This window comes from Mercenaria mercenaria, chromosome 19 (assembly GCF_021730395.1).
Source record: "Mercenaria mercenaria strain notata chromosome 19, MADL_Memer_1, whole genome shotgun sequence".
Taxonomy (NCBI): Eukaryota; Metazoa; Mollusca; class Bivalvia; order Venerida; family Veneridae; genus Mercenaria; species Mercenaria mercenaria.
This window is the reverse complement of record NC_069379.1, coordinates 1,331,449-1,475,627: the sequence shown is the minus strand read 5'-3', so window position 1 is coordinate 1,475,627 and position 144,179 is coordinate 1,331,449. Positions and strand designations below refer to the sequence as shown.

Below are 144,179 nucleotides of genomic sequence, written 5' to 3'. Positions count from 1 at the left end.
CTTACTTTATTACTGTTTTTCGAAAGTTTCTAGCATATCAGATTTTCAGAGACTTATATTCCCATAAAGAACTTTATCGCTACTTTAGAAAAAAGGGTGTGATAAATTTTATATAAGAAAGCTACAGTTCGTTATACAACCAGCTGAATTTACTCCTTTTCGCTTCTCTCAATTTCTCTTTTTTAGACATTAAATTCTTACGCCGTCATTTTTACATAGCATGCGGTAGGAACATGTCGATTTCGATAGAATGGAAAGTGATACTGAAACGCGGTAGAGTAAAAGAAAACACGCTGTTATTGAGAAAATGCACTAGGAAAGGAAAAACGATTAGCACTATATGTATTTGGACTACTTGACCTGCGGAAGCTTACATTTGATTTAGTTGCGATAAGCCTTCAAAACTTATGCAAAATTGTACGATGTCTCAATTAACTCTCTACAATAAGCGCCCTCTAGTAGATGTTCCATTATATAAATAATACATAAACTTGAAGCTGATGGTGGAAATAGTGAACACGAACCAAGGCGATATTACTACTTATGAGTATAATTATATGTAAACACCGTTAAATTTCTTTTAATGAAGTGTTGCATATTTGAAGAAATATTGTTCTACAATTTCTAGACTTTTATTGACAAAAAACACGCGTTTTCATAGCATCATTGTTTCCGAAGGAAATTTAACTAATAAAAAGATGTGTCGTGCGTTTTTTGTTGTTTCTTTTTTATCAGATCAATGTTAAAGTATTGGTTTTATTCATTCTTTTATTTATTTATCAAAAAAGCTATCTGTTGAGAAAGATCATAGCACTGATTGCTCAACACTAAATACACGATATATAGACTCTCGGCAACACGTTCTACCCTTTTAACGCTTACCCCGCTAAATTATTAATTATTAACTTTTCAATTTGGACAATAACATTTGCTATTCAGAGGGGTGCATACCAAAAAGATATTGACTGAATCATGAAAAATGCAGGTCATGTTCAGACTGCACAGATATGCAGGCTTATCATGATCTACATTGGTCGCAGAAGTAGCATCAATCGTGTCCAGCATGATAAGGGTCATCAGCTACTAGGAATTGTTTTCCGGATAAACGACAAAAACTCCAGCATCGATAAAATATATTTTTTCATATAACCACATAAAATGTAATGTAGGCCTAAATAGAAATAACTTATCGAGTGCTTTGACACCTTCAATGATCCACCTTTTGTGACAAAAGTATGGATGAGAAAAGTGCATAGCTTCAAATTTTCACAGAATTATTTGACGTCATCATGACATCCCAATACCCCACTAAAAGTAGATGTTGGATATAAGCGATTTGTAAAAGATTTTACCTACCTTTGTCGCAGAGCAGTCCAGTAAACCCAGTACTACACGTACACTGGATAGTTCCATTGATAAGTGTCGAACATACACCATGCATGCACGGAGATGCTGAGCAGGGGTCACCTGGTATGAATAGAACACAACTTTAAACATTCGTCATATGTTTAATAAGGACGTGTAAAGGCCGTAAAGTGCAAACAAACAAGAGCCAACGCGGCGAATGACGTCACCGTCACACAGGCTTTCCGTAATTTTTGCCAAGTATGATATTTGCTGTAACAGGTATGATGACACTAAATGTAAACTAATGAGTAGATTTCACTTTCTTTTGAGTAGTGAATAGTTTCTTTGTAAGTGGATATATAAAGGATAAATCCTCATTCTAGGCGATACCTAAATTCATATTACATTACCTGTCGTGCTGATGTATAAACTTTACGCAATGATTTAAGCGTACATTTAAATACATAAACATACTTACGCTTTTCGCACAAGCTTCCTATAAATCCGGACTGACACGTGCACCGGAAGCTGTTACCATTATTCGTACACGTGCCGTGCTGACATGGATTTGTTGCACATGGACTCGCAGCTGAAAATGTTGTTTTATACATGACATTCCCCTTATGCTTCACCTTATTATTTTTCTTATTTTTCTTCTATAAAGTATGTCCTAGTTTTGAGACATCATGTATGACAGTAAGTTATTTACATTCTGCTGTTATCTTGAAGGTTCCATCAACAAGGTGTCGACATTATTTTAACGTCTGAGTTATTCTGGCTTCTAACTAAATCGTCCTTTCTTATTCTTGAAGATAACTGAAAATGCTGGAACCTTCCATGGTGCTTTAAACAAGAAGCTGTCAGGGAACAGGGTCGAACCTTGCCTGTATTTCTCAATAATAGAATGTTGCCAGTTTGGACATTTGACATTTGATGGATTTACAATGATGTTGTGGATTAAATTTATCTTTAAACAGGAGATTTATATTTTTTGGATGAAATTTTGAATTAATACTGATTGGATTTCAATTTGACCAGGACAGGATTTGGACAAATTGAAATTTACCGCTAGTTAACATTTTCAAGGTATTGAATTGTTACTTTTGAAACATAAATTATGATATTGTGTTAATAGTTGCGGGTTTGTTTGACTATTAGCTTTAGAACTTTAAGTAACAAGAGTTGTAACCCTTAGACGAAAAGTAATCTTACGTTAATCTATATCAAATGTAACACTGAAATGCAACACCAAGGTGATTTTCCAGCACGGTGAGTGACTAAGATACTTGTACTCATTTTAACCTTGACCCTGATAAATTTCTTAAAGTGGACTGGTCTATCATTTAATACCATTTATTATTGTTCGAAAGGGTATTCAATGAAAATTTACTGACTAAATAGCGAAAGTGCAGAGAATGATCTGTCTGCATTGAGACGTGCAGGCTGTTTTTGCACTGCACTCGTCGCAAAGACAGATTCACTTGCCGCCAACAGGCTTAAAGTTGAGTAAAATGCCACTGTAAGATTTTTAAAAAGCGATCATTTTGTAGACACATTTATGTAACTTGAAAAGGGATGCTTATTCCTGCAACTAATGCTATGTCCTATTTTTCCGATACAAACAACAATAAAATTGTCTTTTGAAAGCACAGCAATCCTAAAATCAGGAATGAAAATGAAATATCAACACAACGTTATATAACCTTTTCATCAACTATTAGGAATAAAGAAATGTTTACTAGTAAGCGGACTTGGTCTGCCGGGATATTATTTGAAATAAGCGAAGGTGATTTGATACTAGACTTACCTGCATCACACAGAAGCCCGGTAAACCCAGAGTTGCACGTGCAATAGAACGTCCCATTTGTCAATGAGCTACATACCCCGTGGTCGCATGGAGAAATTTTGCAGGGATCGGCTTGAACAAAAAACAATCTCGTTCATTTAAAACTATTAATTAAATCTAAATGTGAAGATATGGCATGCATGTTGTAGACTATATTATAAAGAAGACTGCATGTTAAATGCCACTTATTACTATTCAGCCCTGGGGTTTGTGACCAGTCTCAAAATCCTCACAGCTGATTGGTTGCTTCTGAGTACATGTTCTAAATTGCCAATGGTACGGCTGCACGTTGATACAATGTCTCCAGTCTCAGACTGACTTAATATTGTTTCAATTTAAGACACATCAAGTACGGCTTTCAATTGTAATATCCTCTGGCGAAAAATAACTTATCTCAAAAGAAACAAGCTAAAACTGGTAGTCGAAAATGAACGTACAAAGAATAGATACATCCTCAATAATATTTCGCATACATATAGTACGTAACTGAACGGACATTTTTTTGTCCATTACCTTTAAGGTAGTTGTGTACGTTTGATTAACCGGAAATAATGGCGTAATGTTATATATCTGGATAACGTAGAATAAAGCCTTGACCCGGCATACGGACTTTTCTTTCATCCTGCAGAATGGTGAAAGGAAGAAAGCGCAAGCAGTAGATAAATTGAATAAGCTGTAACTATAAACGACTCTATAATTTGAAACTCTCTTACGTCTGTCACAATAGGTTCCGACGTAACCTTGGTAACAAGAACAAGTGACTGCATTCCCTGAAGCTGAACACGTTCCCTGAACACAAGGGTTAGTTGTACAGGGATTCTGTGCTACAATAAAAAAAAAGTTGAAGAATAGATTTGTTTGTTGTGTATTATTCGGTGGTCCCTCACCGAGTGTACGCACACATTAAATGTACAATATTAAACCTTTGTTAAAACTAATTCTTGCATAAAAACTACTTTTTTTCACTGGATCCGCCCATGTATTAACGGGAGAAAAATCGTGTGCAAACAAGGCAATTGGCGTGCTGTTAATACCCGATTTTTATTTTTGAAATGCTTTGCCAGGGACATATGTATGTATTTTTGCGCACACTGATATTTGGCATCTGCGTCTTGTTTCTTCCATAACAACCTCTTCTTGTAGCATTATAGATGCAATGTAATCCATAGTATGTTTAGCTGTATCAGTTTCCAACCCCAAACGTACTACCACCATCAATGTACGCACTAGCTTCTCTTAGAGTTCACTCCCTTTACAAAACGTCTGTTCAGTTATTGTAAATAACTGTGAATAAATAAGTATCGCGTGTAACTTGTGCTATTGCTCGTTTTTAGGAATCATATTTATGATTTTGGTAAGTATCAGTCGGTATGTTTTTATCTAATTTCTCGAAGAATTTATATAAACAGCTTGGAAGCTTAACACTACGTTCGTACTCATCCGTACTCCAACTGCGTGTCCGTACTCAATATAACTCAAATGTAAAGTTATTATTCTTGAAATTGTGATCGAGTCTAAAAATTGTGAAATGATATAAACAATTATTGGTAATTTTATGTTTGTAATAATGAGAGATAAAAAAGTCGCTTAAAAACCTTCAGGATGTACTTTTGATAGTGTTGTTTATTTCCGGGCCCTGGATACGGATATTTAAAACATGTTTACCGTTTCCAAGAACAACAGGAATGGTAAATAAAAAATGTACCGGAATCGTCAAGTCATCACATATGAAAACAATACATAAATCGTCGTGAAATATTTTTTATGCAAGAATAGCGACAATACACGTTTGTTTTGTGTATTAACGTCTGCAGAAAAAACGTGTATTATCCCTACACTATAACCTTTAGTCAGTATATATTACACTCAATACGTGTGTACATCCAACAGGGGCGATTCGATGTTGACGATTATTCAGTGCATCAAAGACAAATATTTAATTTGAAAGCTTAGGTCGGCTAGAAAGGCTTTGTGTAAACTAAAACAAACTATTATTTAGAGTTTTTATGCCCCCGAAGGGAGGCATATAGTTTTTGAAGCGTCTGTCGGTCTGTCCGCAATTTTCGTGTCCGGTCCATATCTTTGTCATCCGTGGATGGATTTTCAAATAACTTCGCATGAATGTGTACCACAGTAAGACGAGGTGTCGCGCGCAAGACCCAGGTCCGTAGCTTAAAGGTCAAGGTCACACTTAGACGTTAAAGGTCATTTTTCATGATAGTGCATTGATGGGCGTGTCCGGTCCATTTCTTTGTTATCCATGGATGGATTTTCAAGTAACTACGCATAAATGTGTGGCACAGTAAGACGACGTGTCGCGCGCAAGACCCAGGTCTATAGCTTAAAGGTCAAGGTCAGACTTAGACGTTAAAGGTCATATTTCATGATAGTGCATTGATGGGCGTGTCCGGTCCATATCTTTGTCATTCATGCATGGATTTTAAAATTATTGGGCATGAATGTGTACCACAGTAAGACGACGTGTAGCGCGCAAGACCCAGGTCCGTAGCTTAAAAGTCAAGGTCATACTTAGACGTTAAAGGTCATATTTCATGATAGTACAATGATGGCCGTGTCCGGTCCATATCTTTGTCATTTATGCATGGATTTTAAAATAACTACGCATGAATGTGTGGCACAGTAAGACAACGTGTCGCGCGCAAGACCCAGGTCCGTAGGTCAAAGGTCCTAAACTCTAACATCGGCCATAACTATTCATTCAAAGTGCCATCGGGGGCATGTGTCATCCTATGGAGACAGCTCTTGTTTGTTTCAGAAATTTAGTTGATTTAAAAGTTTCATCCGTATTGTGAACGAGTTACTATTTCAAAACGTACACATAGTGTACAACCTTTTAAGACTATTTTTTGATTAACTCTTGCCTCTACTTCGATGCAGCAATAGTGTTCATCAAAACCGCTTGTCGCCACTGCTCTATGCCCGATCTGGATTTATCGTTGTTTCTTCACAGCCGCGTAATACACACAACAAGAACGTAACATAAACCAGTACTTTGTACAGCTGGATTTCATTGGCTAACATAATAATTCACGGCGGGATCACCAAAGTCTGCAACAGCGACCACAGTCGTTAGTCGTACAATCAAAGTAGACTTCGACAGCGCTTTTTTCGATACTTTATTTTAGATATTTACTTACATTTATCGCATAGATGACTGGTAAATCCAGAATTACAGGTGCAATGGAATGTTCCATTCGTTAAAGATGTACATACACCATGAGCGCAGGGGGATACTTTGCAGGGGTCAACTAGAATAGAGGATATTTGTAGAGAAACCGAACATAATAGAATATGATAGTTGCAAACTAGTAAAGGAAGTAATGTTCAGTTGCTTTAACTATAATAACTACTAATGTAAATCAATATTTAAATGAATACTCAATCCAAATATCGTACGAAAAAAAAATGTGAATAAAAACTACATTTAGTTAATGTAAACATAAACTGTTAGTGTGTTTTCAGTACTGTGCATTAGGTTTGAAATAGCCAATACTACATACATGTAGCTAAACAACATAATAAATGTATGCTTATTTTAAAAACAACTGACTGTTACTGAATGACATTAAATTATAATTTTATATAGCTCTACTTACACAATTAACATATATACTTACTAAAGTTTAATGCATCTGATAAGGATTTTCTACATTTAAACTAAATATCTAAAGATAATTTTTGTTGTCAAATGGCCACTAGATAATTTTTAAAATCAAAAGAAAGTTTATTTCTGACATAACATTGTATAGATTCAATGGAACAATTTTATGTTTGAACATGTTGCATTCAAAAATTAAATGCATCTTAATTGATTGAAAACTTTACTTTTAGATAATTTCAACCAGTTTGATAATTACATTTTCTTGCAATGCGTATATTATATTCTACAAAATATTATAAGTATGTAGATATAGCTAAAATCATCAAATGTAATCTAAATTTTGTTAAATCATTTATTTTTTACCATGATCGCACAACTTCCCTACAAATCCTGTCAGGCAGGAACACTGGAAGTTGTTACCGATGTTTGTGCAGGTTCCGTGGACACAAGGGTTCGTAAAGCAAGGACTTACCGCTGAAAAAGTCATCATGGGCTCATGCGAAATAAATATTTTGTTATTGATGATAAATATTGATACTATACAATAAAGTTAGAATATAAGATATAATGAAAATAAGGATATATGTATCACTCATTGAATTCAATTCATCACTATTATATACTCAGCGTCACTGAAAAGTTACCACCTAATATATACCTCTTTACTATTTTATACAATATCGACGTCACTTTTTCATGGCCTGTGCGCGCTCTATTACTCAAAGACCCTGTCTGATCATGTCTCCTAATCCATTTCATGACTGTCAGGTGAGAACAGCACATACGACGTGCAATTTCGCGACATGAAAGTTCGGCGTCCACCATGCCAATGGTCTGATGGCTTGGTCGTGCCTTAACGTGGCATTCTTAGCAAGGATATTCTATGTTTTTAACGTTTTCCTTTTAGCTGTCGACTAACTTTCAAGTGCGGTGAATGGTTTGCGATAGAAAATTCGTACATGTCGACATTGCTGGAAAAAGTCATTTTGCACGTGCAGTCCGTGTCTCAAATGGAGTTAATCGAATTTGACAAATCTTTTCACCAGTGACGTCTAAGCTGCGTCAAAGATGTAGTCGTGTTATGCATATAACACAGTTCAATGCGATTTTTAAAATATAAGGGCCATTAGGGTGGTAACTTTTCAGTGACGCTGAGTATATTTATGTATATGAAGTACATATACTAGTAAACACAAACACATCATGCGATTCATTATTGCAAAAATGGATGTCAATATTTTTCTTAATCATTTTTGTGTTACAGAAAAGGCTAAAAACGTACACGAAGTTAGTCCAATTTTCAAGTGAATGGTCGTATAAAGATGTATTTTGTTTATAGTTTCTCAGATTTCATAAAACCCAAATTGCTTAGATTTGTGCTTATTTGGATGGCATAGTCATCAGGGAAATATGTTAAAAACGCTAAACACAAAACTGCAACATCTTTATATGGTTAAAAAAAGCAAAGTGTCTGCCATTTCTTTTGTTAATATAAACAACAGGACACGCCTAGCGAATTGAACTGCATTCCCTAAAAGGAATATGGTCTCTTCAAATAAAAAAGGAACTGACAGTATTTACCTCCATCGCAGAGAGGACCAGTGAAGCCAGATCTACATGTACACTTGAAGGCTCCATTTGTAAGAGGTGAGCAGACTCCATGGACACATGGTGATGCTGAACAGGGGTCCCCTTAAATGCAGAACCAAGACATAAAACAGGTGTTAAGTACGGCTGATTTATCTTATGTTTCATGTATGCTAATTTCCGTGGAAAACTTAAATTAAGAAAGTCACATTCCAATTATTTTCAAATCCTTATACTCACGTCTGTCACACAGCGTGCCAATATATCCCACAGAGCACGTGCACTTTGCCGCTGTTCCTGAGACTGAACATAAACCATGAACGCACGGGTTTGATGAACAAGGATTTGCTGGAGTGAAACGTAATTGACTAAATATAAAAATCAGAATACAGTTTTATTCTTTATTTGAGTCTCATCTATATACAGTCATGTTAGTTTACAATTCAGTTATACTTATAGAAACTAAGTACATAGCCGCTCTATTAGTAGAGCTATAAGAGACTATATTAACTGTGACACCCCTTGCTCTTTTGCACCTGGGACCCACAACCCGGAAACCACTAATGCAAACAAGAGCTGTCAGTAAGACAGCGCGTTCGAATTTTCTCAGCGCTTGACTATTAGAGCTTTGCCAGTAAAAAAACTTTATAAAACTTTAACCAAAAATAATCTAAGTTAAAAAGGGGCATAATTCTGTCAAAATTCAAACCAGAGTTATGGAGTTTGTTTCTCCTGGTGTAGGCTTTGGTAGTAAATAACTATTTTATGTTTCAAGTCATAAACTTTGATAGTAATAGAGATATTTGACTTTTATCAAAAACTTTAACAAAATAACCAAAATTTCTAAGTTAAAAACGGGGATGATTCTTTCAAAATTTAAATCAGAGTCATGGGGATTATTTTCCCTGGTGTAGACTTTAATAGTAAATAAGTATTTTAATTAAGTTTCAAGTGAATAGCTTTGATAATAACAGAGATATTTGACTTTTATCAAAAACTTTAACCAACGGCGACGCCAACGCTGGGGCGAGTGCAATAGCTCTACTTTTCGTTCGAAAAGTCGAGTTATTGAATTCATGAAATTGCTTCCGAGTCGCGCATTCCAAATGCGCAACAGCAAGAAGAGACCATTTTGCCTCTTATAATATAAAATGATGCACTATCATGACGATGAAAGGTGCATAATAAATTGATATATAATCTATAGTACTGGTTTCGAAGCAGTTTCCGTCGGCTAGTAGTATCCGTCAACGCGTTATTTTACGTTTCGTGACGTTCTTCACAATGAAGTCGAGATTGTTTCCATAACGCTACCCTGCAATCCAGAGCTCTGTGAAATTTCAGCAACAAAGGGTAAAAACTTTCCAAGAAAACTCGAATTGTTCATTCCATAATTGTTTTGTTTACATTCCGCACATGGGGGATTTCACGTGCAACCAATGCGCATGCGCAAAGAATAACTCCGTAATCGCCAATTAAGTTGAAAGTTCCTCCTTTTGGCAGTCGAAACCAAATGATTTACCAAAAATACATAATAAAGATAAAAATGAGTCATTTTTGTGCATCGGTAGAACATCGGCTTCACAAGCATGAGATCGCGAGTTCGAGTCTCAGGTTTTGCTTTTTTTTTTACCTCCTATTTTCAGCAAGCCTAATTTAACACATGAACATTCAAATTTCTTAAAATTGTATTAATTAATTTCACCAGAAAGATTAAAAAAACACGGATGGTGCTTTTCTAGTCGTATTCACTGTAAAAATGTACATAAATATTAAAACAAAAATTGATGACGGAAACTGCTTCTGTAGTCAACTGATTCAGCTCTATTTATTCACCCCTTTTGGAGCCCCTCTGTGTGTTATCACGTGCGCTTGACACTATTGATATTCATGTTTTCATAAAGCAGAAGAGCTAAGGCGTTCTCTTTGGGAGCATTTTACGGAACTGAAACGTTCAAGAAAAAAGATATTTTAAAAACCTTCATTTAATGACGGAAACTGCTTCGAAACCAGTACATGGTAAAACTAAGTAGTAGCTGCAGAAACGTTTTAAACAATTAAATATCACCCATATCAGACCTAAGATGAACTGAGTAGCAACTGTTACTTAGATAAACTAAAACAAATATGACTAGGTTAAGAATTGTAAGGATATTGTTTACAAAGATAAGACTTTCTTTCTATTAGGAATAAAAATCGGGTTCTGGCACATGATATAATTTTCTCAATATTTGTAAAGATAAATGCTAGCTTTTCCGATTCTGGTATCCTCTTTGAACAGCTGATTTACAGATAAAGCTTCTTCAAACGTGCTTTTTCGTAAGTCGTCATACAAATAGCAATTTAACAATACATGTGACTCCGTCTCAACAGTATCACGCAAAAGCTCCGCCAAGCGGGGCAATACACGCTCGCAGAGTTATATCAGAGGATGGGAGCAACATTTAAAGAACTTGACTGTTGAAGCCCAAGAAAAGGAAAGAACAAAGGAAAGATATTAAAATAAAATTCTAAGTCGACAAAAAATGTCAAAGTTCACAAAAAGATCCTTACTAGGTACATATATGTCAAAATACTACTAAAAATGGAGGTACTATCCATGTTGTACCACAGAAAAGTGGTCTCGAATTTTCCCTACGGCCAATAACAAAAAAAGTTATAAAATAAGCTATATATAGTAATATAAAAGGGAAGTAATTCAATAAAAACTCATTGTCAGTGAACAAAAAAGGAATGTGCCAAATAAAAACAAGAGCACCGCAATGTAGAGCAATATATACACGAGACAAAGTCATATGACCTTTGATCCTTAAGTGTGACTTGACCTAAAGCGAGCCATCCGACATCTCGATGTGGTGAACATTTGTGCCAAGCATATCATTCTGACTACACCAAAATTTTTTTTTTCTTTTTTCTTTTTTTTTTTGTAATCGCATTACAACAATAAATATTCTGTCCTACCTTGGTCACAATTAGTTCCGGTATAGCCCGAGTCACACATGCAGCTATATCCGCTCCCTTGATTAGTGCATGATCCGTGGACACATGGATTGCTCGCACAAGGTGATATTTCTGTAAATTCTATCAAATATCTTTAGTTTAGTACTCGCAATTTAAAGTTGAAAAGTCCAGAAGAAGATACTTTAGACTCTATACCGTGAAAACGCGACACCACCAGATAACATGATACCAGATCGGACAACGAGACACTCTAAGGAGATTGTTGTTGTATTGAAGTTAGTATTTTCTTCTTTTTTTTTCTATACACAATGTAAATCAATGAAAACCAGATTCCTACCAGGCTTCGAGGATATAAAGGGGCATCTAAAGAAATGTTCTCTGAATTAATAAGACCACCAAATATTCTTACAGATGGCTAATCCACGGCCAGAGTTTCATTGTTTTGGATATTGAACAGAGGATTTTTTTCTCATGTCTGAAGCAACAAGCTTGGCATTACCCTCATTAAAAACCCCAACATTCTCTCTCTTTGTCTGCCAAATATCCCGGCGAAATCTCCATTACTTTCGAAAATACGAGGTGTTAAAATCGGATGGGTAGACCAGAAATGTTTAATCTGACACCACATGATTCCCAGGGAAGGTTCTTACTGACTCCATTTTTTGATGATAAAATGTTCTGTCTGACACCAACATTAGATCATACTTTTTATGCCTTAATTCCGCTCGGTTAGCAGTTCCTGAATTTACGCGTGTTTTCGGGTATAACGGGTCGTTAAATTCATTTTTTTTTTCCATTAGACTTAGGTTATAATGTAGCAGTTCACCGTAATTTGGTCGAAAATGTGCCTTCGTGGTGTAGTTGAAAGTAGTATCTATTAAAAAAACAACTTATTTTTTATTCTTGGCACTTTTGCGTGCAAAATGGGGGCTTATTTCTTTTGCAGAATATATTTTCAGTAAAATAAGATAGGTTTCAGGTAACATATCTCGGGTATATGGCAAATGATGAGAGAAAACGAAAGTAGAGTTGTTTAATGCGCGACGCCGACACCAACACGATCCGAGAAAGGGTTAATGGCTTCAATCTGGCGCCGTTTTACCACAAATCTGTCTTCACTCCCTTTTCTTTTCATAGTTTGACGGCTTATTAATTTTAGTTTACTATATATATGGGTTTCTACTGGAGGACATTCAGAACGATTTTAGGTATCATGACAATAAAATATGTAGAAAAAGTAAACCCCTAATGATTTAAGTGTTTTGTACCAAGGAGGGTGTCGCAGGAGACTTATTTTGACAGGATTGTCAGGGTCAATATTCAACACCCAATCAACCTGAGCTCTGAGAGATCTATTCATATATTGTTGACGTATGGCGCCATGGGAAAATCAACATAGTGAGTTTGCGACCAGCATGGAGCCTGGTCAGGATCCATGCTGTACGCTAACAGTTTTTCTAATTCCAATAGGCTTTAAAAGTGAACAGCATGGATCCTGACCAGACTGCGCGGATGCGCAGGCTGGTCTGGATCCATGCTGTTCGAAAACCCACTATGTTGGTTTTCTCATGGCACGACTCATATGTGCATGTTGATAATTGGCTCTTACTTACAGAAAAATGGTTTTATGATTTACCCTGTTTTTACTTTAATTTTTATGAAAGGCTTTCATAAATTCTGACAAGAAATGAATGAACGTTTGGTCGGTTGATCTGCACTATTCTATTATATGTACGTTATCTATTATTATGTTACTGTGACAGAGTATTCTAGAAATGTATATTCCTCTTCTGTATATCATATACATGTGGTTATTAAACCATTGTCAAAATATGAATAGGTCAATTTTATATGCCCAGCTAGAGGTGTACTGGTCAGGAACCCAGGCAATCCTTGCGTGTATCAGTGCTATACACTGGCACATTAAAGAACCAGCTGTCTATTCGCAACGAGCTAGGCTAGTAGCCGACAAGCTGTATTGATTTTGATCTCTCTGTGGGGGCTTGTCTCATCGTCCTCTGTCAGATCGCTCTGGTCTGTACTAGTAGAGGTGATTTCGCGCCCTGTGGGCGCAGTTGCTGTAAAGCGCTTTGAACGTGTTTATCATGAAAAGGCGCTATAAATCTGGTATAATAAATAATAATAATATGAATCGTCTTTCAGACTCAGGTGAATGGTGTGATATTGACTGACATCCTAACATAATATACTCCTGAGTCCCCTTCGAGAGTGTAACTTACATTTAGGGGGTTTTCTTTCTCTACATATTTAGTATCGTTACACCTAAAATCGTACTGAATATCCTCTTGAAATGTATATGTTTTATACCAGTATAAACTGACCACTGACGCTTTCTCGGATCGCGTTGTTGACGGTGTCGCGCCGTAAACGACCTTACTACCGTTTTTTCTTATCAATTGCCATATACTCGAGATATTTAACCTGGAACTTATCTTATTTTACTGAAAATACATTCTGCGAATAAAATAAGCCCCAAATTTACACGCAAAAGTGTCAAAAAAGAAAGTACAAATTTTGATGGATAATTCTTTCAGCTTTACCACAAACGCACATTTTCGACCGAATAACGGTGAATTACTACATTATAACCTAAGCCTGATTAAGAAAAAAATACGACCTGTCATACCCGAAAACACACTTAAATTTGATAAAACACTGCAAACCGAGCGAAATAAGAGAAAAATATATTATCAAATGTGGGTGTCAGACAACATCTTATCATAAAAAATTGGTGTCAGGAAGAACCTTCCCTGGGAATCATGTGATGCTAGACAGAACATTTTTGGTTTACCCATCCGACTTTTACACCTCGTATTTTCGAAAATAATGGAGATTTCGCCGGGATATTGGCAGACAACGAGAGAGAATGTTGGACTTTTTTATTGAGGGTAATACTAAGCTTGTTGCTTCAGACATGAAAAAAAAATCCTCGATTCAATTTCCAAAACAATTAAAATCTGGCCGTGGATTAATCATCTGTTCGACTATTTGGCGGTCTTTCCATCCTCAAAGCCTGGAAGGAATCTGGTTTTTCATTGATTTACATTGTGTATAGGAAAAAAATGAAAATACTAACTTCAAAATGACAGCAATTTCTTTATAGAGTGTCGCGATGTCCGATCTGGTGTCATATTAACTGGTGGTGTCTCGTTATCACGTTATAGGGTGTGAGTATCGGTGTAAAAAATCACATTATAACATCATTTTTAAATATATAGATCTATTTTAGACAATGAAACAATGAAATGACCTCTACAAGACATTTTTACTCAGTTTACCAGTTTTCAATGTACATGTGCGTTTGTTAAATATTGTCATATATATTTCTGACATTTCCTTAACTGTTCTATTTGTTGAAATGCAATAATTTACTCTATATAGAGGTAAAGTCGGTTATACAGACAAGGAGAGGTCTTGCACGTCTCAGTACCTCTAAAAAAAATGACTCAATCGAACCGAATTTGCTATCATTTTGTTACTGGCTCTGCGTTTCTTATTTTGAACAGTATATGAAGTGTAGCCTATTTTATAGATACTGAAAAAAATCAAATATCCAATTAAGGTATTGGATCACTAATAAAGAACCTCCTTTTTGAAAAACATTCAATTCCTACCATAAATATACAGTTAGTGCAATTCTTAGGGAGGAGGGAGGGGACCAAATTTTTTTTCCTTATTTTCTAGTAAGTTTTAACTTCTTTTAACACTTATTATTGATTTCTTGTACAAAAATGGAAAAAAGATGAATCTAATAAGCGATTTCTTGGTGTTTAAAAGTGAATTTACTACTTAAACAGAAGGGGTAGAGATACACATGTTTATAAATATTGAGTTACACGCGGTGAAAGTTCTCTATTTTGCTTTCACTCTTAGATTATATATTGTGGAAGGAATTTAGGTAGGTTTTAAATGGAGTAAGCAAAATTCAAAACAGAAACACAGCATTCGACCTTATTTTTTCTATGCTAAAGTATGAATTCTGTCTCATTAAATCCGTTTACTTGAGGCACCATAGAAAAAATGATATTGACATTTTTACTTTGTGTTTTACAATTGTTTACCAATAGTTTGATGTTTCTTTAATTAAAATTAATGGTAAAATGAGTTCTCGGCAAATGTTTTGGATAGTGGCTATCACTTTGAAACTTGTCTCTACTTGAGCTTGAGGAGACACCACAAGTTATACAAAATCGGCACGGTAAAAGTTGTTTAAAAATTGCAAAAAAATGCAACACACGGTTACCTTTCGGAATATACCAAGCAAAAGCCATTTTGTAAACATTGCTATTAGTATTAGTGATCTAATACCTTAAATGAGAAGGCCTGTTTTATTTCTTATTAAATGAGGTTTTCCAATTGGCGTAACTTCTGAGATACTTTCGAGTTTCTCCCACCTAAGAAAAAGACGGTATTGCGTGCATCAGAAATATACAACGGGCACGTTAAAGAACCAGGCTGTCTATTTGAGTAATAGAACTAGGCTAACTTTGCCGGACATTCCTGTATCTACAAGGAATCCTCTCTGTGTTCTGGGGGATTTGTCTCATTCTGTCCCTCTGGTCAGATTGCTCTGTATCTGTACTTGAAGAGGTGGCTGCTTTTGTACTATGTAAAGCATATTTGAACATACTTTTCATTGAAAATGGCGCTATGTAAATATGGTATAATAAATATATAGTATGATTGATCTAATTGACCCATGTTATAATTGTTGTCTCCCCTGTTATCGATTTTCTGTCACCTCGCTCTTGAAGTATATAATTTTGTAGTACTGTGCACTTGCACGTATATCAGTGAAGTCAAAGCAAATGGATATTTCATGTGTAATTGAACTATTTAGTTCAAACTTACGAAAGTCGCAAAGTCGACCAATATATCCGTTGTGACATGAGCATCGGAAATCATTGTTGCTTTGGTCAGAGCATGTGCCATGAACGCAGGGATTTGTTGCACATGGACTAAGAGCTGAAACATATTAAAAAACCTCTTCATATGTAAGTTACTAACAAGATTAGTGATGGAATTATTTGAGATTCAAGTATGACGTAAATAAACAAACGCTTTAACTCTAGTGTTGTGGCCTCTAGATTTATAGAAACTACAAGTATTTTAACTGCAGTCGTTATTCATAATATGGAGATTCTGTTAAACATTTCTGTGACATTTATATATTAGATGATTAAACTAGTCACAGTTTACTCTTCAACGGTCCGTGTGACGTTTTAATATATTTTAATAAAAAATATAGATCTAATATATACAGAAAAATACTACAAATGCGGTAATTCCAGTGACCAGTCAACATTTTCTTAACTTTCCTCAATATATTTGTATTCTGAAACTATCGCCAGTCATATGTTGTGTTCATATAGCAGCAATGTGATGTTAAATAGTTACATTATACTAAAGTAGTTTATAAGACTAATCCAGTGTTCTTTTGTAATGGTAACTAATGACACATTCAGAGGTTATTTAATCGTTAACATGGTTTGTGTGTGTTTGTTTCGTCCTGGAATGAATATCTTTAACAGCCTATATATTATCCTGCTGTAGCCGCTGTAACTAATAGAATATGTCTATGGTAACAACAAATATAAATGGAAAAAAATGGTTTCAAGATTATTAACCATTCAACTACCGTGGAACATGCAACAAAGATATTGTATTAGACAATCTGAAGATGTTTGCATCCCATAAAATATCTAATTAAAGTACTACCACTATATCTCTACAAATGGATATTGGACATTTTACCTATTCCACAAGTGTTTAAGTTACATCCGTCAGAGCTATTGCAGCATTGAAAACAGGTAGTTATAACACTGCGTTTGTGATCAAAATTTGAGAATTCGATATCAGAATATGTAGAATGCATTTCCCTCCTCCCAAGTCCACTTTGGGAAAGTTGACTGCATGCCTGAAAAGTATATTATAATAATTTAGTTTGATTGCTATTGCTGTTGATTTTGTTGTTACTGCAGCAACACCACACTTTTTAACTACGGGAACAGACAACTGTATTTTAACTGTGTTTAAACTGTATTATAACTTTGTTAAAACTCTATATTAACTTTTTCTTAATTTTTTTTTTAAAAATGTAAAAAAATGGAAACAGACAATTGTATTTTAACTGTGTTAAAACAGTATTATAATTGTGTTAAAACTCTATATTGAATTTTCTTAACTTAAAAATGTAAAAAAATGGGAACAGACAATTGTATTTTAACTGTGTTAAAACATTGTTAAAATTCTATATTAACTTTTTTACTCAAAAATGAAAAGAAATGGGAACAGACAATTGTACTGTGTTAAAAATCTATATTATCAAAATGACTTTCACGAAGTTCATGTCAGGCTACAACAGGTGGTACAAAATCTTTAACTAAAACTGATATCAACGAGTTACGTAGTTTATCAACTTTTTGACCTACTTGAGTGATAGCAAAAGTGGCTTCATCTGATATGTCGGTTTTTATGTTATGTTTTTTTTTTATTTCTAGTTTATCTACTTTTTGATACATCATATACCGTCTCAAATCAGTGTTTGTTTGTCAGCTGGCACCAACAATGTTTTTGACATTACCAGTCATGTATAATACATCTATTTAAAACAAATAATTAATTTTATCAAGGAGAAAAGATAAACCATTTACATGTTCAATTTTTATAACTTAGATCCTTTCTGAAACGTTTCGTTTATTTAGTCTGACCTGACGACGATAACGCGTGGCAATAAAATGGTGAACTTTAGTTAAAATCCATTTCAGAGCCGTAAAGGATTTTTTTTTTGTATTTTGCATATACACTGTATATGTTCAAACCACGATCTTGCATAAAAATATCATATTTTACACTGATGTCTTTTCACCTGTGTACAATATTTTAAAGGTCAAGGTCACACTACAATAAATTATAATCCCTATATATTCTATATAAAATTGACATTATTTAAAGAACTACGAAACATAGCTAGACCCATTTCAGAGATGAAATCCTTACCTCATTGTAAAGAGTTATGACAAAACTGATATATAATGAAGAGAAAAGTAGATGTCATGTATCATCTAAGAGGGATTTCTCTTGTCACATTAATTTGGCTTACTGGAAAATCACATCAAAATCACATTCCTGTGATCTGGAAGTTCTACTCCTACTTAAATTGAGTTTCACTTCTCCAAATACAACCTCCTCTCCATTTATGTCCTACCAAAATGTCAAAAATGCATCTACAATGAAATTTAAACAGAAAACAGCTTTAATTTTCGACCTCTGTGGCCATGCCAAAAATAGTGTTCGCCATTACGCTCCCACGCTGGTTCCTTTATTATAATTAGGCCTCAAATATTGTTAATTATAAACAATTCGAAATAATCATGAGGACAGACTGAAAGACGGATGAGTAAACAAACTGGATCTAATTTTAACATAAATATACCCAACACAAGATAAATAGTTGAGGCAATTACTTTCAAGAAAAAGTGACAAATATAAATTAGTTTACTTACATATTGATCTACACATCCTAAATTGTAGAGATTTCTTCCACTGCCATCAATAACACGGTTAGTGTAGCATTCCTAAAAAAGCGATACATGGTGATAATGTAATTAAAATTGTAAAAATATACCGTAATGTTCTTTCAACCGTTCTAAAAAAGTAATGATTTCAATTATTGGATAGGTCTGATGACTGTAGCTGTAGCATGAACAAATAACGAGAATTACAAAATTGCCTGAAGTTTTAATATCTTAAATTTTGGGAAAGACATATCTATCATGATAGAAATATCTTCTTCCGTATGTAGTTGTTACATATTAGACACAGTGAGGTTGTGGCGAATATTGTACCGTCCACAACACGACCTGTTTATAAGCGGAATATGCTTGACTCCCACAACAAACATTCTCGTGAATAATAAATAATATAACCTGACAATGCATTAGCGTTAATGTATAAATTTTGTTTTATAAATCAAATAATAGTGATTGATATATGTAAAATATTTTCCTGCTATTGAAATGCTATCTTTGTTCTTTTATAAACATGGATTATGCCTATACAATCAGTTATGCTGGCCTCTTCTAACGGGTGCTAAAGTAGCGTAGCTAAGGGACGCCTTAGGTCCTTCTCCGTCGTTTAAGCAAGGCTTCACCTGTAAATAAGCTGCAAAAATATTAATTACCTGGTGTGCACCACAAAACATAAGATTGTGGCAATCCCGTTTGTCAGAAACATTCTGGCAGCTTAGACATTGAAGAGCTGATGTTGTAGAAGGATATAACAACAGAAGCAAAAGCATGATCACTGGAAAACAACAACAGAAAAATACCTAAAAATACATTCACATGGGTCAATTAGTTGCCATTTTTTGCAAACACTCACGGTTAAAAAAATGACTTAAGATATAATAATTTGTCACTGATTGTAAATACAAATGGGAATATCACCGGATTTACCAGCTCTCACAAGCTGACGTGCTTCAAAGCTTTTCAAGCAATAAGGTACGGTTCTCCTTAACAGAGATGCTATTACCAACTGTTTTTTTGGCCATTTATATACACGATCCCTCGCCACAGAATTGGAGAACTTGATATAAGATAATTCTCCAATCGTTATTGTCTTTACGGTGTCCCTTCGTGGGTCGGCATTGATTCTCTCGCGATGATTGTACGCTCTGACAGCATGTACACTATTAAACCAAAATAGATGTTCAACTTAACCCGAACCTTTTGACAGTATATTGTGCACTCAATACGTACGTACGCACATTCGAAGGCATTTTTATCTATATCTTCCTTGGAGAGAGGAATTTTGCATTTCTTAGCATTCTCTGAGACTTTGGTTGCCACATATATCTGTATCCACAGGGATGCCAGCCACGTCTAGATTCACGCTGAAGGTCGTCAAGCTCTCGTTTATATTGTTGCAGATCGTTAGTGAGTGATTGAATGTGATGTTGGTTGAGCGGTGATATTTTATTTCATTATGGAGCTTTGCAGTCTCTATTCTAATCACTGAATGCACTTCCTTCTTGAATTCACTTTTACGTTCAAGTCTGCACTAGGATAGTTGCAAGCCTCTCTGCTAGGGATTCAATATCAATACCTGACAAAGTACACAGTAACCTACCATTGCATCTCCCTGTGTGATAACCAGCCATAACAGTATTATGTATAGATATGTATAAACATGTTGTAACCTCATAGGAAAAAGTTGCAAAAGCCTGAATCTCTGATCATATGAAGTGTGTTACATAGTCAATATATATTTTTTTCTGAGGAGGATGTTCACTCAAATATTTATGCTCAAGGTTTTCCAGAGTTTCAGATTCGGATATCTAGTTTGGTTCAAATTATTCAGACTCCTTGCTATCGTTTGTTACATGCTTCTGTATTTTGTTATGCCTTCGTATACAGTGACTTTAAACGACATCAACACATATTTAAATGCGGATTGTCCGAATGGCACAAATAGCCATTAAGTTACAGTCAACAAGATTTTACCTAAGTGTTCGCCATCAGTATTTCCGGTATATACCAGTTATCGGTGTAATCCGAAATATCCAAATACCTATTACGTCGTATCATTTGCATACCGGATGTTTACAACGTGTGCTGTCAAAATTTCCCGTTACCTGTCAAATCCGTTGAAAAGTGTATACAATGAGATTTTTCAAAGTTAGTTGGTCTATTTCTATATAGAAATCTATTTTAACTGAAGTACTTGCTGTTGTATAAATGTTCATCATTACTGACGGACAATAAGACATTGTCTTTCTTGATAGGAAAAAAAAACGCCATGTTGTTTCCACCGGATATCCTTTTAAAGTCTTTTTTCTCCCTTAACTTATTTTGAATCAAGAAATATACTATAAGGAACAAAGAGCAGCTATTAGTTTCACATAAACATTATCAGTCAAGTATTGAAACCAGAGAACTCGATTTTGTACATTTCATAGATAGTGAGAATCTTCTGTAATAAAAGAAAAACGTCAAGAATACAACGAAAAGGATTATATAATTTGCCTTCATGTGTGCAAATAGAGAATGTGCTGAAAGTAAATGTACGTCTGTCACGCTGTACAACTTTTTAAAAGTTATTATATATCAATATATGGTATATATAGGGTATATTTGTTTGTTTCTGTGTAATATCAAAATATACAACATGTGCAGTAGTACCACCCCCACCCACCCCGCCGTGTTGTGTCTAGGGTGAAAATGTGAGATATGACACGAGGTTATCCGCATAACTCATCAACTTAAAAATTACGATATATGAACTTTGATTACGAATATACGTATCATCCGTTTTAACATTTAGACGTTCATTTGGACTCGTGCAATAATGAAATCGCAAACAGCCCAAATTGAAACAATGCTTAATTGTTTTACCTTTTATCATGGCGCCGTCCTATTCGCAATTCTACTGTGATAGACCGTCTGTTAAATGGCACCTTGCTCACTTTTATCTTATCTTATGATGTTCAAATAAAACATACATGTGTAGTTAATATTACATACGAATATATGCAAATATACTTAATATATACTATAAGCGTGAGTAATTTTATCATCTGGATGACATTTTACTTTTGCTTACGTAGTTCAAAACAAAATTGCCTAGATCGCTGTTAATAGTATGTGTGTAGAAAAGGATATGATTATATTTTCGAGGAAGAATTTTGCGTGTCGTTGAGTTTTCTGTGAACTAAGCTAGCGTGATGATTTAATTAAACCTTAACACACATTTTACACCAAATTTAAGTAAACCATCATATGCCACATAAATGTGATTTAGAAATGGCCGGCTGATACTTCTTAATGTGTTGAAGTCTACAATGAAACATTATAAATCTTGTTCCATCACCTGCTCCGGATATTTCTTATGGACATGTTAACACATGCAGTTAAAATGTTTCATTGACATTTAAAGTGAACTGTCGTACATTATGTGAAGAGATGGTGAACTGTCGTACATTATGTGAAGAGATGTCGTGTGAAAGACATAAAAACGTGTAATTTCAAAATTATCTGTTTGGACTGTAACAAATCATTTTTGTACCGAGCATGTTTCGTAAACAATAATAACATGCATAAAAGTGCCGGTGCTAGGGGGCGTGAGAGGTGTTGCACATTTCATTACCTCTCATGAACAGACTCAATCAAACCGAGTCTTCTATTATTCTTCTTGGTTGCATTCTTTGCATCGAAAGGACTTTTTTACATATTTTATTGACATGAACAGTAATGACGAAATGTCCGTTTAATCTGGCCTACCTACTGACTTCCGACATCAACTGAGTTTCCATTTAGATAAATTAGATTTATGTCGTCGCCAGAGACAAACAATAGTATCGTTTCGAATAGCTTTACAGTCATAGGTTTCTTAAATGAACAAGATCTCTTTACTTTTGTTGATTTTGCCATGTTACACACAATGAACAATTCAGTTTAAAAGGTCATCTCTTCCATATTTCTGCTTATATGCAATTTTTAATCCTTAAACAAGCTTTGTAAGGAATTTTAAAGGAATATTAGATCCAAATTTCATATTTAAAAACACGAACAATTACTTAATATTATTTATGTAAACATGAAAACAACAAAATCTGTATTAACAGTACTATGCGTTTGGTTTAAATAGTACACACTGTACGTACATGTGTAGTTAAACAATATAAAATGTGAACGCGAAGTTTCGAGATACAAAAGTGCACTGCTGCCCGTCTTTAAAACGCCAAAATATTTTAGAAGGCTACTTCTCTGATCTATCTGAGCTTTAAAGTCATTTAATAGACTCTCAGACAGTACAAAAGTAAAGCGCATAAAGCTACATACACAACCATATATATGACACTTAGCATGTAGGGACTTGAAAATATAATAGAAAACTAGTACATTAATATCTGAACTATATTGTGGTACGTGCTCAAACCAGGTACAAACCATTCAGATATTGTTAAAACAGTAAAATACTAGTAGTTTAAGTTCGGACACTACCTAGTCGCTTTCTGTTTGGCCTCACCTCGCAATTCAAAGCCCGCCAGGTATCCAGTCCATCAAAGGGTAGACAGAAGCCATAACTGCACGTTTATGTAGTGTCCGTTGGCTTAAATTGTATCAAAACCCTTCCAGACTTAATGTCGTAAGAATACTGTCAGGAAATAAATTAGTATATGTTTTCAATAAATGCCTTTTAAAATATATGATATTTTTTCAGGGCGGGGGAGATATTTTATGCAAATACTGGTAATCTCAAAACAACGGGCAAAATAGGTACAGCAATATAATTGTTTAATTCCGTACTCTTCGGTAACTAACGACTACAGTAACAAAGGACTAAAATTCAACGCTGCATTGGTTACATGTATTACATACCCTGCACAATAATGTAGTGGACCGTCGCCAAACCCCGCCCCATCAGGTCAAATAAAATGCACTATACTCAATGCATTGTTTAAACTAAGCGCGAACAATGTTGTCATCTTCTAGGACCCTTAAAGACGCGCAACAAAATAACTGTACTATTTTGTTTTTCCGTGATGGTAATTATGCATGCTTTGCATGAAGGAAATGAGAAACAGCAAGTATTAGTTACAAATTGAAAGTGCCTAAATTGTCCACCTGTCATCTTGCAGAATAGCTGTATTATACCAGTATTATCAGAATGATTTGCACGAAGTCCATGTGGGGAGGAAAAAGTAGGTCACTAGGTTGTGGTGGGTCTTGAAGGCTTCCCAAGGGCTAAACAACTAACGTAATGTTGTCCAAAAAGAAAAGAAAGGGCTGTACTTATTTCGTCACAAGTCCAAATAGTGTAATGTTTAATAATACCGGCGGTGAAAAACTGTTAAAACTACATATAAGAAATGTAGCATCCTCCCTTTCTACAGTCTTCTGAATTAAAGCAGTTAGTTTGTCATTAGAATACATGTTGAAAAGTAGTATAAGGTACAGAAATCAAATGATATTAAAACAAAAACAACAAGAAATATCTTTAAAAATGATGGTCGGCGAATTGTAGTAAGGAAAGAAGTTTATGAACTTTTCATCTAACATTCATCTTTCATCTAACATTTTTCAAAATGCAAAACTAAACACCGCACTTTAACCATTTAAATGGTTCTCTTTTAATTTTTCGCAAACGTTTCGTAGGGTTGCAATTTTGTTTCGTTTATCCTTAGACGAATAATTACAGCAGTAGTTTGATGAAGATTCATGAAGCGGTTCGTGAGAAGAGGACATTAAACGTGTTTATATTTTTTAGCTAAATTGGTCCCTATCCCCATTTGTAACAAAATAGCAGGAGACCTTACGATATTGTTACACATCGCGAGGAAAGGCATATCTACTTTTAGCTATAGTGGTCCCTAATAGGGCCCAAGTTCCTATATGAATAAATTTGGAAGAGGACCTTATAATGATGATCCAGACCAAGTATGACAAAGATCCACCAAGCTGTTCATGAGACGCTGTATAAAGGCATTTCTAGTTTTAGCTCTAGCAGCCCCTAAAAGGGGTCAAATGTCCCAGCTAAACAAAGTTGGCTGCGGGCCTAATAAAGATGCTACAAATCAAGTTTGATTAGAATACAGGAGAAAAAATCAATTTAGGGATTTTTTTATTTATTATTTTTATTTATTTCTAAAACAGGCCAACTGATCCCGCTTTAACAAATAGCATATTCGCTATATTCATGAATCTTTGGACAATGACGTCACACCTATGAAAAAGTGAAGGTCAAGCAAAACATACAATTGTAATTATTTCAATATTTCTGTTTCATAAGCAAAGTTTGATGGTAGTCATATCACATAGATAAACTGTATGCAGCTTACCTTCATTTCAGTGTAATGAGATTCAGTCATTATATAGCATATATATAATAAAACAGATTTCAACTGAGTTCAATATTTGCATACCATACTAAAGAAAAATATTCATATATAATAAATCAGTTAAATAATTTATAACAAATATATCAAAGCAAACAAGTACTCATTTTAATATGCAATCTGAATAAGTCACAAAAGCAAGAAACATTTTCATATACAGACGACAATTGTAACAAGGAAAATCTTTTAAAAAGCACTTCTCTACATAAAAGACTCTTATCACACCCTTATTCATGTGATACGCAGACCGTATTCAGCTCTTTCTTTAATTTGATATATGTTGGTATTTGAACAGGTTTTTATCATATTTATTAAACTTACTTATCATTTTGAGATATATCAATATTCTTGCTAAATATACTGAGCCAAAGTTAGCTTTAAAACTGTGAACAGCGTCGTTTAGGATAAACGCTTTGTCTACATTTCACTCAGCGTAGCACAATCAACAGAGTGAAAGAAATTGACACTCTCATCCAATCAGACAGTGTTACATAAATCTTCCATTTTGATAAATTATCTATAATGCGTTATCAAGTAGTTTGATTTGCAAACTGAAGTCACGTGGCATAGGTAACGAAAACGAATTTAGACGGCGTCGCCAAAAAACAACAAATACATCAACACGTAGTGCGTTAATGATGGTTTCTTGTACAGTGCAAAAATGATATTTCGACAATATCCACAGTAATGCTTGCAATTCGTATTCATCGCATGTGCCCTGTCTTGACAGACAATAGAAGATGCCAGACGACATGTTGCCGCAGGAGTCGCATCAACACAACGGGCTGAAACAAAGAAAATTGAAGAAGTAATCATCATATTAGGCTGAAATATCCGCTTCGTTTCTCTGGTTTGCATATTTATATAAGTTCAAGGCTGAACACCACTAAATCCGGCTGTTCTTTATTCTATATAAAATCCACCCACTTTAAAACGGTCTTTCGACATTTTCTAGCATACCAGATTTTCAGAAACTTATATTCCCATTAAGAGATATATCGCTACTTTAGAAAAACAAAAAGAAAATGTGGTATTAATTTTTATATAAGAAAACTCCAGTTCGTTAAATACTACCCGCTGAATTTACTCCTTTTCGCTTCTTTCAATTTCTCTTTTCAAAACATTAGATTCTTACGCCGCCATTTTTACACAGAATGCGATAGGAACATGCCGATTTCGATAGAATGCAAAGTGATACATACTGAAACGCGGTAGGGTAAAAGTAAACACGCTTCTGTTGAGAAAAGGCGCTAGGAAAGGAAAAAAGATTAGCACTTTTTATATTTGGACTACTTGACCAGCGGAAGCTTACATTGTATTTGGTAGTGATCAGCATAAGAAGACTTAGCACATTGTGCCGAAATATCAGAGCGAAATTCGGTGATTTATTAGATCTTATTCGGAAAGATTTACACATGCGTGAACACCAGAAAAAATACTGTAATGTAAGCATGTTTCCCTCTGATTAACGGCCCCATAACAGATAGTTCAAATGAATTACGTCAACGTGAAAAAATAACGCTGACATTTCCACGCATTTCATGGAAATTTAATCAAGTTGCTGGACAATGTATCAACTCATAATTTAGATTTTTACACAGTTGTGATAGAATAGCGTTACCTTATGTTCATTTAAGAAATAATAAGTTCCCAAACGTTGTTTATCGTAGAATAACCCAAGTTTTGAGTTCTTATGCGTAAGAATATATCACGAAGGCCGTAGGCATAAGAACGAAAAACTCGGGTTATTCTATGAAAAATCACACTTGGGAACTTATTATTTCGATGCTAACACGACTTACTAGTATCAACAGTGTTAGAAAAATGGTAACTACTTTTAACGCCCGTGCTACGCGCCTGGATCAGATGACGTCATTGCATACGAGTGGTTTATTGCAGAATAATCCGAGATAGAGTTTGCTCTACATGTATGTAGGTTATTTGCTGGTCGTGTTAGAATTCGTGTTATAACATCTTCAGAATCCCTTAAGTGCTGTTTATTGAACTGTGTTAGGTCGAACATATTAAACGAAACTTTTCCGGCAACATGCAATACAGAAGGTACAATACGGATTTTTTTCTGCCTATTCGTATTTACTTGTGAAATAAATACTAGCCGTATTTTTGACAGAATAATAAAGCAAAATTCCGCAAAAAGATAAGCTTATTTAAATGGATGGTTTAATAACACAAAATACTAGGTAAAATGAATACTTGCAGCAATGTTTGCAAACAGAATACGGACACTAAAACATCCAAAAATAAAGGAAAGAAATTTACGTGTATGCTGCGTTTGAGCCTACTTAAATCGCAAACAGGGAGAGAGGTATTCTTAGTACAGCCCACCAAAAATACATGCTAATCAACATTTTATTGTGTAATCGCATAACAACAATAATTATTCTGTCATACCTTGGTTACAATTAGTTCCGGTATATCCAGAGTCACATGTGCAGTTATATCCGTTCCGATGATTAGTGCATGAACCATGGACACATGGATTGCTCGCACAAGGTGATATATCTGTAAATCATATCAAATATCTATGGTTTAGTTGCAGAAGAAGATTCTTGTAAAAATAAAATGCTTCATGAAGGGCCTTAAAGATGTATTACAGTATAAGACCGAAATTCTTGTTTGAAATTTTGAACAATTACTTCGTTGCATCTATATAAAATATTCACGTGGGTGTGGCCGAGGTAGGAAGATAATTATTGTTGTCATGCGACCCTAACCCTAACCTTTTGTATTAAAAGTACTTCAATTTACCATGAATATTATAACATCTTGGGCGAAAATAGGAAAACGTCTGTGAACCCTACAATAGAGAGCCTACAATAATCATTAAATGCCTATGGAGTGGAATGGTGTTAAGAAAAAGTGCTCCAGAAAAATATACGTTGATCAAAATTTTATTTTGTTATCGCATGACAACAATAATTATCTTCCTACCTCGGTCACAATTAGTCCCAGTATAGCCCGAGTCACACGTGCAGTTATATTCGTTCCCCTGATCGATGCATAATCCGTGGACACATGGATTGCTCACACAAGGTGATATTGCTGTAAATGATATTCAATATCTATAATTTAGTACTCGCTAAAAGTTAAAACGTCTAAAAGAAATTCCTTGTTAAAATACAACACCACAGGAAGAGCGTTAAATGAAGTGGTAAAGCAGTTACAGTATAAAATGTAATATTCTAATGATTTCAAATAAAAAAAAAAGAGAAAAAGTGACCAAATGTTATCATTTCAAATGACTGTTTTATCTGTAGTTTTCTACATTGTATTGTTAATATCTACATTCGCCTTATTATTTAGTAACTCTCGACTTTTCGCACCGCATCCCCCCCCCCCCCGCCATTAGAGTTACTAAATGCCGACGTTTTGCACGCCGCCCCCCTCACCCCCACCCCGCGCTCTCGCTTGTTAATTGTTGTGTTTTTGAAGGAAACGAAGGTAAATGTCAAGCGATGTTGCACGTGTTATAATATCCCAAGAGACTCGAAGTTAATTCAAATCAATAAGAAAAGTAGAAAAACCACAGGTCTCCTAACACGACAAAAATGAAAATGTTGCAAGCTCAGTTTGATTGGGCCAGTTCGTGGACGGTAGTATAAATGCAGGTTGAGCAGAACACAATATTTACCCATGTTATCAGTACCCAAATATAATTTAGAGACACCCGCAGATGTATTCATACGGCGCTGTAAACCGAGTTTTCTATTATTTCGTTACTGGGCTTTGAACAATGTTATTATAAAGTAACATGTTTGTTGAAAAGTGATTCATAGCTACGTATCCTGTTAGTTTTGATAAAAATGATTTCTCTTGAATGTAAAGTGATATTATCTAAACGAATTAAAACTTTAAGTTAGTTCGAACTTACGAAAGTCACAAAGTCGACCAATATATCCAGTTTGACATGTGCACCGGAAATCATTATTGTTTTCATCTGAGCATGCGCCGTGAACGCAGGGATTTGCTGCACATGGACTAAGAGCTGGAAACATAAAAAAAAACAACTTCGCAGTAAGAACTTGTGAAGCAGAGTAGGGTATAAAGGTGCATTTATCCTACCCTCATACAAGCTACAGCACAAAATCGGCCTGCCTGATAAACTTTGCTTTATCTAGTCAGTGTCAAGATATCACTTTTGCGGGAAATTTTGAAATCAGTACATATTTTATCAAATTTTTGCATTGAAACCGTCACAGTTGTATTGGAAATGTTTGAACTTAGAAAATGAGCGGTCAAATCATAGCTTTTTATCCAGAAACAAAAAAGTTTCACTTTTACAGCACTTCGGCCGGAAATTTTGAAAACACCTTTTTTCATAATTTTTCAGTGAAACAGTTATCATTGTATTGGAAATGTTCTAACTAAGAAAATAAATGGTAATTTCAAACGTATTTATCCAGAAACAAAAAAGTTAAGGCATTTTTTCAATTTATCCACAAATTGAATTGCTTTTACAAACGTCATATATGACGTCAAGTCTGCATGCAGTTGCTCTTTCCAATGACTCTTTTCCAATTTTCTGAGCAGGTAGGATAAATAGAATATTAGATCAATGTCTGAAGAATTTAAATTTATTAGGCTTGTCTTCGAAAAAATATAAGGCTCGGCAGAGCCTCGCCTGATATATTTTCTTCAGCTCGCCTAATAAATTTAAATTTATCAAACAGTAACCTAATATTCTCTATTTATACTCCCTTGCTACTAAATTAGTTTTTATAGCGGTAAGGTAGCGTGTCCGCCTTATGTTTGAGAGGTCTCGGGTTGCGCCCAAAGTAAAATAACTCACAAGTAAATATGAATAGACACCTTTGAACGCCCCACTGAAGTTCAAACTAAACGAATAAGAGGACGAATGCTAAAATGAGGGAGGAACATGTAGTAGGGTAGAGTTTAAGTGTTCACTTATAATTCCTTGTCTCATAGCGACGTGATAGAGTGTCTACCTTATATTTTGCATGGTTCGATCCGCAGTCAAGGCTGAAATAATTTCAGTCTGTTACATATATGTAAGACGTACTTAGGATTATGGGCACATTTTTATACAAACTCGCCAGGCATATTCTTGTAATTATTGTTGATTCTACGGAAGCGTGAAAGGGCCATGAGACGCTAATACGTTTTGTTGCGTTACGGGCGCGGAAAGGATATCAACAAAATTAGTGAGGGAAAGTTTCGGGATTCAGGTATGACGAAAGTAAACAAGCGATAACTCTGGCGTTGTGACTCCTAGGTTCACCGAAACTGAAAAAGGAAAGTAGCACATTTGCACTGAAAGTATTTAAAACTGCATCACATATCTAAAACAAACAGAAGAGGAGAATATAATGTAGGCCTACTGCCTCTGAGCAAAAGATGGTAAATATCAACAAAGCAATGTAGTCTAAAAAGCCGTTTGATTTATAGTGCATTGAAATTCGGCGCAGCCGTATTAAGATGTGTTTTGTTGTTTGATTTCCTGCGGCTTGTAAATCAGTCTTAACCGAATATTAATGCAAGGCAAAAAACGAACAATGTTCGTAACCGAATTGCTGTTTGGCCGAAAAAAAAAATTGTGTATCAAACTTAAAAGAATTAATCAGTAACGGTTTCTAAGTGAAAGCTTGGGGGAAGGAATGGCTGGTATGTTTACTGTATCAACACATCAAACATATCTGTAATATAAACACATATTTATAATGTCTCTAATGTAACACCATACAAATGTATCAAACATAACATATCTCTAATGTAACATCACATCAAACATATCTCTCGTCTAACAACATATCCAGCATATCTCTTGTGTAACAACATATTCAAAATATCTATTGTGTAAGAACATATCCAACATATCTATTGTGTAACAACATATCCAACATATCTATTGTGCAACAACATATCCAACATACATGTTGTGTAACAACGTATCCAACATATCTATTGTGCAACAACATATCCAACATATCTATTGTGTAACACCATATCCAACATATCTATTGTGTAACAACATATCCAACATATGTCTAATGTAACAACATATCAAACATATCTCATCTAGGGATGAAATTCATAGTGCATAAATAAACTTACAACAGACCAGAATGAGAAGCAAGCTATTGTATTTAGTATCAAGTTTCCCGTTCAGGAAGTAGGAAAGCCCTATAGATAGTTTCTCAAATGGAAACTTTCCCCTATTGCCAGTAGAGTAAATGAAAATACGACGCTATTGGAGCGGGCACTAGGAAGGCAAGAAAGATAATGACTATGTTCATTTGGACTACTTGTGAACAGACAAGCGTAGGCTGTGATCAGCGTAGTAAGTAATAACATTTAAAAATCTTACCTATTCCACAGGTGTTTAAGTTACATCCGTCCGAGTTATTGCAGCATTGGAAACAAGTAGTTATAACACTGCGTTTGTGATCAAAATTCGAGAATGTGAAATCAGGATATGTTGAACGTATTTCCCTCTTTCCCAGTCCATTTTGGGAAAGTTGACTACATGCCTGGAAAATACTTTTGTTATAACTCATTCTCGTTTTTGTTGTCACTGCTGTTTAATGTTGAAAAAGAACAAAAGAAGTCATATCATGTGACCAATTTTTAAGTCATTAAAGTTGAGAAGTCTAAAAATGTCCTTCTTAGTATGATTTAAAACATTACATTACTAATCTGAAATTTTGCGATATAGCTGTTTTATAGTTTATGCTGATTTTGACGAAGTTCATGTTGGACAACAAGAGGTCGTACAAAATATTTAGCTAAACTCGATTTGACCGCGTGATGTGATTTATCAAAGGTTTGTCCTACTTTGTAAGAATTGCTGCAAAAAAGTCTTATCTGATAACTCATTTTTGGCCAAAATGCCATTTAAAGACATGAAATAATGTTGTTGTGTTTTTCTAGTTTTGCATATCTATTTTGTATGTATAGAAAATCCAAAATGTACATTAAATTCGTGGCTTCTTCATCGTTGAAAACATTGCATGTATAGATAAGATTATGGAAGTAATTTTCGATTTTACATAGAAAACAAAACAAGTGAATTGTGCCCCATTTTTAACCGGCGGACAAAATTTCAAACGTCGAATATAGCTAATAATGACAAATTTGAAATAGTTATGGCGACAGACTTAAAGACGAAGTGCCATTTATGAATTAGTATACTTACATATTGATCTACACATCCTAAATTGTAGAGATTTCTTCTACTATCATCAATAACACGGTTAGTGTAGCATTCCTAAAGAAAAGATAATGTCATAATGATAATATAGTCAACAATGCTAAAATATACCGTGATGTTCTTTTCACCGTTCAGTGAAAATAAATGATTACAATTATTGGACAGGTCTGATGATAGACGCTGTATGGCAGTAAAATAAACAAAATAGCAAGAGTTACAGAATTACCTCAAATCTTAATATTTTAATTTTTTGGAATGAAATATTCAACATAATAAAGATTCTTTATTTGAATATCTACTTCCTGAACTTGAAAGTCGGGCTTCAATCTGTTAATGTGCGGGTATCTTTGACTCCCACAAGAGTCATTTTGGGAATATATCAAAATGCATTTGAGTTAATTAATTAATTACGTTTTACAAATCAGAGTTAGGTGCTACTACGTTTAAAAATGTTCCAAGTTTTTTGAAACGCTCTTTGTATTCTCACTGCAAAAATATCTAGTAACATAAATATGTTTTATTTGGTGGTTACGTAGCGTAGCTGAGAACCACATTTGATCTTTCTCCATCATTCAGTCTGACAGTTAGCCGCATGGCTTTACCTGTACTGTTGCAGCAAATTAACTTGAAATACCTGGTGTGCTCCACATAACATGAGACTGTGACAATCTCGTTTGTCAGGTACATTCTGGCAGCTAAGACATTGTAGAGATGAGGTTGTTGAAGAACATAACAAGAGAATCGAAAGCCTGACCAAACTCGCTGGAAAATAAAAATAGAGCAAGTAAGTTATTTGGTCATCCCAGAAATAATTTTGTAGATAATAAATTTTGAAAGTTTTTCATGTAGAAAGGCGTTTAATGCCGAGTCTGCCCGCCGGTGATTGTTTTCGTGAAAAGCAATTTATTAAATCTTTTTAAAACCTACTTCATTTATGAGAAAAAAAAAATACTACTTTTAAGTACATAGATTGTAAAGATTTCATCATATCTCTGTTTTCTTACCTATCAGTTCTTACGTTATTCGATATTTGAAATGCAGTAGGATCAGTAAGACCTAATGCTGACCCAACAAACGTAATGCTAATTTAATGGTTTACTTTTGTAAACGTAGTAATATTAATGTTGATACGCCAAGGTAATGCTTATTTAATGGTTAACATCGGTTTACATTTGTAAACCTAATAATATTCATGTCAATACACCCGATGTAATGCTAATAATTTAATGGTTTATTTTTGTAAACACAGTAATATTAATGTTGATTCTAAAATTCTGGAGCGTTCTGTATATAATCAGTTTTCTGAATACTTACGTAAGAATTCCCTTTTATACCAGTTTCAGTCAGGTTTCAGATGCAAATACTCTAACGATACCTGCTTTATGCATCTGTTAGATTATATTAAATGCATTAATTCTGAAGATTTATACACTGGCATGATTTTACTTGATCTACAAAAGGCGTTTGATACCGTCGATCATACCATCCTTTGTAACAAGCTTACAGCTATGGGTGTTGGGTCAGTAAATTGGTTTAAATCCTATCTTACTGACCGAACTCAGATAGTTAATATTAACAAAGTTTCATCCGAATCTGCTGAGGTCATATGTGGAGTCCCCCAGGGAAGTATCCTTAGGCTTTTACTCTTTCTTTGATAAGTAAATGACATGCCAACGTGTATAGATTCAGTCTGCAAGCTTATATTATATGCCGATGACAGTGCGATATTGTTTGCCCATAAAGATCCCCACATTATTTCAGATTAATTAAGCAGAGTTATGGAACATTGTTCAACATGGTTAATTGATAATAAATTGTCCCTACATCTTGGTAAAACGGAGTGTATGTTGTTTGGTTCTGTTAGGAAGCTCAAGAAAATTTCTTCATTTAAATTTTATGTAACGGTCATGTAAAACCTTCTCAAAATGATGTCAAATATCTTGGTTTACGTATCAACAAGTTTTTAAATGGTGAGCAGATAGTAGACTCAATAGTTAGTAAGGTCAATGCACGGGTAAAATTTTTATACAGACACTGTAGTAAGTTCAGTATTCAAACAAAGAAAACGTTGACAAGTGTATTAATACAATGTCACTTTGACTACTCCTGTTCGGCGTGGTTTGCTGGTCTCACTAAATCTCTAAAAAAGCCGATTACAAGTAACCCAGAACAAAGTAATCCGATTCATCCTTAATATACCATTAAGGCCGGACTAGTATTACATGTGGTATGTTGGAAGAAGTCAAACTCTTAAGGGTCGAAGATAGGGCTAAACAATTACGACTGAATCATGTTTACAATATTTTTCACGGCACTGCACCAAAATATCTTAATCAAAATTTTTGCAAAGTTTCATCAATTCACAACCGTACCAGATTTAGTAAATTTATCTTTGTTTTTTCAAAACTAAAAAATATGGTGCTGATACTTTTTATTTCAACGCAATTCGAGATTGGAATAATCTTCCCGATTTTATTAAGGTAAAGACAAATAAGCATAGCTTTAAACAGGAAGTGAGGAAGCATCTATTCAAGTGTGCACGTTTAAGAGAAACCTTTGATACCTTTTCTTACTGAGACACTCCTGAAGATAAATATCTGTATTCTTATCTGTTTTAATTTTTAAATATTGAAGTCATTACTGTGATAATATTCAGGTCATAAGTTATTTAGATAACGTTATGTGTTTAAATTATATACGAATTTCTTACCAATTTATAATATGTAATTATCACACATTTTAACAGTGGAGATAATGATTAAAAATGAATCTACTAATGGAAAAATAAGTAATTAATATTACTTTGATGGGTCATCCCAGGTATTAAGATCATACCTTTTTCTTTTTAGTGAATCATAAAATATACTTGACATAATCTTTCATATACCAATTAGAAATCTGTTTTAACATGTTTATTATATTCTAATCAAAGCATTTTTCAATCTATATGGGCTATTGTATACATGTATATTTATTGCATAAGTTTTATATTTAAGAAATAATTTATAGCAAAGCAGTGCTTTATCACTATTTATACACGATGGGTGGTTATACGTCGGGCATAATAATTTCGTGAGGGCGCAACTTTTGTAAATCGAGTAATACAACCAATATTATAATCCTATTTTATCTTAATGCATTACTTTTATGAACAGAGTAATGTCAAAGCTAATGCACCCATTGAATGTAATTCTAATTTAATGTTTTGCTGATGTAATACTAATTTAAGGTATTACTTTTGTAAATCAAGTAATACAACCAATATAATCCTATTTTATCTTAATACATTACTTTTATGAACAGAGTAATGTCAAAGCTAATGCACCCAATGTAATTCTAATTTAATGTTTTGCTGATGTAATACTAATTTAAGGTATTACTTTTGTAAATCGAGTAATTTTGATATTAATAGAACCAGTGTATGGCTAATTTAATGCCACCTAATGAACATATACCTAAATGCAATTACATTTATTTGAACACAAAGACATTTCGTATCACAATTCAATGGAATAATCTATAGCACAAAATTAATCTCTAAAGCAAACATTTAAAACTCAAGTCCGGGCAGATAGATACCTTTTATTCCTCCATTATTGAAGAGCATAACATATTTACAGTATGACAACAACAAACATATAAACAAAGACAAAAATAAACAAGATAATATTAAGCATTTAAACACATACATGTAATAAATGAGTATTCTTAAATAACATGCTATTAAAATGCTTAGATAGCGAGATATCGTACATCAGGAAAAGAGTGTACGCTCAGCAATTACATTTCACTGTTAATGCAAATCTAAAGCTAAATTGGAAGAGAAGTCTTTATTATGAAATAGTGTTATTCATTATTAATGCTTATTACTGTGCGATTTCAATTCATTGGTAAATAGAATATCAACAATTTTATAAGCAAAATTAAATTGATGTATCCTGGGTTGCCCCCCAAAGTATGAAAGAATGTGCCCGGTCTTGCGATTAAAATCGAAAGGAAAAAAAAAACGAAATGCAAAACTCCGGAACAGAATCCAAATATAGGGACAAAACAGTTGTTTTATCAATCAGACCAAAATATAGATAGTATAGGAATCGAAAACGAAAGTGCTAGACCACCGGCAATGTGGAGATTGATTCAATAAAAAAGTCTATATTCAATATTCATAATTAAACAGATCAGAATTTTTCTTGGTCACGTGATAAACACATACAGTGTTTAAATAAAAAAGAGGCATATAACAAATTGTAGTCATAGTTTGCGAATGGAGAAACATGTTGTTCTATAATAACTGCACGACATGATAATCATAGATTATACGTTGTTGATATTTTAAAAGTTATACAGAACAATACAACCCACTGACAAACTTTTTACAAATATCTTATACATGCATTAAGACTAACCACTAAAGACATTTGCAAACAGTCATAAATAGATAACAATATTGGTCGAGGTATACAACTGATATGTGAATTGAATAAAATGTAAAATGAACCGTATGTACCACATATGCGGAAGTGCCAAGCCGCCAAGAGAGGGTCGAATCAGACCATCTTCATGGCAGCACACTCTGTGTTGCGCAATGAGCAACGCACGAGTGCCCCCTACCCAACGGCGGTGTCAACCGCAGGTGTAGGTTTCCCATGGTTGACAAAAGCAATTAAACAAATGACTTAAATGCAAAATATACATATTTCTTTTTTAAACATTATTGACAAAATGAACATGTAACTTCATAATTCGAACTTGGATCCGTAGAGCTTTTTGAAATTCAAAACATAAAATATATATTATATATATTATAGGCATGTATTATCTAGATGCGGAAACTATTTTCAATCGTGAATATAACTCAGCCGACCAATGCGTTAATGCTCACAAAGTCGAAACTAAACGACTTTTATTTACCAAGTAAAACGAGTGTATACATAATAACATATTACGAGCGTAAAAGATATGACCTCACGAGATGCTGTAGACAACACAAATCTCGAGATTCACAAACTCCAAACTTTCCAAGATTCAATTCAAGTAACGTTACCTCTTATATTACATTAATGCCAATGAGACGGACGGCATAGCACTCAAGAGTAGGGTCCTTTCGTAACGTCAAACCCTCCTCTATCTTATTACTCTATAGAGAGACTTTGCCACTCTGTAATTGTGTAGAACCAGCCCGTCATTATCCACCGCTAACTCGACTATACACCAACACTGGGCCTCCGGGGATAATGCGAGAAGACTTTTAAAAACGTCAATGCCGCAAACCTCAATAATAGAGTCCCAAACACACGTGATGTTCTTATCGTTTGCTGCGCAAAAACACATCAAATGTATTATTTGATTGTAACATAATAGTCCACATCTTTTACACTTTACAACGTAGGATGAGGAAAGAAAATGTCCTACTGTATCCATCAGAAATGAGCATATATATGCCGTTTTCGGATTGTTTTTTGAGACGGACCACAGTGTCGCCGGATTGTTACATTTGATGACTTTATTCAGCTCTTGTTTTGAAGAAACCAATTTCTCAACACGTTCTGTGTTCGCCTTGTGAGTAATCACCGCTTGTAATGTTGCTTTCCAAGAATATTTCGATGGAAAGATACCTGACTCTTTATACATTTCTAAAGTGCCTTCCAAATTGTATTTTCGAAGAAGTCTGTATGCATCAGGTATGAATCCACATCTCTGATTGTCAAACAGAAGAAATTTTGTTAATCTGTTAATAAAAATGTGTTTTGCCAGATAATTACATGGTAGACGACATAATTGACCAAAGAACTGCAGTTTTCTATAATCTATGATATTCTCAATACTGTCAAGATTTATGGCACTTAATGCAAAGTCTGTTACTGTATTACGTCTGAATTTTTGCATGAACTTTACACAAAACCTATGAGCTTTTTCTAGGCTAAGAATATCTGATGACGAATACATGTTCCATAATTCGCAACCGTAAAGAGCTTTAGGTAACACGATTGCACAGTAGATAGTTCTTGAAGTGATTGGGTTCAATTGCATGGGATGTATGCCGCTATTTACAATGTTCAAAACTGTCCCTCTTAACTTGTTACCGGCATCATAAATTTGTTTTTGTGTCGACAAATGCTTATCACATTCAACACCCAGATGTGTGTAATATTCAGTCTCGTTTATGATTTCCTGTCCCATGTTAAACACACAATTTACAGCCTCTCTAGGATCTTTTTCGTTAAAAACAATAACTCCACATTTTTTAGCATTGTACCTGTATCTCCATTGGCGTGAGTATTCATAGCATATTTCTAGCATCTTGTCTATGCCGTATTTTGAAAAGGAAACAAGGACCATATCATCTGCTACAGTTGGAGAGCATACGTTCATATTGTACATGCAAAACCCATGTCCACATTCTTCTAATTGTTTAATTAAACTGTTGATAAAAACGAGATAAAATAGCGGTGAGCTTTTTCCTCCCTGTCTTGTTCCTTGCAAAATCGGAAAGCTGCTCGAGGTTAAGCCTTGGTATCTGACACAACTGGTAGCGTTTCTGTACAATTCACGTATCGCAATTAGCGTCGTATGGTCAATGTTACTTTCCATCAGTTTATAGAATAAGCCTTGGTGCCATACGTTATCGAACGCTTGCTTTCCGTCCAGGAAGCACACATAGAGTTTCGAGGAATTTTCACGGGCAAAGTAGATACTCTCACGTAGAACAAATGACGTCATTAAACATCCAAACTGCTCCTGGAATCCTCCCTGTTGGGCACTCAAGGTATCAAGCAACAAATCTTTACATCTTGACAGCAATACCAGCTCATAAACTTTAAGTATCACAGATGACAAAGTTATTGCGCGGTAGTTGTTTGGGTCGTCTTTTCTTTTGTTTCCGCCTTTATGTAAAGTGATGATAATACCACGCTTTAAATTATCCGGAATATAACCAAGACGAAGCATGAATGTATAAATATTAGCCAAGATATTTGACGTTATGTCCTTTGCAAAAAGTAAATGTTCATAAACGATATAATCTTCACCACAGGCTTTCCCCTTTGGTAATGATGCAATAGCACCGGACACATCTTCTGGTAACACCCTTACACTTTCATCTGTTGCAATGTTACAAAATGTTTCCTCAACCACAATGGACACCATCTGTTTGAAAGTTTCATCATCATCGGCAGATTCGTTAGGTGAGTATAGGGATTTAAAATATAAACCCCAGTGTTCCGTAAGTCGTTCACGATCACGTACTACCTCATTTTCAAATCTAATTCCGGAACTCATTTTACACTGTGACTTTCTTTTCCTGGAATTTACAAGTTTCCAGAACTGACTGGAATCTAATTCGGCTGTCCTGTCCAATTCTTGGTCTATTTCCATTTGATACTCTTCAGTACACTTTCTTAGCATTCGTCTGAATATACACTTTGCAGATTTATAGTTAACATAGCTTACATTATCAGCATTACGTGGTCGTCTTTCGCGGCACCAGATTTCACGCATCAACATCATTTTCTTATGATAATTTGACAACTCTTCGTTCCAGAACGGCTTTAAGTGTTTTTTAAAACATTTTTTAGGTATTGCTTGACATGCGTTTTCCAAAAGTTTTATTGAGAATAATGTACACGCTTGATCGACACCTTCCCTGTCAAGGTCACAATGTGCTAAATTCATCAAGTCAGATAACAGCAAAGACTGATAGTGCTCAATGTGATCGTATGTTGCCTTTTTCCAGTTAACATTAAACATATTACAGTTGTTCTCTACATAAAAATGTTGGTCAATGTACAGATTTAAGGAAGTGATGATAGGCTTATGCCTAGACACATTTAAACAATCATCATCTACAATTTCACAGTATGATATAAGATCTAACATTTCAATAGGCATACATATATAGTCTATTAGTGTGTGGTAACGGTCATCATATGACACATACGAATTATTGGCACCTAAAGAATTTGAAAGCGTGTTTACAGCACATAAATTACAGTCATTCAAAAAGCGCAACATTAATGCTTGACGATTAGTCATTTGCACTACTTTCCATTGCGTGTTATAGTCTCCAATAAATATGGTTGTACCCCACTGCGAGTACATATTATACAAATCATATAATTTGTCAATATAATTAGAAAACGCTAGCATTGAATGATTCGTACATGGCAAATATATTTGGAATATAAACATATATTGGTTAGGTGCTATCTGCATTTGAATACCTACTATTCGGTCATCATCAATACAAAGAGGAGTAACAATATTGTTAAATCGTCTATGCCATAAAATTGCAACACCACCTTTACCATGCCTTAACCTGGTATAATTTCCATCATTGTTGCAAACTGCATGATAATTGTAATCCTTTTCAATACTGTCGATAAAATGCATATTATGGGGCATTAACCAATGCTCTGAAATACCACATAAGTCAATGTGTCTATGTTTAAGTATGCCCGCAAGATAAGAAGCGCTTGACATCAAACCCGTTACATTCCATGTCATTATATTTAATTCCATATTAAATAGGATATTACATGATTTACTGTTATACAGAATAGTACAGATAATTGACAATTTTGCACACTTAATCTAACTGTTCAGACAGTAAGTTGAAACGATTTCCGTGCACAGACATGTCCCTTTGGTGATAGGGTACTCTCCACTCGTTTCCTTGTGTGTGAATGTCACACGCGTCTGAAATATTGACACGTGCTTTCAAACTGCCAGATCTACGACGAGCATCTCGGGACATCCATGGAAAGCACTTGATGTGAGAAGGCCAGAAACCTTCACTTGTAACAAGATTAGCGTATTCATCATTCGCAATATTCAGTCTAACAAGAAGTTTATTGCGAGAATTCCGCATGGGAAACGTGCGTATTGTAAATACTTTTGGACCACACCCGGGATCAATCTCCCGGAAACGGAAACCACCCTTAGAAACAAATGTATTCAGTCTGCTAACGTTTAGTGTATCTTTGAATCCTATGACACACAAACTCTTTGTGCGTTTCCGTGTTGGAAAATGGAATGTATCATTAGATTTGCCCCCCTTGTTTCCCTCGTTTCTGTGTGTAATTCTTACTGTTATTGGCTTAAATTCTGGCACATTCGTTATCACTATTGGCTCGTTTAGATTGCCGGAACTGTGATGACCTTTCGTTATAGGATCATCCACTGAGTCTGAATTAGGGAGCACAGAGGGAGTCGGTGCTGGGACGTTCTGGGATTCTGTTGTAAGTTGTAAAGGTTCTCGGGGCGTATTAATTGGTAACAAGGTAGGGTGGTCTTGTGTTCTAGAACTAGGTTGCACAGTGGTGGCCCACTGTACAAATGATTTATCTTCCTCAATTTCCGGATCACGTGCGATTCCGAGGCCACACTGCATTGTGACATTATCAGGTTCGGATGTATTAGATAAGGCAGGGGATTTTTGATTAACAATTTCCGATTGTTGGTCGCCATAATTTATCTGATATTTCGAAATGGACACCAGTTCATTTGTGTCTGATATTTCGAAAATGGACACCAGTTCATTTGTGTCTATAAAGTGTTCCAATCCGTATAGACGGTCATCTATTGTTTGCAAGTGTTGTTCGATTTCCTGGGTACGCTTACCGTCAGACGTCTTAAAATCAAACTCGTGAATGCACCTGCGTACACTCTGTCCGCATTGAAGAACGTCTATTTTGATGCTTTTCATAGACGCTTTAACATAGTCCATTTGACATGTTCTTAATTTATCACTGGCATGTAATGATTCTTTAAGCAGGTGAAACCCGGCCTGTAACGTCGATACAGTGTCCTTAAGCAAAGCAAATTCATTCGCACACTGACACGAAACAGTACGGTTGGGCACTGTATTTCCCCGTGCGGGTCTGGGCGTTACCACGGAAGGAGCTCGAGGTTTTGACGCACTTATCATATCACGTAACAATCCATAGTCTTCACCTTCGGCCACTGCAATGATGTTATAAATGTCTTGAGCAAGTTTGCTCGCCACAGGATCGCCTTTTCGCGTAAAAACACGACGTTTGAGTTCAGCGTTAAGACCGAAGGGGAACTCCTCGCTCTCCTGCTTTATAATCTCAAAATATTGCATCCGAACTCTTTCTAAGTCCGGTTCGCTTGAAGCATATTCCCGTAACACTTGAGCAATAAACATATCTTTAGGAATGCCCCGATACAAAGTTACAAGTTTATGGAATTCACTGATATCATCAGAATCATTATTTTCAGCCGGCTGTTCAGGGAACGGAATGACTGGGTACTCGGGTATGTAGGGTTGGTCCGCTGTTACGGGTGAATTTGATATGAAAGGAACTTTTACTTCGGTCTCTTCATTCATCATTACAGGTTCAAACTCAATGTTTATGTTATTGTCAATACTCGTTGCCATTTTGGATTAGAAGATCAACACAAAGATTAACACAAGTCAGGTAGCTCGTAGCCGGAGGCACGAAGGTTTTTATAGAGCTGAACAAAGAATTACCTTGTATTGTTCTCCGTTTTTTGTTAATTACGTCCAATATACACTTATTCACATATATTCAACTTTACTATCTAGTCTAGCAAAAGTTTATCTCCAGTTTGATATGAAAAACACCACTTTTGTTTAACTAGAATTAGTAAAAAATTCAGTTTTTATGAGAGGTCAGTTACTCGACGTCTGACCATTTTTCACACTCATGGTGGTCAAGTAGAAAGTATCTAGAGAATCTTTAGTAACCAAATAAAAGAAACTTATCAATGATTTTTCAAATTAATTATTTTTTCATGTTTTCGTGTTAAGAAAGTTGATTTACAGTCATGCATTTTTTTGATAATACTAAATCATGGAAATGTGTGGCAATATACCGAAATTATAAATGCTAACAGCACAAATTTAGGACATAGCTTCAATTGTCTTACCTGTTATCATGTCGACGTCCTGTGCTGTGCACGATTCCACTTTTAAATGGGATCTTGTACAAATTTATCTTATCAAAGAACTTTTGAGGTGAGAGGTGTTGCACATTTCATTAACTCTCATGAACGGACTCAATCAAACCAAGTCTACTACTATTCTCCTTCGTTGTATTCTTTGCTTCCAATGGATCTTTTTACAGATTTTATTAATATGAATCTGCTAAAGGTCAGTATAAAAGTTATCGTAAAGATTGGCATGTCCTGATAATATATTCAAGTCCTCAATTCTTAATGTGTTTAAATGGCAAGGAATAAACGAGAATTAAGTATAATAACTGCTGAACACACGGAAAGAACATACTCTCGTGGCAACCCAGTAATCTGCCATTTAGCGCGCGACTGCGCCTGGGTACTAGCATGGAAGCAGCACCGTTTTTGCATGCTTAAGTGCACCGGATTTTTTTCTCATAAATAACGGACCCATTTTAATTTAAAAGGCATTAAAGGGGACGCCTCCACATTTATGTGATTTTTTCGAGACATAGATGGTGTAAATAGATATCGAAAATAAATATCTACACGGTATTTATTTATAGTAAAAAGACACACACTTATTTTCCCTAAGTAGACAGAAAAAAAGGTTAACAAATACTTTAGTAACACAATAGTACATTTTTACGTGAGTGAGAAGAAATCTATATAGTATAAACGAGATCTTACCTTTATTTGAATTTTCGAAATACAATTATTTTAGTTCTGCCGACGGAATAGTAATACATTGTTTACTGGACACTTTATCTTTAAAACTGATTCGTTTTGTGTATACTTTTATGTATCTTCAATTTAGATATGTAGTAAAATACTGATAAAATCCTTAAAATTACTTCTGTTTGACCAGAAATACATAACGTAATAATTACCTTTTATTTCAAATTTACTACAGATATCCAGCTGAAAAAGAATTTGTTTGTCTGTAAGCAAAATTAATGAGTATAAGTGTCTCGGTATCTGTAATTTTAGACCGTTGTCGTTCTCATACAAGCGGGTTAAAAACATATTTATGGTCATTTTTTGAAGTAGGTAAGGTGCTTGAATGCAATTGTACGAGCTGCATGAATCACTGAAACTACTGACAATTATATCATCCCTTGCTGTGTGTGGACAATGATCTGTCGAAATCGCAGGTTTTACTGAACGACTATTTAAAGACCCATCACAGCCTATATAGTGACCTACTTTTTTCTGCCGCATTAGTTTTGTTAAAATCATTCTGATTATGACAGGTGGACACTTTGGACCCTCCTTGAATAAAAATATTTTCGCAGCTTCTTCTAAATAGTTTCAAAAGCATTGATAAATACAAATCTTCCACCCACTGTAGAAACAAAGTGGGGTCTAAACGCAACTTCATATATCAAGTACAGTGTATAACGCTACATTCTTTCAAAGAAATGTTTTAGACATTGAACACATTGTCTTCGCCTAATATAGGTCACTGTCAATCTGCAGCTAGATACTTGTATTTCTTCATTTCTTCATGCAAATCATATATAATAACAATCATGGAAATACGAAAGAATATAGTTATTTTGTGATCCTCTTTAAAGATCCATTGCAACCTAGTGACCTTTTTCCTCCCTCAAGAACTTCTTGTGAATCGTTCAGAGAATACTGGTAAAATACAGATATTATACAAGGTGACAGGTGGACAATTTAGGCCTTCCCTGATATAATGTGTTTTACAACTTCTTATGCAAACCTATTCAGTCATTCTCTTTTCAGCATAGTTTTATAAACATAGAATAACTATCTTACACTGCAGCAACAAAGTGGGGTCTTAACTCACTTTAATACATTAAGTACTGCGCATAATACTACATAAATTAAATAGTATGTTTAGACAAAAACACATTGTCTTGGACCTTTATATGTCACTGTCAATTTGTAACTAGATACTTGTACTTGTTATTTCTCTTTTTCTTCTAGCAAAGCATGTATAATTACCATCATGGAAATACAAAAGAGTACAGTTATTTTGTGGTTCGTCTTTAAATATCCATTGCAACCTAGTGACCTACCTTTTCCTCTCACATGGACTTCATGACAGTGGAGTAACTTTGGCTGGAAAAGAAAGTGGTCGATAAGGGTAACCTTCCCGGAAGTAATCTTGGCTCGAAAAAAGCGTTCTGTTAGAATAATTTCCCGTTTATTTTGCAAATAGTATCACAGGGGATAGGGGAGGTAACTTTGACTGGGAAAAGAGGTCGGTTAGAATAATCTGCTCTTTATATTGCCAATGGCGTCTAGGGAGAAAGGGGAAGTAACTTTAGCCGGGGAAAAAGAAGTCGGTTAGGATTACATTCTCTTTACTTTGCAATGGCACCTACGGGAATTTGACGAAACTACGGATGGGAAAGAAAGAGGTCAATTAGTGTAACCTACCTGCGCCTACGGGTAGTGGAAGAAATTATCGATTGGAAAATAAGATGTCGGTTAGTGTAACCTTCCCATTAAATTGCAAGGGGAAAGGAAGTCTCCTTGGGTGGAAGAAAATGAGGATTTTTAATTTGTAGATGGCGTCTAGGTAGGAGGGATAACAACTTTGGATAGAAAGAAAACAATCGGTTTGGGTAACTTCGACTTTTGTTCATAAACGGCATCAAGGAGTGAATGGAATCTATCGAAGAGAAATGGACTAATTTCCCCCTTGTTTTAACAAGGGGGAATAACTTTGGATGACGAGGTATGACTTGGTGATAGTAACTGATCCTGTATTTTACAAATAGCATCGGAGAAGGAAGTGTAAGTAAATGCTGAGCAACGATAATCTCCCATTTATTTCGTAAATGATGCCAAGGAGGGAAGGGAAAGTAACTGGATGACAAAGGACGTGTCGTGGTAACCTCAATTAACCTGATAAACAGTTTGTTGGTTTCTGACAGGTATTGAATCACCAAGCATGTATCTAAAGGATTTAAAATTACCAAGACAAAACATGCTTGACTAGTTTCGACCTTTATGTCTTCGTCAGAAATAACAACGTACAAAACATACGACGTCTCGTCCGTTTGGACGCGAACGTCAACGTGACAAAAAGCGCAAATATATAATATATTTGTATTACTGTACATATAGATACGGATCATAATGATACGGCGGGTATTTATCGAAAACATATTTCTTCAATATGAAGCAGAGAAAAAATAAAACCCAGCATATCTACATGACAAATCTGTAACACTCATGCTAGGTACAAATGGCGGCGTAAGAGCATTATAGTAGCAGATGCCAGTTTTGGGGATTTTTCGCAAGCCGGCCGGAGACAGTCTTCCTTCGATTTTAAAAGCTAAACTAAACAATGTGATTTGAAAGAAATAAAGCACATACATGTATTTGTATGCTTTCTAAAATCCAATGGAAATATTTGCCATTTATAAGACTCTGTATTCCATAGGCAGCTAATAGTGAAACAAAGGTACGCGAAAATATGGACAAATTTCCAAAATATTGCCATATTTGGCCTTGTGGCAAAATGTTAGAGGAAAAGCAGGAGTCAAACAATGCACAGTGCCTTGCACACAAGCCTCTCCTGTACCTCTTCAGAATAACAAAAATATCTGTCAACCGGTTTCTTTTTCAGTACTCCTTCTTGAATTAGGCCTCTGTTGTTTTGACATTTGCACATACAGCCAGCAATCAACATTCGCAGATTGGCATCTGACCAACTTCAGGAAACTAATTCCGTTCAGGCCAGCTGAATACTTGTCAGAAGTTTTTTGAATGTCCATTACCTTTATTTTAATATTTTGACCCTGGCCAATTCACATCTAAGGCTTGAAACTACCAACTGCTACCTATGTCTCCAAAGAGATATTGAAAGAAGCGGAAAGGATTAAAATCAGAGGGCTGTATTTAATGACGCGTAACATTCGTATATAACAGTTGACAATACTTTTTCATTTTCTTTCTCTACAGTAGCGATATAGTTCTTTATGGAAATATAAGTTTCCGGAAACCTGATATAACAGAAAATGTAGAATTAATGTTATTATGTTAGTGGACTTTACATGAATAAAACCAGCGGGGTAAAGTGGTGTAAGATTTTTGAGCAAACGCTGCTATAAACTTTTAAATTATAAATATTAATAAATATTATGAACATTTATATTATACATAATATAAGATAAACATTCTGGACTGTTACAGTTTTTGTTATCGATTTGTGTTGTTATTTTGCAGAATTAGACAATAATTTAAAAAAAGTAAAATTTCTGAATTGTATAAAACAGTGAAAAATAAACCGTACTGGTATATTGGAAAATTCCGTTGCCAAAATTTATCTAAGATGCTTGAAAATAAATGTGTATTCTATTATTTAAAGGTTCATTTTTTTAACTTACTCTCTTGACTACCTGCCCGGAGGGCAAAAAAAACTAGCGAACGGTATGTTCGGACCACTGGATGTAATTTAACGCAAATTTGTAAATAATTGAAACGCTTTTTACATCCACGTGATCAAACTAATCTACACTGAATTTGAACATTGCGTCAAGTTATTGGCGAGCTTAATGAAACTGTCCCAAAAAAAATGTAATTTGTGATGTATTCTGTTATGATATACTTGGTTGCTGGTTGGGGGGGTTTGGGGGGATTATCTATCCTCCACACACTAGGCCCACTGTAGAGTATATAGTATATATCATATAATATCTTTAACCCTTAGCCTGCTGGTGGCAAGTGATTCTGCCTTTGCGACCAGTGCAGACCAAGATCAGCCTGCACATCCGTGCAGTCTGATCATGGTCTGCACTGTTCGCTTTTCAGTCAGTAAATTTTCAGTAAACTCCCCTTCGAATAATAAATGGTATTGCCCAAATTGAATGATGGACCAGTCCATTTTAGAAATTTAGCAGGGTAAGGGTTAATATCGTATATTTATAAAATATATAAATATGACCAACAATTATGTTGATTATTTTATTACCTTATAAAATTCTTGTTTCAGCCATAATCGCATTCCGTTTTTAATACAATGATTAAGGAAATACATAAATTTTAAAACTCCAATTCAAAATTTACAATCAACATAACAATTATATACGTATGCTTGGTTAAACATATGTGTATCCTGGATATTGATGTCTGTATGCTTTTGGAATGCTGATGATGACACCACTAGGACACCTGGGCTGTTTGCAGCACAAACCTGGTACTGGATCTTCCAGATGACAAATACTTGGTAACGAGGTCCAGTTCAAGCACCTGAAACAAATAGTTATAGCCTTACGTGTTGAAAGGACGGTCGTTAACAACGCAATGAGGTTGAGATGAATGAAAATAATGTATATCATGTAATATTCTCCTCTTATTGATTTTGCACACAAAGCTGGAAGTTGTAAATACCCTCGCAAATCTCAAATGGCAGTTTCTACTCTGGCTCTGCTGAGATTCCGTGCACGTGCAAAAATCATTTTACAAACAAATCAAAAACGAGTTCAAGGTCATTTCTTCCCTCATTTGTTTTCACAATCTATTTACAATAAGTGATTATAAAGTATTCTGGGCAATGTCTCAGATATAAACTTTGTTAATCAACAGTTAAAATATAGTAATGAATTCAGAAATAGTATAAACTTTAACTATTTTGAACTGATAAAAATGTCTTGTATAAAGTTGAAAGAATTTGCGTTCAAAGCCGGTCAAGTTGACTAAATTTACAATCATTGCAATGATTACCACTTGAACAAACTAGAGGGCCATAATGGCCCTATATCGCTTACCTGTTATCATTGCACTTAAAGACACTGATTCTGGTATGCCTGGTATGTGGCCTATGGGAATGATAAGGTCTGCGTATTGGTGGTAATGGCCAATACACAAGCCTGGACCATTGATAGACTTGCTTCTGTTTATCATAATAAGCTACTGTATAGCTACTGTGCAGTACATAAATTACAGGTGATATTTCACCTAGAAAATCAGTTCTCACCTTTATAACCAGTTTAGAAAGCCTGATTGAATTAGGGCTAAATGAACAAAGTGATAAGATACAATAGTTTTTTATCATATTTTTAATAATCAAATTTTTTAACAATTACATTTCATCATTGCTGTTTTTTTTTTAATCAAAAATATAAAAAAAAAATGCATTCAGGCACATAGCTTTTAGAAATAATAAAGTATGTGTATTTTGAACAATGATATCTCTTTATTGCTGTATTTTATTATACATAAAAGAAATGTTATTTAGACAACACAAGGGGAATTATGCATTTTTAATATATAAAACCCTTCTGTCCATATTCCATTTTATCTATTAAAAATGCAACTGAACGCTTCTTTAATTTCTAATAAAATCCAGCAATTATCTTCTTTTTTTTTTTTTTTTTTTTTTTTTTTTTTTGTTACTTTTGATAAAAAGATCATAATCATTGAATAAATCCATTTTTAATTTCTTTTATTCAGTTTTAAATAATTATTTAAAGGTTAAGGAGTGAGAATTGCTTTGCTATAAGAGTTATAATTTAATTGGCCGGGACATTAATCAACATCAATTAAAAAAAAACATTTGTGTACATTCTAAAAAAAAGCATTTCAATCAATGAAATGCAAAACACAGGAAATAACCAATTTATCTGTAGGCAATAAAATTTATGATTCTCTGACAATAATTAGGCTACATGTCAAGTCTACAGGGGTTTTATGGACCCTTATCAGACTGGACCAGATAGGATCTTGTATATTTGGGATTAAAAATCTGGTATTTGGGGGGGTGGGGGGGGTCACTTATATAGGAGACTTTCTTTGCCTTTAAGGACAAGAAGCTATTTATAGTAACATAAAAGGGAAGTAATTAAAAAAATATTGTAACTGAACAAAAGAAGGATCTGCCAAATAAAAACAAGAGCACTGCAATGCAACGCAAATGCAGATCAATATACACACAAAACAAAGTCATATGACCTTTGACCCCTAACTGTGACCTTGACCTTGAAGTGAGCCATCCGAAACTTGCACTGTACACGTCGTTTCAATGAGATGAACATTTGTGTCAGGTTTCTTTGGAATCCTTCGGGCGTATAAAAATTAATCTAGACCTTATGGTGATACAAGTTGTGTGCAAAGTTTGTTAAAATCAAATCATAAATGAAGCTGCTATTGAGCAGACAAGGTCAAGACAGCTTATTCTGGCCCTTTCTAGGGCCATAACTCTGGAACCAATTATAGGATCTGGCCAGTCCAAGAAAGGAACTAAAAGCTTATGGTGATACAAGTTGTGTGCAAGTTTGGTTAAAATAGAATCATAAATAAAGCTGCTATTGTGCAGACAAGGTCAAAATAGATAATTCTGGCCCTTTCAGGGGCCATAATTCTGGTACCCATAATGGGATCTGGCCAGTTAAAGAAAGTAATCAAGATCTTATGGTGATGCAAGTTGTGTGCAAGTTTGGTTAAAATAAAATCATAAATGAAACCATTATCGTGCAGACAAGAAATTGTTGATGCACGCACGCACGCACGCACGCAAATTCTGGCCTTTTAAGGGGCAATAACTCTAGAACCCATGATGGGATCTGGCCAGTTTTCGAAAGGTACCGAGATATCATACCACTACAAGATTTGTACAAGTTTTATAAAAATTGCTTGTAATATGTGGTCTCTATCGTGTTCAAAAGAAATTGTGAACGGACGGACGGACGACGTAAGAAGGGTGATCAGAAAAGCTCACCCTGTCACTATGTGACAGTTAAGCTATCAGGGATATATACTGAAACATAGCCCAAACTATTTGTGAGTCAGTAAAGACATGCTTTTGAAAATTAATAACAAAGCACTTATTATCAACACAGTCACCATATGAGAATTAAACATATCCCCTTTTTCATTCTAAAGTCAACAATAACTTTACTTTTTGACTCAATGTTGTTTTATTTTAGGTCCTTTGGGATTATGGAGAATATTCATTATGATTATAATAGAATCCCGCTAGGGGGCGTGAGTAATAGAATCCCGCTAGGGGGCGTGAGAGGTGTAACAGTTGTACATTTCATTATCTCTCGAGTCTTCTATTTATTATGTTGTGTTCTTTGCTCCCAAAAAAATCTTTTAACAAATTTCTATTCACTTCCTATAAAATGCACAAATGCACGTGCTTAATTTGTTTCACTTTCATTGCAATACACATAATATTCATGTATATAATATACACATGTCGTTCCAAGATTACATGACAAGTAAAATATCAAGACATGCAAAATTTGTCATTTATTTTTCTTGGCTATATAGCCCATATAACACACTGCCCCTGGAAAAAAGAGAACAAACCAACTTACACTGCTCTGCACGAGTACAATCCGTTCTCGGCGTCTGTACATGTACACATCTGACTACATCCATCTTGCCATGTTTGACCTTGATAATGAAGCTGTCCTTTGTACGCACAAACTGCATCTATATGAAAGTAAAACAACAATTATAACTGCATTTGTCTAACAGATACACGTAAGCTAATTACTTCCACCCAGGTAAGAAATATCAAGTGTCGGCTTTGTCACTAAAAGGAGGAATTCTGGCAATCAGGAAGTGAACTATGAGAATGGCTAAAAACTATGAGATGATCAAAACCCCTGTCACCCTATGGAATTTGAAGGTTCGAGGCCAAATGGTTCTCCAGTCATCTACTCAGAGTGTCAAATTATCCTACTGAGTTCCAACATTCTGGGTAAAGTGGTTCTCAAGTTATTAATTGAAAAGACTTTTCTATGTTCAGCCCACTGTCACAAAATCATTAGAGGCCATCTACATTGCATGTCCAATCATACTTTGAAGTTTCAACATTCTATGCCAAGAGGAAATAGTCGGATTCGAAGGTATCGGTATCCGGCAACAAAGAAAAAGGTTAAGATTATATAAAAGTTGCACAAAATCACAAAGTTTCCTTTCCCGGATTACATTCTTTAAATCATCGGACATTTGTGGCCGCAAATTGCATCATATTTAAACAGGCAAAATTGTTGAACGATTGCAAAATTTGTTTGCTTTACCTACATTATATTAAATCTAAAATTTGTTAAATATTTCAAGTTTTTAAGTTATGGCAGGGTTGAAGTGTTATAAAGCGGGAGATGATGTAACTTTTTTTTCTCTTCACATTTTTGTTTGTTTGTTTGTTTCTTCTGCTTAGATTGTTTCAAGTAATCGACAGAGATAGGTACTTATTTATAGAATTATATTGTACTAAAATGTATTTATGCCTGTTCCTTTTATAACGTTTTCAAATTTGTTGACTGATATTTGAATCACTCCGTATGTTTTATTAGTACCTGTCGAAAGAGACCTGGGGCCATATTCATAAAGCATCTTAAGTATAAGTTTTGACTTAAGTTAAAGATTTTACTTAAGTTTGTGGTGATTTCAGCTTAAGTCTAAGTAAACACTTAAGTCCTATTCATAAAACAGCTTAAACTTAAGATACGTAAAAATGACTTAAGTCAGAAAATAGAATAGCGTGGTGAGCACGATTAAAGTGTTGTTTTTCAGATAAAATCATTTTAAACATAGATTTTTCTAATTATGCATGTTGTATCTTTCTGAAATTAATGTTGTTTTTTTAATGTTTTCGTCCACAATAAAAAACAAAAATTACTTATTAAGTTGTTTTATGAATAACAAATATACTTAAGTAAAATAAATTTCTTACCTAAGTAATACTTAAGTAAATAATCAATTCCTTATACTTATACTAAAGGTGCATTATGTATACGGCCCCTGCTCTATAATGTTAGACCTCTTGTGCATTTTACGTTCAATCCGTTTTTGACTTGATCCACCATAAAACATTATGTCTAAGAGTTAAATATGAACGCATTCTATGAGTTAGATTATAAAATATCTAATAATTAGAAATTATTTCTAATTAATGATATTGCTATTTCAATAATTAGTCAGATATTGTATGTAAAATTCTTCTCTAGGGCAATAACCTATTTTGTCAAAGATCTACCTGCAATAAAAGTTGATAATATCATACTTTCTTGCAAACCGGATAGGAATTTTACCGTGCTTGAAAAGTCAATCTAGCTCCTAAAATGTTAGAATGTTAGATGACTCTTGTGCTGCGAATAACGTAAAATGAATTACATTTACATATTATATTACTATGAAGAGTAACAAAAATGCCATTAGAATCAGCCATTACGACCTTCATTGAGGATCCATAATGGCGCAGTGTACCTCACACGCAGTGTGCCTCAAGTGTCATAATCCTAATGGGAACGGGTAATTTGGACGTTAGGATGTTCTGGCGTTGACGTCAATAAAGCAACGTCATTATGGCGGGAGAAAGGGTACTGAATCATTTCCTGTTCGATTGTCAAATAATCATGACATTGTTGATGAAAAGAAGTATAACAAATTAATTTCTGGAAAATTTGACCTAGATAAATATGAGGCGAATGTTCATTATAAAGAGACCAATTAAACGTCTGGTGTGTGCCTTTCAGCCGTTATTACACGCCTATTTTCATGACGTCGTTCGGGCTAAAGCCCTCTTACTATTACTGTCAAGTAACTATTAAATAAAACCGGATAAGAAACAAATACATTGACAATTGCTCTTTGTTCATTAGAATATACTTCTCAATTGAAAAAGTCATGATAAAGTAAGTTTGAAACTAATACAAACTTTTGTCATGTAACATCATATTAAAATGCTATTTGTTTTTAAATACATAAATTTACAATGTACCATTGATCGATTTATTGCATATACTATTGTTTCTGTTAAATAAAACAGTGTATTCCAAAATCAGGAGAAATTTAAAATTGCTACCAAGTTAGTGAGAAGGAACTGTGTATGAATTTCAACTTACTTTTAGTCGTGGGACTTGCATGTGTTGTTGTCACCGTTAGAATTGCAGAATCTGTTATAAAATATGACATTTTACTAAATATACAATGTACATATTATTGCATATAGCAGTTTATGGATTGGATGGTATATATTGTCTGCAGGTACATCACATCCTTGCAGTAAAAATCTGCATCTAAACAAAACAACAAAGTATTTCTTCAATGATAAACTCGTAACATATAACGTTTAAATTTATTTATTTATTTATTTATTTACTTATTTATTTTGTTGGATTTAACGTCGCACCGACATAAATATAGGTCAACAACTCTCTTTTGCTATTAATTATTTCTTAATTATTTAGGCACACCAAACATATTGAAAAGTAACAATAATTTTTTTATTATAAATTTTGTAATAGACGCATTGAGTTGTAGGCAACAAGAATGAATTTCTACAACATTTAATTAACAACGTATCAATATTTTCTTGCGAACATATGATCGTTAGCTAGCATATTACTTTATTGAATACGCTACAGATTGTCACGGCTCTATCAGCGAGTATCAACTTCAAGACTAATATCAAAGGTAAATTTAGGTGTGCAACTTGCTTATTGCCGCATGTTATGGAGAATTCAAAAATGTGTTTGATTTATATTTTATTTTCTCTAGCTGAGTATTAGAAATATACAGTGCACCGTTGATCTATTTACTGAAAAAGTGTTGTTTCTTATTATGCAAAACATGGTATCCTAAAATTCAGAAAAATTCAAAATTGCTACGAAGTTAGCGTGAACAAACATGTGTATAAATTTCAAACTTACTTTTATGAGTCGTGGGACTTGCATGTGTTGTTGTCGCCTGTGGAGCTGTATATGCTGCTATAAAGATAGCATATTTCATTGAATATACATATAATTACACATAGCAGGTAATGAATTGACTTTTTTAATTATCAGTTATTTATTGCTATATACGTTTAATAAATTCTTGCAGTAAAGAAACTACATCTAAACAACACAACATACTAATAATTACTTTCAATGATAAACTCCGTTACAGTCAAATTTGTGTTAAAGACTACCTCTGAACAGAGACCACCTGGTTATAAAGACCATATGTTTTGTTTCCCATTTTAACATTTACAGTCTATTTTTAACATGTGAATAAAACCACCTCCCAATAAAGACCACATCTTGGCTTTCCCAAGGGTGGTGTTTATAGACAGGTTTGACTGTATATGTTATATTTAAATCCATGTGTTAATTATATGCACTTTCAAATAATATCAAAGTCAACCTTTTTCACAATTTCTTCCCCAAAATCCAGCTTCACATGTACACCTATATGTATTCTGATATGGAGAACATTGACCTCGCATGCAAGGGTTATAAATGCATGAATCTATGTGAAACGCTGTTGTTGTTTGAGTCGTTGGCGCTGCTGATGTTGGTTTTGTTGACGACATCGCTAGTGCAACGGAGCCATACGCATCTAACATTACACAAATGATAAAACATTATACACTAATAAGCTCTCCCGAGAGCAAATTTCGAATTTCGAATTTAAAGTTACACTCAAATGAAAAAAAAATCAATAATTGCATAGGTATCAGACATTGTTAGGCTACAACATAACTGGTGTGTCAGATAGATTTTTCCACTTATTGTATCAGTGTATTGCCTATTTGCACACCTACAAAAGTGGATGAATATAGGTGACAGGAACATTTTATGTATTGCAAAAAGCAATAATCACATACTGCTAATCCAGTTCGCGACTCAAGGTTTGTTGTCATTATTCAAAGAAAAATAGTTATATATCCTAACGAAATTGAAAAGCAAACTAGATTTTAATTACACACCGGTAGTAAATTGCTATGGACACTCTTGTTCTTAATGTTTTAAAGATAAACTATTATATCTATAATCTGATACTTTGCCTTAACCTGCAAAAACATTGACTTCATCTTCGTTTTGTACCTTAATGTTAGTTGAATCAAGTTTTAAGGAAGAGTAAAAACTTCGTAATAAATATTTTGTGATAAGATATAAAAAATAGGACTCAAAAAATCTTACATTGTGAAAGCGTTAATTGCGCAGTGAATTTTCGATGCTAAAGCTCAAGTTATATTGTTTGTATGCTAATATAATTGTTGAATTTTACAGAATGAGAAGAACGTTGTATCTATAAATAATAAACTTGTTTTATGTGAATTCAATAACGTTATTTAGGTAAAAAAATCGATAAATGTCACAGGGTGAGAAAAGTACCCACTGAAATTCGAGGATGAATTTCAAAATGGTGGGGAAATGTGTCACGGTATAGAACTTGAATTTTAAAACGAGGAGAAAGTGTGTAGGCGGCCGGGTAGCTCAGTCGGTAGAGAATCGGAACGGAACGGTGTTCCGAGGCCCCGGGTTCGAGTCCCGGCCTGGCTGCACATTTTTCTCACCCTGTGACATAAAGATAGATGTATAAATACCCTTACTCATAAGTATTATGTTATTATTAATGTAGAGACACACAAGAGATGTATGCAAGCCCAATTTGCTAATATTTTGTTTGTGTACGGTGTTCCGTCATGGCCATCGTAGTTTCATGCTGTCGTCCTATGCATTGACGCGAAAACATGATGTGATCAAGCGAAAACACGCTGCGATAAAGCGAAACCTCGATGCGAAAAATATGCGTTTTCGCACTTAGGACGACAGCGTGAAACCACAATGGCCCTAACGGAGCACCGTAGTTTTGCACTTTGAAAAATGTTATCAAAAAGTACCATGTTTTATGAATCATGATTGAATGTTAAGTATCCAGTTCAGTAGAAAGGCGTGTCTTAGTTTTAATATAATGAGATCTTGATATTAGCATAACATGATAGTCAAAAACTGATCTTATTCATTTAATAATGTTATTCTTCTTGTCTCCCCTCATATCGATCCCTCTTCGATGTAAAGTGATATTATCGGAATCACTTTTAAACACTAAAACTTACTAAAGTCACAAAACCGACCAATATATCCAGAATGACAAGTGCACCGGAAGTCTGTATTGCTTACATCTGAGCATGCGCCGTGAACGCAAGGATTTGCTGCACATGGACTAAGAGCTGAAAATATCAAGAAAACTTTGCAGTTAGAACTTGTTCTGTGTGCAGTGGGTAGGGTATAAAGTCGCATTAATACTTTCTTGCTCTGAATTATTTAAAACTGCATCACAATCTAAAACAAAAAGGGGTGAAATAATTATATGCCGTACACATATGCAATTAGGGATTTAATGTAGTTTGACATATTTTTCCTTTGTAGCAACTTATGCAAATCCGTGGCAAGTAGTTTAACAAATCAGAATGTGGAGGTCCAGAAGCTAGTTAATGTAACATTTTTTCCAACATGTCTCTAATGTAACAACATGTTCAACATGTGTCTGATGTAACAATTTATCCAGCATGTATCCAACGTAGCACCATATACAACATGTCTCTTGTGTAACACCATATCCAACACATATTCTTGTGTAACAACATATATAACACGTATTTAATGTAACAACATATCCAACATATTTCTTGTGTAACAACATATCCAACATATCTCTTGTGTAACAACATATCTCTTGTGTAATCACATAATGTAATGTAACAGCATTAATGTAACAGCATATCCAACATGTCTCTCGTGTAACAACATATCCTACAGGTGTCTTAATGCTATGTAACAGCATGTCCGACATATATTCATAGTACATTAATAACTAAACATATGTCACCTAGCAACAAGCAAGTAGACCAGAATGAGAAGCAAGTTATTTATTAAGTATCAAGTGTCCCGTTCGGGAAGTAGGGACAGAATAAAAGAAAACACGACGCTACTGAAAAGGGCACGAGGAAGGGAACAAAGATTATAACAATGTACATTTAGACTAGTTCTAAATACTAGTAGACTATAACTATGTACATTTAGACTTAGAATAGTTGTAAATAGACTATAACTATGTACATTTAGACTTAGAATAGTTGTAAATAGACTATAACTATGTACATCTAGACTTAGAATAGTTGTAAATAGACTATAACTATGTACATCTAGACTTAGAATAGTTGTAAATAGACTATAACTATGTACATTTAGACTACTTTTTTGTAAATATACTATAACTATGTACATCTAGACTACTTGTAAAAAGACAAGTGTAGGCTACATTTGACTCGATATTGATTAGCATTATTAGAAATAACATTTAAAGAGTTTACCTATTCCACACGTGTTTAAGTTACATCCGTCCGAGCTATTGCAGCATTGGAAACAAGTAGTTATAACACTACGTTTGTGATCAGAATTCGAGAATGTCAAATCAGAATATGCAGAACGCATTTCCCTCCTCCCAAGTCCACTTTGGGAAAGTTGACTGCATGCCTGGAAAGTATGCTTTAATAACTGATCCTTTTTTATGTTGTTTGATATTAAATTCTAACAAAAAGGGACTGCATAGCATAACGTTGGAACAGAACTGGCTCAGTGGCTGGGACAGAAAATGTTGGCATATTATGCAAGGTTGAGTCGATGTCTTGGACAAGAACTAACTAAATGTGCTGTCGCCAGTAAAATCTACCATAGGATAGTGTACCGATTATAGCTACATGAATGGAAAGTCCAGGCAACAAGTGAGTGAGTTGGGTTTTACGGCGAATCGACACAAAATGGTCATATATCACTGTTCCAGGCAACAAAGGTAAAATTTCTAGAACATTACTATTATTTCTTTGGCAAACATTATTATACCCCCACCAAACATGTTTGAGGGGGGTATATAGGAGTCAGTTTTGTCGCGTTCCGTCGCGTCCCGTCCCGTCCCGTCCCGTCGCGTCCCGAAATTTATTATCTCAGTTATTACCAAATGGATTTGATTCAAACTTAAAATACATGTTCCACCTTATCACCCACATCATGTGACACAAGGTGCATAACTCTTGACACCAAGTTTTCATGAATTATGTCCCCTTTTACTTAGAATTTAAGGTTAATTTTGTTGTATTTTCACTATATCTCAGTTATTACTAAATGGATTTGATTCAAACTTAAACAGATGTTCCACCTCATCACCCACATCATGTGACATAAGGTGCATAACTCTGACACCATTTTTTTTTATGAATTATGCCCCTATACCCCCACCAAACATGTTTGAGGGGGTATATAGGAGTCAGTTTTGTCGCGTTCCGTCGCGTCCCGTCCCGTCCCGTCCCGTCGCGTCCCGAAATTTACTATCTCAGTTATTACCAAATGGATTTGATTCAAACTTAAAATACATGTTCCACCTTATCACCCACATCATGTGACACAAGGTGCATAACTCTTGACACCAAGTTTTCATGAATTATGTCCCCTTTTACTTAGAATTTAAGGTTAATTTTGTTGTATTTTCACTATATCTCAGTTATTACTAAATGGATTTGATTCAAACTTAAATAGATGTTCCACCTCATCACCCACATCATGTGACATAAGGTGCATAACTCTGACACCATTTTTTATGAATTATGCCCCTTTTTACTTAGAATTTAAGGTTGATTTTGATGTATTTTCACTTTATCTCAGTTACTACTGAATGGATTTGATTCAAACTTAAAATAGATGTTCCACCTCATCACCCACATCATGTGCCCACATCATGTGACACAAGGTGCATAACTCTGACACCAAGTTTTCATGAATTATGTCCCCTTTTACTTAGAATTTAAGGTTAATTTTGTTGTATTTTCGCTATATCTCGGTTATTACTAAATGGATTTGATTCAGACTTAAAATAGTTGTTCCACCTCATCACCCAGATGATGTGACATAAGGTGCTTAACTCTGACATAAATTTTTTTATGAATTATGTCCCCTTTTACTTTAACTTTAAGGTTGATTTTGATGTATTTTCACTATATCTCAATTATTACAAAATGGATTTGATTCAAACTTAAAATAGATGTTCCACCTCATCACCCACATCATGTGACACAAGGTGCATAACTCTGACACCAATTTTTCATGAATTATGCCCCTTTTTACTTAGAATTTAAGGTTAATTTTGATGTATTTTCACTATATCTCAATTACTACTGAATGGATTTGATTCAGACTTAAAATAGATGTTCCACCTCATCACCCACATCATGTGACACAAGGTGCATAACTCTGACACTATTTTTCTTGAATTGTGTCCCCTTTTACCTAGAATTTAAGGTTAATTTTGATGTAAGCCAAAGGGAAGTAACCTTTTTTAACCTTTGTACTGAGTTTCTTCCCCTTAAATTCCAGAGGAATTAGTCTATTTTTAGGAATCCTATTTTTAGATTTTCAATATTTTAGGTATTTTTCTAACTTTTTTATTGTAAGTCCTATGTAAAAAGTAAAAACATTTTTCCGTGGTAACATGGGTCGGTAAGACACTTTTTTGTATTCACTTTTAGTGTATCTCTAATATTAGAGATTTAATATATTTACTAGTATTACTATACTAGTATTATACTAGTATTACTTATATGTGGAAGCCCAGGATGAAGTACTCCAAAATATTTTTAAGATTCCTTATGGTTGCCATTCTTCTGTGACAAGACCGTAGGGTGGGGGTATGAGTCACTCCTGTGACAGTTCTAGTTACAGTTAGCTTCTAATCTCTATAGGATTATTTAGCTGTACATGCATCGTGAATGACTTGAGTATTAGGGTAACCATACGTTACCAGTAATTCTAAAAGCCACAAAGGGAGGTAATTATAAAATATATTTCAAAGGAGATATTTTGTTCGGCACAGTGAATGATATAGAGAAATATCTTCTTTATATTTTCCAGTATTTCGCCAATTAGCCTTAGATAAAATTTATTAAAACTTGATTTTGACGAAGTTTATGCAGGACAGCAAATGGTCGCACTAGGTATTTTACTGAACTTGATTAAACCGAATTATGTCATTTATCAAAGGTTTGACCTACTTTGTACGAATTTATATTTATCAAAGGTTTGACCTACTTTGTACGAATCGTTTTGTATCTTGAAACTCATCTGGCATGTCACTTTTGGCTTAAATACCTTTTAAAACATGTGTTAAAGTATTTACTCTAACTTTTCATATTGTGTATCTAAAGAATCACCATAGTTTTACATCAGAAAAAGTGACAAATATAAATTAATATACTTACATATTGATCTACACATCCTAAATTGTAGAGATTTCTCCTACTGCCATCAATAACACGGTTAGTGTAGCATTCCTAAAAAACGATACATCCTTTTAATGCCATATTGATAATGTGATTTACATTGTAAAACATACCGTGATGTTCTTTTTACCGTTCTGAAAAATGTCATGATTACAATTATTGGATAAGTCTGACGATTGCAGCTGTAGCATGAGTTACAGAATTACCTCAAGTAACTTTTTTATTGTTTGGGAACACATCTTTCAACATATAAAAACTCATTTATTTGAATATCTTCTTGTTAGATATTAGGCACAGTAGACTTATATTATGGCGAATATTGTACCACCCAAAGCTTGTACGTCGGGCGCATTTTTGTTATAATATGCGGAATATATTTGACTCCCACAAGTGGCGTTCTTTGGATATATTAAAATGCATTTAAGTTAAATAATTAATTTCCTTTCACAAATCTAATAATAGGTGCTACTACGTTTAACAAATTTTCCTTGTAATTGAAACGCTGACTGTATTCTTATGTAGATCACTGCAAAATGTCATTTTATACATTTATCCAATGACATGAAGGTGGTTACGTAGCGTAGCTGAGGGTCACATTGTGTCTTTCACTATCATTCAGTCTAACAGTTTGCCGCATGCCTTTACTTTACCTGTGTTGTTGCAGCTCAATAACTTGAAATACCTGGTGTGCGCCACATGTCAAGAGATTGTGACAGTCTCGTTTGTCAGGGACATTCTGGCAGCTGAGACATTGTAGAGCTGAGGTTGTTGAAGAATAGAACAACACAATCAAAAGCCAGAGCATTCTCACTGGAAAACAAAGGCAGAGCAAGTATAGATCACCCCTCGAATAATTCGATTAGATCATAAATTTTGAAAGGCTTTCATATAGGACGGCATTTACAGCTGAATCGTTTCTAAGATATACAGAAACTATGTCATATTTTGAAAAGCGGATGACCCATTCACATTCGTCTTCTATATATTTTGGATTTCCAATATTGCTATTTTTATTTTCGCAAATCTATTTTTATTTGAACCAATCAGACGACTTGTTCGAATGCCAAAGAGTAAGAAAAAATTGCAGTCAGTCCAAGGTTCGAACCCGGGACACCTCGCTAACAGAGCAAGTGCCCTACCGACTAAGCTAACCGGCTATCTGTCCTCTTACGACATAAGAATGGTAGATATCAAAAAACAAGACTTTTTTAAGCTTGCAGAATGTTGTAAGTTAGCTTTTGATTGGCTAGCGTAAGGGTCGTCAGAACGAGGCTATCAATAGCTCGTGTTCAGATCCTAAGCGTAACGTAATAGGATATGAGATTGAACATTTTGTATCGTGTCTTCAATTCCTGACGTATGGTCTCTTACGATATCCGACATGTGAAAGTGCAGTAGAATCAGCATGTCTTGAATAATGCTAATTCTAATATGTTTTTCTCTGTTGAAATACTCTTAGGTCAGAGACCACCAGTTCAAAAAAGTACTGGGAATGAGGTAAGCGTATACCTGAGAATAAGGTAACGTCTGTGCGTTCTGATTGGTCAGTCATGTAAACAAACCCAGGAAGTGGTTATTTTTTCAAAATTGATATTTTTTCACTGCATTTACAGTATTTTATTATACATTGACAAACTTTGCTACATTTTATGTGTTTGAAAAAAAGTTTTATCAAACGAATTTCTCCCGCCATGTCAATGATGTAAACAGGGGGTCATCTCATTCACACGAAAATTACATAAATAAAGTATCACTATTCATATGTTTTTCGTCCGATATTTTGGTAGAACTAAGATAGCTCTTGAAAAACTTGTGATTAGATATACATGTTTCGATGTATGGAAGGCCGTACACGCCATAATGTTACAATGTAAGTCTATGGGAAAACAATTGGTGGTCTCTAACCCTTACTCTAGAATGACGTCATGTTAACGTGCGGTGACGTCAAAGTTTATGTTGCGACTAAGAAAGAGCGCTCCTATATTTTATCTACTGTTTCAGATTAAAACACATATTGGAATCGGAATAATTTATTTAACACTATTTATACACTCAGGCGTAATACGTCATACAAATAATTTCACTCGGGCTGCGCCCTCATGATATTATTACGCCCGACGTATAACCGTCCATCGCGCATAAATACGTAGTGTTAAAACACTCTTTTGCTATAAATTATTTCTTAAGTATATATGTGTAAATGTTTCGTTGCACTTGCCTTCTTGATATGATTGCATACACATAGAATATACCTTTTTTGATGGAAAATGAATTATTATCTAAGATAAATACTAATTAAAGTGTGTTTAGGCCCCTACTGGTAGCAACAACTAGATCTACCACTTTTTTGTTAGTCTTGGTTAGGATGAAAAGCTCTTATATATGTATAAATTACAAATTATTTGTGTTTTTGAACATTAAATTTACTGATAAAGTTTTATTGGACGTTAAAAGCATATCATAGATTTTGACACTTAATTTTTTAAGTTTTTTTTCTTTAGTGACCGCCACGAACTGCATTTTTTTTCTCCTACATGTATTTTATTTATTTTGAAATGACTTATCTATCTATTATAAAGGAACATTTCCTTAATTTCTTACGAGAGATTACGCAGCCATTCAGTACAAAATGAAAATGGCATTTAGCCTTATTCAAATAATGGTACTTTCATTTTGGAAAACAGTGAATAATTTCCGATCTCCACACTTTCCGTCTTAAAAAGACATACAGCATTTATGATACCCTCTATGCAACACAATAAGATCGGTTTAAAAGGAGATTGCAAGCATTTACATTTTTGAGATCAAATTTTCTGGAAATCTTGATTCAGGTGTTTGCAAGAGTTATCAATCCTGCGGTTGTTGCTAGTACAGGGAGACGGATAAGTGACCCCAGGTGTGTAGCACCCCAAGCACCCACATCTACCATTTAAATGTAAATTCTTGACAGAAGGGCCGAGCTAGCACTCGGGCACGATAAAGACCACCCCTCGTCATAATATTAATCATATAACTGTCAGTCAATTATCAAAATAATAGATGTTAATTGTCTTACCTTTTATCATTTGCAATTCACGACTCCGCTTTTAAATGGGACTTTGTGCAAGTTAATTTTATCTTTTTAATACGAATCTGCTAAAAGTCAGTATAGAGGTTATCATAAAGGTCGGCATGTCTTGATAATATATTTCAGTTTTTAATTCTTATATGTGTTTGAAATTGCAAAGAATAAACGAGAATTATGTACAATTACTGCTGAATACACGGAAAGAACATACGCCTGTCTTCCATTTTGCGCGCGATTGCATGGTTGCACTTTGCTTTTTTTCTCTAAAATAACTTTTAAAAACATTAAAGGGGATGCATCCACGTTTATGTGCTTATTTCGAAAATTTTAAAGGTGCATCTGTTAGATAGAAGTTGTAAATAAAGAGAGAAGATAAAGCGAAGCAATGCGATCTACGCAGTTCTTTTTTCTTTATAAAATACACACTTTTGAGATTGTTTTTTGTTTTTTTTACTACTCACTTAACAGACAATAAGTAGTGCGGTGTAATATGTGGGAAAAGATGATGATGAAAATTCTGCCGGTGTAAGATCTTTGGAGAACAGAGGAACTGATGCAGAATTAATTAATGTCACTTACAAAATTGTCCATTCACTAGTACTTATTCTTGTCCCAGCAGGCACCCGACGTCAGTCTGATGTTAGACTGACGTCAGATCCTGAGGTCAGTTTGACGTTGGATTCTAGTTGGTTTTGCAAAAATAATCTGACGTCAGATCCCGACGTCAGACTGACATTATATCACGACGTCAGACTGACATCAGATGCTGACATCAGATCGACGTCAGATCTCGATGTCAGACTGCCGTTTCATGATTAGCTCTCATCCAATAGAGAAGTTGTCAATCATCTCAGAGGTAAATTCAAATCATGTTTCAGGCAACATACTTTTTTCTGGAAAGTACACTTCTAGACAATCATTCAATATTTATAGGTTATTAGACTTGTATCGGGAAATAAGCATGAGTTCTGGGGCGGAAATATTGCGCGAGTGCAATATTTTTCCGTGAAAGAACGAGTCCATATTTCTCAATGCAAATCTAATGATATTTTTTTAAATATACGCATCTGCACTTAAAATTATTACATAAATGATTGAAATTTGTTATTAAGCCTAAGTGAAATTGAAAATATCGTCATTAAAGAAGGCATACATGTAAATGATGTCACACACCCGATATGAAATTTGACCGTCAATATGGGAAAATATTGACGTTCCAGGTTCTGTTGAAACTTTAAGGAGTTTTCAATGACTATGTAATTTTTTTCACAACTTATAAAAGTGATGCTGAAGAAGACATGTGCAAACTTTCAAACAGATGAGAATATAACAAATACTTTTGATAATATCTTAAATTGTAATTGATATAGCAGCATTAAATGCACTATATCTAAGATATTGCAAAATACATTTAATGATAATTTTTGCACGGTGATTCAGATTTTGTTTGCTGTGTGGCAAACCAAGTTTCAAGTTTATTCATTTAGTCATGGCATATTACATGCATGAGGCTATAACAGTATAACATAACAAATAAAACATCAGTGTGGAATGCATATAGTTGATTGTTATAAAGTTCATAATTGGAATAAGTAAGTTTTACAATAGATGCAAATACTTACATTTACCTTAATGACTAGAAAGGTAACATTTGACAGTAAGTAGAATATACATATGGATACTACTTACAATACTCTGAATGACTAGAGAAAAAGACTATATATAGTTGTACAAACAACTGACAGGGATTTAGTCATAATAAGTGTTAACAAGTCTAAAATTATGAGGATATGCCAAAATATGTTTTACAGGGAGAATGAGTTGTATAAAATAAGTAACCAACTAACCCGTAAATTAGAATATGCTACACAACATCCGGTTAATGAATGGTTCTCTGCATTCTTTATAGATTTTGCAATCAAGCAGAGAACTACTTGAAGTTACTTCCGGTTACCTGCAGTTTCCAAAAAATTGAGATGCTGAACATTTTTTGCAGTAAATTTTTGAGAAAATGACGAAGTTCGCAATATGGCAGAATATAGTAGGCGAAACAATAACAGAGACAGTTCGCTCGACTCACAGACAAGCACGGAGAGTGGTTCTAGCAGCACGAGCGAGGAAGAGCGACTGAAAAAACTTTTTGAATCTTGTGACGACGACAAGGATGGATTTTTGAATAGGTTTCTCAGCATGATTGGTTTATTTCTTTGTGACATTTGATTTGTGTTGATTTAAATTGTGCACGCAGTTCTGATGCTTGTGAACTGAGCTACTGTCCTGTTAGGCCTCGGCTAGTGTTACGGTACCGTAACTGTAGCCTCTGATTCTACTTGAACTTCTACTAGGATTATGGAATTTCCGTATTCCTAGACAACCCTATGAGGATAGGCTAGGATTACAGAGAAGTATTTAAGAGTCAATCAAAATATAAGTTAGGACGTGCATTTAGGGGTGTAAAATTCCACGAATACAGGCTGACTCGGACCATGGCTAATTGAGCCTAATTCAGCCCAAATTTACTTGGCTTATTCGGCCCAGATTGTTCCTGACACTAATATCATGAGTAAAAATAACATTAATGAGTAAAATGCATATACGGCCAACTCGCGTTATAAATTTAACCCGGCTAGTTCCGCGGGTCTCAAACCTAGGACCCAAAAGACAGCATTATAAAGGGGTCCCAGTGTATATAGTTTGCATGATCGGTAGACTGGAAATCTTATTTTAATGACATGCCGATATATTACTTACTTATTTTGGAACACAGTCCGATAAATCGATCATGACATTTCATACTTGTACCCATCTATGACTATGAGTTACAATATACCCCATCTGTGCACTTCTGAGTTACCAAGCTGATTATACATTACTCACAAGAATTTATGACATGTGTACATAACAAAGTATTTTAACATTTACCTGCTAAATTTCTATAATGGACTAGTCCATCATTCAATTTGGGCAATACCATTTATTATTCAAAGGAGTTATTACTGAAAAATTACTTACCAAATTGCGAACATTGCAGGATGCGCAGGCTGATCATGGTCTGCACTGATCGCAAAGGCAGAATTACTTGCTGCCAGCAGTCTAGGGGTTAATAGCATTCTGTCAGAAAAGATGTATTAATTTTTTTTCAGGGACAATTTTGCATTTATGTGTAAGCAGCTGTGTTTAGAAGAGTGGACAAGCGATATACTGCATCAGTTAGGAGTGAACTGCACTTCTAGGATATCATTCCAAGATTTCTTAAAATTCCGTGCACAGGTTGGTAAATTTTACTGTTGCATCAATATTTATATCCCAGGGTTGTCAAAAAGTTTTTGTTGAACAGGCTGAAATAGAAAAGTAGGCGGTCAGCTAGTGGGGTCCTGCATGCTCCCCCGGAAAATTTTGAAATTCAGCGCTTCATTTCCTGCATTCAGGGGCATTTTGGAAGCATTTAAGAACATCTTTTCCACAGCATTTTTAAATACAATATACCTTTATTTTCACATTTTTATGAGCTTACCTGGTAAATTTGGAGATAATAATAATCACAGGGTTTCAGAAATCTGCAAATTTACTGGTAGCCCATTGGGCTACCAAAATTTTAATCTGGTAGCCCTGACATTTAAGTTATTTGGCAATGGCCATTTCGGTTTATTTACTATGTGCTTCTATACTACAGTGGATGGACTGATTAAATTATTAGAGGTTTCATAATTTTAGCCGTATGCACATTGCTATAAATTTTGTTCTCTTAAATAGCAATTACCATTACTCCTTTTTCTCCTTTTAAAAGATAAAACCGGTACATGTATTTAAACTGAGAAAATTTATCAGGAGTACTCCTGATAGTTATTGCAAATGGCAATATAAAGGGAACGCAAATCAATTTTTATAAACTTGCAAATTCCTTAGAGCTGAATGAATTGTAATTTATCTCAATTTTTTTTTAAGTTGACATAATAATTCTGTTTGATTCTAAACATCTGTCTGGTTTAATAAATGGACTAGAACCGCGTATATAACGTCACTCAGATTCTTGGCACTGTGTATTCACTTATCCGAATTTATATTTGTCCAAAATTCTGTATGCTTTCTGATATTTTGCTAAATCATGGTCGATTATTTTGCATGTTAAGCAAGTATCTTAATCGAAAAGCATAAACAATCAGTGTAGGCACTAAACTGCCTCGTAATCAATCATCTGTTCTTTCTGATCGCTCGATAAATATTGAGGTCAGCGAAACTGAAAGTACACTTTGGCAGGTGGTGCTAAAATGACGTAATTTTAAGACTGGTTTGCATATTGTTTTAAACAATACCGATCAGCGACTTTGGTGTTACTGGATCAGTCTAAAATCACTCGTGCACATGTTTTTGTAAACATTTGCCTGCGGGTACGATTTAACGGTTAATTGTTTGGCGATTATGACAGTATAGGTGATAATAATTAAAGCCTTGGGCATGTATCTCTTGATAAACAAGGGGATTATAGACAACTATCAAAAATATATTTGAAGACTAAATTATTGATTTCCGGGCTACTCGATACGAAGTTTCAAGGTAGCCCGGTGGGCATGCTGTGAAAAAAATTAGTAGCCCGGCAGAATTTTCTGGTAGCCCCCGGGAACGGGCTGTTTAAATTCCAGTCTATGAATATACATGAATGAGAAACAAATACAAATTTAATGCACGGAGCGTACTGAGACCGTATTTCAAACTCTTAGAACTGTTTAGAAACATATTGAAAACTTAGTATTTTTTTATTGTATTAAGACGGAATAAAGACGCTCTAAGGATGTAATGCGGTCGAGTTAAGTCTTTCTGTGAATGGGTTAAACGAGCTACAAATGGATCCGGTCGGAGTGCACACGTACTTCAGTTGATACCCGATCGCATTACATCATACCACGTCTTTAGTACGATCGAAGTATGGCGGTTCAGTTCTTAATACGTCCATCTCGTTTTAAGTACGTTGTCAGTCCGTCTAACTGTAGAACGGAATGATCAGCAGAAATTTTTGAGTAGGCTCAAAGGTCTGGAGCACCATTCCCGTTCAACCCCGTCCGAGCCATAAAGTTCTTAGACAGACTGCAGAACGTCGCTACTACGTCTGTTCCGTTGCCACACAGTTTGAGCCAGTTCAGCTACATTTTTTAGAACGTACTGAAAACGAGCTTGGTGTGATGGGGGTATTACAAAAATATTTGTTTTCAGTGTCTGCAAATCATTAATAAAAGATGATTGCGGACACCCAAGAAACATTAATAATTACAAGATATTAACCAAATAAGTTTTTTGTTAGTAGCGAATGTTTAGTATTTGATAAAATTCAAAGAATGCGTTGTCATTAAATGGTAATTAACGAATTCGCGAGTCCTCCTAGTAAAGAGAAGTTGAAAAAGGGATATTTAAAGGATGTGCTACTGTACAATATTCCCTTGCATATACAGAAAGAAAAAAAACCCTGCCATTAATAGTGTAGTATGATACAGCAGAATATATCAGCAGCTGTATAAGCGTCTGTTATAGTACAAGTCAGAGTTATCTTCCCCAAACTGACCACCAGAATTTTAGTCGGTCCCAAGCTTGTCCTGTTTAAGGGCTTTCAACTGTACTTGGTATCAGATATGAAGCTACACAATGAATGAAGTTAAGCCTTGGTCATAAAATGACCACTAGAGTGGGAGCATAGGATTTCTGAAACTCTGGCTCTTAATGATAAAAAATTCATAAAACTTGGTGTTTTTACTACATTTTCAGTGTAGCTATAAATAGGTCAGCCACTTGATAACACTGAAAATTTTAGTGTCTTGCATGTTATTGATTAGTTTATACTAATTTGTTTTAGCTCAATGTGATGAAAGCTTTAAGCTTATTGGAACCACTCTCGAATCCTCTTTCTGGAAAAACCAGTACTAGTGTCATATGAGTGGTCATGGTCATGACCCCAATAAGAGTCCAGGCCTGGGATTTTTCAGGACTGGTCCTGATTTCAGGCTTTTTGTTGCCAGAATTTCCCTATATGACTCTATTGAAAATGGGGATTTCAGGCTGGAGAATGTAGATTTTCAGGCTTTTGATTTCTGACTGAATCCCAGGCCTGTAAGACTCGAACCCACGACCTCTGGATTGAGTGGCTAACACCTTATCCACTAAACCACTTCTCTCTGCATGTTATTATAATATATTGATTAAAGCAGAATCAGATCTGGAATTTCCACATCTGAATATATTCATAAGATATGCTCTTTTTGTTTACTTACTGCTACCCTTGTGAAACATTATTTACACAGAAAAAGGCTTATCACAATATCAGATAATAGCTTTATGGTGTTATATTGATGTCACTGCAATAGGGCCTGAAGGCTTACATGTATCTTAGCTCTGCGGTTGCTGCATTTGTTGCACCGTTGCATGATGTAAACTGTTTGAAAATAAGAGATATTAATTAGATTTTCAGAGGAAGTATTTCTTTTTTATTCATGGAGATTTTCTTTTAAAGTGAGACTTCACTGAAAAGCCCACAATGAACTGTTTAAAGTGAAATTGGTTAATAAAACAAGACTGGGATTTGGCCAATTCAAAGTTGGAACGGTAATACCAGGTTTCTTTTTTTTAGCTCATCTGATTTTTTGAAAAAAAATGATGAGTTATTGTCATCACTTGAGCGGTTGTCGGCGTCGGCGTCTGCGTCGGCGTTGCCTGGTTAAGTTTTATGTTTAGGTCAGCTTTTCTCCTAAACTATCAAAGCTATTGCTTTGAAACTTGGAATACTCGTTCACCGTCATAAGCTGACCCTGTATAGCAAGAAACATAACTCCATCTTGCTTTTTGCAAGATTTATGGCCCCTTTTGTACTTAGAAAATATCAGATTTCTTGGTTAAGTTTTATGTTTAGGTCAACTTTTCTCCTAAACTATCAAAGCTATTGCTTTGAAACTTGGAATACTTGTTCACCATCATAAGCAGACCCTGTACATCAAGAAACATAACTCCATCTTGCTTTTTGCAAGAATTATTGCCCCTTTTGGACTTAGAAAATCAGTTTTCTTGGTTAAGTTTTATGTTTAGGTCAGCTTTTATCCTAAACTATCAAAGCTATTGCTTTAAAACTTGCAACACTTGTTCACCATCATAAGCTGACCCTGTACAGCAAGAAACATAACTCCATCCTGCTTTTTGCAAGATTTATGGCCCCTTTTGGACTTAGAAAATATCAGATTTCTTGGTTAAGTTTTATGTTTAGGTCAACTTTTTCTCTTAAACTATCAAAGCTATTGCTTTGAAACTTGCAACACTTGTTCACCATCATAAGTTGACCCTGTACAGCAAGCAACATAACTCCATCCTGCTTTTTGCAATAATTATTGCCCCTTTTGGACTTAGAAAATCATTTTCTTGGTTGAGTATTATGTTTAAGGCAACTTTTCTCATAAACTATCAAAGCTATTGCTTTAAAACTTGCAACAGTTTTTCACAATCATAAGTGGACACTGTACATCAAGAAACATAACTCTATCCTGCTTTTTGCAAGAATGATGACCCTTTTTAGACTTAGAAAATCATGGGTAGGACAATATTTCTATTATACAAAAAAAATCAGATGAGCGTCAGCACCCGCAAGGCGGTGCTCTTGTTTTATTTTTCTTAACATAATCGTATTACCTAATTGAAGAAGCAAACAGACTGATGCAGTACATGAGTTACAAGGAATAAAAAGCTGTATGATGTGTCAGAGTGGTATTTATTTAAAGTACAATGTCATGTAAATCAGTATGTATTTCCATCATTTTTTGGTCATTAACTACAAGTAACCACTTTCTTGGGAAAAGTAACATTTCATCAAAACTATCCTTGTTTTCAAAATCTCCAATTTGCCGTAAACAAGAAGTAACATGATTAAATGAATACAAAAATGTAATTTACAAATCAGGATTCTTTAAAAAAAAAAAAACAAAAAAAAAAATGAAAGGCTAAGATCTTTCCAGTTTTCCCTGTTTCTCTTGGGAAAATTCAGGAAGGAAATGTTTGAAAAAAAAGGACATTGACCATGTTGACTGGGTTTTGCCAAGTATACATTCTTGTTGATGGAAAGAACTGTAGGTATAGAATACTAGAATATTCTTCCATCTAAAAAAGAATGCATAGCTAGAAGTAGAGAAAATAGATTTAAATTCTGTTTTGTAGACATTGTTTTCAAAATTCCCAATTTGCCGTAAACAAGAAGTAACATGATAAAATGAATACAACAATGTAATTTAAAAAACAAGATTTTTTAAGAAAAAAAAACTTAAAGGCTAGGATCTTTTCAGTTTTCCCTATTTCCGGTGGGAAAAGGGCAGAAAAGAGATGTTTGGGGAAAAAAAAGACACTGGCTGGGTTTTGCCAAGTATACATTCTTGTTGATGGAAAAAACTCTAGGTGTAGGATACTATGATTTTCTTCCATGTAAAAAAGAATGTTGTAGATTTAAATTCAGTAATGAATGTTGTTTTGTAGGCATTGGATCCAGAACACCATCAGCATTCTACTGAAGATACGGACACAGGGATAGATTTAAACATGAGTCGACAACACAATCAGGTCACGTCGTGGCCTACAATGAGCAGTGATAGTCTAGGTATGTATAAAATCATAAGAATAGATTTAACACAAGTAGACAATACATTCGGGTTACCTTATGGCGAAAGTCTAGGTATGTGTGAAGTTTTCCCAGGGAAAGATACCTTTTCATTTTCAATATAGAGAGCACATATCTACGGATTGCAGGGTTGTGAGTTTGATCCTGGCGGGCATTTGTTTTCCTTGATGACTTGATAAAAGACACTATGTCTGCAATCGTTTGTCTTCCACCTCTGGTTCATGTGGGGAAGTTTGCATTTACTTTTGGAAAACGGGTTTGTACTGGTACAGAGTCCAGGAACACAGGTTAGGTTAACTGCCAGTCGTTACAGAACTGAAATACTGTTGAAAAACTATGTTAAACCCAAACAAACCTTTTCATTTTATACCCTGTTCGAAGGATCAAGAGCATTGCAGGCAAAGGACCTCAAAAGCTGATACTCATTTCTGGAAATACAGTTATACTGTTTTAAATAATGATATAATATTCAAAGTTGTGTACTTTATCAGACTGCATGGTTGTACAGACTGATGATGATCTGCACTAGTGGAATTTGTGTCATAGAAGTGATTGATGTGTACTTGAAGAATGTCAAAATCTTTTAGCCTCTTTTAACATCATTCTAGATACTGAAAAAGAATAGTTTTTGCTGTTTCAAAAAATTCCCATGAAATAATTGAAAAATTGTTAAATTATTTATTTCAGAAGGTGGTCAAATATGTTAGATAACGTTCAGGTCATTTGAAATGAAACACTGCCATGAAATACTATATATCTGTGTAATCATAACTGAAGTACCCTACCATATTGATGTAATTTCTATATTAATAATAATTCATCAATGAATAAATATGCATCGGATGCAGTAACATTTCTTCTGGATCTAACCTCATAAAATTAATGAAAAATCATGGACTTGTTAAAAATTGCGAATTACTGTTTGTCTAAAGATCTAGGTCAGTATAAACTTTACATACAAACAGCACAGATGAAAGTAACATAACTGGGATAAGTATGTGTCCATGAGCCGTATACGCTTAAATATATTACAATGGTAATGTTTTCTGGGAAATACATTGACAATAATTCATTTTGAATTGTTTTTGCTCCTTCAACAATGAGCCGTAGGGGCCAAAAAATTTAAACGTATGTGGATCATGGACCTTTCACTTGTGACATACACTGCTGAAATGACATCTAAAATTGCTTTGATGGTTTTCCAGGAGCCATATCTGGTAGACCAGACAGTTTGGATTACGACAGTGGTGCCAGAGATCTACAGAGTCCGGAACCAATGGTCAGCCTACAGAAAATGCTTGAATCACACGATCCAAACTTGTACAGAGCTATTATAGAAAGCTGTATAGAATCTAAACAGTTCCTGGACCTGGCTAATAGGGTAAGTGTTGTGTTTAGCTATAGAAAATGTTTTGTCAAAATTTGTTTGATTATTTGAAATATAAGTAGAGCTATTGCACTTTTCCTTTTGTCTGCACCCTGATTTGTTAAGTTATTATTTATAAGCTTGTGCCTCAGTAAAAACTAAAAGGAATTGACTGAAACTCCATGTGTGTTCAGCTTTGGTAATTGACCTCACAGTTACTTGGCTCTAGCTTGTATTTTGTCAAAATAATGACCCTTTGTTAACTAAGAAATTTTGGTAATTTTTTTTTTGCAGCTATGCTTTTGAATATAAAGCTTGTACAAGAGTTTCAAATAGTTCAGAGGGCTGTTCAGCTCTTGGTTATATGCTTTATTTTGTATAGTCTGTTTTACAGTTTATAATACATATATAATTGCCCATGGCACAGACTGCTGTGTTTGTGTGATGACATTTAAACTTCCTTTAGAACAAGGAGAATATGATTGTGTATTCAACTGTCACAGTCACAGTGGTATTGCAAATTAATATTTTATGCTGCACAATAACTTTGAGACTTCACTGAATCTATATGTTTGCCAGTATAGACCATTTTCCATATTGTTGTGTAGTTAGTCCCATACCACTATTTCACCTGAGGGAAATTATGGTTTACCCCGGCCCCAAATTGGCTAGAAAAAAAACACTGAACTTATAAAGTAAGAGACATTTTTTCATGAAACTTGGTACATGGATAGATGGCAATATTGAGAATATGCATGTCCTTTTATTTTGTTGCTGAGTCAAAAAACGTAGTTGCTAAGGCAATAAATAGTCCAAAAATGTGACAAAAAAGTGGTAGGATATTCAAAGCTAATATTTCTCTAGCCATTTACGAAACATTGAAGGAAGTTTTTGTTTACTAGTTGTTTGAAAGTCAGGTCTATAAATAAAGGGACCTAAATTTTGTGACACAAATTTCCTCATTTTCAAGGTTTATCTCCCTTAAAGTTATAGTAATGTACCAGTAACATTTACAATTTACTGTAATATGTCACTGGCTGGAACCTTAAGATATAATATTTTGAAGAAATTATGTGAGATTTTTTATGCCAATTAGAGGCATACTGTGAAATCATTTAAATTCGCTGGCATGAAATTTCGCACAAACGAGAAAAAGGACTGTTTCGCGCGGGCTTTAATTCGCACATTTTCAATTTTAGAAATGAAAAAATAGAATGAAATAATAATAATAGCGCGGTCTTAAATTCGCGCATCAGTCCTAGCGCGAAATACGCGAAAATTCGTCCTACGCGAATAAAAATGATTTCACAGTATAGTGTTTGAACTGTCAGTCATTTTGTATATCATCTTCTTACAGTTTTTATCTTTCTTAAATAAAACAATAATACATCGGCAGTATGAAGTGCCTGGGGCTTAATGTCCAATTTTCATTTCGTTAGTTGAAACGCACCTGTGATTAATTTAAATTGAGGGAAGAATCAACAATTCAGATGTCAGACTTTTGTGGCTGGTTACCAGGTCAATCTTGTTGCAGTTATATTGTTTCTTACATTGCAAAATTTTATAGTGGCAATATTTTCCAACAATAATACAAAGAAATATTAGGGGTTTGAAGCAAGGTAACATACAAGACTTCACAACAACTACAATGTATATTGAGTAGAGGCCCCAAGCCAAACTAAGCACTTATTTTATCTGTCCATAAATGATGTTTGTATGCAGGGGTAGCTTATCAAAGTCATCTTACAGAACCCCTACAAACAAATCATGTAAAAGTTGGGCATTTGTCATCTGCGGGCCTACTGTACAAAATTTACTTGACGATTTACACACTTGGAGAGTTATTTAAAATATTTTCTTTGTATTTGCGATTTTGTTCTCACACTTTGAGAAGAAAGTTCAGGGAATGATGTTGAAAGGTGTGTATGTACTTAAGCTTATTTGATATAGTCACCACCAGCAACCAATAATGGTGACAACTCCAGGTGATTGTTAATAATTTTAGTTGGAGAGTAGTGCAAGGTTTGGAAGACTCCCAATTTCAGAAGTTTTCTGGTTGTTTAGGGTGGCAGGTTGTTCAAGGTGGCAGGTTGTTTAGGGTGGCAGGTTGTTCAAGGTGGCAGGTTGTTCAAGGTGGCAGGTTGTTTAGGGTGGCAGGTTGTTCAAGGTGGCAGGTTGTTTAGGGTGGCAGGTTGTTCAAGGTGGCAGGTTGTTTAGGGTGGCAGGTTGTTTAGGGTGGCAGGTTGTTTAGGGTGGCAGGTTGTTTAGGGTGGCAGGTTGTTTAGGGTGGCAGGTTGTTCAAGGTGGCAGGTTGTTTAGGGTGGCAGGTTGTTTAGGGTGGCAGGATGTTTAGGGTGGCAGGTTGTTTAGGGTGGCAGGATGTTTAGGGTGGCAGGTTGTTTAGGGTGGCAGTGAGTTGTGAAATTGTGAAACGCTTATACACATAACTCCAATGCAAATATTTGTAATTATACACGCAGGTATAAACTTAGCATCAGCTATTTATCTCACCAAGACAATGCGCTGAACACACAACTGAGTTCTCTATGTTCAAGTTCAAAGTCACACTGGGAGGTCAAAGGTCAAATCATTTAATGTAGTATCTATTCCATTTTCACTTAAATTGCTTGGAAACTTTTCATTGTACTCACAGCAGCTGTTTACCTCATCAAGAAACTCAGTTAAGAAACATTACCTGGGCCACCCAGTCCAAGGTCACACTTATAGGTCAAAGATGAGTGGTTTGAATTCATTGTCTGTTTCACATCTTAATACTATATAATTGTAAAATGCTTGTAGCTTCATAATTTTCTATAATCACATTCTAAATCACAAAATGTTACTTTTCCAGTATCAGAATGGCATCTTTGGGTATCAGTCACCTTTAACCCTTATCATGCTGGACATGGTTGATTCTGCCTTTGCGACCAGTGTAGATCATATGCATGCGACCAGTGTAGATCCGTGCAGTTTGATCATGATCTGCACTGTTTGTATCTTTTTTTGGTAATCACCCCTTTAGACACTTTCACAGTTAGTGTTTCTGTCCAAACTGAAAGATGGACAAGTTCATCATAGAAATTTAGCATGGTAAGTGTTAAAACCCCAGGTTCTATAGTCAAATATTGTTATTACTGGAACATTGTTTCTGCTCACGTTCTGTGAAGGGACATACGGTATAGCTACTAGACTTACAAAGTCTGTTGAGATCAAATAATCTGTAATAATATTAATGTCTTCATACTGACACTGATATTTTCAAAAAAAAACATTTTCTCTCTAGGCTCATGTCAGACAGAGGCTGCTTGAAGAGATATTGTAAATTTTTTTAAAAAGTGGTATCAGAGAGGATTGATTTTATGACCAGGTGCTTTACATTTAATGACTGTAACGAGGGATGCCAGCCTTTATTGCTACCGTCTACCTCTTTTAAGCTGTGGATTGCCCCTGAGAACTTTGCAGTTTTTTTGCCATTCTTTATTTCACTTGAAATGTCCAAGAAATCCCTCACCAAGAATTCAACAATTTTGTTCACATGCCATTTGTTAAAAAATAGCAAACAAACTATCAGTTGCTCACAGACTTGTCATTCTGGTCCTGTCAGTTTGTTAATGAAAACAACTTCATGAGACAGAAAATTACATGTTACTTGATATTTCAAGAAATGTCGCAATTTGCATAATTTGATTTCACCGTGGTATGTTTGCACATGCTGCGCATAAAAATCATTGTGGTTCGTATGGCCATAAAATCTGTTTTGATTACTGCAAAATCGTTCAATTGTGTTGGCGTGAAATTTGGTGATTTTGACCCAAAAAAGTTATTTTTCGTGTAGAGATGTATTTTAACTGTTGAAGATATAATGAATGTAAATTTGGTTTGTTTGTCAATATTAACCTTTACCCCACTAAATTTTTAAAATGGACTGGTCCATGATTGAGTTTGGGCAGTACCACTTATTATTCAAAGGTGTGTTCACTGAAAATTTACTAACTGAATAGTAAAAAGTGCAAAACAAGGTCAGACTGCACAGATGTGCAGGCTGATCTTGGACTGCACTGGTCGCAAAGGCGGAATCACTTGCCACCAGCAGGCTGTAGGTTAATGATTTTCTAGTTTTTAAACAGGGAAATACCCTGCCATGAAAATTGATTTATATAATTATACTGATAGCCGGCTTCAAATGATCAGCAAAATGAAATTTAATATTGTATTGAAATAAAAGATGATTATAGATTTCTTCTCAATGTCACAGAGGGAAACTGTTTTAATTGTTTGCATAGAGATAAGATCTTTGATTATTAAATTAAATGCATGGCCATGTGTTAGCCATTTAGCAAAACTCTGGTAATATTATAATGAAGTGCTTGAAACTGAAAAGTTCTTTTTGCCTCCTACATAACCAAACGCCCGATTAGCTCAGTAGGGAGCGTGTTGGTCTACGGATGGCAGATTGATCCCTTGGGGGGGCGTACCGTATGTTCTCCATGATGATTTGATAAAAGACATTATGACATTACGTCATTCGTTCTCCACCTCTGATTCATGTGGGGAAGTTGGCAGTTACTTGCAGAGAACAGGTTTTACTGGTACAGAATCCTGGAACACTGGTGAGGTTAACTGCCCACTGTTACATGACTGAAATACTGTTTAAAAACGGTGTTGAAGCCAAAACAAACAAACAAATCCTTCATAACCAAAGTTTGATGTATCCATGTAACAAGCTGTTTATTATACCCTATGCTCTGTATGATATGATTATTTATAATAGAGTCATCATGTCAGTCAGTTTGTTCATCGGATGGCATATGAGCAAAACTGATCAGTTGATTTTCAAATATTAACACAGTTTTCAATTTATAATATCAAAAAAGAACTCTGTAAACTTTAAGAATTATTATTATTTATGATATTCTGACATTTACCTGAAGACAAGTCCCTTTAAAAACTTTTTTGTCCCCTGGTTGGCTATATTTATTTGAATGCAGTAGCTAGGGTTTTCTGGAGGAATTGATTTTGATACGATTTCTAAGTGTTTCTGGTTTGTTAAAGGGAGCTTGCTGGCAGTTCAAATAAAAATCAATCAAAGACTGGTTGTGGAAATAATGACAGGTCCTTAATTTGATAAAATTTTGTTCCAGCAATGGACTGTGCAAATAAATTGACTTGTTCAGACTCCATTTTCCTGTTTTTTCGATAATGTTTAAAGGGGCTTGCTTCTGCAAGAACATCAAAATCTATAAATTTTTCTAACAACTAGCAATATAATAAAATTATACATATTACAGTAGCTTAAATTGTATTCACAAATGTCTTCAGAGGGTTGTGTCTTATTTTTTATGTGTATAAAACTGTACAACTTTGTAAAGGGCTTTAAAGACTCTTAACGAAATACCGGTAGATAAAACATAACAGATCATTATATTTAAGACTACAAAAAGGGAAAGGGCCACAGCAAGGAACAATGTGTCTTACCACTCATCTCTTTTTGGCCAAGGCTTACTGTCAGAGGTCACCAAATGTTCCCTTTTCATGCAATGCTTCCTTTTTATACAGTGTTCCCTTTCCCTTTTTATGCAATGTACCCTTTTTATATGCAATGTTCCCTGCATTAGAGAATGATTTCGCAGAATTTCCGTAACTGTCTTCCAATTAATTTTTTTCCCATATAAAATTATGTGAAATGATGGAGGGAATTTTTTATACCTCCCGAACAATACAAAATATAATATCATAAAATTGAAAAAAAGAACATTTTAAAGTTGACATACCAGTCTATGCGCGCTGTGTAAAAGCATCATCAGTGACAATTAAAACTGAAACGGCCCTCATTTCCATTCCATATTTTGAATTCACAAAAACTTTGCAGAAATGTGAAATGACTTCTCGCAGTTTTAATTTGCCACTGGCATTTTGCGAGTCTGCGAGTGTTAAAGGTTGAGTGATCAGGTAAGACAAAGTCTGAAGTCATATGTAAGATCAAACTTATTTCGTCTTAGAATGTATTTTACTGACTGCAGTCACATAACATTGAAAATGATGTTTAAACCAATATAATACAATTCAACCTTCCAAATTGTAATGATCTAACCAAAAGGGCTAACAAAAAAAAACAAAACAGATATGAATTGTGTTTGAATGCACACAAGTTCAGGAAAAATGCTTGGAATAAGTGTGCGTGATAAAATTCATTGGAAGAAAATGTTTGTTCACTAATGGTTTTTGATTTCTTGTTGTTCATTTCCTGTGTTGCAGATAAACTGACTGCTTCTAATGGAATGATTGTGAAATATGTCATGTGTTAAGGAATGTGGAGGTAATGTTCATGGACAAGTCATTTAGGATTTAGCTGTATTAACCTTCACCCTGCTAAATTTCTATAATGGACTGGTCCATCTTCCAATTTGGGCAGTACCATTTGTTAATGTTATTCCAAGGGGTGTCATTTAGGAGTTGTCATAGTGATTAAAGGTAGTGGATAGTGTGTTCCATTTGATTTAAGTATTCTCCACATGAGATTTCGGCATTGTTCAGTTGTTATAAAAAGCAATGTTCTGTTATTGGCCAAATTTAGGATGCAGAAATAGCGTAAAATGATACCTAATCTTACAGAAATAGCCCAGGTCCGCTACCTTAATCCATACCCTGCTAAATGTCTAAAATGGACTGGTTCATCATTCAATTTGGGCAGTACCATTTATTATTTGAAGGGGTACCTGTTCACTGAAAATTTACTGACCAGATAGCAGTGCAGACCATGATCAGCCAGCATGAAAGTGCAGGCTGATCATGGTCTGCACTGGTCTGCACTGGTCGCTGTAATTGATAATGTAAGTTCATAATGCCAGGGGGGTTTGGACAAGACAAACGGTGGGTGGCATCTAAATCTGGCTAAAAAAACTTGAGCACAGTACCTTTAAAAAATGAAATGATAATAAAGTTTTGTATTTAAAAATAAAGATTTTCATTCAGTTTTTGCTTGAAAAAAAGAGGAAGGGAGAGGACTGTGTTTTTTATTTCTGATAATTGGTAGTACTTTGTATATGAAAAGAAAGAACACAAAATGGTGTGCTAATATTAAAAATGTATAATATATATTAAAAGGTGCTAAAAAAAAGCAAAAATAATTACTGAACTTAAAAAAAATGTTTTAAAATGAATTCTAATATGCTTTTGGTGACTTCAAATGTTTCTGTTGCGATCAAGAAAGAGTGCTACCATAATATATATATAATATTATTTAATGTTTTTAGATTAAGGGCATAATTATTATACAAAGTAAAAAGTTTTAACAGAAAGATTGATATTTTATTAAACAAGCATCTTTGTCTCCTTAATATAAATATACATTTACAAAGATTTGATATGTTCTGGTAATAATTTTTTGGCAGCATGTACCGATGCAGACCAATTTTCACAGAGTGTTATACTCACAGGCTCGTAACTATGGTAATATCTGACTTCTCTTTTTTTTCCCAGAGTGAAAAGTATTGAACATAAAAATTCATGTGGTGTTTCTTAGGACTATCCCAAGTTAGGATAGATACAAGTGGTGTTTTGTGTGGTTTTGTACTAGATTATATTTTTGTATTGGAATTATTTCAAAGAATACAAGTTTTTCGTTGAATCGGAAAATTTCAAAATGCTGGAATATGATAACTAATTTGTTTAGCATGTGGTTGTGATTTTAAATTCGGCAGATTGGATTTAGCAATTTAATGATTTATAAATATTCCATATTGTTTGTTTTGTGGAATTGCAGGTAGAATAAATTAGGTTTTTTGACCAAGTCTTATAATTATTTAATATACTTTATACTTTATTTACATTATTATTCGGGCCTCCGGCCCATAGCAAGTGTTAAATATAAACAATTGAATTATAATGCACCGTTTTAATTATAAGTAAAAGAGAAGTGGTTTTCTTTTTACTTTTATACAAAATGCTGTGTTAAAATCTTTAAGGTTGTTAAAAGAAAATTTTTCTATAATCATGCAAGTGTATACATAAAAATATCAATATTTTTTATAGAAATATTAATATCTACTGGTAGAAATTTTTTACATTCTCAAAACCCGCCCTGGGGTACTAATAATCTGTGTACTATTTTAGCATTTTGATTGGAAACCAGGCTTTTAAGTCAAACATGTGCTGAACTCACATGTGTATAAAGACCACCAGGTTTTTTCCAGTTTTAACACTTCACTTTCATTCTATTTTAACCAGTTTTCAGTAGCCACCTGTAAATAAGGATGTTTTATTGCCTCACCCAAAAAGTGATCTACTTTTTGCCTGTTCCAAAAGTGCTGATCCCAAAAGTGGTCTAAAAGGCTTTATAAATTTGACTTTAGATTATCGCATTATTCTGTAATGGAAATTTACCCCAGCCTCATGTACATTTTTTCACTAGGCACAAGTTCAATTTTCTCCCTTAATTAGGCCAAAGTTAATATTTTGACCGTAAAATTGATGTAATATGGTACCATGTCTATTGATCAAGTGCCACGCAGATAATTTGTTCATGTCTGCAATACTACTGTAGCCAAATATGAGCGAATAGGCCTGCTTTACAAGTTATGGATTATCAATGAAAACATAAAGCTGCAAGAAAATTTTGCAGATCATAATATCCTTGAATTGGCATTTGCAGACCATGTATAGATTGAAATTAAGAAGAAAACCATGGTTTGACTGAAACAGGCTTTAAATAGAAATTAGTATTTGGAACAGACTATAAGATTGTAAGACTCGGAACCTTACATTATTGAGGACTCAGAACCTTACTTATTTGGGGACTCGGAGCTTTACTTAGTTGAGGACTCAAAACATTATTTAATTGAGGAGTATCCTACTTAGTTGAGGACTCAAACACTACTTAATTGAGGACTCAAAACATTACTTAATTGAGGACTCAAAATACTACTAAGTTGAGGACTCAAAACACTACTTAATTGAGGACTCAAAATACTACTTAATTGAGGACTCAAAACACTGCTTAATAGAGGACAACCCTACTAAGTTGAGGACTCAAAACACTACTTAATTGAGGACTCATAATACTACTTAATGGAGGACTCAAAACACTGCTTAATAGAGGACAACCCTACTAAGTTGAGGACTCAGAACATTACTTAATTGAGGACTCAAAACATTACTTATTTGAGGACTCAAAATACTACTTAATTGAGGACTCAAAACACTACTTAATAGAGGACAACCCTACTAAGTTGAGGACTCAAAACATTACTTAATTGAGGACTCAAAACACTACTTAATTGAGGACTTAAAACATTACTTAATTGAGGACAATCCTACTTAATTGAGGACTCAAAAAATTACTTAGTTGAGGGCTCAAAACATTACTTTATTGAGGACTCAAAACACTACTTAATTGAGGAATCAAAACACTTCTTAATTGAGGACTCAAAACATTACTTAATTGAAGACTCAAAACACTACTTAATTGAGGACTCAGACATTATGTAATTGAGGAAACTCAACTTAGTAGAGGACTCTAACACTACTTAATTGAGGACTCAAAACACTACTTAATTGAGGACTCAAAATACTACTTAATTGAGGACTCAAAATATTACTTAATTAAGGACAACAACTACTTAATTGAGGACTCAAAACATTACTTAATTGAGGACAACCCTACTTAGTTGAGGACTCAAAACACTACTTAATTGAGGACTCAAAACGATACTTAATTGAGGACTCAAAACATTACTTAATTGAGGACAACACTTCTTAGTTGAGGACTCAAAACACTACTTAATTGAAGATTCTGAACCTTACTTAATTGAGGACAATGACTAATTACTTAACAACCACAAAATTAAGATTCCATTTGCAAATACAGGTACTATGTGCTAATTTGCTGCGACGGGCGTGTATTGTGACATTCTTGCACTCTTGTTTGTTAAAGTTTTTGATAAAGTCAAATATCTCTGTTACCGTCAAAGCTTTTGACTTGAAACTTGAAATAGGTATTTAGTATCAAAGTCTACACCAGGAGAAACAATCCCCATAACTTAAGTTTGAATTTTGACAGAGTTATGCCTCTTCTTGATTTTTTGGTTAAAGTTTTATATAACGTCCAATATCTATCAAAGCTATTGACTTGCAACTTAAAATAGTTATTTACTATCAATGGCAACACTACAAGAAACAATCCCCATACCTCTGATTAGAATTTTGACAGATTTATGCCCTTTTTATTGGCAAAGCTCTAATTCAGCGTCAAGTACTGAGGAAAGTCAAGCATGCTGTCTTACCACAGCTCTTGTTCAGTGTGGGGTAAGTGATGCAAACTATGATATAAAAGATGACTTTAATTCAGACACCACTTTGAAGAACTGTTTTAAATTGCTATGTAATGTTTGGTATCCGGTATTAAGTTTGGTCTTTCAAAAGAGACTTGCCTTATATATATAGAGCTGTAGTACTCTGGATTTAGAGCCATTGTGGTTTTCTTTTTATGCACTTTGGTATGAAGCCCGATTTTTTTTCTCTCTTCACAAATCTGACACTTATGAGCCACTATTATAGTTAAAAAAACAAAAAACACTTCTGTTTAAGGTTCATATTTATACCTTCCCAATTAGGGGTCCAGGGGTCTCCATGCGGAAGTTGTTATTGTTTGTGGTCTTCATAACACTTGCCCCATATGGATATGGGTTCGAACCTTGCTTGGGGCATTGAATTCTGAATGTGAGGAAGCCATCCAGCTGGCTTATGGATTGTTGGTGGTTTTACCCAGGTGCCCACCCAAAATGAAATAATGCAGGGGGGCACCTGGGGTCATCCTCCACCATCAAAAGCTGGAAAGTCTCCATATGACCTAAAGTTGTGTTTGTGTGACATTTAACCCGATAAAAAAACAAAACAAAAGATAAGGGGTCTACTGTAGCCCTGTAACAAACTGTAAGCCTAGTATGGTTGCAAGGTTTTTCTAAGTCTAAAATTTGAAAAATTAAAGAAAAAAATCTTCTTGATTTTGAAAGGTTACTCAGAAATCTGGAATCTTAGTGATATCAAGAGGAAGTATCTGACAGGTGTAAATTACCCAGGATGCATTTTGGAAATAAATCTGTTTGATGTCAAAATATGAAGTACAAAGTTTGGTAGATGGTTATCACAAAGAGCTGGTAAAAAAACGTGGAGCTTTATTCTCAAGTTTTGATTAATTTACGGCAATATCAGTATTAAAACAAAAGTGCTCAAATTTAAATATGTCAGAAATTTGTACTTTAATGGTCTGCAGGTAGAGTTCTGTTAGACTTGTAATTCTTTTGCACAAACTCTTAAATGTGCATTTCTCAGTTTTCTGTACTTTTCATTCTTTTAAAGGAGTAATTATGTCTCCCCCAGGAGACATATTGTTTTTGCCTTGTCCGTCTGTCCGTCCGTCCGTACGTCACACTTCATTTCCGAGCAATAACTGGAGAACCATTTGACCTAGAACCTTCAAACTTCATAGGGTTGTAGGGCTGCTGTAGTAGACGACCCCTATTGTTTTTGGGGTCACTCTGTCAAAGGTCAAGGTCACAGGGGCCTGAACATTGAAAACCATTTCCGATCAATAACTAGAGAACCACTTGACCCAGAATGTTGAAACTTCATAGGATGATTGGCCATGCAAAGTAGATGACCCCTATCGATTTTGGGGTCACTCCGTCAAAGGTCAAGGTCACAGGGGCCTGAACATTGAAAACCATTTCCGATCAATAACTAGAGAACCACTTGACCCAGAATGTTGAAACTTCATAGGATGATTGGTCATGAAGAGTAGATGACCCCTATTGATTTTGGGGTCACTCCATCAAAGGTCAAGGTCACAGGGGCCTGAACATTGAAAACCATTTCCGATCAATAACTAGAGAACCACTTGACCCAGAATGTTGAAATTTCATAGGATGATTGTACATGCAAAGTAGATGACCCCTATCGATTTTGGGGTCACTCCGTCAAAGGTCAAGGTCACAGGGGCCTGAACATTGAAAACCATTTCCGATCAATAACTAGAGAACCACTTGACCCAGAATGTTGAAACTTCATAGGATGATTGTACATGCAAAGTAGATGATGCCTATCGATTTTGGGGTCACTCCATTAAAGGTCAAGGTCACAGGGGCCTGAACATTGAAAACAATTTCTGGTCAGTAACTTGAGAACCACTTGACCCAGAATGTTGAAACTTAATAGGATGATTGTTCATGCAGAGTAAATGACCCCTATTGTTTTTGGGGTCACTCCGTTAAAGGTCAAGGTCACAGAGGCCTGAACATTGATAACCAGTTCCGATCAATAACTTGCATAATGTTGAAACTTAATAGGATGATTGGCCATGCAAAGTAGATGACCCCTATCGATTTTGGGGTCACTCCGTCAAAGGTCAAGGTCACAGGGGCCTGAACATTGAAAACCATTTCCGATCAATAACTAGAGAACCACTTGACCCAGAATGTTGAAACTTCATAGGATGATTGGTCATGAAGAGTAGATGACCCCTATTGATTTTGGGGTCACTCCATCAAAGGTCAAGGTCACAGGGGCCTGAACATTGAAAACCATTTCCGATCAATAACTAGAGAACCACTTGACCCAGAATGTTGAAACTTCATAGGATGATTGTACATGCAAAGTAGATGACCCCTATCGATTTTGGGGTCACTCCGTCAAAGGTCAAGGTCACAGGGGCCTGAACATTGAAAACCATTTCCGATCAATAACTAGAGAACCACTTGACCCAGAATGTTGAAACTTCATAGGATGATTGTACATGCAAAGTAGATGATGCCTATCGATTTTGGGGTCACTCCATTAAAGGTCAAGGTCACAGGGGCCTGAACATTGAAAACAATTTCTGGTCAGTAACTTGAGAACCACTTGACCCAGAATGTTGAAACTTAATAGGATGATTGTTCATGCAGAGTAAATGACCCCTATTGTTTTTGGGGTCACTCCGTTAAAGGTCAAGGTCACAGAGGCCTGAACATTGATAACCAGTTTCCGATCAATAACTTGCATAATGTTGAAACTTAATAGGATGATTGGCCATGCAGAGTAGATGACCCCTAACGATTTTGGGGTCACTCTGTGAAAGGTCAAGGTCACAGGGGCCTGAACATTGAAAACCATTTCCGGTCAGTAACTTGAAAACCACTTGACCCAGAATGATGAAACTTCATAGGATGATTGGTCATGCAGTGTAGATGACCCCTAACGATTTTAGGGTGACTCTGTTAAAGGTCAAGGCCACAGGGGCCTGAACATGGAAAACCATTTCCAATCAATAACTTGAGAACCTCTCGACCCAGAATGTTGAAACTTCATAGGATGATTGTTCATGCAGAGTAAATGACCCCTATTGTTTTTGGGGTCACTCCGTTAAAGGTCAAGGTCACAGAGGCCTGAACATTGATAACCAGTTCCGATCAATAACTTGAGAACCACTTGACCCAGAATGTTGAAACTTCATAGGATGATTGAACATGCAGAGTAGATGACCCCTATTGATTTTGGGGTAAGTCAATTAAAGGTCAAGGTCACAGGGGCCTGAACATTGAAAACAATTTCTGGTCAGTAACTTGAGAACCACTTGACCCAGAATGTTGAAACTTAATAGGATGATTGTTCATGCAGAGTAAATGACCCCTATTGTTTTTGGGGTCACTCCGTTAAAGGTCAAGGTCACAGAGGCCTGAACATTGATAACCAGTTCCGATCAATAACTTGCATAATGTTGAAACTTAATAGGATGATTGGCCATGCAGAGTAGATGACCCCTAACGATTTTGGGGTCACTCTGTGAAAGGTCAAGGTCACAGGGGCCTGAACATTGAAAACCATTTCCGGTCAGTAACTTGAAAACCACTTGACCCAGAATGATGAAACTTCATAGGATGATTGGTCATGCAGTGTAGATGACCCCTAACGATTTTAGGGTGACTCTGTTAAAGGTCAAGGCCACAGGGGCCTGAACATGGAAAACCATTTCCAATCAATAACTTGAGAACCTCTCGACCCAGAATGTTGAAACTTCATAGGATGATTGTTCATGCAGAGTAAATGACCCCTATTGTTTTTGGGGTCACTCCGTTAAAGGTCAAGGTCACAGAGGCCTGAACATTGATAACCAGTTCCGATCAATAACTTGAGAACCACTTGACCCAGAATGTTGAAACTTCATAGGATGATTGAACATGCAGAGTAGATGACCCCTATTGATTTTGGGGTAAGTCAATTAAAGGTCAAGGTCACAGTGGCCTGTTCATGTAAAATCATTTTTTGGAAATAACTTGAGAACCACTTTACCTACAATGTTGAAACTTAATAGGATGATTGGACATGCAGAGTAGATGACCCCTATTTATTTTGAGGTCACTTGATCAAAGGTCAAGGTCACAGGAGCCTGAACAGTGACTTGAGAACCACTAGGCCAAGAGTGTTGAAATTTAGCGGGATGACTGGACATGCCAAGTAGATGATCCCTATTGCAGCCAACCATCAGTGTCTCTTTGACTTTCGCTCCTGACCCCTATTGACTTCTTGCCTATAGGACTTTGCATTGGGGGAGACATGCGCTTTTTTACAAAAGCATTTTCTAGTTTATTTAGAAATTCAGAAACACTCATACTTTGTACATTTTCTGTGAAACATGCAGTTATGGTGTGTAACATCTCTAAGAAACAGACTTTTAATTTTATCAAAAATTGATAGAGCCACTACATGTGCAATATTCATAATAAGATTAAAGATGAAATGTTCAGTCAGGAGCATAAAGGGAGGTAATCAAGAATAAAAGATTTATAAATTATTTCGAGCATGATATTGAAATATTCAAACAAAGATAAGTATCTGCATAGATCTATGTAGATTTAAATTATAGGTACATCAGATTGAATATTTCAGTTTACAAATTATCTTTAAAATAAGAAACATTATCTCCCATGTTGGCAAAATATTTTTTTTTTGTAATATATTGACAGATAATTTCTAGAATTAGCATTAATTTTATCCACAGTTCAGGTTTTTTTGCTTCATACATTTATCTCAGTCATAGATGTATACTGTGAAATCATTTTTTTTCGCGTAGGACGAATTTTCGCGTATTTTGCGCTAGGACCGATGCGCGAAATTAAGACCGCGCTATTATTTTTTTTTTTTATTTCTTCATTTCTAAAATTGAAAATGCGCGAATTAAAGCCCGCACGAAACAGTCATTTTTCACGTTCGCGCGAAATTTCATGCCAGCGAATTTAAATGATTTCACAGTATATAATCAGATTAGGTTCATCAGAATGAATAATTCAATTTTCAAATTATCTATAAAAAAGAAACATTATCTGAGTCTCATGTTGGCAAAATATTTTTGTAATATATTGACAGTTAATTTCTAGAATTAGCTTTTTACCCACAGTTGCAGTGTACAGGATTAATATCACCTGTAATATCTCAGATTTGCAGAAAAGTTGCTGGTTCTTCTGTAACTATAAATTGTGAAGCATTCCAACTCTAACGGTTAAAACAGTGCTTGAGAATTTACTGCAGTAGATTCCTCCTGTTATAGCATTTCCAGATGTGAGCATGTACCTCACTTTGTAATCTCAAAATTTCATCTATCTTTGAAAAGTCTTTATAATGTTTTCTATACTGTCATGAACTCCATTTTTTTATCACAAATTCAATACATAGCTGTTTATTTCTAAGCTTAATTGTTATTTAAGAGATATAGTTATGTATATTGTAGAGAATAAACTATTATTTTTAACCCATGAACTCTCAGTGCCATAATGGTGAAAAGTCCTGTAAGGTTTTTAATTTTATTTAAAAAAAAACAACAACATAATTTAGCTGACCAAATAGAGAGTATCATTATTACACGTAGTCAAAAAGCACAACAAACCATATTACACAATGGTCTTATGGGATGAGTGCAATAAAGGGAGGTAATAAAATAATAGATTCAATAATACTTCAGTACTAATTAAACAAAATATTCAGACCTTTGACAAATATTTGAGAAATCAATTGCAAATTTCAGTTTCCCCACACTTTCTTGAGGATTCAATTCTACCACACATCATGTCAAAACTTAAATTCATAGTTTTTACATACTTATACCCCACACATTGAACAAATCCCAGAATTCAACAGAACCTCATATCCCAACAGGCTTCACTCTTGCATTAATTAGGTAACATCTGGATCAATACTAGTAAAAACATAGATTTATTTTTGAGTAAACCTCCTGTTTACAAAAATAATAATGAATGTGCCCAAATTGTGTTAATGATGTAGTTAATAGTGTGTTGGTAGCACCTGTCAGATATTGACGGCCTCGTTAATGAACCAGGAAATTTCAGCTATTCCAGCCTGTGGGAATTATGAGTTCTTTATAATTTAGAACAAATTATTCTCTTACAGAGTTAATCATAGAGTTACCACAGTTTTTGTCTTTTGTAATAATGATTGTGTTTATTAGGTGTATAATTTACAGAGTTTTATAGGAATAACTCTCACAAAAATTGTAACCGTTGTATTAGTAACAAAGATATAATGGAAGTGTTGCAATTAAGATTATATTTTCAAGGCAATTCTAATACGACCTCATTTGCTTTCCTATTAAACAAAGCATGCTGAAAATTGTGTGTTATTATGCAACAATTCATTTTTCTGATAATCCTTGATAACATGTTAGAATCAGTATAATATATCTCAAACAGTGATTTGCTCTTGAATAAATTCATTGTTTGTTGTTTAGAAGCGTATCATTATAGAACTCGGGCTGTGCCCTCGTGATATACTTTCTTCGTATCTAAACTCCAAACACTGATTTTCTTCCATGACAAATCACTGTTTGGGATATATTATTTCTTAAATACTGTAAAACAATGTGTTAAGGAATTTACAGAGCCAGAAAACAGGCTGTTTTTACATGTGACCTTTATTCGCAGGTTAATTATGTTAAAATTGCAAATGAAACTGAGTGGTCTTCAGTTAAAACTGTGTTGCAGCGGGTCACAGGTGGGTGTTAGCACAGGTGTGACTGTAATGTAATGTTGTAATTATCAGTTTAATTTTTTTTTTGAAATTGTGATTTTGTAAGATTTTTACCATCAAAACAGAATCTCTGGCTATGAAAGATAATTTAAAATTTGAGAATGTCCTTCTGTCACCATTGGGGAAAATATTGTTTAGTTTATGTCTTGATCTTGCAAAATAAAGGTGAAATTCACAAAAAAGGTATTTTACAGATTACATGACAGTGCAACTACAGTTTAAAATAACATGATAGAACAACATTTTACTGATGATATTATGAAATAACAGAACTGGTTATAGAAATTTACTGAATTTCCATTCCAGTTGAAATAACATGATAGTGTGTAAGGTTTTACTGATAATTGATATATGAAATTATCTTAATGGTTGTAGAAATTTATTGAAGTTACATTCACCTTTGAAATGAAGTGTTAGACTGACTGATTAACAAGATGAAAAATGTACGAAAAAATTACCTCATTGTTGACTGTTTATTGAAATACAATGGAATTTACTGCTGAAGTAACATGATAGAGTAACAAGATAAAAACAATCCTGTTGACTTATAAGATGTTTGTGTAAGAGATAAATGAAAATGTTGAAAGTTTGACATGAAAATGTGAGTATACGTGGAAGTGAACTAGTGGAAGAACGCAAAAAATCTGGCAAAGTACTAAGTACATCTGAAAGGAACTTCATTAAAACTATGTGACATTGTAACTGGATAATGTGAGTCACAAAAGGGATATTTAAATTATAAGTGTACAAGGGGATGATGTCTTGTATGACCGGGAACCCTGAGAGCCCAGATGACGGGCAGTACCTTATGATCAGGGTAGCTGATATTGACCATCTACAGAACAACTGCGATATAAGGAACCCACATTGTCAGGTATGTATGATACATGTACACCCTGAGTAAATGACCCCTCAACAAGAATGTCTTACTGTGATTTATATAATTATACACCAAGATTTAGTAACCCCAAAAAGAACAATTTGTGGTAAATAGAGCCCACATTATCAGATGTGCATAGTATACATGTTCATCCTGAAATAGTGACGCCCCTTCCCCTACCCCCTACAGAACAACTTCTGTGATATAAGAAACCCTAATTGTCAGGTATGTGTTACATTCACAGCCCGATTTAGTGATCCCCCAACAAGAACCACTGTGATAAAAGGAACCTATACTGTCACTCAGGTATGCATTATAACCATTTTAGTGACACTCCTACCCCCAATCCCTCTTTCCCTCCAACAAGGACTGTAACTTATGTTTTAGAAATAAGGAATTAAAACATTTAGGATACCTTTTTGATCAGAAAGTTAAGTTAAATTTAAAGACACTGTTGTAACTTGGATTTCTTTAATTTGTATCTTTGCCCTGTTTTAAAATGTAATTTGGGTTTCTGTCCACAGAATTTATCTGATTTAATGTTTCCCTTGAGGCTAAATTTTTCTATGAAACTTGGCAAGCAGCATTAAAGGTGGATAATCAGATTTTGGCCATGTAACGGATTTGTTCGAAACTTTAGCATCTGATCATTTACACTCATTTATGTTCACTTAACACTTAATACAAATTAGATTTTCACTGGAGGTATTTTTAAAATTTCATTTTCCTGTCCTGGTTGCCCAACCAAGATAGAGTTATTTTATCATAAGTATAAATTTGATAAACATACATTGCCTAAGGAAATGTATAAATATTAGACATATTGTAATATATTTGTAAAATATTTGCATTAAAAATTATGTATTTAGATGGAATTCATTAGAAACGCAAGTTTGAAAAATTATTATTACCTCCCTTTGCCTATCTTGGTTGTGCAACCAAGATAGATTGGAAATAAATGAATTCAGAAGCTACACACAGCTTTAAAACTTGCATTTTGGTTCAGATTGTTCAATAGTTGATATGTCTATCAAATGCAAATGTAAAACTAGACATGGTATCGAAATAAAAAGAAATACCCAGCTTTTTATATACTTTCATATTAAAGGGGAGTAATTACAAAATTTTATAAAAATAATAAAATATACAATTCAAATAGGAATCTAACTCTATGTAATCAGTATTTTTGTTCCTTAAATAATTCTCTACCAGAATATACAAAAAGTAAAAAATGTCATTAAATGTTGTTTGAATGTGATTGACCACCTTTAATAAGTTTGTAAACAAAATAAAAGTGGGAGTTCTGAGGCTCTGCTTTAGTTGTCTACATAAATTTTGCATGTTAAGCAGTTTCAGTTGAGGAAAATAATATTTCCATTCTATAGAGTAACAGAGGAAACTTTATAAACATTATTTGAAACCTGACCCTGCTAAATTTCAGTAATGGACTGGTCCATCTTTCAATTTGGACAGTATCATTAACTGTTAATAGGGATGCATACCAAAATGATACTGACTGAATGGCGAACAGCTGCAGACCAAGATCAGACTGCAGGGATGTGCAGGCTGATCTTGGTCTGCACTGGTCGCAAAGGCAGAATCAGTTGCCACCAGCAGGCTAAAGATTAAGCTGTTTTAGTCGAAGAAAATTGTATTCCCATTTTATAGCATAACAGAGGAAACTTTCTAAATATTGCTTAAATCAAGCAGAAATTCAGACCAGAATAGAGATTTGCATATTTCTCTGTACAGCTGTTTCTGGAAATGCATTTCAGCATTTTGGTTTGTGTTTTTGTCTGAAGTTAAATATTACACAGTCAAGATTCTAACAGATGAGAAAGTATCATTGACTTTTCAATACCTATATTGGAAGATTTTCAGACTTTGACATTAGTTTGAGCCTTCTTGCATGATGGCTAGTTTTAAAATTGAAAATTAAAAAAGTACAGTAAAATACCAATTGCTCAAGGAAATGAGCATAACATTTGTGTTTTCCAAGGTTTTAAAAGGTTGTTTACCAATCAAAACATACATGTAGGAAAATATAAGGAAATTGGCCAGGACTGCCTGAATCGTTTAGATGACCCAAGTGCTAGAGCCATCGATGCCTGATTGAGCAGTGTTTGACTGTAGTCATGGTCTGTAGTAATCAGAATTTAGAATCAGGAGGATCTCTGACTTCCGATGTCTTGCCCCTTGCAGCTTTGTAAGGTTTGAAACCCTGCATAAAATATTGAAATCTTTAATGTGAGGAAGCCAATTTCAGCTGTCCTATCAGTTCATGTTTGAAAACATTTTTGAAGGAGCTTCTGTGTTTTCCTCAGTCGTTAAAAAGTGAGATGTCACTATAGTTACCTAAGTTGTTGATGTGACATATCTACATGCAGTATTTCAGTTTAGGGTTATTTGTATTTTACCCAAGAGGACTCGAAGCACTGTTATTGCCAGCATAAACACCAAATTGTTTAGTCAAAATGTTCAGCTCTTTCTAAAACTCTATTTCAGTTTGTTAGTGTCCAGTGAATGAAATTGATTGTGATTTTATTAAGTTATACTCTGCATTTCTCTGCGGATACGAGGCAAGCTAAAATCTAATTTTCCATGGATTTACAAGTAATGGTTTTCTTGTCAGATAAACTGTATCGATCCTCTTAGAAACCTATTGCGCTAACACAGTATGTAACTGATAGAGCTCTTAGACAAGCAAATTTTCATGTTTTGCTGTGAAGACATATTGCATTAATTTTGGTTCATATTGCATTTGGTACATATTGCATTTGGTACACATTGCATTTGGTACATATTGCATTTGATACATATTGCATTTGGGACATATTGCATTTTATACATATTGCATTAACCAATGGTACATATAGCATTTGATTGCTGTGGTACATATTGTATTTAGGACATATTGTATTTGATACATGTTGCATTTGATCGCTGTGGTACATATTGCATTTGGGACATATTGCATTTGATACATATTGCATTTGATACATATTGCTGTGGTACATATTGCATGTGGTACATATTGCATTTGATACATACTGCATTTGGTACATACTGCATTTGATTGCTGCGGTACATATTGCATTTGGTACATATTGCATTTGATTGCTGTGGTACATACTGCATTTGGGACATATTGCATTTGATACATATTGCATTTGATTGCTGTGGTACATATTGCATGTGGTACATATTGCATTTGATACATATTACATTTGGTACATACTGCATGTGGTACATACTGCATTTGATACATATTGCATTTGGTACATACTGCATTTGATTGCTGTGGTACATATTGCATGTGGTACATATTGCATTTGATACATACTGCATTTGGTACATACTGCATTTGATTGCTGTGGTACATATTGCATGTGGAACATATTGCATTTGATACATACTGCATTTGGTACATACTGCATTTGATTGCTGTGGTACATATTGTATTTGATCGCTGTGGTACATACTGCATTTGATACATATTGCATTTGATTGCTGTGGTACATATTGCATTTGATATTGCTGTGGTACATATTGCATTTGATACATATTGCATTTGATTGCTGTGGTACATATTGCATGTGGTACATATTGCATTTGATACATATTGCATTTGGGACATATTCCACTTGGTAAATATTGCATTTGGTACATATTGCATTTGGTACATATTGCACTTGGTAAATATTGCATTTGGTACATATTGCACTTGGTACATATTGCACTTGGTAAATATTGCATTTGGTATGGGCCTTAAACTTGTCTGGCACAAAATATTAGTTATGTCCTCTCTATTCATTTTTACTTCCTGAAGTTTTAAATGTTTGCCATAATGAGGCAATGTGGAGGACACAACTTTCTGCCATGTAATGGTTCAAAAGGTAAACATTTGATACTGTGATGTATCTAAATGGTTTCATTATTATATGTTTTTGCCCATTAATTGATTTCCAATATTGGCTGGGAACAAGTCCTCACCTCAACGCGAATTTCAATGCAGTTTCCACTTAAAATGTTTATGCTGAGGTGACAAAATCTGTACTGTAAAGTATTATGAGACAACATTCATAACTGGTACCATGACTTCAAAGGTCACATGGAATTTTTTTAACAGAACTCAGCCAGGAACCGTGACTTCATAGATCGAATGGAATTTGTTTTAACAGAACTCAGCTAGGAACCATGAATTCAAATGTCGTAAGGAAATGTTTTAATAGAACTCAGCCAGGAACCATGACATCAAAATTAATGTTGTAAGGAATTGTTTTAACAGAACTCAGCCAGGAACCATGACATCAAAGGTCATAAGGAACTGTTTTAACAGAACTCAGCCAAGAACAATGACATCAAAGGTCAAAAGGAACTGTTTTAACAGAACCCAGCCAGAACACATGACTTCAAAGGTCATAAGGAACTGTTTTAATAGAACTCAGCCAAGAACCATGACATCAAAGGTCAAAAGGAATTGTTTTAACAGAACTCAGCCAGGAACGATGACATCAAAGGTCATAAGGAACTGTTTTAACAGAACTCAGCCAGGAACCATGACATCAAAGGTCATAAGGAACTGTTTTAATAGAACTCAGCCAGAAACCATGACTTCAAAGGTCAAAAGGAATTGTTTTAACAGAACTCAGCCAGGAACCATGACATCAAAGGTCATAAGGAATTGTTTCAACAGGACTCAGCCAAGAACCATGACATCAAAGGTCAAAAGGAATTGTTTTAACAGAACTCAGCCAGGAACAGTGACATCAAAGGTCAAAAGGAACTGTTTTAACAGAACTCAGCCAGGAACCATGACATCAAAGGTCATAAAGAACTGTTTTAACAGAACTCAGCCAGAAACCATGACTTCAAAGGTCAAAAGTAAATGTTTTAATAGAACTCAGCCAGGAACCATGACATCAAAATTAATGTTGTAAGGAATTGTTTTAACAGAACTCAGCCAAGAACCATGACATCAAAGGTCATAAGGAACTGTTTTAACAGAACTCAGCCAAGAACCATGACATCAAAGATCAAAAGGAATTGTTTTAACAGAACTCAGCCAAGAACCATGACTTCAAAGGTCATAAGGAACTGTTTTAACAGAACTCAGCCAAGAACCATGACATCAAAGGTCAAAAGGAATTGTTTTAACAGAACTCAGCCAGGAACAACGACATCAAAGGTCAAAAGGAACTGTTTTAACAGAACTCAGCCAGGAACCATGACATCAAAGGTAATAAAGAACTGTTTTAACAGAACTCAGCCAGAAACCATGACTTCAAAGGTCAAAAGGAAATGTTTTAATAGAACTCAGCCAGGAACCATGACATCAAAATTAATGTTGTAAGGAATTGTTTTAACAGAACTCAGCCAAGAACCATGACATCAAAGGTCAAAAGGAATTGTTTTAACAGAACTCAGCCAGGAACCATGACATAAAAGGTCATAAGGAACTGTTTTAATAGAACTCAGCCAGAAACCATGACTTCAAAGGTCAAAAGGAATTGTTTTAACAGAACTCAGCCAGGAACCATGACATCAAAGGTCATAAGAAATTGTTTCAACAGGACTCAGCCAGGAACCATGACTTCAAAGATCAAAAGGAATTGTTTTAACAGAACTAAGTCAGGGACCATGACATCTAAGTTCATATTAAGGAAGTGTTTCATGCCTGCTTCAAATTTACTCTTAATTCATTTGAAAGTTTTTCAGTATTTTTGAAGAAGGGAACTGAATGCAATAAAGGCGTGTTCAAGAGGTGTCCATATGTTCTATAAAATTGTCTCCAAATTTTATACTGTTGTATTCTGGTACACAATAGACATGATAGAGAGGTTGCAATTTCATGTGTGTATGGGTAAAAAATCTCTAATATAGATATACTTCTAAGACTTAAGATTAAGCAAGTAATTGGTGCTCAAGTGAGCCATGTTCACTGCATTTACAAAATTAAGCCTTACACATTGTATGGTACGTAACAACAAACTTACACATTTTAAACAGGTTGATTAACCCATAGAAAACAGTGGGTATGTTAATTAACAATCTTTATGTAGCAGACTCTTATTGGTGTGCGTAGAGATTGACTGTAACACATATGTGTGCACATACATACACATGATATCGCAACCTCTGTAATATATATTTCTGTTTTCCCAAAATAGGAATAAAAGTCTTGGACTGAACAGACTGGTTTATTGATGCCATTAATCATGTAGTCTGGACTGTGAAAAGAGTTATGAATACCATTGCCAAATATACAATTTCTGTGATGTAATGAATTAGCAATTACCAAGACATTTTTGACAGCTGAATGTCAGGCAGAAGTGACGGCTGTAAATGGTTTGGAGTAGTTTGTCAGGAAAGTTTGGGGTAAATTTGGTGTACCAAGTTTGGCAAGGTTCATGACATAGAAGACCATTTCAACAGCTTTGTAATCAAAGACTTGTCATAAAGAAGTGGTTTCAGTTGTAGAGAAGTTTTTTGACATCCACACAAAGGGAGACAAATGTGATGATACACACATGACAGCAGTTGTTGAGACACTATCTACAGTACAAAGGGAGACAAATATGATGTGGCATATTTGACAGCAGTTGTTGAGACACTATCTACAGTACAAAGGGAGACAAATATGATACAGCATATTTGACAGCAGTTGTTGAGACACTTTTTTTAGTACAAAGGGAGACAAATCTGATGTAGCATATTTGACAGCAGTAATTGTTGAGACACTTTCTACAGTACAAAGGGAGACAAATATGATGTGGCATATTTGACAGCAGTTGTTGAGACACTATCTACAGTACAAAGGGAGACAAATCAGATGTAGCATATTTGACAGCAGTAATTGTTGAGACACTTTCTACAGTACAAAGGAGACAAATATGATGTGGCATATTTGACAACAGTAACACAGTACAAAGGGAGACAGATATGATTTGGCGTGTTTGACAGCAGTTGTTGAGACACTGTCTGCAGTACAAAGGGAGACAAATATAATGTCGCATATTTGACAGCAGAGACAGTAACTGTTATTGTTGAGATAATCTTATTGGCATATTGACTTTGGTGGACATTCCTAAAAGGCTTTGGTAGTAATATGTGATAGTAAATGTTGTTATTGAGGCACTTTTGATGGCACATTTGACAGTTTTTGTTGAAACACTTTCGATAACATGTTTTACATGTGTGGCTGATGTGTCAGACCACAGTCGTCCAGATAGCATGGGAACACCTCATTACACACAAGTGGTGAAGTTTTAACAACCTGTTGTATTTAGACAGATTGTTTTAAAAACATGATCGTGTAGTAATAACTTGTTTCTTGAATATATCAAGAGCTATTTCATGTAAGGTTGATATTAATGTTTTATTAAAGATGTGGTCTGCTTTTGCTCTGATATTATTCTTTACCCAGAGGGCATTCCCCTGGTTCTCTGCACTGTCTTCCAGTCTTCTTATCTGTCTTATTTCACTGTCTGTTGTTGATATATTAAAAACAAAATTTGGACGGAATTTTTCCAGTGTACACTCATTGATCCATGGGGCTGCTGGGCAAAAGGTTTATTTTTATAAGGCATCTTTGTCTGCAACCAGTCATGATAATTGCAAACCTGATCATCTCTGATCATTAAGTTAATTTTTCTGGCTTCTGTCACATTGTTTATGTAGACTTTTTTCTTATCTTGCAAGAAGCTGAACACTGTATATGAGCCCCGCCGTGAGAAAACCAACAAAGTGGGTTTGTGACCATTATGGATCCAGACCAGCCTGCACATCCGTGCAGTCTGGTCAGAATCCATGCTGTTTGCTTATAGTTTCTCTAATTGCAGTAGGCTTTGAAAGCGAACAGCATGGATCCTGATCAGACTGCATGGATGAACAGGCTGGTCGCAAACCCCACTATGCTGGTTTTCTCATGGCATGGCTCATATATTGAAAAATGGTCTTTCCTATCTAACATGGCATAAATGCTCATCAGGCATGTCTGATTATTTTGCAACCTATAAATAATAGAACTTCAGACAGGATAGAATGGCTTCTCATCACAGAAAATATCTCATGATATTGTATATTGTTTTACATCAATAATTCATAACTATCGAAAAAACTGCATACATGTGCCACCTCTTTGGTCAGTATTATTTTTTCTGGTACATTTCACATCATACAGATGATATTGATAAGTCAGTGATTTTGTATTATCTGCAAGGTTTATAGTAAGCTGTTCTACATTTTTAGCTCACCTGTCATGTAGTGACAAGGTGAGCTTCTGTGATCACCCTTCGTCCGTCATCAGTCAGTCCATCCGCAATTTCTTGTGAACATGATAGAGACCACATTTTGCAATCAATTTTAATCAAACATGCACACAACTTGTATGATATCTTTGTTCCTTTCAAAAACTGGCCAGATCTCATCATGTGTTCCAGAGTTACTGCCCCATTTAAAAGGCCCAAAATTCGCTATTTTGGCTTGTGAACATGACAGAGACCACATTTTGCAATCAATTTTAATTAAACTTGCCCACAATTTGTATTGGCATAATATCTCGATTCGTTTTGAAAACTTGCAAGATCCCATCATGGGTTTCAGAGTTATGGCACCTTAAAGGGCCAAAGTTTGCTATTTTGGCTTTTGCAGCAATAAAGAGACTTCATTTATGGTTTGATTCCATACAAACTTGCAAAATATCTTTAACAACAATAGATTTTGGATTCCAAGATGAGTTACGGCCCCTGATTGACCCACAAAAGAGCCAAAATTGTTTTTTTTTTACCTTGTGAACATGATAGAAGTGACATTTTACATTCAGATTTAACCACACTTACACACAATCAAAGTCACAATAAAATCTTGGTTCCTTTTGAAAATCGGCTAAATTCCATCATGAGTTCTAGAGTTACTGCCCCTGATAGGGGCAAAATTTCTATTTTGGCCCTTTCAGCCATCTAAACATTTCATTTATGTTTTGATTTGATACAAACTTAATGTTTATCTTGATAATCTCTAGGCCAAGTTAGAAACTGGGACATTTGGGGTCATAATAGGTCACCAGGTCAAATCAAAGGAAAATCCTAGAGGCCATGATTATCTTCATGAAACTTGGTAAGAATGATTATCTTGATGATTCCGAGACAAAGTTCGAAACTTGGTCATGTGGGGTCAAAAACTAGGTCACCACTCAAATTAAAGGAAAAGCTTGTTAACACTCTAGATGCCACATTTGTGACCCTATCTTCTTGAAACTTGGTCACAATGTTTATCTTGATGATTCCAAGGCCAGTTTTAACAGGTGAACAATATAGGGTTATCATTGCCTTGTTAAGTCAATATTTTATATGCACAAAATCATTTTACACATTTTGAATGCAGTTTAGAGAATTGTTTGATTCAAATAGTTATTATTATTGACAGTAGAAGTGTGAACTTGAAGCAAAGCCACTTTACACCACTTATGGACTAGACAGACTTTTAAGGGAGTCATTGTATTGTAATGTTTTGTATATTAAGCCATTCCAGTACTTGGCAGCATGCTGCAATGTCTAGTTCATTCCTGTATTTGGAAACATGCTGAGATATAAAAAAACTAATAGTCCATTCTGCATTTGGCAAAGTGCTGAGTTCTATAGATCTGTTGGCTCATTTCTGTAAGTGGCAACATGCTCCCAGGGACAATTTTGAAAGAATAATTGGAAAGGTTTGCACATAGGGATGGGTCACCAAAGGAACCTGTTTCACCTACTGAAAATGTAAGCCATGAGGCAGGTGTTTGAAAATATTGGCTCCAAATTGATTCAGGTTTTCAGATTTTGTCTATGTTTACAGAGTAAGTTACTTACACAACAGGAACAGAGGTTTTGTTGGCAAACAAACATTTCAACTAACCCTAACAGTATGTTTCTTGCAAGGTAACCCTGGGTTCATTTTTTTGAAATAACAGTAAAAAGAACTAGTCCAACAGCACTGTAATCTTTTAACAGCAGATTTTTCAAGCTAATTTGAACAGGTGTTTGGCAGCAACTCAAGTTTGTCCATCAGAGTATGCAAAATTTTAAAAACGTAGATTTGCCAAGTTCAAGGTCATTTATTTGATCTATGGACGTATGTAACAGGACAGGATTAAAACTTTTCTTCCCTTTAACCTCTCCAGTGTAAGAACCTGTGTACAACAGAAACATTTCAGTTTTCCCACAGCTGTCCACTTTACAAAGGTTGTACTTTAAATTGTTAAAGCTGAACCTTTGTTAAGCAGCCAGCTGAGGTGACTGCTTAAGTCAGGTTGATGTTAGAACAAAAATTCAAATGAGGAAATCAGCTGACTCGCTGCTTAATGCAGGTAGCTGTTTAATACAGGTGATCACTTAGTACAAGTGACTGCTAAAGAGGGTTCAACTGTATTTCATTTAACTCTGGGTGACATTTTCACAAGAAAAAGGCCAGAAGTACAAAACTGGTGATACCATATTCTGTTTTAACCAAAACTTCCTATCTTCTTCACAAAAATCAGATAAGTTAATGTACTTTTGTAGTAAAGTGGTGTGCAATGAGTTCCATTGTACCCATGGGAACAATTCAGTTAAGTGGAGCTCATTGGTTCTGTAAAGAAGATTTCTCACAGTATAACTTCATGAATAATGATTATTAGGCCTTTATTTCCTATTCTATCATTTTTATTGACTAGAGCACTAGAGAACTCCATGCATGAAAGTTATTACCGTATTTACACAAGTAATGAGCATAGCTCATTGAAAAAAATGCAAATTGCATGATGTAAGTGAAATTGCTTTTGTATCTGATCTTCTACAGACTGCGTTCTAAGCAAATGCAGTTGTCTGAAGAAACTACCCTATTTATTAGGTATCCAGCATAGTACGTGGAAAAAAATAGTGTATACTTCTCTGAAGTCATGTGGTAAAAGAAATGAAAATTATTAAATATTGTTTCACAACTGGAAAAAAAGATCAGTTGAGCATTTATATTGTCATTGAAATACACTGAAAGACCTGCTCACTGGAGCACTGGGACTGGCTTGGGCATCAGAGCTTACTATAGCAATTCATTTGGTCTTTCTTATATTATTTATGTTTGAACTGCAGGAAACACTGCATTAATTTACACATTTTGCTTATCTCCCATGAGATTGTGAGTGATCACTCTTTTACTATATTATGTTTCTGGCAATTGTTTTACAGGCTGTTAAACACTTGATATGTCTAAATAATATGATACATACGTGCATTCCCAGGTGCTTCTATTAGAAATAATATGGTAGACTTGGTGTTGTCATTATGCAGCTTGCATTTCTAGATTGTCTACTGGTGGTGTGGAGATATGGCCTTTGGTTTTAATGTATTGCTACTGGTAATGACAGTCGTTCTGGCCAATTTAATTTGCCTGCTTTGGGGGAATTTTTGTCCTGGGATAATCACTTAGTCATTAACATTGGTGATTTTATCTGAACGTTTTTTTTTTCTTTCAAAATTCAGCTAGAATCTTAGGTTTCCCTTTAAAAGGTAACATACCATTGTATTACAGAAAAAAATTGAAAAAAATTGATAAAAATTCTGAATCAATCACATATAAGCCGGAGTTTCAAGGTCGGTCCGGAGTTTCGAGATTGGTCCCCTATCTTAGTTTTACAGTCTTACAGCCATACAGCTTGATGAGAAGTTTGAACCTTAGATTGTAAGCTATGACAATTTGAGAAGAAAAAAAATATGTTTACATTACAATTGTCCCACTTCAGTGTAAAAAGGAGAGAGAAGTTATGAGTAAACCAAGAAGTTGTCAGTAAGTAGAGAAGAGTAGACATAGTACTGGCCCGCTCTGCCATTAGTCATTGTAGCTGATGGCTAATAAAATGCCACTTTGGCTACAAATTTGATGGTCCATTTTGCAATTTTAAACATATTTTTGTATGATTTTAACAGCTTTTTCTTTATTTGGCTACAGCCCATTATTGACCAGGGTGGGGCATGTGTTAGTGTTAGGTTAACTAAGGCCCAAAATTACAATCTTAATACAAGTATTCTCTGTTTGTGATTTTGACATTCTGCAGTTTATGTAGAAGGCTGTGTGCATTAACAGCCCCTTATACTAATATACGATATGGCATAGAAATTGCTGACTATCATTACTGGTGCATTTCCTAACCTTCACCCTGCTAAATTTCTAAAATGGACTGGTCCATCATTCAATTTGGGCAATACCATTTATTATTCAAAGGGGTGTTCACTGAGAATTTACTGACTGAATAGTGAACAGTGCAGACCATGATCAGCCTGCACAGATATGCAGGCTGATCTTGGTCTGCACTGTTCGCAAAGGCAAGATCAGTTGCCGCCACCAGGCTAATAAGGGTACAGGAAGTGTTGATGCGTATGCAAATCAAATCATTCACATCGGTAACATGAATTTTTTATTTTTTCAGTTACATCAAGCCACGTTAACATCTTTGAAAGGGGAGATAATCGAGTTGAGAAGTCGACTACAAAGGGAAAATCTTGAAAAGGATAGATTAGAAAAACAGCTTGGACAGTTGCATGTAAGATAATTAACATTTTTTTTTTTTAAGTTATTGTAAAATCATTTAATTTTGTAGGCATGAAATTTCGTGGTTTTGTTCAAAACGGCAATTTCGTGGGGATATGAATTCGTGGATTGTACAAATTTAGAAATCTATTTCTTTTGTTAGCAGTAACAGTGCATGGCAGTCAAGGAGTTCCACTCAGTGTTTTATGAAAAATGTAGAAAACTGTCTAAATAGGATTATGAAACTTATCCCATTCAGTCAACTACACATACTTCTTTAATTACTATATAAGTGGTTAGTTTAGTGACTTAGAAATTTTAGCAAATTTCGCGAGTTAACAAAATTTGCCAATATTTCCTCCAGTGTAAATATCAGCCAACACGCCATAACAAATGTACAATAACGTTGGTAGTAAACGGGAAAATTCTATTCTTAAAAGAACTGATAATATTGTACGTAGACTATAATACATAGCAAAATCAGTGCATATTAAGCATTGACTACTGGAACAAAATTTTATATACCTGTCTCTGTCTGTGCTCTGTATAAGTTTAAGTGACTAGTTTATACTTCAGATTGCACATATACTGAAAGCAGACTGAAACTGGGAAGTTGCTAGTACATGTATTTCCGCACGCCAGATGTCTGAATTCCAAACTTTTCGACCTACGGAAATATCCACTTGTACAGTAATAAAGTTGTCTGACAATCAGAACAAAATGTAATGTTTGGTCAGTCCGGATGTTAACTGAAGTCTTAGTAGATCTATCGGATTGCTAACTGATAAAACTTAAAATGTCGCCAACATTTCAACATCAGAGAGACACTCTTGTCAAGTCTCAGTAGAGTACTGAGCATTTTACTGGCTTTACTTATCTCACAAATAAGAATTAGTGATTTTTTTCTCATAACGAGAATGATATGTTTCATTATGTTTTTAGGCTGATCGAAGAAATATCCAGGACGATTATGATGAGAGACTGGATGAACTAACATTCCGTTATGAGGAGAGAATTACTGAATTACACAGTGTGATAGCTGAACTTAGGAAGAAAATTGAACGCCATCAAATTAATGTGATAAGGTAAAGAAAATGCATTGAATGCCACCAAATTAATGTGATAAGGTAAAGAAAATGCGTTGAACGCCACCAAATTAATGTGATAAGGTAAAGAAAATGCATTAATGTGATAAGGTAAAGAAAATGCATTGAATGCCACCAAATTAATGTGATAAGGTAAAGAAAATGCATTGAACGCCACCAAATTAATGTGATAAGGTAAAGAAAATGCATTGAACGCCACCAAATTAATGTGATAAGGTAAAGAAAATGCATTGAACGCCACCAAATTAATGTGATAAGGTAAAGAAAATGCATTTTATCACATGTTTGACGTCGCGGGAGTGTATTAAAGTCATTAAATAAAAATGATAATACCCTAGTGTAATAAAGCTTTGACGTCGACGTCATTTATAGTAATGGCGACGTCGGTCAAATTGTCTTGTTTATATAGTAAAAGAAAGTCGATTTTTTGATGTTTCGACAAGAAAGGTTAACATGTGATAAAAAGAATACATGTATTACATTTGTGACTTTCCACATTGAATTTATTAAACTCGTTGAATAAAATTGATAAAATGCTTGGCAGAGCCTCGCATTTTATAATTTTATTCAACTCGTTTAATAAATTCAATATGAAAAGACACTCATGTAATATCCTCTATGAACGCCACCAAATTAATGTGATAAGGTAAAGAAAATAGGTTGAATGAGAGTTTGTACTGTTTAGTCTGCAAAAATTATTGAATCAGGTTACTTGCAAGCTTGGTATATATAGATTTTCATGGTGATGTCTATTGATCATTACACTATAACTTGGTGTATGTCTGCTGAACCGAAGCAGAATGATCTGAGAAAACATGTTTATTTGTGGTTTCACATGCATGCTGGTCTATTATTTAAGTCATGTAATTGTTATAGAAAAGCTCAAACAAAACTTTTGCTAGATATAAATGTAACACACAACCATACCGTAGCAATATTAAACCATACTGTTTATAATTAAGGGAAATTTAGAATGGAACAGGTCTACTGTCAGTGATCATGTATGAAATAAGAAGATAGTATCTTTTGAATGATATTTGGTGATATGAAAGTTTCATTGCTTTTATTAGCAAAACACAGTTATGAAGAAATTAAGCATAATGATCTCCCTATTAAAATGTTTCGTAAAAAATCAGGGCTTGAGATTTTCAGGAATTTTTCCTTTATTTCTGACTTTTATATGCCAAAATTTGCCTCAGCTAGTGACAGTCGAGCAAACATCCATTGGTGATAAATTTTTTATGAACAATGTAAAGGCAATTGATTTTAAATTGCAGCCATTAAATGTTGATATATTATATTGGTCCTTGAGACGTGAGACTTTTGTGTAAAAGATATGATATGTTTACTCTTTCTATACACACAGAGAGGAAGATGAAGATGATATTGACCCAGCTGTCAGTACCAAGAGTCAAGATGGTGGAAGTATTGAGATTGGTTCTCAAACTCAGCCTCAAGGTATGTCTAGACTGGTTCCCAAATTTAACCTCAAATTTCTAGGCTGGTTCTCATATTCATGGTCAAGGTAATTCTAGACTGGCTCTCAAACATGTTAGACTGGTCTAATTAAGTTGACATCAAAAGGCTGCGTATTGAAATTTGTTCTCAGATTAGGCCTAAAGATTGTTCCCCACCCCCAACCGTAATTGTGGGAGACATATTGTTTTTGGCCTGTCAGTCAGTTCATCAGTCTGTCAAACTTTTCATCTGTCACACTTCATTTCCAATTAGCAAATGGAGAACCATTTCACCTAGAACCTTCGGGGTAACTCCATCAAAGGTCAAGGTCACAAGGGCATGAACATGGAAAACCATTTGCGATCAATAACTTGAGAACCACTTGACCCAGAATGTTGAAACTTCATAGGATGATTGAGAAGATGACCCCTTTTGTTTTTTGGGTCAATCCATTAAAGGTCAAAGCCACAGGGGCCTATACATGGAAAACCGTTTCCAACCCATAACTTGAGAACCACTTGAACCAGAACATTGAAACTTCATGGTATGATTGGACATGCTGAATAGGTGATCCTTATTGCATTCCTGTCACTAAGCCAACCATCTGTATTTTTGTGCCCTCCCATGAGTGGTGGGGGGCATATAGATTTGCTCTTGTCCGTGCGTGCGTCCGTCAGTCCTAAGTTTGTGACACACCTAGCTCAAAAAGTATTTGATATAAATTAATGAAACCTTGCATTAGTCTTTATCATGATATGAACTTGCGCACCTATTTTTCGTCTGGCTCTGCCCCCTAATTTTAGAGTTATGGCCCCTGAAATAGTCAAAAATGCACATTTTCACCTTGTGACACGCCTAGCTCAAAAAATATTTGATATAGATTCTTGAAACCTTGCATGAGTCTTAATCATGATATGAACTTGCGCACCTCCTATTTTTCATCTGGGTCTGCCCCCTATTTCTAGAGTTATGGCCCCTGAAATAGTCAAAAATGCACATTTTCACCTTGTGACACGCATAGCTCAAAAAGTATTTGATATAGATTCTTGAAACCTTGCATGAGTCTTAATCATGATATGAACTTGCGCACCTCCTATTTTTCATCTGGGTCTGCCCCCTATTTCTAGAGTTATGGCCCCTGAAATAGTTAAAAATGCACATTTTCACCTTGTGACACGCATATCTCAAAAAGTATTTGATATAAATTGATGAAACCTTGCATGAGTCTTTATCATGGTATGAACTTGCGCACCTATTTTTTGGTCTGGCTCCGCTCCCTATTTCTAGAGTTATGGCCCCTGAAATAGTCAAAAATGCACATTTTCTCCTTGTGACATGCCTAGCTCAAAAAGTATTTGATATAAATTGATGAAACCTTGCATGAATCTTTATCATGATATGAACTTGCGCACCTCCTATTTTTCATTTGGGTCCGCCCCCTAATTTTAGAGTTATGGCCCCCGAAATAGTAAAAAAATGCACATTTTCACCTAATAATGTGCCTCAGTCAAAAAGTATTTAATGTAAATTCATGAAACCTTGCTTGAGTCTTTATCATAATGTGACCTTGCACACTTCTTCTTGGGAATTTTAGCGTTTATTACAGAGTTATGGCCCTTGAAATAGCCAAAATAGTGGATTTTTTGTTTGTGATGCTCATAGATCAAAAAGTATATGGTATAGAATAATGAATCCATTTCATAATTTTTTTTTTGAGGCTATACCCCATTAAGACTGCAAACATTTGAATGATTTCCCATTATTTGTGACAAATGTACCAATGGGGGGCACACCCTGTGTCCTACAGACACATTCTAGTTTATATTTGTGCCTTTCCCCTGATGACTTCTTGCCTATCACTACTATGCTTTGGGGAGACATGCATTTTTCTACAAAAGCATCTTCTTGGTCTAGACAGATTTTGTTCTCAAACTAGGTACCAGTGATGCTCAAGACTGACTCAGTTTCGACTTTAGAAAATAACTCAAGATTGGTTCTCAAACTCAGCCACAAGTTATCATGAGATTATATCCCCAAGTTGGTCTCTCGTAATTTTAGCTTCATGTATTATTCTTAAAAGGAAAGGCTGTCTGGCTTGTGCCTGCATTCTGTCTTAAAGAAGACAAAATTTGTTTGGAAAAACAGTGTAAAAAACTGAAAATCTTACAAGATATGAGTGAAAATAGTTGTGTCATTATTTTTTTAGCAGGAGAAGATCTCAACTCGGAATTATCCAGGGTAGTTACAGAGCTGGAAAGTGCAATACATGAAAGGAAGAAACAGTCAGAGGAACAAATAAAAGATTCATTGGTTGATGACAATGAAGATGATGATGTTGAAGAAAAGGCACTCGAAGTAAGTAGACTGGATCTTGCATTAAATTTAGTTGAGTTTGAAGTGAATTAGGTGGATTTCAAAGTGTATTGTGGATCTCAAAGTGAATTAGGTGGATTTCAAAGTGTATTGGGTGGATCTCAAAGTGAATTAGGTGGATTTCAAAGTGTATTGGGTGGATCTCAAAGTGAATTAGATGGATTTCAAAGTGTATTGGGTGGATTTCAAAGTGAATTAGGTGGATTTCAAAGTGTATTGGGTGGATTTCAAAGTGATTTGGGTGGAACTTGAGTATGTTGGAATAAGTTTGAATTGCATTAGTTTAGGTTGAAGTAGATTGGTTGGAGCTCTGTAAGCAGACTGGATACAATATAATGAAAGTATGGCAGAGGTACAATTTTTGTTGCAACTGGGAGGGACTTTAAGTAAATTGGATGATGCTTAAAGCATTTGGGCAGGAATATGATGAAAATAGAGAATATAGTAGATCAAATTATTCTGCTTCAGTTGAATTAGTATGTCTTTAGGTAAATGATGTGCTACTTTGTGTATTTGATATGTGTTTAAGACCATTTTTAACAGTATTTGATGTGACTGCGGTCGGTATTTATTCTGCACTGATTGCAAAGGTAAAATCACTTGCTGCCAGCAGGCGTAAGGTTAAAAAAATTACAGGAAAAATTGGTTACATATAGAGCTTGAATATTACTGTTTTTCTTGTGACAGGTGTGTAAAAACATGGAAGATTTCAGTTTTGAGCCAGAGCCCCCATCACCTCCTACCCATGGTCTGAGACCAGCCACCTTCCATCCACCCCCGCCTCCTCCTCCCAATGAGTTCCCAGACCCAGGCTATCTACAGGAGGAGATTAACTCATTGAGAACTGAAAACAGCACATTACAGGTGAGTAAAAATCCCTTTATTAGTTTAAATCTCTTTAATATACAACAATGAAAGAGAAAATTCTGATAAGTTAGGTTAGCTATGCATTATAAATGTTGCTTGTCCTTTGACCAGTACTTGTGCCACTGCCTAGGTAGCCTAGTGGTATAGTGTTGTGGGTTTGATCCCGGCCGCATCATATCAAAGACGTAAAAAATGGTACTAGTAGCTTCCTCGCTTGGTGCTCAGCATGAAGAGGATAGTGCTAGGACTGGTCAGCCCGATGTCAGTATAATGTGACTGGGTGGGGTATCATGCCACATGTCTACGGCGTGATATTCCAGTGAGGCAGCAATATAAAGTTGGGCATTGTGCTCACGGCTACAAGTAGACACCGTTGTTTATATGACTGAAAAATTGTTGAAAAAGACGTTAAACCAGAACACACACACACAGTACTTGCGCTTTGGTAAGAGATTGTGGAGACAGTCATTAAATCATGCTTCTTAACTGGGATGCACCTGTTGACATTTAGATCAGAAGTCCTTTATCAAATTACCATATATTTTCACTTATAAGATGCACTCACTTATAAGACACACTCCAACATCGGACATGCAATCTTGGGTTTCTTTTTCTTCTAATTTCCTTGTAGTAAATGCTTATAAGATGCTCCCCACTCTTTGAACTGAAAATATGACTCCTAATAATGTGTCTTAAAAGCGAAAATATACGGTACTACATTTCCTGTCCAAGCCAATTTCTTCTTTGGTACTTGGACTGATTGCTCATTAGTTCCATACCAGTGGGTATTAATGGTTTGTTTAGTGCTGTTATTGATGATGATGATGATGATGATAATGAATGATTGATGATTGATTAATGTTGATGATGATGATTAAAACAACAACAACAACAACAGAGACAGTAATGATAAATTATAAATGTTGATGATGGCGGTGGTGATGATGATGATAAGGATGATGATGATATTTTATTAAACATTACAGGAGCAGATTATCAAGCAGGAACAGGATATGCAGAGGATGCGGCTGGCCTTAGCGAACCTCACTGATGAGAAAAATAGATATAAAAAACAGGTATACTCTACATTCACCATACACTCATCTTAAAGAGCTGTTCAAACATAAGTTAGGGGTTGCAAATTAATGTCAACTTGTTTGAAGAGATTTTGGGTCCTGATGCATCCAAAACATGACTTTTTGTGAGTATTAATGTTTTTAATGAAAATTTAGAGATAGACAAGTGTTAAGAAAATTAAAATGAAAATGCAACCGACATTTATAACTAAACTATGCTTCTTTAAATTGTCCAAGTAACTTTGAAAATAACTTAGTCAGTAGCATTTTACTTAAAATTTTACATTGCTTCAACATTTTGTACAAAGTGGCTGCAAAGATGTTTTCTTTCATTATGTATAAAGATGTTGAACACTTACAAAATATTTTCTTGATTGACATATTTCGCTTGGAGAATACCAGATTTATTTTACTGTTCTATTTTGATATTTCACTGGAAAAGATATTATCAATTTTCCTATAACTGTTTACAGGTATCAGAACACCAAACACGGTTACATAGTTACGAGGGGTCAGGAAGTCCTGTAAACAGTAGAACATCAACCCCGACTAAACAACCTCAGAGTACTAATCTAGAAAGGTATCAAAATGTTTCTCTCTTCTATAACTAAGTGCAGTTTGAGATATTGAAATGAAACTTGGCCTATAGGTAGTTTATAGGAAGACAAAGGTTAGGATTGCATTTCAGACATTGTTGTCAAGGTTACTCCTAATAAAAATTAGAAAAAACACAATTATGCCCCCTTTTTCCACTTAGCAGTTTTTGGTTAAGTTTTTGTATGTAAGCTGGTATCTCAGTATCTACTAATGGGAATGGATTGAAACTTCACACACTTGTTCACTGTCATGATCTAACATGCACTGTGCAGGTCCCATAACTCTACTTTGCATTTTTTCAAAATTATGCCCCTTTCTTGACTTAAATTTTTTTTCTCTGTATCTACTAATGGGAATGGATTGAAACGTCACACACTTGTTCACTGTCATGATTATGACATGCAGTGCAAAGGTTCAATAACTCTATTTTGCATTGTACAAAATTATGCCCCTTTTTCAAGTTGGCAGTTTTTGGTTAAATTCTTATATGTAAGCTGGTATCTCAGTACCCACTAATGGGAATGGATTGAAACTTCACACACTTGTCCACTGTCATGAGCTGATAAGCACTGTATAGGTTCCATAACCCTGTTTTGGATTTTTAACAAAATTATGCCCCTTTTTCGATTTTTGTATGCATTCAATTGACAAGGCTGTTGAATAGTCGAGCGTTGCTGTCCTGCGACAGCTCTTGTTTTTACAAAACCTTATTTTCATACTGTCAAATTCCGTTACCTTGATATTAAAGGGACAGCAAAAATTGCATTGACATATCCAAAGCTCGAAATATTGATATCGTCTATCTGGGAGTACATTTTGTATCTGCAAAGAGTGTCTATATTGTAATTACATTCCATGCTTCGTTTAGAGGGTTCGAAAGGGGAAAAAATTAATATAAAATGTAAATATGTCATTAGCTCATCTGATTTTTTAGCTCACCTGTCACAAAGTGACAAGGTGAGCTTTTGTGATCGCGCGGTGTCCGTCGTCGGTCCGTGCGTGCGTTCGTGCGTCCGTAAACTTTTGCTTGTGACCACTCTAGAGGTCACATTTTTCATGGGATCTTTATGAAAGTTGGTCAGAATGTTCATCTTGATGATATCTAGGTCAAGTTTGAAACTGGGTCACGTGCCGTCAAAAACTAGGTCAGTAGGTCTAAAAATAGAAAAGCCTTGTGACCTCTCTAGAGGCCATATATTTCATGAGATCTTCATGAAAACTGGTCAGAATGTTCACTTTGATGATATCTAGGTCATGTTCGAAACTGGGTCATGTGCTATCAAAAACTAGGTCATTAGGTCTAAAAATAGAAAAACCTTGTGACCTCTCTAGAGGCCTTATATTTCACAAGATCTTCATGAAAATTGGTCAGAACGTTCACCTTGATGATATCTAGGTCAAGTTTGAAACTGGGTCACGTGCCGTCAAAAACTAGGTCAGTAGGTCAAATAATAAAAAAACCTTGTGACCTCTCTAGAGGCCATATTTTTCATGGGATCTGTATGAAAGTTGGTCTGAATGATCATCTTGATGATATCTAGGTCATATTTGAAACTGGGTCACGTGCGGTCAAAAACTAGGTCAGTAGGTCTAAAAGTAGAAAAACCTTATGACCTCTCTAGAGGCCATATATTTCTGAGATCTTCATGAAAATTGGTCAGAATGTTCACCTTGATGATATCTAGGTCAAGTTCGAAAGTGGGTCACGTGCCATCAAAAACTAGGTCAGTAGGTCAAATAATAGAAAAACCTTGTGACCTCTCTAGAGGCCATTTTTTTCATGGGATCTGTATGAAAGTTGGTCTGAATGTTCATCTTGATGATATCTAGATGAAATTCAAAAGTGGGTCACGTGCCATCAAAAACTAGGTCAGTAGGTCAAATAATAGAAAAACCTTGTGACCTCTCTAAAGGCCATATTTTTCATGGGATCTGTATGAAAATTGGTCTAAATGTTCATCTTGATGATATCTAGGTCAAGTTTGAAACAGGGTCATGTGCAGTCAAAAACTAGGTCAGTAGGTCTAAAAATAGAAAAATCTTGTGACCTCTCTAGAGGCCATACTTGTGAATGGATCTCCATAAAAATTGGTCAGAATGTTAACCTTGATGATATTTAGGTCAAGTTTGAAACTGGGTCACGTGCCTTAAAAAAGCTAGGTCAGTAGGTCAAATAATAAAACACCTTGTGACCTCTCTAGAGGCCATACTTTTCATGGGATCGGTATGAAAGTTGGTCTGAATGTTCATCTTGATGATATCTAGGTCAAGTTTGAAACTGGGTCAACTGCGGTCAAAAACTAGGTCAGTAGGTCTAAAATTATTAAAATATTTTGACCTCTCTAGAGGCCATATTTTTCAATGGATCTTCATGAAAATTGATCTGAATGTTCACCTTGATGATATCTAGGTCAGTTTCGAAACTGGGTCACGTGCGGTCAAAAACTAGGCCAGTAGGTATAAAAATAGAAAAACCTTGTGACCTCTCTAGAGGCCATATTTTTCATGAGATCTTCATGAAAATTAGTGAGAATGTTCACCTTGATGATATCTAGTTAAAGTTCAAAACAGGGTCACGTACTTTCGAAAACTAGGTCAATAGGTCAAATAACAGAAAAACTTTGTGACCTCTCTAGAGACCATATTTTTCAATGGATCTTCATGAAAATTGGTCAGAATTTTTATCTTGATAATATCTAGGTCAAGTTCAAAACTGGGTCACATGAGCTTAAAAACTAGGTCACTATGTCAAATAATAGAAAAAATGACGTCATACTCAAAACTGGGTCATGTGGGAAGAGGTGAGCGATTCAGGATCATCATGGTCCTCTTGTTGAAAAAAAATGATGAGTTATTGTCATCACTTGAGCAGTGTCGGCGTCGGTGTTGCCTGGTTAAGTTTTATGTTTAGGTCAGCTTTTCTCCTAAACTATCAAAGCTATTGCTTTGAAACTTGGAATACTTGTTCACCATCATAAGCTGACCCCGTATAGCACGAAACATAACTCCATCCTGTTTTTTGCAAGATTTATGGCCCCTTTTGTACTTAGAAAATATCAGATTTCTTGGTTAAGTTTTATGTTTAGGTCAACTTTTCTCCTAAACTATCAAAGCTATTGCTTTCAAACTTGGAATACTTGTTCACCATCATTAGCAGACCCTGTACTTCAAGAAACATAACTCCATCCTGCTTTTTGCAAGAATTATTGCCCCTTTTGGACTTAGAAAATATCAGATTTCTTGGTTAAGTTTTATGTTTAGGTCAACTTTTCTCCTAAACTATCAAAGCTATTGCTTTGGAACTTGCAACACTTGTTCACCATCATAAGCTGACCCTGTACATCAAGCAACATAACTCCATCCTGCTTTTTGCAATAATTATTGCCCCTTTTGGACTTAGAAAATCATGGGTAGGACATTGGGAAATAAATGCAAACTTGTTGACATTTAAATTGGATTAAAAATTAATTAACAAACAAAACAAACACACAAACTAACCTGATTATAATTAATACATTGCCAGACAATAGATTGTTTTCACACCTTACAAATAGCATGGACATTTTTTGACAAGCTGTGATATCAAGGAAACCAGGTGTAAAAACAGTACAAGTAATTTGACGTGACTGCAAAATCTCAGCTAGCGAAACAAAATATCGAGCTAAAAATATTGAGGTAATGATAAATAATACCATTAAAATGTATAGAGAAATGTCGTGACTGACTAAAACACATTGTGCTAACCAGAGTATCAAGCTAACCCATATCGAGGTAACAATATTCAACTGTTTTTCGTTTTAAAAATGTTTCTATGACACAGTTAAATGACACAACTATTAAAAGTTTGTTTGACTTTCGTCCTTGGATTAATAGGATAGACTGGATGTAAATCTTTAAATGTTTAAACATTGTGCGTCTCGGTTAACTGGTCCCCAGGTTTGGTCATAATTAACAACATGTTTCTATAATTGTCATTCATATCTACTGAATATTTGTTGCAGACCAGCAGTGAATCTAACCCCAACCAAAGCATCAGATAGTTTCCCAGTAGCTAAAGTAGCAGAGCTTAAAAAGTTAAAGACGGTCAGTAGCTCAGAGAGACCCGTCCTGGGGAGCGAGATCAGTAATTTAGGGGTAAGTACAAGTCTTAAATGGTATAAGTTGTTTGTTTTAGGTAAGTAAAAGTTGAATGTGACTAAACAAGACCTGAAGCGCCTGTGATAAATTACAGACTCTGGTATATACCGGATCCATGCAATTTGAATGAAAGTATCTTACATGTGTATATTTTTTGACCATGATAATCCTAAACATGACCTTCATGACTGTCCATGTGAGCAAATTTGTAATGTGTCAGATAACCTATAAAATGAAATTAATGATTGTACACCTAAATGTAACACAAATAAAAATGTAAGTTGCAGTTCATGGGTTATTATGTCTCCCACCACACAGTGGTGTGGGAGACATATTGATTTACTCCAGTCTGTGTGTGTGTGTGTCTGTATGTGTGTCTGTCACAAAGCTTGTCCGCACTCTAAGTCGAACATTTCTCATCCGATCTTCACCAAACTTCAACAAAATGTGTCTGCCAATAAGTGCTCAGCCAAGTTTGATAACTAGCCAAATCAGCTTAGGCACTTTGGAATTATTGCCCTTGAATTACCGAAAAATGCTCAAATTTTAGGCGCATTCCTGGAGCCAAAAGGTCCTTTTAGCATGAGTAGTACAGGGGTCCTTTTGGCTCCAGGAATGCGCATGCAGTCTATAGGAGTCCTTTTGACTTGATGAATGTGCATGCGCTCTAGTAGGGCAAGTGCGATAATGAGCCAAATCGGTCCAGGCACTTTGGAGTTATGGCCCTTGAATTACCGAAAATCGGCCTTTTTAGCTCACCTGTCACATAGTGACAAGGTGAGCTTTTGTGATCGCGCAGCGTCCGTCGTCCGTCCGTGCGTAAACTTTTGCCTGTGACCACTCTAGAGGTCACATTTTTTTGTGTGATCTTTATGAAAGTTGGTCAGAATGTTCATCTTAATGATATCTAGGTCAAGTTCGAAACTGGGTCAAGTGCCATCAAAAACTAGGTCAGTAGGTCTAAAAATAGAAATACCTTGTGACCTCTCTAGAGGCCATATATTTCACAAGATCTTCATGAAAATTGGTCAGAATGTTCACCTTGATGATATCTAGGTCAAGTTCGAAACTGGGTCACGTGCCTTCAAAAACTAGGTCAGTAGGTCTAAAAATAGAAAAACCTTGTGACCTCTCTAGAGGCCATATATTTCACAAGATCGTCATGAAAATTGGTCAGAACGTTTACCTTGATGATATCTAGGTCAAGTTCGAAACTGGGTCACGTGCCATCAAAAACTAGGTCAGTAGGTCAAATAATAGAAAAAGCTTGTGACCTCTCTAAAGGCCATATTTTTCTGGGATCTGTATGAAAGTTGGTCTGAATGTTCATCTTGATGATATCTAGGTCAAGTTCGAAACTGGGTCACGTGCGGTCAAAAACTAGGTCAGTAGGTCTAAAAATAGAAAAACCTTGTGACCTCTCTGAAGGCCATACTTGTGGATGGATCTTCATGAAAATTGGTCAGAATGTTCATCTTGATGATATCTGGGTCAGGTTTGAAACTGGGTTACGTGCCTTCAAAAACTAGGTCAGTAGGTCAAATAATAGAAAAACCTTGTGACCTCTGTAAAGGCCATATTTTTCATGGGATCTGTATGAAAATTGGTCTGAATGTTCATCTTGATGATATCTAGGTCAAGTTCGAAACTGGGTCATGTGTTGTCAAAAACTAGGTCAGTAGGTCTAAAAATAGAAAAACCTTGTGAATCTCTAGAGGCCATACTTGTGAATGGATCTTCATAAAAATTGGTCAGAATGTTCATCTTGATGATATCTAGGTCAAGTTTGAAAATGGGTCACGTGTCATGTGGGAACAGGTGAGCGATTCAGGACCATCATGGTCCTCTTGTTACTCTTGTCCGTGCTCTTAAGTCGAACATTTCTCATCCGATCATCACCAAACTTTAACAAAATGTGTTTGACCATAGGTCCGCGGCCAAGTTCGATAACTAGCCAAATCGACCCAGGTACTTTGGAATTATGGCCCTTGAATTACCGAAAATCGGCCTTTTTATTCTCGTCCGCGCTATAAGTCCAACATTTCTCACCCGATCTTCACCAAACCTAAACCAAATGTTTTTTACCATAACTCCTTGACCAGGTTCATTAACTAGCCAAATCGCCCGAGGCACTCCAGAATTATGGCCCTTGAATTACCCAAAATCGGCCTTTTTGCTCTTAAGGGTATATTTGTAGTGAGTAAACAGTATATAAAGACTGGCTTGCTATTTAGATGATTAGGCAGTTGTGGGAGACATGCGCTTTTCTCAAAAGCAACTCTAGTTTAAGAATAATATATCTCATCCAGTGATTTGTCGTTGAATAAATCATTGTTTGGACTTCAGATGCGAAGGAATTATATCACTAGGGCGCAACCCGAGTGATATAATAATACGCATCTGAACGACAATGATTTATTCAAGAGCAAATCACTAACTGAGATATATTATTTCGATTCTAACACGTTACCAATGATTTTTAAGTGCATCCTTGATGACATTCATTAAATATTTGCCTGTTTTCAGTCGGTTTCTTTACCAGCGTGCTGCTATGCCGTTTGACGCCATGACGTAATAATTGTGACATCAGAACAGTGATTTGTTGTATAATAATTCACCGTTTTCTGCCTTCTTTGTTTAATAGGAAAATGAATCAGATCATGTTAGAATTAGTTTTAAAGTTGTCATTGTTGATTCCACTACCTTAAAACTTCAGTTTCTCATCATCTTGGAAAAAAAGAACAGGTTAACAGTTGATCTGACCATTTCATCAGTAGTGAAAATAGGGATTGATTGTAGGAAAGTTTAAATACCCATCATGCATCTTCTGTTTTGTTGTTTGAATAACATTTGCCTTTTTAATAGAATTAAAGAAATTTTTCTTTGCAAAAGACTTAGAGCTAAGTTATCTGAAATGTTGCTTAAGATATAACATATCTCAAACAGTGATTTAATGTTGAATAAAGTCTTTGGTAGGAGTTTAGATATCACAAAGACTCAGCCTGTATGGTACAATAATAAACATCTCGACCCAATTGTTCGAAACTTTAATTAGCTGTTAAACTAACGGCCTGTTAAATTTTTATTCAAAATATTAGGCATGATTGGAACCACTTGTGAGATGTTTTAATTTTACTGTAAAGACTTTTTAGTTTTCATAATTCTTTAATTATAATATGTTTTAATAAGTCTTTTAAAATGTTGAAATGTAACTCTAAAAGTTAATCAACCGTTACCTTAATCACCTGTTAAAGTTTTGAACAAGTGGGCCCTAGAACGACAATGATTTTATTCAAGAGAAAGTTACTATTGAAGATACATTTTTTAATGTAACTGGATATCATGAGATATTATCTACATCCTTGTCGAGATCCACCAAAAGTTTGCCAGTTTTGTGTGTTTTTCTTTTCCAGTGTGTCGCTATGACATCTGACACTGTGACATGATAATTGTGATGGACAAATTGCGATTTTGTTGCAAAATAACACAATTTCAGTCTGTTTTTGTTTAATAGGAAAATAAATCGGTATATTTTAGAAATTTTTTTTTAATTTTTCAGTCCATGACCTTTTCTTTTTTGTCATTCCTTTGTAGATGCCAAACACTAAAGTAGCGGAACATCTGGTGCAAAGTTTATGGAAAGGCTCAAACGTTCAGGAAATAGTTCAGAACGCTAGTGACAAGTCCGGAATAAGTGACGTTGATTCACGTGTGACAGAATTCGAAATAGAACTTGAAAGGCTACAGAGCCAAGTAGATAATTATAAATCGCAGATAGATGTTGCGAACTTGACGTTAGAGGAGTCGAAGGCAAACTGTGATAGATTAACAGTTTTAATAGGGAAATATGAATCAAATAATACGGCGTTACAAATTGTGTTAAATTATAGTCAGTTATGTACAGAGACGTATGAAATTATATGTGCTTTGTTAGAAAGTGAGTTAGGTTCGGTGTTAGCAAATTGTCGAGCGGCAGGTCTGGGTGGATTAGGTGAGTTGTTTATTTTATAACAGTTTTCTTATTTGTATTAAGAAAGTGAAGATTTAATGCTTAGATTTAGGCTATTTATTTCTTTCTTTTGAACAAATCAGCCTAGTGACTTTCATAAGGTCTGTGGTTTTACCCACAAGTAGCATGATCCATTAGACAATACCGAGGAAGAACTTGGAAGTATTAGTTGAGCTATGGCTTATGTGGCTTAGTGGTTAAGGTCAAATCACTTGCCTCTCACTACCATTGATTGAGACATCGCTTGTGATGCAGAATTTATTCATGTGAGAAAGTCATCCAGCTAGATTGCTAGATTGCCTAAGGCTGGTGATTCTACCCAGGTGACTGTGTGAACCTGAAATAATGCTTAAAGGTGGCACCTCAGATCTTCTTCCAACACCACAAGCTTGAAAGTCGCCATATGACATATAATGTTGTTATTTAACAAAAAAAAACAAAAACAAAAAAAAAAGAAGAAAATTTGGCATATTAGAGAAGTTGATATTTCAAAATGTGTATGCCTACATGTAAATAAGTTTATACTCCTTAGAAAATATTCTGAAAATTCAATTAACTTGCTACCACTGTTGTCCTTTCTGCGTAGGTGGTGATAGTTTTACAGATGGCCAAGAGGAAATAGCGTCAATACTCCAACGTGCCCACCAGTCTAGAAGAGCTGCAGAAAATGTTAGCAAACATATGCTTCAAAAACTTGATAAAACATTCGGAGTGAATTATGGTCGACAGTCACCAGCCAGACCATGGGAAGATCTGTCTAATACTAGTAAAACAGCTAGGTAAGAATTTGAGCTGGAAATGAAACTTTTAGCAGGGTTGCCATTTACCTTGAAAAGTCAGGGGAAAACTTTTTTTTCAAGGTGAGTGAATTGTCAGGGAAATTTCGATAATGGTCAGTGAAAAATGAAATTTTAGAAAAGTCAGGGAAAAATGAAATTCTTTGTTGATGTTTAAAATGTTCAGTATTTTTAAGTATCTCCAAACACATTTTGGTGTAATTGTGTATAAACATAATTTAAATGTGTTTGAATCAATTTCATTTTTATGTCAATTTTGGAAGTTTGAAGACTGAAGACCCTTGCCTCCAGAGCAGACAGTTATATCTGAAACAAAATAAATATAAAAGGATGGATTGGACAGCTGTAGGGGAGGACGAAGCAGTATTGTGGTATTGGTCAATGAAAAGAGTGGTTTAGTCAGGGAAAAGTCAGGGAATTTCATTTTCTCAACTTAGTGGCAACCCTGTTTAATTACAGCTGCATAATGAAATATTTTCCTTTCTAAATAAGTTGTGTGGTTCTCTCCTTGACAGACAGGTCATCAAGCTCTTTCATATATACTTGCAGATATACAGTTGAACCTGCCTTAACAGCCACCTGTATTAAGCAACTACATGATTTAAGCAGTCAGCTAGCTAACTTCCAAGATTGACTGTTGTAATATTAACCTGCTTTAAGCAGTCAGATTTTGTTTCCCTTGACTGGTTTCTTATTACAGGTTTGACAGTAATAAATATTAGTTGCAAGGATATAAACCTCAGTTCTGAAACCATGACATTTAGCACATTCTAGCATAAAACTGCTATTCTTGTCAATTTTTGGCTGGTGTTTTAACAGGAAAGAAAATGTGTGTTAACAGAGATTCTTGTGCTCACATGCTGTTAAAACATCATTTTACATATATACTTATGCTGTGGCAAAACATAAACATATTACGACCCCATAACGGATAATTCAAAAGGAAATGACATCAGTGTGAAAAAAGAACTCAGACATTCCTGCACATTTCATGGAAATTTAATAACAATGAAGGACATTGTATTCATTTATTGGTTTTTAAGCACTTGATGCTAAGATAGTGTTAGTGCATGTTCATTTCATGTTATAACATCTTCCGAATCCCTCAGGATACATTGGTACTCTCACCCTACCGGGCTCGGACACCAACCAATCCTTCTTCAGATGTTATAGTACAAAAAAACATGCATTATCCCAACAAAATCAACCAATCAGGTGACAAAGATTTGAGACTGGTCAGTTATATACCCCTTGACTTGTATATACATGCAGTGAATTGTTGGCTACATTACTGTTTTGAGATCAAGAATATAACTAATTGTAAAATGCCCACTTTTACGTGATAGAAAAAAAATGCAAGAATGGTTTAAAGATAAGATATTATTAAAGGCATTACTAGGCCCAAATGTTTTATTTGAAAATATGAACAATTACTACATATAGTTCAAGTGAACGTAAAATTAACATGTTTATATGTATCAACAGTACTATGCATTAAGTTTAAAATAACACATACATGTAGCTAAACACAGTATAAATGTGTACTACCACTAAAAAACTGGAAGTTTTTTTTAACAAACTACTGCTGCTGCATGACATGCATGCAAGTATGAATGTATCTCTACATACACAAATAATTTATATATTTGATAAAGTTGAATACACTTGATGAGGATTTTCTATTTCTGAAGTAAATATCTGTAAAGTAATTTAGTGAAAGATGGCCATTGGATATCTTTAAAATGTTTTCTTTTAAATATTCAGCACATCAAGTTCTGCAGGAAGCGGTGATACGGAGTTCACTAAAGGAGATGAAAGACGGTTAAGGGACTACATTCAGAGACTGAAAAATGAACAAAGTACTGTGCATTTAACTGTGATGGAATTAGAAAGTGTGCATTGTGAGCCTGAACTAGACAGGAAGTGTAAAAATGATGCACACAGATTGGATTTAGAAAATGCTGTGATTATGCAGGAATTAATGGCCATGAAGGTAAATTGCAAATGGAGGTTAATTGTTAATTGATTTATGCAGAAAGTTAATGGCCATACTGGGAAATTATAGATTAATTTATGCAGGAAATTAATGGCCATAAAGGTAAATTCCAAATTTATGCAAGAATTTAATGGCCATGGAGGTTAATTGCGAATTAATTTTTACTGGAATTTAATGGCCATGGAGGTTAATTGCAAATTAATTTATGCAAAACTTTAATGGCCATAGAGGTTAATTGCAAAATTTATGCCTTAATTTAATGGCCATGGAGGTTAATGCATATTAACTAATACAGGAAATTAATGCCCATGAAGATGAATGGCAAATTAATTTATGCAGGAATTCAATGGCCAAAAAGGTAAATTGCAAAATATTTTATGCAGGAAATTACTGTCCAAAAAAGTAAATTGCAAATTATTTTATGCAGGAAATTACTGGCCAAAAAGTAGATTGCAGCTTAATTTATACAGGAGTTTAATGGCCATGAAAGATTGTTTAAATTATTCTGGTTAATCAGAAATATGGCAGCCAGTTTCCTTATAATATGTATATAACAGGAACGTCAAAAATAGTTGGTCCTAGTGTCACAGAAATATTCCTTGTAGGGTGACTACCAAGAGTGTTCATAAAAAAAAAAAAAAAATAACATTATATATAAAAAAACGGCTGCCAGAGCTTAAAATGTAAAAATCTTCAAATGCCATTTCCTAGTTAACCACTGGTCTGAGTTTGAAATAATTCCACAGAAATTTTCCTTGGGTGACCTACTTCAATTGTAAAAGCTATCTTGATTATAAAACATTGCTGACAGGAATGAGTCGAGGTTTCCCTGTATGGCTCTATGAAAAGCATTGAAAATCTTTGCCTCTGATACACTGCAGAACTGTTCCTGTTTTACATGTTTGAGCAGTGAAGCTCTTGAGGAGCAATACAGAGTCATCATTACTCCCACTTTAGGTCGACTACTGTGAAATCATTTTTATTCGAGTAGGACGAATTTTCGCGTATTTCGCGCTAGGACCGATGCGCAAATTTAAGACCGTGCTAATATTATTTCTTAATTTTAATTTTTCATTTCTAAAATTGAAAATGCGCGAATTAAAGCCCGCGCGAAACAGTCCTTTTTCATGTTTGCATGAAATTTCATGTCAGTGAATTTAAATGATTTCACAGTATTTGAAATTTTTCAAATGATAGAGCTTTTGTAATCACCCCATTACAAAAGTTTTGCATGTAAGCAGGTTTCTCAACAACTACTTGGCCAAATGCTTGCAAACTCCACACATGTCTTAAGCATCATTAGATTATCTTCCAGGACAAGTTACATAACTCTAGCTTTTATTTTGTCAAAATGATGTCCCTTTTTAACTCAGAATTTCAGGTTCAAGTTTTACATGTAAGCAAGTTTCTCAACAACTACTAGGCCAAAAGCTTTCAAACTTCACACATGTCTTTGGCATAATGAGATGGCCTTATGTTTCAAGTTACTTAAATCTAAGTTTCATGTAGTCAAAATAATGCCCCTGTTGAAATTTAGAAATTTTGTGACAGTTTTGCATGAAAGCATGTTTCTCGGGAATTACTTGACCAGAATTAATGCTTTCAGATTTTAAAGACATCTTTGGCATGTTGGGATGACCTCACATGGCAAGTTTTGTCTCTCTGACTTACATTTTAGCAAAATTACACCCCTTTTCTCAACTTATAAAGTTTTGCTAAAGCTCTAGCATGTAAGCTAGTATTACGTTGAAGGGCTTTATTCAAGCACTTTGCCATTAGACAGCTCTTGTTACAATTTACAGGTATCACACTGTTTTTAGTTAAATCAGTTATTGGAAAAACAGGTTAGCAAGACATGTATGTATCTTTAGTACTTTCATGATACTGATGGATTTCTGTATGTAGGAGGAGAAGGCAGAACTTAAAGCTCAAAATTACCTGTTGGAGAAGGAGAAACGTTCCCTAGAACTGCGACTGAACAGTATGGAGTCCCAGGAACATGCTTACCTGGTACAGATAGATCATCTCAAGTCGGAGGTCACTGAGGGGTCAAGGCCACAGGATGACCTGTTAAGTGATAAGGTAATGTTTGATATTTTGGGGATACTTACATTACAAGTGTTTATTTTTGTTGTTTCCTAACTAGAATTGCAAGCTAGAGGGGGGCTTTATGCAAAGCTGTTGAAAGTTGTTCACAGACTTTTGAGCACTTGCCCAAGCCACTGTTGTTTCATTACTTGAATTTGAGGTAAAAAAAAATATGTGAATAATCAATCCAGCTGGCTTATGGAAAGTTGGTGGTTCTACCAAGGTGCTAACACATGCCTGATTTAATACCTAGAAGGGCAAATGACGTTTGATTTTTCTGTGTAACCCAACAAAATAAAAAATAAAAGATGGGGAATACTTGAGTAAATAGATTTTTTCATGGGCTGAACTCGGTAAGGAGCCTCTGTGTGCTCAGCAATTAATGACCCTGGCTATAAATAACTTCCCCTCAACTCCCCTCAACCCTTCAAGTGGGTTTCACTCCTCCCTTGGGAGTGTAGAGTTTTTCATGTGAGGAATTCATCCGTCTTACGGAAGGTCTGTACTTCTACTTGGGCGCCAGTCCGTGCCTGAATTAATGCTCAGAAGGCCACCAGGGGCTCTCCCTCCAACATCAAAAGCTGGAAAAGTTGTCTTATAGCCTGACAACAAACAAAAACCTATAAAATGCATAATATATATCATGTTATGTAAAACCTATACAAAATGTGACCCATTGAACTGATGGGCTTGAAAAGATATACATGTACTGTGAAATCATTTAATTTTGTAGCATAACATTTCATGGATTTGGCCATTAAGGATATTAATTCTTGGATTTCACAGTTTGAAAATTAAGTGAAAACGCAGTGTTCTTTGTTCATTAGGATTATATTTGGCGTATTGTCACAACCATGAAATCCATTAAAAGTAGTCCCCACGAATATATGAATATTAATGTCTTTACTGTAGTTAGTGCTATTTAACAGAAAATATGAATATGAGCTGCAACTTCGGTTAATTTAATACTGATAAAAATCCAGTTTTTGTCTTGAATATATTCTGCCAAATTGAGAGTTAAATATATAATTATTGAAAAATACATGTTTCTTGCAGTCTGGAAGTGACAGATCAACTCCTCCCACATCATTGGCTGATTACCAGTCACATGACTTGCCGGATGTAATGCGAGAGTTGACAGACTCTTTGAGACGGGAGAAGAAATTGAAAAATCAAGTGTCCGAGCTTGTAGGTGCTTTGGAGAAATTGTCTCGGAACTCGGAAATACGTCATCAACAGTCCGCCGAGTTTGTTAATGACTTGAAAAGAGCTAATAGGTGAGTTGTCTTTTCGTAAGTTTTAATTTTCATCAGAAAGAGAAATAAATAATTCTACAGATTCGGAATAGAAAAGTTTGAAAACATAATGGGGTATGTGTGGGTTTTTTTGGGGGGGGGCTAGTGGGGGTGAGGAATTTAAGCCTGCTTTTGAACAGTGTTCAGTTATGTAATGGTAGGCAGTTTATCTAACCAGTGTTACAGTGGTTCTGTACCAATACTTACTTGTTCTTGGCAAGTAACTGCCAGCTTCTCCTCAAGAATCGAGAGGCGAATGGTCAACGATTTCAGACACATTGTCTTTTATGACGTTGTTGCAGGGAACATAAGCCTGTAGAATGTTAGGTATTAGATCTTCTTGTTTTTGCACTTGCATGGCCATATCATCTGCATCTTCATTGCAAAATTTTGACTGTAACCAGGTGTCTCAAAAAAGACTTGGCTATGTGCTTTCAAACTTCACACATGTCTATAGCATCAGGAGTTGATCTTACCTGGCAAGTTACATAACTCTAGCTGCTTTTTAAAAAATTATGTCCCTTTTTCAACTTTTGCATGTAAGTAGATTTCTCAGAAACTATTATTTATGGGCTTCAGCTGTTAATGTGAAACAACAGGAAGTAGAAAGTAACAGAACTGCTACAAATGTTACTTATTATCCTGCTGAAACTAAACAGGATTCGAAAAAGTAATCAGATGAATTTGTTCTTCTTTTAGTGCCCTTATATCAGCCTTCGACAAAGCCAAGAAGAAATATCAAGCGAAACTGAAGAAGTTAGAGTCACAGATGCAATCACTGACAGAAAGATACGAATCACAGGTGATTTATCATCAAAAACTGTATATATTCCCAATTATAAGTCTATGGTTTTTAACTTTCTTGATCTGGTAAATAAGGCTTTAGTCATATAACATACTACGAAATCATTATCATGTGTAGGTAATGTTATTATGTTTCCCACCACACAGTGGTGTTAGAAACATATTGATTTACTCCTGTCTGTGTGTGTCTGTCACAAATCTTGTCCGGCTCTAAGTCAAATATTTCTCATCCAATCTTCACCAAACTTGAACAAAATGTGTTCGGCCATAAGTCCTCGGCCAAGTTCAATAACTAGCCAAATCAGCCAAGGCACATCGTAATTATGGCCCTTGAAACATTGTTTTTGATAATCAAAGCACTGAAAGTCTGATTGGGTTGGATCAAAACTGGGTTTTATCAAAGCACTGAAAGTCTGTTTGAGTTGTTTCTGATAATCAAAGCACTGAAAGTCTGATTGGGAATTAAGAATATATAGGGAGTAGAGTTTACACTCGAACATTACTCATCCGATCTTATACTACTATTCAGATGATTAGGCAGTTGTGGGAGACATGTGCTTTTCTCAAAAGCAGCTCTAGTATTTCAAGATATTCCAGTGAAACTCTATAGTCATATACTAGTGACCATACAGCATACATGTGGGTGATCAGTATTTCATTGTAGGTCAGACAGTTACAGCATTAGAAAGTTCAAGTTTATTAAATCAATGTATTGCTTTATACATATTTTTTTCAGATACGTATGCTGAAACAAAGATTAGCTAGACAAGAAGACGACAGCAAACAGAGAGTTAGCAATGAAACCTCCTTATAGCAATGTTAATGTATTGATAAACTTTGTAGTTAATCTCCTATAGCATAACAGTTACTGTTTTCAGAGGTTTAGTTTGACTTTAAACTGCTGAAAAAAATCTGAAATGCATTTGTCAGTCTAAGATATCTTTCCTTAGAGGAACTAGTATACTTTTGAATGTGTTACAATTCTTGATAACTGTTTTTTGAGTGAAATTGTGGTCTGATATTACCCATTGAAAGCTTATTTTGTTGCATTCCAGTGGCAGCCGTTTGTGGACAGTTGTTCATTTACAGATTTGTAACTTTAAAAGAGTGCAACACTGCTCTAATCAAAATCTTTTTCTTTTTTTTTTTTAGAGAAAGGACATTAGACAGTAAATTTTATAATATACTGTAGAATGATGGAGTTATTTCCATCTGGGTTTGAAATATATTGGTACTGGTTAAAGTCCATGTGAATGCCTTTCATACCAAAATGAAAACTGCAGAACTGCAATTCATTCCTAAATTATTCCATATGCCAAAATGGTTTTTTGATGCTTTGAATTTACCACCTCGAAATCTGAATACTGCTGAGTAACTCTTCAGTTAGGGCGATAGAAATTGACAGGTGCTTCGAAATGTTTACCTCCCTTGAACAGTTAGTTTCCTACACTTAAATAGTGTAAAATTTCAAAATGTGTGGAAAATAAAGACAGTCCATTGATAGTTCTGAGAGAGTGATTGTAATTGGCCTATATGTTCAATTATAAATATTGATAAATGTTATTGTTAAAATATTGTTAAAATCTGAGCCGCTTGTTTCCTTGTTTTGACTGTTTACAGATATTGTTTTGAATCAAGTTCATGTTATTTAACAGATGCAGTCACAGGGAGGTTAATTCAGCTGAGCCATATTTGTTGTGGCTAAAGGAAACTGCTGTAGTAATATTGAGGCTTCAAAAAATAGTTCTGAAGCCATATTGAGGCTTCAGGAAATAGATCTACACTCAAACTGACTTTAGGAAATTGTTCTGTATCCATATTGGAAAGTACCGCTATTTTTATACTTCGGGAAATTGTTCAGCATCCATATTAAACTTTATGCTGCAGAAAATGAACCTACAGTAATAATTGTTTCAGCATAAAGTTTAATATGGCTTTTGCAAATTGTTCTATGGCCATTTTTAGGCATTAGAAAGTTGTTCTGCGGCCATTTTTAAGCTTTTGGAAATTGTTCTTAAGTTAATTGAGGCTTCACATGTTTAAATGATTTGTGTTTTTCTTTGAAGTAGAGATAAATTTTGATTATTTCTTTTGTTGATTCATTGGTGGAAAATATTTTATGTTTAGTAACATTATGCTTAGTTTTTTCATTGCATTTAAATTTTTGATTATACGTTAATGATTTTCTTCATTATTTACACATAAAAACAATCAGTGTAAACTCAGCCTTAACAATCAGGGTATAGTTTATGTGAACAGGGCCTGAATGAATATAGCAGGAACCTAATTGTTTTACATTGTAGGTGAACAATGCCTTAAAAGTCTTTTGCATTTTAGGTAAACAGGGACTTACCGGTATAGCCTTGTTTTGTCTGAAGTAGGCCTTTGTAATTATGTGATCTGATCTTTTGTGCCAGTATTTTCTACTTTTGTACAATTTTCTTTAGTATTTATTATTTTTGTATTTTTTATATAAATTTAGTTAAATTTCTGTATAATCTTGTCATTAAATCACTTGCACCATTATGTGAATTTTTTGTGAATATATTGCATTAAGTATTTGTGATATTTTTCCAGAACAAAACTAGTAGTTTTACTGTAAGAAATAATTAAATCAGCAATTTTCTTGTCATAATTGAATGTTTGGAGTATATTTTTAAAATGTCTTTAATGATACCATTTCTATGGCCAAAAGTTTATTTTTCCCATTTCCCTAAAGTTCGGCTTAATCACAGTTGTGAAATAATGAAATTCAGCAATTTGACAAAATGTCCGCAGTGGAAATGTTGCTTTTACATGAAGGCAATCAGAAAATTTTGTAACTATCAATAAATAAAGCCAAAATTCAAGTTTTTGTTTGTCCAAAAGCCGAAATTTACAATTTGGGAAATAACTCAGTTAATCAAGAGATTACCACCCTCGGAGTTCTTTGGAATTATGTATAAATGGTTTTGAATTTTTATTTTATTTTTTTTGTTTTTTGCAAAAGAATTCATATGTCAGTTAACTTTTATCAAATATTGTTCCATTTTTTTAACCTGTGCCCATTATATATACGGTACAGTATGCATGTGACGGTGTAATTATGGTCCTGTAACAGTTTAAATAAATTGGACAATAACACTTTAAAATTTACAAAATACTATCTGTGATTCAAGGTTGTGGGGAAACTATCATAGATTTTGGTTTATTTAATATATAAATAATTTCATTTTCACTCGTAAATTGTTAATTTTATTGTTCTTTTCCAAGATGTTATAATGAAGTAATGTAGAAACCATAAAATGTTAACTTTTATATTTCACAAACTAATTGCATTAGGTTGAAATCTGATTCCAGATTTTACCAGTGCCTAGACTTCTTTCATGAATATTCATGACTTTCTTTGTTCCAGAGGAGTTTCTAGACATACCTCACTGAAGTTAAAACAATAACTAAGGCGGAGATTCGTTGCAAAAGGGTTAGTTTTATGGTAGTGTTAATCTGGGATGTAATGGGCTGTCCTGGATATTACAGGGCTCTTGATCACACTTGGCATTTGTGCACCTTGTGTAATCCAGGCCTGTCAAAAAATCTGTAGACCTTTATATAACATCCAAGATCAAAGTACAGGAATGATAACCTCATTTTACATGTAGAGGCATGCCTGCCATATATTTTCCGTTATAAGACGCACTCACTTATAAGACGCACCTCGACATAGGACATGCATTTTGGTGTTTCTTTTTCTTTTAATTTCCATGTAGTACACGCTTTCCACTTCTTGAACTGGAAGTATGACTCCTAATAACGCATCTTATAAGCAAAAGTATACGGTGTTTAAGCCTCATTTTATATTTCAGAGAGCCTGTCTATGAAAAGTTATATTTTACATGATTTTATTTCTGACTGAAAGCTGAAAGACATCAGATTACCTATTATTTTCAGACATGTTTCAAAGTTTTTGGTTGAGCTTTTATGAATATTTTACTTTTATATGTTTTTCCAACTTCTGCATAAGTTATGTTTGTGACATATTATTGCTGTGAACAATTTCAATTTGTTTTTGCATATTTTTTGTTATTTTGCATTTACATGGTGCTATTTTTTTTTTGTTTTTTGCCAAAATTAGATCTGTCTATTATTCTGAAAACAAGGGATGTTTATGTATCTTGTAAATTTTAGTATATCTGACCCAGGAGAACAGTGTTAGTGTTTGTATTTTAAAATGTTTATGAATAATTAAACATATTGCCTGCTTTTATTTGATTGTGACATGTTAACCCTTATCATGCTGGACACAACTGATTCTGCCTTTGTGAGCAGTGTATGTTTTTTTTTCACAAACCGCAAAATTTTATGCAATACAAAATAAATGTATTCAATGTATTCTGTTTTTTTTTCCAACCTTTTTTTTTTTCAGAATAATGTTTTATATTTATATTGTCAATCAACATTTTTCTGTCAATAACTTTAAACTTGTTGTGAAAACTTTTGCAATGTATTCCTGCCCATAGGTCTACTGGAGTTGTCCACCCTTAGAAACAATAAAATAGACTCTTTAGATGGTTGCCCAAATCATCGTTTCAAATGCATCCTTCAGACAGAGTATATATGGCCTTTAATTAACCTTTACACTGCTAAATTAAAAAAATGGACTGGTCTGTTATTCAGTAAGGGCAGCACTATTAGTTATTCAAAGGGTTGATTGAAAATTTACTGACTGAATAGTGAACAATGCAGACCAAGGTCAGTCTGCACTTGTCACAAAGGTGGAATCACTTGCCACCAGCGGGGTAAAGGTCAACATTATTAAAAGTAAGTGATTTTAACTTACTATGCAGTGCTCATAGAATGTGTTCATATAATCATTTGCATATGTATTATACATATTTATTGATCTGATAAGAATTAATAATAAATGCCTGAATTATATATTGTGTCTCCCAGTTTTATGATATATATAACAGATCGAAGTTTTGTTGGACTTTCTTATTGCTGGTAAAAAATCAATTTTTATACTCGCCAAATGGGGGGATGGGGGTGCTTATTGAGAGGAAGTTTTTATTTATCTCCCTTTTTAGCTCACCTGTCACGTAATGACAGGGTGAGCTTTTGTGATCACCCTTTGTCCCTCGTCCGTCCATCGACAATACCCTTGTGAACACGATAGAGACCACATTTTGTATTTGATTTTTATCAAACTTGCACACAACTATTATGGGCATTATATCTCGGTTGCTTTCGAAAACTGGCAAGGTCCCATCATGCGTTCCAGAGTTATGGCCCCTTAAAGGGCCAAAATTTACCATTTTCGGCTTGTGAACATGATAGAGACCATATTTTGCGATCAACTTTAATAATACTTGAACACAATTTGTATTGGCCTAATATCTCTGTTCCTTTCGAAAACTGACCAGATCCCATCATAGTTGCAGAGTTATGGTCCCTTAGATGGCCAAAATTTGCTAATTTTGGCTTCTGAACACAATAGAGACCACATTTTGTAATCAACTTTAATAAAACTGGCACACAACTTGTATTGGCATAATATCTCGGTTCCTTTCGAAAACTGGCCAGATCCCATCATGGGTTACAGGGTTTGGGCCACTTGCGTATTTTTAGCTTGTGAACACGATAGAGACAACATTTTGCAATCAGCTATAATCAAACTTGCACACAACATGTATTCGAGAACTAGCCATATAGTGCAGCCATATAGAGACTTCGTTTAAGGTTTGATTTGATACAAACTTGCAAAATATCTTCAACAACAATAAATCTTGGATTCCATGATGAATCTGTCAGATCCAATCATAGGTTCTGGTATTACGGCCCTGATTGACCCCTGAAAGAGCCAAAATCTGGTAATTTTTACCTTGTGAACATGATAGAAGTGACATTTTATATTCGATTTTAATCACACTTACACACAACTTGAGTCACAATAAGATCTCAGTTCATTACAAAAACTGGCCAGGTTCCATCATGGATTCTAGAATTTTTGCCCCTGAAAGTGGCAAAATTGTCTATTTTGGCCCTTTCAGCCATGTATATAGGTTTCATTTATGCTTTGATTTGATATGAACTTGCACAGAATGATTATCATGATGATCTCTAGGCCTGGATCCAAACTGGGTCAAAAAATAGGTCATCAGGTCAAATCAAAGGAAAAGCTTGTTAACAACCTAAAGGCCACATTTTTTACTTTATCTGCATGAATGTTTATCTATGATATCTAGGCCAGGTTTGAAATTTGGTCATATGGGGTCAGAAACGAGGTCATAAGGTCAAATCAAAGGCAATCTGACTAAAGTACTTGATCTTCTAAACGAAGATCTGAGAACGACCTATTCACATTCGTCTTCTGTATATTTTGGATTTCCATTATTGCTATTTTTATGTTATCCAATCAGACGACTGTTCGATTGTCAAAGGATAAGAAAAATATGCAGTTATTCCGGGACTCGAACCCGGGACCCCTAGCTTACAAAGCAAGTGGCCTACCGACTGAGCTAACCGGCTATCTGATACAATACGACATAAGAGTTGTAAATATCAAAAGTCAATGCTACATGTAGATTTGCAAGATGTCGTAAGCTAGGGTCTGATTGGCTAGCGAAAGAGCCGTCAGAACGAGGCAATGAATAGGTCGTTTTCAGATCCTATGCGTAGCGTAATATAGGAGATGTACTTTAGTCAGATTGAATCAAAGGAAAAGCTTGTTAACATTCTTTAGGCCACATTTATTGATCCTGTCTTCATGAAACTTGGTAAGAATGTTTTTCTTGATGATTCCTAGACCAAGTTTGAAACTGGGTCATACAGGGTCAAAAACTAGGTCACTCAGTAAAATCAAAGGAAAAGCTTGTTAACACTCTTTGTTCATTTGATGTGCATGAAACTTTGTCAGAATGTTTGTCTGCATGAAACATTGTATAAATTTTTATCTGGGTCACATGTGGTCAAAAACTAGGTCACCAGGTCAAATCAAAGAAAAGCTTGTTTACATCCTAGATGGCCCATTATTAGCTCACCTGAGGAATGCTCAGGTGAGTTATTGTGAGCGTTCAGTGTCTGGTGTCTATTATCTGTGTTTGTGTTCTGTCAACAGTTAGCTTGTGTATGCGATTGAGGCTGTATTTTTCAACTGATCTTCACGAAATTAGGTCAGAATGATGACCTTGATGAAATCTAGGCCAAGTTAGGAAATGGGTCATCTGGGGTCAAAAACTATGTCATTAGGTCAAATCAAAGAAAATCCTTGTGTATGCGATAGAGGCTGTATTTTTCAATTGATCTTCATGAAATTTGGTCAGAAGAACTTCCTTGGTGAAATCTAGGTCGAGTTCGATTATGGGTCATGTTAGGGTCAAAAAGTAGGTCACTAGGTCAAATCAAAGGAAAACATTTTGTGTGCGATAGAAGCTGTATTTTTCAATTGATATTCATGAAATTTGGTTAGAATGATTGCCTTGATGAAATCTAGATCAAGTTCGAATATGGGTCATATAGGATCAAAAGGTAGGTCACTAGGTCAGATCAAAGAAAACTTGTGTATGCGATTGAGGCTGTATTTTTCAATTGATTTTCATGAAATTAAGTCAGAATAATTGCCTTGGTGAAATCTAGGTGAGTTTGATGATTTTAAGGTCAAAGGTCTTGGTCACACTGACGGTTAGTACAAGTAGCATTACCTTTCAATATTTTAACCTAAAAGGTGTATAAACGACCGTATACATTTTTCCTGCACTCATGAATAGTGTAAATATTGTACAGCTCGAGACCTTTCTAATGACACACTATGAAGTGTGAAATGTGTTATGTGAACAGACTTATAAGAAAACTTCATTAATTGCAGATAATTCTGATTATACTATAAGGAATGTATTTGGAAATATATAATTCGATCCCCTTGTGTGGCCTTAATACAGTTTATTTTATTTATAATAAAATCCAGCAATAAAGAAATACCATTGTTCGAAATACACATAATTCATTATTTATAAAAGCTAGGTTCCTGAATGCATTTTCTTTTATATTCGATAAAAAAAATCCAGCAATGATGAGATGTAATTATAAAAAAAACTTAATTTATTTAGAAAAAATGATTAAAACACTGTTGTATCTTATCACTTTGTTTGTTAAGCACTAATTTAATCAGGCTTTCTAAACTCGTTATAAAGATGAAAACTGGTTTGCAATAAAGGTGAAAAATATCAGTTGCAATTTATGTACTGCACAGAAGCTATACACTAGCTTATTATGACAAACAGAAGCAAGTCTATCAATAGTCAAGTTATGTATTTTGGCCCTTACCGCCAATACGCAGACCTTACCATTCCCATAGGCAACATATTTGGCATACCAGAATCAGTGTCTTTAAATTTTGAAACCAGTGTTTAAATTTCGAAACCTTGTAACAGAATATGTTTACGAAACGTTAGATTTTTACTCATCAGATACATGTATACATGTTTGAAATGAAATACTGATGAAAAACGGGACTAAATCCAAAACAAGGCAAACAAACAAAAAATATATATGCTCTTTATATTGACTTAGTGATAAGATATTTCTAGTTATCCAGGTACAAATTCATTTAAGATTTATTAGTTACATGTAACGTGAACAGGTTATCAGATATTCCCACACCGTGACTTTATGTCCGGTATGATACGAGTTAGACTAGGAAGTCGTTGGTAATTTTTTGTCAGAAGAAATCATATCTAATATGTATGCATTAAAGATTCCACTAAATCTGCACTAATTAGTGTTAATTGGCATTCTAGCATAAAACTGCTGTTCTTGTCACTTTTCGGGGGTGTTTTAACAGGAGAGAAAACGTGTCAGAGAGATTCTCGCGCTCACGTGCTGTTAAACACCTTTTTATGTATGCGGGTTCCGTGACAAAGCGTCAGCATATTGCGGCCCCAAAACGGAATGACGTCAATGTGGAAAAAAAAACGCAAATATTCCCGTGCGTTTCATTGAAATTTAATGACGTTGAGAGAAAGTTTATTCGGTTATTACGCTTTTTATGATAAAATAGCGTTAACGCATGTTCATTTCGTGTTGTAAGAATCCTCGTGAAACGTTGGTACCCTCGCCCTACCTAGGTCGAGCAACAACCAATTTCTCAGGAGTCTGCAGATGTTATAACATGATAAAACATGCGTTATCCTTACATTCATCAAGTGTCTAATATTATCAATTTACAGATAGAAAAAAAGATGGAAACTGGTACTCAACTCTGTGGACGTACTCGAATTTCTCTGCTATGCTATAATACATTTCTTAAGGATATATAAGTCCATCTTTTCTACCTTGTAGTATATGATATAATGGCACTTTATTTGTAATTATTCTGATTTACATCTTTTAAAAAACACGTATTAGGGTCATTCAATATAAATGTAATGCAAAAAATTTCTTTGCAGTCATAGATTAATGTAAACAAATTGTGTACCGATTTCTTACTGTTAAAGTTGCACGAGAACTTATTTCGTGAACGGTTTCCAGTTGCCCAGCAGCGAAAGACCACCTGAAAAACTTTCCTGGCCCCGCGGCTTTAAGGGACTCTGATAAAGCCTCTGAGAATTTCGATAAAGCTGGTGTATACGTGTATCAGCGGTTAATTCGTTTCATGTTGAGCATGCTAAGGAGAAGATCAATCTGACAGAGGGACTGTATGTAATATAGTCCCTGTCAAGATAAACATCAATATATGCTTCATCTTTTATAAACTTCATGAAAATTATCCTCAGTTTTGGGGCCTCAACTGAAAGTGTACCAAACAGTAGAATTATATGGGTTCTTGGTGATTTTGATATACCAAATTTGTCTTGTCCAAAGGTAGAATTAAATACATTTAAACAGCTATATACGATGATTTTCAAGACAACTCGAACATGTGGTGAGGAATGCCAGCCAGAGGAAAAAATGCTGTTAATTTAATCTCAGCCAGCTCCTTCTTGAGACAACTCTACTCGAACCCTGTAAGGTCTTGGCTCAGATTATGAACTGGTTTTCCATGAAATAACCTACATACCAGTTTCGCTTACTTGCATCAGCTTAAAGCTTATGACGCACATATAACCGTGGCTTGACTCTTAATAATCATTTTGATTCTTAAAAACCCACCGCAAAGGAAGTTACGGACAATTTTAGGCCGTTCTTAAGGTATATTATTTTCACAACTTTATCTGCCATTTTTAGCCTTTTATTTCAAATTCGTGATTCCTAATTTTTTTCCAAACACTCGACTAAATGTCTTACACTCAATGTACTGTAGTTACAAAGATTGATTTAAACGTAACTAAATATACCAAATACTGCGCATACTGCTATATTAATTTAATACATTTAGATCATAGATGGTACTGTAAACACCAGTTTTGCCCTCTTAACTGTTACTGTCAATTTACTAATAAAATCTGGAAAGTAGATCCTTCGGAAGCACCGAGAACAAGGCAAACAGTGAAAATTGCAGGCTCGGTTTGATTGAGTCTGTTCATGAGCAGTAATGGAAAATGCAACACTGCCCACGCCCCCTAGCACCGGCTTATGCAGTATTCAATCTTCAAATCTAAACGAGTTGAAATCAATGATCCCGAAGGACCAGAAAATATAACAACACTGAGATGAAGTCGGGGCGACTTTTTACAGTAGATACTGGTATTTCTTATTCTAACTCGGATTGAGATTGAGTTCTAAACGATGTTAAACGCAGCTAAACGCTTACAAGACAGTTTTGATAATGGAACCTAGTACCTTAGCGATGTAATAAATGACACTTTATATAAAATGCCGGTCCATAAATTGTGCTGTTTGACCGGTCTACACATGTTTACTGGTCAGATAAGTCAAAAAGCTGTGAAAATTAATTTCTGATGTCGTGAAATATAAGACTAACTGAGTGGCTTGCCGGTCAATAGTCAGACACTGTCGACCGGCAAGCCACACAATGTGTACTACAGCGATGCATTTAATTCAGTTGACCACGACTTTCTTGATAATTATTTAAAGCTCGATCTGAACCTTTAATTAAACATGGATATACCCTTTTTCTGAAGACTAGAACTCAGAATAATGTCGCAGAAGGCATTATGTAAGTAATTTCACTCCCTATCATATTCAGGTTCTACACTATTACCTACCCAATTCGCCTGGAAGCAGCGTACGTCCACTTGCTCAAGGACATAGTGGTGTAGCTACCGACACAACACTTCAACGTTTTATTGCAATGGGAAAGAAAACCTGTCTGTGGAATTAAATCTCAGCACATAATCTAAATGGCCATTGTGAATGGATAGAGGATGAATAAGAACCGCTTGATCATTGATAATTCATCCGCATTGTTCACGAATGGGACTACTTTGTGTAGCACATGAATATCATTTGGATGTGGTTTTGAATCAAATAAAGATGCTACAGAAATACACTTAACTTTGGTAGCGGAATAAACCCGCAACCAAAAACTGCAGACAACCATCATACATGTAAATTTTAAGTGCAATACTGAAGGGCCCAGTACCGCCAAACTTAAGTCAGGTATTGGAACGGCGCCGGAACGTACCCTAGGTAATCTTGCCGGTATCATGTGAACAGGACATTGAAGTATCTATGAGCTAGCTGTTGGTATTTCCAACTTTCGGTTTCTTATTGATGAAAATCAACATTCGCTGAAAATTCAGTTAAAACTTTGCATGAGGTTATTATAATAACCAGTTTAAAACGCTTTGTTCGTTAATATCACTCATAATTCTTTCATTCGTAAGTAAATGTCAAGTATGGTGCGAACGTATAAAGGCAAAAAAGTGTATAAATTCGATGGAGTAAAATATCTAACGAGAAAAGAGAAAATTTTCGATTCTTGGAGGAAAGTTGTCAAAGACGCTATGCACAGAGAAAGATGTAGAAAGTTAATTTCATGTTTGCGAAGACGTTTGCGCATCAAGAAGACGCCTTTGTATTCAAGAATAAAGAAGAAACTGAAGTGCCCACAATGTAAAGACGGTCAGCTAAAGCAAAACGAGGGCTATTGCGTCTGTCATCTGTGTGAATGTTGGTCTGGTTGCACCGAAAGCCGCTCCGAAAACTACGTCTACGAGGATTTAATGAAATGCTCTTGTGGATACTCTCGACCCTTTGTCAGACTACGAATTGAACGTTACCCGTATCGCTACAAATAGCATAAAAATAAAACATAAAACGATAGTGATGAATTTCTTTCTTGATCCTAGAATATATTTCTTCCAAGACATCTCTAGTTTAGCAAACACGTCGACATGACTGAATATTTACATTTTCTAAGTATTTCATATAGAAAGAAAAGTTTTTTTATTTTCATATAAACAAAATTGGTACAATCATTATCAAGAGCGACCCTTTTCCTGAAGGACTGTTCATGCGATGGGACGTTGTTCACACAAAAATCGGATCAAAAATGGGATCGTTTAAAAATCTTTGAAAATTGGCAATCAGAATAACAGTACAGACGAACAGTCGCTACAAATTATTGGATGATTCGACAGAAGTCTTAATATGGGTTTTACAAGAAATAACATTTGGTCATTGTGCACAACTGATTTCAGTAGTTGTAAATGTGTTTGTATAAGTACATACGTACTTACCGTTTTCCTAACATAATCAAAGAACTTCGATACTGCAGAGTTAACGCAGGCTGTCCGGCGTCCCTAAAGTTCCTACTTTTTTAAGTTTGGCTAAAATTTGTAGAAAATAAAAATTAACGGGAATATATATTTGTATAATATAATTGAAGTTTTGGAAGTACTTCATACTAAATACAAAGGGTTTATCCGGCTTATAAACAACTGACCAGTGTTTCCACGGGTTCAGTGTTGAAACGCTGCTTGTAAAACACCAACCGTACCTCTCATAACAACTGTATTAACAAACCTAATTTTATGTAACAAGGAAGTGCACATATTAATTAATGCCTGTATTGTAACAAAAAAAGGGTCAATAAAAAAAGTCTGGAAGTCCTATACAGAGGATATTGAATTTTATCTATTTTACTTATTTCAGTGTAAGATTGAAATATCTCATGAGTGAAAAATATTTTGATCTTACATGTAAAACAAACAATTTTTCTTTTCATTTCAGGTTTTGACTAATTTTACTCATTTTATAGTTTCTTAGATCTAGAGTCTACCAGTGAAAATTATATCTGATATTTTTCACTGAAAATACTAGCTATATTTCACTCTAATAATTGGATAATTTACTGAAAAAAAAACATGTTATAAAAACATTTCATATACAAGATATCTGAACAACGTGATAAATTATAAATCGATAATAAGATTACGTGCTATCTATGAACAAACAGGTACATGATAATTTATAGATTACTGCGTTCACCTCCCCGCAAAAGAAATCAAAGTTCAGTAAATGATTTATAACCTATACCTGTCATTGAATATTGTTATGTTATGCAATATCTGTTACTTGCCAAGTACCTAACCAAGTTTGAGAGTTTCATGAGAAGTCGTTTAAAGTGTTTTCCCCCAATTTTAGCTCTACTGGGCAAAGGGAGCAAATGAATCCATTTAAACAAATTTGATAAATGTCCATGCAAGGATTCTACAGGCAAAGTTTGACGATGTTCAAAGTCAAGCGGTTCATGAAAAGTTGTTGAAAGAGTTTTCTCTGATTAACCTCCAATTACTAAACCGTTTCCAATTATAATAGATAAAGCGAAGACCTAACTCCAGATAGAAATGTATATACCCACTGGACAAATTTAAAAGAGATCCATACAGGGATTCAATAGATCAAGATTAATGACGATCCATCAGGTTGAGAAGTAGTTTAAATATTTTTCTTGTTAAAGTAAAAGTTTTGATACAGGACGACAGACTAAAAAGTACACCAATGACTTTGTCTAGGAACGAAGTGTATCAGGAGAAGGTTTTATTCTCTTTTTAGCGAGTCTAGCGGCCCCTAAAAGGAGCCAAACGGAATCTTTGAGAACAGCTTAAGAAAGACTGTATAATATGCTATTGGTCAGTTTTTTCTCTTGATGCATCAAGCAAATCAAGACAAGGCGTAGTTTGTAGACTTCTGGAAGCCAGAGGAACCGGTTGAAAAAAAGATTGAGAGAGGACATACAAACTATGATACAGACCGAGTTTGTGGATGATCCATAAATTGTTTCATGCGATGACGGATTTTTTTTTTTAAATTTTAGCTCTGGCGGTCTCTAAAAGGGTCGAGTGGAACCAATAATATGAACATGAAAGAGGATCTTAAAATGATGCTACAGACCGAGATTGGTGTAGATCTATCCAGTGGTTGGAGAGAAAGATCATTTAAAGTTTTTTTTCTATTTTTAGACATGTTGGTCCCTAAAAAAGAACAAGCGCAATTATTTAAACACATTTGAAAGTCGTTTCGGGCAGGTCTGTTTAGTCGTTCATGAGAAGAAGTCTTTTCTATTTTTAGCTTTGGCAGCCCTTTAAAGGCACCACTGGGTATTATTTGAACAAACAATAAGAGTAAGTCTAATCATCCTATGAAGTTTGAAGGTTCCGGGTCAAATGGTTCTCCTGGTATTAATCGGAAACTGTTTTCCATGTTCTGATCCCAACGACCTTGACGTTTGGTCCAGTAACCCATAAAATAGTAGGGTTCTTGTGCTCTGTAAGCCCTATCACCCTGTGAAGTTTAAAGGTTCTAACTCAAATGGTTTTCCAGTTATTGATTGAAAATGATGAATGGATGACCTATGTGACCTTGACCTTTGATAGAGCGGTCCCAAAAACAATATGGGTCATCTATTCTGTAAGTCTTATCACCCCATCTAGTTTGAAAGTCTTTGGCTAAATAGTTCTCAAGTTACTGACCGGAAATGGATTTCCTGTTTCTGGCCCCTGTGGCATTGACCTTTAATAGTGAGCCCAAAATCAATAGGCGTCATCTACTCTGCCTGTCCAATCATCCTATGAAGTTTCAACATTCTGGTTCAAGTGGTTCGGAAATGGTTTTCCGTGACCTTGACCTTTCACAGAGTGACCCCCAAATCAAAAGGGATCATCTACTTTGCATGTCCAATTATCCTATGAAGTTTCAACAGTCTGGGTCAAGTGGTTCTCAAATTATTGATCAAAAATGGTTTTCCATGTTCAGGCCCCTGTGACCTTGACCTTTAGTAGAGTGACCCAAAAAAACAATAGTTGCAGTCTACTCCATATGTTCTACCACCCTATGAAATTTGAAGGTTCTAGGTCAAATGGTTCTCCAGTTACTGATCGGAAATGAAGTGTGAAGGACGGACGGAAGGACAGACATTGCAAAAACAATGTCTCTCCTAAAGCGTGGTGGTAGAGGATGGGGAAAGACATGATCATACAAGGAATCTACTTACCAAGTTTTTAGAAGATCCATCAATTAGTTCGTTAGAAGAAGTCGTTTAAAAGCTTTTCTATTTTGGAGTTAGAAATTATGTACAAACCTCTTTCTCAAAACAAATGCTTTTTCTGACATGAGTGATATATAATGTATATGATTGATGGTGTATGGGCCGGAGGCCTAAATCACAATAAAGATTTGATTTGATTTGATTTGATTTGATTTGGTCTAGCAGTATCTAATAGCGACCAAGCAGGACCATTCGTACAAATTATGAAAAACGCACCTTGTAATTATCAAGGATGCTAATTACTAAGCTTTGTGACGATTCATAAAGTGGTTGGTGAGAAGAAGTCATTTTTTTTTCTATATTTTAGTTTTGGTGGGACATGAAAGGGGCCAAGCAGAAACATAAATAAATATCAGAGATAACTTTAAAAGGATACACCAGATCAAGTTTGGTGATGATCCATCAAGTGGCTCATGAGAAAATATCATTTAAGGAGTTTTCTGTTTTTAGTGACCTTAAAAGTGCTCCAGTTTGGAGGCCTTTATATGATACAGACCATGCTTGCTAAAGATCCATCAAGTAATTCATGTGTAGAAGTTGTTTAAAGCCTTTTTAATATATAATTTTAGCCCCCCCCCCCCCCCCGTTGCTACAGACCAAGTTTGATGAAGATCCATCAGGTGGTTCATAAAAAGAAGTCTTTTAAAGGTTTTTTCTATTTAAACCCATAGCGGCCCCTGTAAGGGGTTAGGAGGAACAATTTGTGTGACCACTGACCAGTAGTTTCAGATGAGATGTTTATGTAAATTGCTGCAATGGATGAGGACCATCCACCACACTGAACCTTTGGTTAAGGTGAGCTAAAAATATGCTAATGCAGGACACCACAAGCTGAACCATTCACTTCTATTAACCCTTACCCTGCTGAATTTCTACAATGAACTTGTCCATCTTTCAATTTGGACACTATCATTAACTGTTCAAAGGGATGCTTAACGAAATGATATTGACTGAAAGGCGAACAGTACATATGTGCAGGTGCAGGCTGATCTTGGTCTGCACTGTTTGCAAGGGTAGAATCACTTGCTGCCAACAGTCTAAGGGTTAATAGCTCACTCTGAACAAAGTTCAGGTGAGTTAAAAGAATTATTGTGTGAGATGGATAAATCCTATAACACCCCCACCGAGTGTAGAGTCATACGACGAACA

At 35.0% G+C, this 144,179-nt stretch overlaps 4 protein-coding genes across 7 annotated transcripts in view; 1 reads left to right on the top strand and 3 right to left on the bottom strand.

The window, feature by feature from the left end:
- LOC123543015 (neurogenic locus notch homolog protein 1-like) overlaps positions 1–21,932 on the bottom strand; it is a 59,130-nt gene extending 37,198 nt beyond the window's left edge. Inside the window, exons 1-14 of the mRNA XM_053532029.1 lie at positions 21,779–21,932; positions 19,567–19,688; positions 18,890–18,961; positions 17,139–17,301; positions 16,236–16,349; positions 11,364–11,483; positions 8,643–8,750; positions 8,397–8,507; positions 7,179–7,289; positions 6,352–6,462; positions 3,907–4,017; positions 3,155–3,265; positions 1,826–1,936; positions 1,357–1,467 (exon numbers count right to left, since the gene is read on the bottom strand). Of these exons, the coding sequence (XP_053388004.1) occupies positions 1,357–1,467; positions 1,826–1,936; positions 3,155–3,265; positions 3,907–4,017; positions 6,352–6,462; positions 7,179–7,289; positions 8,397–8,507; positions 8,643–8,750; positions 11,364–11,483; positions 16,236–16,349; positions 17,139–17,301; positions 18,890–18,961; positions 19,567–19,688; positions 21,779–21,788 (1,486 nt within the window). The 5' untranslated portion in view covers positions 21,789–21,932. The remainder of the gene's footprint in view (positions 1–1,356; positions 1,468–1,825; positions 1,937–3,154; positions 3,266–3,906; positions 4,018–6,351; positions 6,463–7,178; positions 7,290–8,396; positions 8,508–8,642; positions 8,751–11,363; positions 11,484–16,235; positions 16,350–17,138; positions 17,302–18,889; positions 18,962–19,566; positions 19,689–21,778) is intronic.
- A 3,435-nt stretch (positions 21,933–25,367) lies between these two features.
- On the bottom strand, positions 25,368–43,484 carry LOC123541718 (neurogenic locus notch homolog protein 1-like). 3 transcript variants are annotated; one of them, XM_053531398.1, is made up of 8 exons: positions 43,382–43,484; positions 33,105–33,232; positions 32,456–32,527; positions 31,628–31,790; positions 29,174–29,287; positions 28,234–28,344; positions 27,694–27,804; positions 25,368–26,066 (listed from the first exon to the last, which is right to left on the bottom strand). In XM_053531398.1, the coding sequence occupies exons 1-8, from the start codon at positions 43,389–43,391 to the stop codon at positions 25,867–25,869; spliced, it is 909 nt and encodes a 302-aa protein (XP_053387373.1). In that variant the 5' UTR covers positions 43,392–43,484; the 3' UTR covers positions 25,368–25,866. The 3 variants fall into 3 exon arrangements, with proteins under 3 accessions (XP_053387373.1, XP_053387374.1, XP_053387375.1); XM_053531399.1 differs by lacking the exon at positions 28,234–28,344; XM_053531400.1 differs by lacking the exon at positions 29,174–29,287.
- A 4,853-nt stretch (positions 43,485–48,337) lies between these two features.
- On the bottom strand, positions 48,338–64,584 carry LOC123543107 (protein jagged-2-like). Of its 2 annotated transcripts, XM_053531396.1 has the most exons (10): positions 64,498–64,584; positions 62,125–62,252; positions 61,422–61,493; positions 58,488–58,650; positions 57,231–57,344; positions 55,532–55,726; positions 55,057–55,113; positions 54,250–54,300; positions 51,712–51,829; positions 48,338–48,640 (listed from the first exon to the last, which is right to left on the bottom strand). In XM_053531396.1, exons 1-10 carry the CDS (start codon positions 64,505–64,507, stop codon positions 48,490–48,492), a joined length of 1,059 nt encoding a protein of 352 aa, XP_053387371.1. In that variant the 5' UTR covers positions 64,508–64,584; the 3' UTR covers positions 48,338–48,489. The 2 variants fall into 2 exon arrangements, with proteins under 2 accessions (XP_053387371.1, XP_053387372.1); XM_053531397.1 differs by lacking the exon at positions 55,057–55,113.
- A 1,864-nt stretch (positions 64,585–66,448) lies between these two features.
- Positions 66,449–132,520, top strand: LOC123542403 (colorectal mutant cancer protein-like). Its single transcript, XM_045328238.2, has 19 exons — positions 66,449–66,689; positions 67,653–67,779; positions 73,003–73,123; positions 74,350–74,525; positions 104,903–105,016; positions 105,946–106,088; positions 107,476–107,567; positions 109,774–109,922; positions 110,628–110,804; positions 111,794–111,883; positions 112,357–112,463; positions 116,482–116,614; positions 120,212–120,608; positions 121,213–121,405; positions 123,188–123,416; positions 125,325–125,501; positions 126,564–126,784; positions 127,502–127,604; positions 128,343–132,520. The coding sequence occupies exons 1-19, from the start codon at positions 66,538–66,540 to the stop codon at positions 128,418–128,420; spliced, it is 2,979 nt and encodes a 992-aa protein (XP_045184173.2). The 5' UTR covers positions 66,449–66,537; the 3' UTR covers positions 128,421–132,520.
- Positions 132,521–144,179: the final 11,659 nt, after the last annotated feature.

Bases quoted from the DNA above. Each gene is read 5' to 3' on its own strand.
- LOC123543107 (XM_053531396.1), bottom strand. The intron at 61,494-62,124 runs GTATTTCAAGTT...ATCGTTTTTTAG, and splicing joins TGACATGTGGCGCACACCAG to GAATGCTACACTAACCGTGT. The intron at 51,830-54,249 runs GTAAGTTGAAAT...ACTTTCATATAG, and splicing joins TGCAAGTCCCACGACTAAAA to ATGCAGTTTGTGCGTACAAA.
- LOC123542403 (XM_045328238.2), top strand. From the start codon at position 66,538: ATGGCAGAATATAGTAGGCGAAACAATAACAGAGACAGTTCGCTCGAC. The intron at 74,526-104,902 runs GTAAGTGTTGTG...TTATTTTTTCAG, and splicing joins TCCTGGACCTGGCTAATAGG to TTACATCAAGCCACGTTAAC. The intron at 107,568-109,773 runs GTATGTCTAGAC...TTATTTTTTTAG, and splicing joins TTCTCAAACTCAGCCTCAAG to CAGGAGAAGATCTCAACTCG.
- LOC123541718 (XM_053531398.1), bottom strand. The intron at 32,528-33,104 runs GTATTTCAAGTT...TCTTTTCTTTAG, and splicing joins TGTTATGTGGAGCACACCAG to GAATGCTACACTAACCGTGT. The intron at 28,345-29,173 runs GTAAGTTCGAAC...TATCATTTACAG, and splicing joins TGGTCGACTTTGTGACTTTC to CAATATCACCTTGTGTGAGC.